The 144,179-nt window shown below is 36.3% G+C and overlaps 1 protein-coding gene and 1 pseudogene across 4 annotated transcripts; both read left to right on the top strand.

The window, feature by feature from the left end:
- Window positions 1-45,108: 45,108 nt before the first annotated feature.
- LOC306650893 (large ribosomal subunit protein eL36-like) lies at window positions 45,109-45,461 on the top strand (annotated as a pseudogene). Its single transcript has one exon. The product of its transcript is annotated as a large ribosomal subunit protein eL36-like (transcript).
- Window positions 45,462-73,779: 28,318 nt separating this feature from the next.
- Window positions 73,780-137,370, top strand: CHIC1 (cysteine rich hydrophobic domain 1). Of its 3 annotated transcripts, XR_013761011.1 has the most exons (9): window positions 73,780-74,234; window positions 86,988-87,042; window positions 94,621-94,776; window positions 111,120-111,176; window positions 111,436-111,495; window positions 112,845-113,010; window positions 131,820-131,915; window positions 135,477-135,608; window positions 135,854-137,370. XR_013761011.1 is itself a non-coding variant. In XM_079123101.1 (6 exons), the coding sequence occupies exons 1-6, from the start codon at window positions 73,939-73,941 to the stop codon at window positions 112,893-112,895; spliced, it is 675 nt and encodes a 224-aa protein (XP_078979227.1). In that variant the 5' UTR covers window positions 73,780-73,938; the 3' UTR covers window positions 112,896-119,151. The 3 variants fall into 3 exon arrangements, 1 of the variants encoding a protein (XP_078979227.1); XR_013761012.1 differs by lacking the exon at window positions 135,854-137,370 and having other exon boundaries at window positions 135,477-135,804; XM_079123101.1 differs by lacking the exons at window positions 131,820-131,915; window positions 135,477-135,608; window positions 135,854-137,370 and having other exon boundaries at window positions 112,845-119,151.
- The last annotated feature ends 6,809 nt before the right edge of the window (window positions 137,371-144,179 follow it).

Genomic DNA, 144,179 nt, shown 5'->3' with positions numbered 1-144,179 from the left:
AAATGGAAATGTGCTTAACTATCACCAAAATCTTTCACTTAACAGAACCCTTCCTCCTGCAAGTCAGAAGACCTGAAATTTAGTCCAAGATCAAAAGCTAACTCAACAGCTGTTCTTAACAAAAAGTATATTAACTTTCTAGAACTCAGATTTATCACCGATAAAAGGAAGTGGGTTGAAAGAGACACTAAAAAACTCATAATATCTCTTCCGAGATAATGTGAATTCTATTGGTTCTTTCATCAGCAGATCCCAGTTACCGTATTTAATAATATTTCCTTCATATATCTGGAAGGCAGTTTTTTATGATTTCTCTTTTCTGTAGCAAGTAACCAATCCCTTTAACTATGCTGAAAGATTAGTTTTTCCATGCTTTGTCACCATTTATCCCTCACAAAGGAGAATCTTTGAGCCACTATAAAATAGAATTACCTTTCTCTTGATATTTTCAGATAAAAGCAAGGAAACATGTCATTAGCAGACCCATAGAAAACATTTCATTCAGACAGAAGTTAAATGATCTTAGGTGAAAGAACATAGCTGTGTGAATAAATGAAAATCAATGAAATGAAAATGATGAATATAATAAATAAAATGCACAAAATGTGAACACACTGTAACTAGATTATATATAAGTTAGGAGCAAGATAAATGAAATTTAACAGTGCTGGATTTCGTGAATCCCACTATCATGTCCATCCACAAGAATGGGGTCTTAATTAGAATAAGATATATTCCATGCTTGTGTAGTTCTAACAAAATGGATTTTGTCATATATAACTAAAACGAAACAATTAAATTAAATTTATTTTAAAAATATGCTGGGCGTGGTGACACCTGTAATCCCTGTTGCTCGGGAGGCTGAGGCAGGAGGATCGAGAGTTCAAAGTCAGCCTCACAATTTAGCAAAGCACTTAGCAACTCAGTGAGACCCTGACTCTAAATAAAACATTTTTTAAAGAAGGGCTGGGGATGTGGCTCAGTGGTTAAGTGCCCCTGGGTTCAATCCTTAATACCAACCCCCCCAAAAAAAAAAAAAGTTTGCAGATGGGATTAGGTTGATAATCCAGTGACTTTGAGGCAGGGGAATTATTCGAATTATCCAGGTGAACCCAATGTCATCCTTACAGTTCTTATTAGTAAAAAAAAGAGAGGCAGAGGTGGAAACAAAGATATGAAACTGTGAGGACTCAGCCTGATGTTGTTGGCTTTAAGATGGCAGAACTGGTCCTAATTAGAATAAATCATATTCCATGTATGTATAATATGTCAAAATACATTCTACTGTCATGTATAACTAAAAAGAAAAGTAAAAGAAAGATAGAGGAACTCAGCCATGAGGCAAGGCACACAGGCAACATCTAGAGGCTGAGAATGTTATCAAAAAGGAATTCTCCTACATTGTGTACTACCATATAAATGAAAAGTTGTACCCCATTTGTGTACAATGAATCAAAATGCAGTCTGTGACTGGGGATATAGCTCAATTGGTAGAGTGCTTGCCTCACATGCATAAGACCCTGGTTCAATCCCCAGAACCACAAAAAAGAAAAAGCAGTCTGTAAAAATAAAAATAAATAAATAAAAAAGAAACCAAGGAGCTGAAGGAATAGCTCCTATTGGAGAACGCTCGCCTAGCAAGCGCAGGGTCAGTGGTTGAGTCCCTGGCACCTCAGAGGAAGGGAAAAATAACTCTTTGGGGCTGGGGAGAGAGCTCAGTTGGTAGAGTGCTTGCCTTGTAAGCACAAGGCCCTGGGTTCGATCCTCAGCACCAAAAAAGAACAAAAGAAAATGAAAAAAAAAAAAAAAAAGGGATTCTCCCTTAAAGTCTCTGAATGAGAGTTCTGTGATGATTTTAGCCAATTTCAGGCCTCTGACCTAAAGAACTGTTAAGATAATAAATTTATGTTGTTCTAACTCCCTAAAAAAGAGTTCCTGGATTTCTTGCATTGTCTGAGAAGGGAATGAACACATCAGTTAATAGATGACCAACCAAAAGATCAGAGCAATAAGGCAGAATAGAACTCCCCAGCAATTATCCCAACACAGAAACATCAATTTGAACAACTTATCCATGTTTGACAATACTTTCAAAAGAACTAAGGAATCCAGGTGAAACATCACAGTACCTGAGTATAGCACCAAAATAAGAAAAGATGCATTGGAGAGAGTAGGAAAGACAGTTTTACAGTGCTTCTGTCATCCCTCCCCCAACCCTCAGCAGCATAGCAGATATCGCTTCACTTGGGAGATGAACAGGAAAGTGAGTACCAAACTTTGCCCTGTTCCTCAATACAAGGACCACCATGGTAAAAATCCAGCACAGGGCTGGGGAGATAGCTCAGTTGGTAGAGTGCTTGCCTTGCAAGCACAAGGCTCTGGGTTCAATCCCCAGCACCACCAAAAAAAAAAAAAAAAAAAAAAAAAAAAAAAAAAAAAAAAAAAAAAGCACAGCGCAGGCTCCCATGATGCCAGACCCCAGGCAAGTACCTATGGATACAGATTCTAGGCCTGCTTTCATGTAGCCAAGAAACTATAAAAATAAAAACAAACTCAAAAAAAAGAAGAAAATGATAAAGACAAGAGAAAAATAAATGAGACTAGAAAACAAGAGAAAAAATGAGTATAGAGTTGTTTTATTAATTTATTTATTTTTAGAGTTGTTTTATTTAAAGATAAAAAATTAACATTTAGCTAAACTAAGAAAGGAAAGAAGACTCAAATAAAATCAGAGAGACAACCTATGAAATGGGAGAGAATATTTGCAAGCCATATATCTGACAAGGGTCTAAAATCCAGAATATATAAGGAAGCCAAACAATTCAATGACAAAAAAATAAATAACCCAATTTAAATATGGGATAAAGATCTGAATAGAAATTTTTCAAAAGAAGACATGCAAATGGCCAAAAAGTATATGAAAGAATGCTCAGTATACTTAATCATTAGGGAAGTACAAACCAAATGATAATATCACTTCACCATAGTAAGAATGGCTATTATTAAAATGACAAAAAGAAACAAATGCTGGGGAGGGTGTGAAGAATGAGGAACTCTTATACAATCTTGGTGGGGAGGTAAATTAGTTCAATTATCATGGAAAACAGTATGGTAATTTCTCAAGAAACTAAAAATACATTTACCATATGGTCCAGCTATCTCACTACTGGGTATATATATCCAAAAGAAATGAAATCAACATATCAAAAGGATACCTGTTCTTCTACTTTTATTGCAACACTATGCACAATACTCAGGATGTGGAATAAACCTAAATATCCATCAACAGATTAATGACTTTGAATACAAAATGGAATGTGTACTAATACAAAATGGAATACTGTTCATCCATAAAAAAGCATAAGATCCTGTCATTTTCAACAGTATGGATGGACCTAAAGGACAGTATGAAACAAGTCAGGCACAGAATTTGGGTCATACATTAAAGTCTTTGATTCATTTTGAGTTGATTTTGTATGCAGTATAAGGTAAGTGTCCCATTTCTTTTCTTTTCCTTTCTTTTTTTGTGCATGTGAATATACAGTATTTGCGACATCATTACACCATTTATAGAAGAAACCATCCTTTCCCTTTTGTATATTCTTGTATTCTTGGTGCTCTTGTACATAATCAATTGACCAAGTACATGTAGATATGTTTGTGGGCTTTCCATTCTGTTCTCCATGATTTATGTGTCTGTTTTTATACTAGTACCCTACTGTTTTGATTTCTGTAGCTTTATAATACCATATGAAACCAAGAAATGTGGGACTTACACTTTGTTGTTTTTTCTCAAGATTGCTCTGGCTATTCAGGGTCCTATGGTTACATACAAATTTAAATATTTTCCTATTTCTCTAAAAAATGCCATTGGAATTTTTTTTACTTATTTTCTAAATTTATTTTTATTGTAAACAAATGGGATACATATTGTTTCTGTTTGTACATGGAGTAAAAGCATACATTTGCATATTCATACATTTACATAGAGTAATGATGTTTCATTCATTCTGTTATTTTTCTCCTTCCCCTCACCCCTCCCACCTCTTTTCACTCTCTACAGTCCCTCCTTCCATTCTTGCCCCCCTCCCACCCCCCATTACATGTCACCATCCACTTATCAGTGAGATCATTTGTTTTTTGGATTTTTGAGATTGGCTTATCTCACTTAACAAGATGTTCTCCAATTTCATCCATTTGCCTGCAAATGCCATAATTTTATTATTCTGTATATCTGAGTAATATTCCATTGTATATATACCACAGTTTCTTTATCCATTCATCAATTGAAGGGAATCTAGGTTGGTTCCATAGTCTGGCTATTGTGAATTGAGCCTCTACGAACATTGATGTGGCTGTATCTCTGTAGTGTGCTGATTTTAAGTCCTTTGGGTATATAGGCCAAGGAATGGGATAGCTGGGTCAAACGGTAGGTCCATTCCAAGTTTTCTAAGGAATCTCCACACTGCTTTCCAGAGTGGCTGCACTAATTTGCAGTCCCACCAGCAATGTATGAGTGTACCTTTTCCCCTACATCCTCTCCAAGACCTATTGTTGCTTGTATTCTTCATAATCACCATTCTAATTGGGGTGAGATGGAATCTTAGGGTAGTTTTGATTTGCATTTCTCTTATTACTAAAGATGGTGAGGAGCTGGAGTGTGGCTCAGTGGTAAAGCGCTTGCCTGGCATGCATGAGGCACTGGGTTCAATTCTCAGCACCGCATATAAATAAATAAAATAAAGGTCCATTGACAACTATAAAAATATTAAAAAAAATAAAATAAAATAAAGATGGTGAACATTTTTTCATATGTTTGTTGATTGCTTGTAGATCTTCTTCTGTGAAGTATCTGTTCATATCCTTAGCCCATTTGTTGATTGGGTTATTTGTATTCTTGGTGTAGAGTTTTTTGAATTCTTTATAGATTCTGGAAATTAGGGCTCTATCTGAAGTATGAGTGGCAAAAATATTCTCCCACTCTGTAGGCTCTCTCTTCCCATTGCTGATGGTTTCCTTTGCTGAGAGAAAGTATTTTAGTTTGAATCTATCCCAGTCATTGATTCTTGTTTTTATTTCTTGTGCTGTGGGAGTCCTGTTAAGGAAGTCTGATCCTAAGCCAACAAGGTGAAGATTTGGACCTACTTTTTCTTCTATAAGATGCAGGGACTCTGGTCTGATGTCAAGGTCCTTGATCCATTTTGGGATGAGTTTTGTGCAGGGTGAGACATAGGGGTTTAGTTTCATTCTGTTGCATATGGATTTCCAGTTTTCGCAGCACCATTTGTTGAGGAGGCTATCTTTACTCCATTGCATATTTTTGGCACCTTTGTCTATTATTAGAAAATTGTATTTATTTGGGTTTGTGTCCATGTCCTCTATTCTGTACCATCGATCTACCTGTCTATTTTGGTGCCGATACCATGCTGTTTTTGTTACTATTGCTTTGTAGTATAGTTGAAGTGCTGGTATTGCGATACCCCCTGCTTCATTCTTCCTGCTAAGGATTGCTTTAGCTATTCTAGGTTTCTTATTCTTCCAGATGAATTTCATGATTGCTTGCTCTATTTCTGTAAGGTACGTCATTGGGATTTTAATTGGAATTGCATTGAATCTGTATAGCACTTTTGGTAGTATGGCCATTTTGACAATATTAATTCTGCCTATCCAAGAACATGGGAGATCTTTCCATCTTCTAAGGTCTTCCTTAATTTCTTTCTTCAGTGTTTTGTAGTTTTCATTGTAGAGACCTTTTACCTCTTTGGTTAGATTGATACCCAAGTATTTTATTTTTTTTGAGGCTATTGCAAATGGAGTTGTTTTCCTCATTTCCCTTTCAGCTGTTTCATCGCTTGCATATAAAAATGCTGTAGATTTATGTGTGTTGATTTTATAGCCTGCTATTTTGCTGAATTCATTGAAGAGGTCTAGAAGTTTTCTGGAGGAGGTTTTTGGATCCTCTAAATATAGAATCATGTCATCCGCAAATAGTGACAGCTTAAGTTCCTCTTTTCCTATCCCTATCCCTTTAATTTCTTTAATCTGCCTAATTGCTCTGGCTAGAGTTTCTAGGACAATATTGAATAGAAGTGGTGAAAGAGGACATCCCTGTCTTGTTCCCGTTTTTAAAGGGAATGGTTTCAGTTTTTCTTCATTAAGAATGATGTTGGCCATGGGCTTAGCATAATTAGCCTTTACAATGTTCAGGTATGTTCCTACTATCCCCATTTTTCCTAGTGTTTTGAGCATGAAGAGGTGTTCTATTTTGTCAAATGCTTTTTCTGCATCAATTGAAATAAGCATATGATTCTTATCCTTAAGTCTATTGATATGATGGATTACGTTTATTGATTTAGGAATGTTGAACCATCCTTGCATTCCAGGGATGAACACCACTTGATTGTGGTGCACAATTTTCTTAATGTTTTTGAATATGGTTTGCCAATATTTTGTTAAGGATCTTTGCATCTATATTCATCAAGGATATTGGTCTACAATTTTCTTTCCTTGATGTGTCTTTTCCTGGTTTGGACATGAGGGTGATATTAGCTTCATAGAATGAGTTCGGTAGGGTACCCTCATTTTCTATTTCCTGGAATACTTTGAGAAGAATTGGAATGAGTTCTTCTTTGAAGGTCTTGTAGAACTTGGCTGAGAATCTGTCTGGTCCTGGGCTTTTCTTGGATGGTAGACTTTTAATGGCTTCTTCTGTTTCATTGCTTGATATTGATCTGTTTAAATCGTGTATATCCTCCTAGTTCAGTTTGGGAGGAGCATATATCTCTAGAAATTTGTCAATGTCTTCGGTAGTTTCTATTTTGTTGGAATACAGATTTTCAAAGTAGCTTCTCATTATGTTCTGTATCTAAGTGGTGTCTGTTGTGATATTTCCTTCTGCATCATGTATTTTAGTAATTTGAGTCTTCTCTCTCCTTCTCTTTGTTAGTGTGCCTAAGGGTTTGTCTATTTTGTTTACTTTCTCAAAGAACCAACTTTTTGTTTTGTCAATTTTTTGAATAGTTTCTTTTGTTTCAATTTCATTGATTTCTGCTCTGATTTTAATTATTTCCTGTCTTCTACTACTTTTGCTGTTATTCTGTTCTTCTTTTTCTAGGGCTTTGAGCTGTAATGTTAGGTCATTTAATTGTTGACTTTTCATTCTTTTCTGGAATGCACTCCATGCAATGAATTTTCCTCTTAGCACCGCTTTCATAGTGTCCCAGAGATTTAGATATGTTGTATCATCGTTCTCATTGACCTCTAAGAATTTTTTAATCTCCTCCCTGATGTTTTTTGTTATCCATGTTTCATTCAATAGCATATTATTTAGTCTCCAAGTGTTGGAGTAATTTCCTTTTTTTACTTTGTCATTGATTTCTACTCTCAGTCCATTATGATCTGATAGAACACAAGGCAGTATCTCTATTTTTTTGCATTTCCTAAGGGCTGCTTTGTGGCATAACATATGGTCTATTTTCGAGAAGGTTCCATGTGCTGCTGAGAAGAAAGTGTATCTGCTCGTTGATGGATGGAATATTCTATATATGTCTACTAAGTCTAGGTTATTGATTGTGTTATTGAGTTCTATGGTTTCTTTGGTTGGATTTTGTTTGGAAGATCTATCTAGTGGTGACAGCGATGCGTTAAAGTCGCCCAGAATTATTGTGTTGTGGTCTATGTGATTCTTGAAATTGAGAAGGATTTGTTTGATGTACAGGGATGCACCATTGTTTGGGGCATAAATATTTACTATCGTTATGTCTTCCTGATTTATGGTTCCCTTAAGCAGTATGAAATGTCCTTCTTTATCCCTTCTGACTAACTTTGGCTTGGAGTCCACTTTATCTGATATAAGGATGGCAACCCCCGCTTTTTTACTGAGTCCATGTGCGTGGTAGGTTTTTTCCCATCCTTTCACCTTAAGTCTGTGGATGTCTTTTTCTATGAGATGAGTCTCTTGCAGGCAGCATATTGTTGGGTCTTTCTTTTTAATCCATTCTGCCAGTCTATGTCTTTTGATTGATGAGTTTAGGCCATTAACATTCAGGGTTATTATTGAGAAGTGATTTGTATTCCCAGTCATTTGGCTTATTTTTGGTTTTTAATTTGGCTTGGTTTCTCCTTTGAGTGGTTTTTCTCTAAGGTAGTTCCTCCCTTTGCTGAACTCCATTGTTGTTTTTCATTTCCTCCTCATGGAATATTTTGTTGAGAACATTCTGTAGTGCAGGCTTTCTATTTGTAAATTCTTTTAACTTTTGTTTATCATGGAAGGATTTTATTTCATCTTCACATCTGAAGGTTAGTTTTGCTGGGTATAGGATTCTTGGTTGGCAAGCATGTTCTTTCAGAGCTTGAAATATGTTGGTCCAGGCCCTTCTAGCTTTTAGAGTCTGGGTTGAGAAGTCGGCTGCTATCCATATTGGTCTCCCCCTATATGTAATCTGATGTTTTTCTCTCACAGCTTTCAAAATCCTGTCTTTATTTTGAATGTTAGGCATTTTCATTATAATGTGCCTTGGCGTGGATCTGTTGTGATTCTGTGCATTTGGTGTTCTGTAAGCCTCTTGTATTTGATTTTCCATTTCATTCTTCAGGTTTGGGAAATTTTCTGATATTATTTCAATAATAGGTTGTTCATTCCTTTGATTTGTATCTCTGTGCCTTCCTCAATCCCAATAATTCTTAAATTTGGTCTTTTCATAATGTCCCACAGTTCTTGGAGATTCTGTTCATGATTTCTTACCATCTTCTCTGCTTGGGCAACTTTATTTTCAAGATTAAATATTTTGTCTTCATTGTCTGAGGTTCTGTCTTCCAAGTGATCTAGTCTGTTGGTGATGCTTTCCATTGAGTTTTTTATTTGGTTTATTGTCTCCTTCATTTCAAGAATTTCCATTTGGTTTGTTTTTTTTTTTTTTTTTTTTTTTGAGAATCTCTATCTCTTTGTTGAAATGATGTTTTGCTTCCTGCAGGTGCTCTTTCAGCTTATTGGTATTATCATTCATTGCCTGCATTTGCTCTCTTATCTCATCCTTTGCTTCGAGAATCATCTTAATCATGTATAATCTGAAGTCCTTTTCTGACATTTCTTCTAACATACTGTCATTGGATTCTATTACTATAGAATGTAGATTTGTTTGGATCATTTTCTTCCCTTGTTTCTTCATGTTGTTCATGTATCTTCCCCTCTAGTGCTGCAGATCTGGGGTATTGCAGATTTCCCCCTATAGGCTTATAGTGGCCCCATAGGTTTCCAAAACCCTTTCTTTAAAGGGAGATCAATATTAGTAGTGCCAAAATCAGACACTATGCAATCCTAGACCAAATAGTCCCTATGGGGACAGTAACAAAATTGCCATAATAAACAAAATGAATTCAAATATTATCTTCGGTAAAACAAACAGGTTTGCAATGAGGTCTGCAGTTTCTAATGGAGGACAAAGAGGATGCAGAGGGATGTAGAATGTGGCTGATAATGGGGTAAGGAAAGAATATACAGAAGTTCTAGAAAATAGAAAGTGTGAGAGTGTAATCAAAAGAAATCGGATGATAACATGCAAAAAAGGGAGAAAGAGACTCTGAGGGAACAGGTAAACAAAAGTAAAAGAAAGCAAGAAAAGTAAAGAAATAAAAACAATTTTTTTAAACAGGAGAAAAAAGAAAATCTACTGTAAAATAGTCATATACTAATGAAACTTACCAGTGTTCAGTAGCCTGATGCATGAGAGGTACCTGACAATGAGCTTCAAGCCTCCAGCAGGCGTCTCAGGATGGGATTTGCCCCACCCGAAGATCGGAGCTACGGCTTCCAGGATTATTCAAGATGGCCGCTCTGGCTTTGAAATGTGTTGGCAAATAGGGAGCTGCAGCTCAGGGGTGAACGTGGTCAGCTGGAGGTCCTGGTACGGGGTGCGGTTGGTCAGGCAGGGGTCCTGGAAGTTGGGTGTGTTTGGTGTGGTTGTGGGATCCTGGAGGCCGGGTGCAATCAGTTGGTCTGGGGTCCCGGTGATAGGGCGCTGTCAGTTGGTCTGGGGGTCCTGGCGGCAGGGAGCAGTCAGTTGATGTGAGGGCCCCAGAGGCAGGGAGTGATCAGTCGGGCTGAGGGATCCTGGAGACTGGGCTCAGTCAGTCTGGCCAGGGGTCCTACTGGGCCTGGTTATTGTCTCAAAATGGCGGCAGCCACGTGTAATCAAACCTGCAGGTACTGTAACAGTGAACTTCTAGGCAGCAGCAGGCAGCTGGTGCTCCACTGGCGGTCGGCCATCAGTGTGCTGACTGTTGTCGGACGATCGGGAGGTGAACCTCGAGCGTTGGGTGATGGATAGGAGTAAGGCAGGCGATGGACAGGGGAGAGGCAGGTAAATGGCGGATGCTAGACGCCTGACAGTGAGCAATCTGCTCTCAACAAAAGCGTCTATATGCTGGCAGACTGCCGGTCATCACAGCAGACAAATGGGTAAACACCAGGGGATCGATAAGCAGCAAAAACTGCCTCACCAAGAAACAGATATCTTCTGCTTTTAAGCAGCATTACAGAGTGACCTATTTTCACTTATTGATTCAGAGGTTTGGGTCCATGGTCAGCTGGCTCCATCGCTTTGGGTCAAAGGTTGCCATTGGAATTTTGATAATGAATCATGTTGAATCCACAGAGACTTCTTTTTTTTCTGATACTGGAGATTAAACGTAGGGTTGCTTTACCATTGAGCTACATCACCACCCCTTTCAGTTTTTATTTTGAGACAGGGTCTGGCTAAGTTGCTGAGGCCGTCTTTGAACTTGCAATTGTCCTGCCTTAGCTTCCCAAGTAGCTGAGACACCCAGGCATGTGCCATGTGCCCAATGCATGAAGACTTCTTCACTACAGAAAACAGAAACAGAAAACTCAGAACCAATTTAGAAAACTCATCATTAAGATTCTATTACCCCAGTATAACCCTCAGTACTAAAATCTGCATTAGGTTACCTATGTGCATATATGATTACATGACCTGTGTAACTCTACATCCTGTACAACCAGACAAATGAGAAGTTATATTATGTATGATGTGTCAAAATGCATTATACCGTCATGTATAACTAATTAGAGCAAATAAAAAATATATTTAAAAAATTAAAAAATTATAAAATCTGCATCAGGTTTGTAGTAGATAAACAAAACCAAAAGGGAGATTATATACCCACACACATATATGCAAATACCTATGTACATGACTCTTGAATAATATAAATAACATGGGTTTGAAATATGCATGTTGGCCTATATAAGAATTATTTTTTGAGACCCGAAACAATTTGAAAATCACAGCTTAATTGCATATCCTAGAAATACTTAAAAAATTAAGAAAAGGTATGTCATGAATACATAAAGTCAAGGTAGATAATACTCTAATTTTACTACTATAATTATTTTTGCAGGCCTGGGGATTGAACCCAGGGCCTTCTGCTTGCAAGGCAAGCACTCTAGCAAGTGAGCTATATCCCCAGCCCTTACTACTATAAATATACATAAATCTACTACAAAAAGGTCAAGTGCATAAACATACATTGGAGAAAAGATAAGCTCTTCACTAAATGGTGCTGGGAAAATTAGAAATTCATATGTAACAAAATGAAATTAACCGCTATCTCTCATGCTGCACAAAACTCAAAGAAGATCAAAGACTCATGCATTAGACCAGAGACCCCGCACCTACTAGAAGAAAAAGTAGGCCCAAATCTTCATCATGTCAGCTTAGGAACAAAATTCCTCAATAAGACTCCTAAAGCCTAAGAAATAGAATCAAGAATCAATAAATGGGAAGGTATCAGACTAAAAAGCTTCTTCACAGCAAAGCAAACAATCAAGAATGTGAAGAGACATCCTACAGAATGGGAGAAAATCTTTGCCAACTGCACCTCAGAGAGCATTAATATCCAGGCTGTATAAAGAATTCAAAAAACTTAACACCAAAAAGAAACAAATAACCCAATCAATAAATGGGCAAAGGAACTGAACAGACACTTCACAGAAGAAATACAATCAATCAACAAATACATGAAAAAATGTTCAACATTACTAGCAATTAGAGAATGCAAATCAAAACTACTCTAAGATTCCATCTCACTCCAGTCAGAATGTCAATTATCAAGAATACAGGGGCTGGGGAGATAGCTCAGTTGGTAGAGTGCTTGCCTCACATGCACAAGGCCCTGGGCTCAATCCCCAGCACCACAAAAAAAAAAAAAAAAAGAATACAAGTAACAATAAATGTGGGTGAAAATAAGGCGGAAAGGGACACTCATACATTGCTGGTGGGACTGCAAATTGGTGCAACCATATTGAAAACAGTATGGAGATTGCTCAGAAAACTTGGAATGGAACCACCATTGGACCCAGTTATCCCACTCCTCAGTATATTCCCAAAGGACTTAAAATCAGCATACTACAGTGACACAGCCAAATTCATATTTATAGCAGCTCAATTCACAATAGCTTAAGCTATGAAACCAACCTAGGTGCCCTTCAACAGATGAATGGATAAAGAAAATGTGGTGTTATACACAATGGAATGTTACTCAATTGTAAAGAAGAATGAAATAATGGCATTTGCTCATAAACGGATGGAACTGGAAACTCTTGTGCTAAATGAAATAAGCCAATGCCCCCCCCCGAAAAAAAAACAAAGGCCAAATGTTCTCTCCGATATGTGAATGCTGACTCACGATAGGTGAGGGAGCTGGAGGGGAGAAGTCAAGGCACCAGATAGGACAGCAAGGAGTTAGGGGAAAGGGAAGAGGAAAAGGAATAGGAAAGACAGTAGAATGATTTGGACATAACTTTCCTATGCTCATATACGAATACATGGCCAGTGTAACTCCACATCACATACAACCATAAAAATGGGAAGTTATACTTCATGTATGTATGGTATGTCAAAATACATTCTACTGTAATTTGTAACTAAAAGGAACAAATAAAAATTTTTAAAAATAAAAAGACTGGGCATGGTGGCACATGCCTTTAATCCCAGTGGCTTGGGAGGCTGAGGCAGGAAGATCACAAGTTCAAAGCCAGCCTCTTTAACTTAGTAAGGCCCTAAGTAACACAGTGAGACCCTGTCTCTAAATAAAATATAAAAAAGGGCTGGGGATGTGGCTCAGTGGTTGAGTGCCCCTGAGTTCAATCTCCTGTACCAAAAAAAAAAAAAAAAAAAAAAAAAAAAATACTACAAAAAGTTAAAATTTATCAAAATGTACACCACACAGAGTGTATTAAATGGTGCCATTTGCAATTGAGGGAAATGTAAACAAGTGTAAAGATGCAGTGTTAAATCATAAGTGCAAAAAAAATAACTATAGTACACACTTAATGTTATAGTTTGGATCTAGAATCTCCCCCAAAGGTTCATGTGTTAAAGGCTTTGCTTCCAAGCTGGTGGCACTATATGAAGTTGGTGAAAACTTTAGGAGGTAGGGCTTGGCTGGAGGAAGTAGGTCATTGGAGGTGTGCCACTATAGGGCATATTGGGATGCTGACCTCCTCCTCCTTCTCCTCTTTTTTTAAATATATATATATATTTCTTAGTGGTTGATGGATTTTTTTTTTGCAGTGCTGAGGATGGAACCCAGTGTCTCACACATGTGGGCAAGAGCTCTACCACTGAGCCATAACCCCGACCCCTCTCCTCTTCCTCTTATTCTTCATCCTCTTCTTCATTATCTTCATCGTCTTTATCATCTTCATCATCTCCTCCTCCACTTCTTCCTCCTAATCTCCGTCTTCTTCTTCTTCTCTCTCTACTTCCTGCATACCATGAGTTGAGCAGCTTTGCTCTACCATGTGCCCTCCACCATGATATTCTGCCTCACCACAGGTCTAAAAGCAATGGAGCCAGCAGACTATGGACTGACACTCTGCAACTGTTAGCCAAAATAAATCTTCCTCCTTTGGGTTGATTTTCTTGGGTATTTTTATCACAGCAATGGAAAACTACACACCAATGGATGAACACGCTGTATTATCATGTTGATATTGTATCTACCTCCTGTTGCTATTGTGGATAGCTTGAGTGTTGTGAATAACTACTTAAAACTCTGTGTGATGCTAATCATCAACTCAACAATAGCTTTTTGTTCCAGTAATTGTATATGGCAGTAAATTGTGATCTCTTATAGTTCTTATTTATTTTTCACCATATATGATACATATAGCACACAAAATATGTGTTAATTGACTATTTTAATAGTAAGTCTTCTAGTCAGCAGAAAGCTATTAGTAGCTAAGTTTTGTGAAAGTCAAAAGTTAGGGCTGGGGAGATAGCTCAGTCGGTAGAGTGCTTGCCTTCCAAGCACAAGGCCCTGGGTTCGATCCCGAGCACTACAAAAAAAAAAAAATTCAAAAGTTATACATAGAGTTAGGGTGTAATTCACCAGCAGAGCATTTGCCTAGCATGTGTAAAGTCTTAGATTCAAACACACCACACACACACACACACACACAGAGCTATATAGATTTTTGACTGGGTGAGAGTCAGCACACTTAACTCCCACATTATTCAACATTCAACTCCCATGGTATTAACAGCATATACATATGAGTGTGTGTATGTTGTGTGAGTGTGTGTGTGTGTTTGTATAGAGACAGAGATAGAGATTTTTTCCCAAGGAATTGACTTATATGATTGTGATGGCTGGATAGACATGTATGAAAGTCTGTAGAGCTGGCATGAAAACTGGAAACCCTCAGGCAAAATCTGATACGGAAGTCCACAGGGAAAATGTCCCCTTTCTTAGGGATACCTCAGTTTTGCTCTTAAGGCCTAATCTTTATGATTAGGTCCAAAGATGTACAAGACCTGCGCACTGATAACTACAAAACAATGTTGAAACAAATTTTTTTAAAAACATAAATAAATGGAAATACACCCTGTATTCATGGATTTAAAGGCAATGCTAAGGTACCAGTAGCTTGCAAAATGACCATATTTTCCCTTTGCATAATATTGACATATACTTAGGGAATTTTATTCCCTAGTAAAACTCCAAAAGTCATGTGTTCAAAATGGAAAAGTTGAATTTCAAATTCATATTAAATTGCAAAGTGTTCTGAACAGCCAAAACAACTTTTAAATAGAACAAAGTTGGGGGTGCTCCTTATTTCAAAACTTACTACAAAGCAATAGTTATAGATAAAAAGGAGTGGTACTGGTAAAAGGACAGAGACAAAAATGTTCTGGAATTAGAGAATGTTGATGATTTCACAGCATAATGAATTCACTAAAAAACATTGAATTGCACCACTTTAAAATGATGAAATTATGGTTCACTTGCAGTGCTTCTTCACTGGGCATGATTTCTGTCATATTGTCATAGGTGTGTCCCACAAATGGTTTACTTGGGAGGCTGCAACAGTCTGTCAGTACCATTGAAAATGAGATAATCTGCAACACTAAGCCAGCTGCAGGATAATTCCTTCAAAAGAATAACAATCAATGTTTGAATGAAAAGATTACAAAACTGAATCTAAATATATTATTTGATATTATATAAGGGTGCTGCAAATAATGCCTTTCTCCAGTCACAGAATGATTCTGGAATATGCAATTCCAAATTTACCTGCTGAAGGAAGCATCAGGGAAATTAATCTTGGGAATAATTATAGTGGAAAATATCATTTTAAAGCATCTGCAATGGCAATATTAGACCCACCTCATTTAGTGCAAACTTGAATGAACTTGCACAAGCAGTACCAATTTATTAAGGTAATGTTGGAGCACCATTCTGCTGCTATTACAGTGGAGGAGAAGGAAAATACATTAAACCATCTCCTCCACTAGTTTTAAATCCTCAACATAGTCATACTTTAGAGAAAAGAGAAAAACATGAATCATTACATTTTATGAAGAGATGTTTGTCACCATCACTTGAGGAAAGCATACGCCAATGAGAGATGGTATTTTTTCAGCACGAAAGTGGAAAACACTTTCATTCATTATTAGAGTATGATCCTCAGATCTTAAAAATGTTGAAAGAGGAGAATCAGATAATTTTAGAAAAGGATGTATTGAAAAGAAGGCAACAGCTAGAAGAAGAACTACTAAAAGCAAAAATTGAAGTGGAAAAACTGAGAGCAATTTGCTTATGGCATAATCTACCTGACTATTAGAGTCTCTTAAATATTTTTCAGTCTTGCAATTTGATTATTTTAATTTTGTCAAAAATTACTTTGGGAATATCCTGAAGCAGAATAGATGTTGAAAAGTGTTGTTGATCTTTATTATGGAAAAACTTTTGACATGATTTTCTTTTCTTTTTTTATTTTGGTATGATTTTCTAATTATTTGATTTTCTTTTTAGATATCAAAACTTACTGACTGGTTGACTGGTAATTTTTATGGTTGAGTCCCCCAAAAGCTCGTGGATGAGATAATGCAAGAAAGTTTAGAGGTGAAATGATTGTATGAGAGTCTTAACCCAATCAGTGCATTAATCCCCTAATGGGGATTAACCCAGTGGTAACTGCAGGCAGGTAGGGTGTGGCTGGAGGAGATGGGTCTTTGGGGAGATGTGCCTTTAGGGTATATGTTTTTTCCTTGTTGAGCAGAGCTCTCCCTCTCCTTGTCCCCCACTTCCTATTGTCATGTACTGAACTGCTTTCCTCCACCACACATTTCCACCATGATGTTCTGCCTCACCTTGGGTCCAGAAAAATGGAGTCGGCTGTCTATGGACTAAAACCTCTGACACCATGAGACCCAAATAAAATTTTCCTCCTGTAAAATTGTTCTTGTCAGGTCTTTTGGTCACTGGTGAAAAAGTTGACTACAACAGAAATATTTTTCATTATCTTCTACCAATTTCTTTCCTAAAACATTAAAATGTTGGCCTTACAAGTCTTTTATTTGAATCATTGAAATATATGCAAATATGTATACAAACATTTTTTCAAAGTTCTATCTTCAACTTTTTTAGTTAAAACTTTGAATGCTATTGTTAGAAGTTTTTAAAATTAGTCCAATTTAGAAGCTGTACTCACTTAAGAATAAGAAGTTTCTCTGTGGAATCAGGGAATGTAGCTCTTCAGTATAGTACTTGCTAGCATGTGCAAGTCCCTGAGTTTGTTTCCAGTACCAAAAGAAAAAAAAATTTATCTGTATGACACTATTTTACGTTTTCTTCTTTTGAAGGAGCCTTAGATTTTAAAGATGGTAGATATTTGAAAACCATTTTTTCCCTCCTCTTAACTTTAGAGGTGGGCTGGGGTTGTGATTCAGTGGTAGAGTACTTGCCTAGCATGTGTGAGGCACTGGGTTTGATTCTCAGCACTGCATATAAATGAATAAATAATAAGGGTCCATTAACAACTAAAAAATGTTTTTGAAAATATAGAGGTAATGAGTAAAGCAGGAGATATCACAATACCAGACCTTCAACTATACTACAGAGTAATAGTAACAAAAAATGGCACGGTATTGGCACTAAAATAGACAGATAGACCAATGGTACAGAATAGAGGACAGAGATGAACCCAGATAAATACAGTTGCCTCATACTAGACACAGGAGCCAAAAACATACAATGGAGAAAAGATAGCCTCTTCAACAAGTGATGCTGGGAAAACTAGAAAATACATATCCAGCAAAATGAAATTAAGCCCCTACCTCTCACCCTGCACAAAACTCAACTCGCAATGGATCAAGACCTAGGAATTAGACCAGAGACCCTGCACCTAACAGAATAAAAAGTAGGCCCAAATCTTTATCATGTTGGCTTAGGACCAGACTTCCTTAACAAGACTCCTAAAGTGCAAGAAATAAAAGCAAGGATCAATAAATGAGATGGATTCAAACTAAAAAGTTTCTTCTCAGCAAAGGAAACATCACTAATGTGAGTGGGAGAAAATCTTTACCACACACACTTCAGATGGAGCACTAATCTCCAAATTTATAAAGAACTTAAAAAACTTCACACCAAAAATAATAAGAACCAAATCAGGCTGTCACTGGCTGGTTGTAGTCCTGGAGCGAGCTGACGGGCGACTCAGGCTACTTACATCATGGAGGTAGCAGGTGGCACCCAACCCGCCTGCCTTGTGGAGCTGGGCGGCAGGTAGCCAACCCACCCAACCACCAGGCCAAATACAGACGCCACCACTGAACAACCCCACCTTACCACCACGCCAAGATTTCTCACCATCACGGCGTTAGCCAGAGGCATCTTTATAGGCTGGTGCAGGCATTTTGAATTACTCCTGAGGGCGTGGCCATCATCATTCGAAGGGCAGCTCCCTTCCTGAGACACCTACAGGAGACTAGAGGACGTTTGACAAGACCCAGGAGCCAAGAAGAGGCGGTATTGAGAGACTCGGGACCAACTCAGAGCCACCGGGGAATATACCCCACCTGAAGGCCACCACCAATAGAAGGCCAGCTTCCTAGTGGAGCACCACATTATCAAGTTCCTCCAAGACTTCAGGCTACTGAAGGCTAAGAGGTGAGTTATTGGAAATCTACAGAGACAATATTAGTCAAAAGAGGAAATCTGCAATATTCCAGAGTTTCTCTACTAGAGGGATAGATACGTGAAAAATATGAGAAAACAAGGGAAGAAAATGTCCCAAACAAACCTAGATGGTATAGCAATAATATCCAATGACAGCATGGCAGAAGAAATGTCAGAAAGGGAGTTCAGAAAGTATATAATCAAAACAATCAGAGAAGCAAACAAGGAGATGAAAGAGCAAATGCAGGCATTGAAGGATGAGATGAAAGGGCAAATGCAGGCATTGAATGATCGCACCAACCAACAGTTAAAAGAGCAAATACAGGAAACAAAAGATCATTTCAATAAAGAGTTAGAGATATTAAAAAAAACAAACAGAAATCCTTGAAATGAAGGAAACAATAAACCAAATTAAGAACTCCATAGAAAGCATAACCAATAGGATAGAACAGCTGGAAGACAGAACCTCAGATATTGAAGACAAAATATTTAATCTTGAAAACAAAGTTCACCAAACAGAGAAGATGGTAAGAAATCCTGAACAGAATATACAAGAACTATGGGATATCATGAAAAGGCAAAATTTAAGAATTATCAGGATAGAGGAAGGCTTAGAGAAACAAACCAAAGGAATGAACAATCTATTCAATGAAATAATATCAGAAAATTTCCCAAATCTGAAGAATGAAATGGAAAATCAAGTACAAGAGGCTTATAGGACTCCAAAGACACAAAATTACAATAGACCCACACCAAGGCACATTATAATGAAAATACCTAACATACAAAATAAAGACAGAATTTTAAAGGCTGTGAGAGAAAACAACCAAATTACAATCAGGGGGAAACCAATGGATATCAGCAGATTTTTCAATCCAGACCCTAAAAGCTAGAAGGGGCTGGAACAACACTTTTCAAGCCCTGAAAGAAACAACTGGGACAGATTCAAACTAAATAGCTTTCTCTCAGCAAAGGAAACTATCAGCAATGCAAAGAAAGAGCCTACAGAGTGGGAGAAAATCTTTGCCACTCATACTTCAGATAGAGCACTAATTTCCAGAATCTATAAAGAACTCAAAAACTCTACACCAAGAATACAAATAACCCAATCAACAAATGGGCTAAGGATATGAACAGACACTTCACAGAAGAAGATCTACAAGCAATCAACAAACATATAAAAAAATGTTCACCATCTTTAGTAATAAGAGAAATGCAAATCAGAACTACCCTAAGATTCCATCTCACCCCAATTAGAATAGCGATTATCAAGAATACAAGCAACAATAGGTGTTGGAGAGGATGTGGGAAAGAAGGTACACTCATACATTGCTGGTGGGTCTGCAAATTAGTACAGCCACTCTGGAAAGTAGTGTGGAGATTCCGTAGAAAACTTGGAATGGAACCACCATTTGACCCAGCTATCCCACTCCTCGGCCTATACCCAAAGGACTTAAAATCAGCATACTACAGAGATACAGCCACATCAATGTTCGTAGAGGCTCAATTCACAATAGCCAGACTATGGAACCTAGATGCCCCTCAATTGATGAATTGATAAAGAAACTGTGGTAGGGCTGGGGAGATAGCTCAGTTGGTAGAGTGCTTGCCTTGCAAGCACAAGGCCCTGGGTTCAATCCCCAGCACCACAAAAAAAAAAGAAAGAAAAAGAAACTGTGGTGTATAAATATATATATATATATATATACATATATATATCATAGAATATTACTCAGCCATAAAGAATAATAGTATTATGCCATTTATGGCATTTGCAGACAAATGGATGCAGTTGGAGAATATCATGCTAAGTGAGATAAGCCAATCTCAAAAAACCAAAGGACGAATGATCTCACTGATAAGTGGATAATGACACATATAGGGGGTGGGAAGGGGGCAGGAATGGAGGAAGGAGGGACTCTATAGAGGGATAAGAGGGGTGGGAGGGGTGGGGGGAGAAAAAGATAACAGAATGAATCAAACACTATTACCCTAGGTAAATGTATGATTACACAAATGGTATGCCTCTACTTCATGTACAGAGAAGCAAGATGTATCCCATTTGTTTACAATAAAAATGAATTTAAAAAAATAATAAATGGGGTAAGGAACTGGGCAGACATTTCACAGAAGAAGATATACTATTGATCAACAAATATATGAGAAAGTGTTCAACATCTCCAGTAATTAGAGAAATGCAAATGAAAACCACCCTAAGATTTCATCTAACGCCAATTAGAATGGCGATTATCAAGAACACAAGCAACAATAGGTGTTGCCAAGAATGTGGGGAAAAAGGTACACTCATACACTGCTGGTGGGGTTGCAAATTAGTGCAGCCACTCTGGATGTGATGGGCTGACATATTTGACTCCATGGAAATGTTATAGGCCGGGCTACATGGGCAATGACTAAACAGTCTCCATTTTACCTTGTGACTCCATGTTATGTAGGAAATGCTTCTCCCATGGGAACATTCCGCCTCTGTACCCATCAACAGTTGCTTAGCATGGCATGTTTGGCAACACAAAATGGCAATTCTTAAATGATGAAAAATTGTTCTCTTTTTGATTCTTATTTTTCCTAAACAATATACCATATCAACAGTGATGTCAACAGTGACTGTCTAAATGTTAGTAACCATTCTTAATTTGTACCTAAGTAAGGTCATTTTGACCCACTTCCCCCTTCTGCTAATGATTTATGTCTCATGATGTTAGTTTGTAAATTTTTTTGGGGGGGTGCTGGGGATCTAACCCAGGGCCTTGTGCTTGTAAGGCAAGCACTCTACCGGCTGAGCTATCTACCCAGCCCCTGTAATTTTAAATCATAGCAACAGGCACTTATGATTGATGTACTGACTTACGGTATAAAAACCCCTGCAACCCTATGGTCGGGGCTGTTCTCCCAATAGCCATTTTTGGGGCATTGTGTGAGACAGTCAGCTAAACGGCTAATAAAGACTCTCAAATTTGGACTTCTCAGTGGTGATCGGTCTGTTCTTAAGTTGCACCCCACAACATGGAAAGCAGTATGGAGATTCCTCAGAAAACTTGAAATGGACCCACCATTTGACCCAGCTATCCCACTCGTTGGCCTATACCCAAAGGACTTAAAATCAGCATACTACAGTGATGCAGTCACATCAATGTTTATAGCAGCTCAATTCACAATAGCTAGATTGTGGAACCAACTTAGATGCCCTTCAACAGAGGAATGGATAAAGAAACTGTGGTATGTATACACAAGGAATATTATTCAGTCATAAAGAAGAATAAAATCATGGCATTTGCAAGTAAATGGGTGGAATTGGAGAATACCATGCTAAGTGAAATAAGCCAATCCCAAAAAACCAAAGGCCAAATGTTTTCTCTGATAAGTGGATGATGATACATAATGGGGGTGGGGGTTGGGGGTAAGAGAAGAATGGAGGAACTTTGGATTGTGTAGAGGAAATGAGAGGCGGGAGATAGGTGGGGGAAGGAAAGATAGTGGAATGGGACAGACACCATTACCCTATGTACATGTATGATTACAAGAATGGTGTGACTCTACATCACCATAGAAACAAAAAGTTATACCCCATCTGTGTACATGAATCAAAATGCAGTCTATAAAAATAAAAAATAAAGAAAATTTTTTTCAAAATTTAGGGGTAATGAAACTGAGATCCAAGGAAAACATAATGACTTACTTGAGTTAACAAAGCTATAGCAGAGCAAGGACCAATACTTGGTTTTTCTTTGTGTATTCCCCACTCCCCACTTATTGTATAGAAGTAAAAATCTGCTAAAATATTCTCCAGATTTACAAATAAGAAGAATTTATTTAATTGCTTTTTGAGTTTGAGATGTAGCTTAATGGTAGCATGCTTGCCTAGCATGTAAGAGGCCCTGGGTTCAATTACCAGTACCACATAAACAACTAAAAATTCCTTTAAAGATTTTTAGGTTATATAACCAAGGAAATAATATTGTCCCCTACTCCTTCTCTCTTTTTCCCTGCAGAGTGAGAACAGATATCTTATTGAAGTTATTATATGCTTTGTGTGATTTAAAGTTATATGCTAATTCATTTTAAATTTCTTATTCCAACAAAGGTTTTATATACAGTAAAATTCAGCATGAAAATTTGCATAGAATGAAAATAGTAAAAAATCATGTTTATACTTTATGATATATCTTGAAGCCTTTAATTTTTGCATATTTTTTTGTTTTGTTTTGTTTTGTTTAGGTACCAGGGATTGAACTCAGGAGCACTTAACCACTGAACCTCATCCCCACCCCTTTTTATATGTTTTTACTTAGAGACAGGGTCTCCCCTAAGTTGCTTAGGGCCTCACTAAGTTGCTGAGGCTGGCTTTGAACTTTCAATTCTCCTGCCTCAACTTCCCAAACTGCTGGGATTACAGGTGTGTTTCACCTAATCCAGCTTTTTATTGTTTGTAAACATTGCTGTTTTAGTATTCGAAGAAACAAAACCTTGATTTTTAAGGAATACATACTGGACTGGGACTGTGGCTCAGTGGCAGAGCATTTATCTAGCATGAGTGGGGTCCTGGATTCGATTCTCAGCACCACATAAAAATGAAATAAAGGTATTATGTCCCCTACAACTAAAATATTAAAAAATAATAATAATAAAGAATACGTACTAAGTTCATGCCAAATTTTTAGTATGTATTTTACTTAAGGACTTCTATTTTTGCTGGGATTTTGTTGAGGAAGGATTTTTCCTTTATTTTTTAAATAAGGGCATTATATTTATACATATTATCTGGGTTTCTTTTGACATAATTATACATACAAGGAATTTGATTTCTATCCCCATTCCCCGCTCTGCATTTTCCTTCCCTTCTCTCTCCCCCACCCTACTGATCTTCTTTTCATTCCTTCATTTATTTTTGATTGGTACTTTCTATATATACATAAAGGAGATACTCCCTTCAGTACGTTTATATAAGAATATAAGATGATTCTGTTTGAGAAGGATTTTAAGCCAAGCTTTAGAATGGGAAGCTAGAGTTTCAAAAATATAGGGGAGAAAAGTCAGAGTGAGCACTCGAAAAAAAGCATGGAGAATGGAAAAAATAGATCGGGGTGTGCAAGCACAAATGCAGTGCTAAGCCAAGTGATTTTAAGTGAATATAGTAACAGCCAATTCAGGCTGTGGTAAACTGGTCTAGCATGTCTCTCTGGAGGTAGCTTCTGTTTAGCTTGAGCAGGATTTTTACATGCAGGAACAAACTAGAAATCTGCATTTTCATATAAAATTTTCCAATTTTATTTTATTTTCTCCATATTTATTGGTGTATTATACTTGTATGTAAGGTGAGATTTGTTGCATATTTATAAGTACACACAATATAACAACATAATTTGGACAATATCAATCCCCAGTAAAATTTTCCAATTTTAAAATGTTCACAAATAATTCAAAATGCCTTTTGATAGCATACAGACAGATGAGTCGACCTCATTTAGCCATTCAGCTTCCAGTTTGTGGTTTCTGGTAGAAAAATGGTTTTTAAGTGTAGGGTCTTGGAGCATTACTTAAGAACTTTTTAGAAATGTTTATCTATTCCTATTGAATCAGAAACTCTGGAGAAATATGCACTCTAGATATTCTGATGCTAATTAAACTTTGTGAGCCAATGAAGTAGGGGTGGTTTTGTTTTTCGTTTTAGCTCAAGACTGGAAATTGAACCCAGATGTGCACTACCACTGAGCTGCATCTCCAATCATTTTTATTTTTTATTTTGAGGAAAGGTCTCCTAAATTGCTGAGGCTGGCAGGAACTTGCAATTCTTCTGTCTCAGCCTCCTGAGTACCTGGGATTACAGGCATGCACCACTGTCCCTGATTTGAAATAGAATATTTTACAACTACCTTGGTACCTAAATCATGTTAGGTTTTCAAAAGTTCGTGTTGAAATGCAGAGTGGGTGAAAGTGAACTGAGGGGTATCAATTGGGATATTAATTGGTGTCAGATTGTGAATTATATCAAATGCTATTTTTAAGGAGTTAGGCTTAACTGAATGTACAATGGGAAGCCACTGTAAGTTTTGATTATGGGGATGATATGATTAGAGCTGTGATTTAGCAGAGTGCGCTAATAGCAGTTAGGAGTACAAATTGTACTGAGACAAAATTAAATTGGAAATTTAGATTATGGCTATAGAAAAAAAAAAGCTAAGGTAAAGTGAGCTTTATGGGTACTATTTTAACCTGTTGATAATCTCATTGGTTGAATTTAAAAAAGGATTTTATACCTGCTACTAAAGTTTTTAATTATAGAAATGTCTCGAATATATATCATATCTTTTGGGGGGGCACAATACCTTTATTTTATTTATTTATTTTTATGTAGTGCTGAGATTTGAACCCTGTGCTTCACACATGCTAGGCAAGTGCTCAACCACTGAGCTACAAGCTCAGTCCCATATCATATCCTTTTGACAATTTTATCTTCTCTTTTTAATCTGTGGTATGACTTTTTTTTAGTGTAATGAATCTCTAGTTTGAGTTAATATTTTTATAACGTAGTTCTAGTAAACACATTTTTACAGTAGGAGCCTTAATTTTTTGAAATTAGAATGCAAATTATCATATGAAATTTAATCAGATAATTTCAGCATTCTACCATTCAAAATTGATAATGAGTGTTCAATGTGAGTGTTGACTTTATACAACAAAATCAATTTTGAAGTTGTTTCAGTTTTTCAGAGTTGCTCTTCCCTGTTCCATCTTTATGTGAAAATGTTTAAAATATGAGCTATCATCCTATGCCTTCTTTTAGAGTAATATCAAATTTTAAAGGCATTTAAATATCTTGGAGTGCAATAAATTGTATTTACTTTGATGGTGGTTAAATAAATGCTTTGTCCTTTTAAGTTCAAGTAATACATTATATGATCTGTGTGTTCTTTTTGTTGCCATAAGACAGAATTTAATACAAAAGAGACAAAGTTTTTAAAGAGGCATAAGAGAAATAAATTTATTTGGATGCCTAATGTGCCATATATAAATATCATAATACACTTCTTTTTAAAATGTTAAGATTCACAAGTTTGCAAAAAGAAAGACAGTGGAAAGAATCTGACATAACTTTCCTTTGTACATGTATGAATACACCACAGTGAATCCCAACATCATGTAAATCCACAAGAATGGGGCCCTAATTAGAATGAGGTATATTCCATTCATGTATAATTTTATCAAAATGGACTCCACTGTCATTTATAACTAAAAATAACCAATTAAAAATTAAATTAAATTAAATTAAAAGATCCACGAATTCTCAAAATCTAAATTTTATAGTGAATTTGTGAATACTTAAGAATAATTAAATTAAATATATTTGCATATTTTAATACAAGAATAAATTCTTAAAGTATGCAACCTAAATAAACATTAACTGAATCATGCTAAATCTTTGTATATAATTTTGAGATATTGTTTAATGCTTTTTACATATCTTTTAAGTTGATTAAAACTAGTAGCTATAATTTAAAATTATATTCTTTTTCAATAACTTTGTAAATAGTAGAAAGCAAAATAAATGAAGAAAGCATTTGCAAATAAATTACCAATTAAGTCAGTCCAAACAATTTCAACTAAAATGGATATATCATTAGAATTACACTTAGTTACAAGTAGGGTTTTCTTGTGTGTGTTTAAAAATTACGTGTGGTGCTGGGCATAGTAGTACATGACAGTAATCCGAGCAACTCCAGAGGCTGAGGCAGGAGGATCACAAGTTCAAGGCCTGCCTGGGCAAGGTGGTGAGACACTGCCTCAAAATAAAAAATGTTTTTAAAAAGGGCTAGGGATGTAACTGAATAGTAAGATGCCCCTGGGTTTAATTTCCACTAGAGAAAAAAAATTATGTGTGGAATTCACAAAGGTTTTAACTCCCAACATTTTATTAAGAAACGCTTCACACATACAGAAAAAGTCAAAAGAATTTCATAGTAAATAGTCACATACCTACCACCTAGGCTTTCCAGTTAATATTTTGCTATATTTACTTTCTTATATATTTATCCATTCATTCATTTTTAAGAAAAACATTTTAAAACAATATTTATTTGTGTATATGTAGTTTTTAGGTAAAGCACAAATCTTAAATGTACCATTTGATGAGTTTTGCAAAATACCTACATCTGTGTTGCTGAAACCCCAACAACATTTAAAATGGCATAAGAATTGGAGTGAAAGAAATGTGGATTTGGAGAAGTCTGGGGCCAGCTTCCCTCCCCCACCACCATGGGCTCAAGATCAATCATCCCACCTAGGTGGAAAATTTTTTTTAATGAGGCTAGGCACTTGCCTAGCATGGGTGAAGTTCTGGGTTCAATCCCCAGGGCTGCATCAAAACAAAACAAAACTAAACAAATGTTTTCATCACCTCAGAAAAGTTCCCTCCTGTCCCTTCCAAATCAATTCCCTACCGCCTCAGGCAACTGTTGTTCTGTTTAAAAATACCAGGTAAGTTTCATCTGTTCTAGAACTTCATGCAATTATGCATGCATATGGTATGCATACTTGGTTTCTATTTTTTTAACCCATCTTAGTGTCTTTAATATTCAATTAATTTCATCTATCCTCTTATCAGTAGTTAATTGCTTTTTATTGCTGAATAGTATTTCATTGAATAAATATGCCAGTTTGTTTATCCATTTTCTTTTGATGGACTTCTGGGAAATTTCCAGTTTGGGGTTCTCACATATAAATATTCTATGACTATTCTTCTACAAGTTTACTGTGGACATAGTACTGGATTAAGGAATTTATAGATTTGACCTTTAAGAAATGGCCAGAGTTCGGGGACTTAGCTCAGTGGCAGAGAGCTTGCCTTGCACGCACAAGGCCCTGAGAGGCCCTGAGCTCGGTCCTCGGCCCTGAAAAAAAAAAAAAAATTAAGAAAGAAAAGAAAAAAATAAAAAAAAGAAAGAAAAAGAAAAAAAAATGGCCAAACCTTTTCCCAAAGTAATTGTATCATTTTATACTTCCATCAACAGTAAACCAATTTTTTAAAATACAGCTTTGTGCTGCATGAAATGGCACACATCTGTAATCCCTGCAACTGGGGGGGCTGAGGCAGGAGGATCACGAATTCAAAGTCAGCCTCAGCAACCTAGTGAGGCCCTAAGCAACTTAAAGAGACCCTGTCTCAAAATAAGAAACAAAAAAAAAAGGGGGCGGGAATGTTGCTCAGGGGTTGAGAACCCCTAGGCTAAATCCCCTAAGGAAGGAAGGAAGGAAGGAAGGGAGGGAGGAAGGGAGGAAGGGAGGAAGAGGGCTGGGGATATAGCTCAGTTGATAGAGTGCTTGGTTCAATCCCCAGCACTGCAAAAAAAAATAATAATAATAATAGTAATAATAATAAAGCTTTGAATGTTAAATAATTAGAATGTCAGAATTGAAATTGATGAATAACTCTTCTAATATTTAAATGAATTTGAAATGTCAATCAGATAATGTAAATATCTGAGAATACTGTAGTTCAACTTTTTTTCCATTTTAGTACTAAACACATATGTGCTCTGACATGAGATATTGAAGAAATATGGTGAACTATATAGTCTGAGCCATGCTCATAAAGCATTCCAAAAATAACCTTTTTTAAATTTTATTCATTCATTTATTTTTGGTACCAGGGATTGAACCCAGGGAAGTTTCACCACTGAGCCACATCTCCATCTCTTTTTTGTATTTTCTTTAAAGACAGGGTCTCCTTGAGTTACTCAGGGCTTCGGTAAATTGCTGAGGCTGGGTTTGAACTCTAGATCCTCCTGCCTCAGCAGCCCCCTTCCTGGGATTACAGGCATGCGCCACGGTGCCAGGCTCCAATTATTTTTAAATTGTAAAAAGTTACTTATTTATAGGTTTAAAATCAGTGGCACAGCCTGGAGCAGTGGCATAGTCCTGCTGGAATTATAGGCATGCTCCACCGCATCTGGTTCAAAAATGACTTTTAGTGCGAATAAATGTCTTCTAAGTTTATTTTACACATAATATTTGTACTTAGTTGAGATTCAATCACTTTTCTTAGGAAAGAAAACTATGGATGATTTTCTGTTTGAAGTGATTTGCATATTGTTTGTATTTTTTGAGTGTACTAAAACTTTCAGTCTTAAGTTTAAAAAAATAAAAATAAAAATGGTGAAATTAAGTTATGTGAATTTTAGTTCATAATTTTATTTTGTAGTGGTTAATTTGGTGTGTCAACCCTACTGGATCACAGGATGCCCAGATGTTTGGTCAAACATTAGGTATTTTGCGTATGATCAACATTTCAATAGATATACTGAGTAAATGGAGTTGCCCTCCCTAGGGGGAGTGGCCCTCATCTGACTAATTGAAGGAAGGCCTGAATAGAATAATAATAGGACTGACCCTCCCATAAACAAGAGAGAATGCCAGAATGCTTCCTGTGTGACTTCTTTAAGCTGGTCTTTTTTTCTTTAATTTTTCATTTTCTTTGTTCTTTTTACATATACATGACAGTGGAATGTATTTTGGCATAATATACATACATAGAATATAATTTATTCTAATCAGGATCCTATTCTTGTGTTGTACATGATGCAAAGTAACCCTGGTCCTGTATTCAAATACAAGTGTGGGGAAGTTAGGTCAGATTCATTTTACTGTCCTTCTTACTCCTCACCTCCCTTCCCCTTCCTTCCTCTTTGTCTAATCCAAAGAACTTCTACTCTTCCCCTCCCCCCCATCCCTTGTTGTGAGCTGGTTTTCTCTGGCCTTCAGACCTGGACTGAATCATTGACTCATTTTGGTAATTGAGTTTGCCAGCTGTTGGACTGGAACTTACATCATTGGCAAGCCTTCAGATTCAGAATGGAACTGTACATCAGCTCTCCTAGTCTCCAATTTGCTGACTGAATATCTCAGGATTTCTAAGCCTCCATAATTTCATGAATATATGTGTGTGTATGTGTGATTCCAATATACATTATATATAATACAATGTAAGCTATTATATTATCTAATAGATAACATATCCTGATATGAAGTAGATCCTATAATGAAAATCTTATTATATATGTCCTAATATATAGTATATGTATATGACATATTTCATAAAATATCATTATATATTTTGATAAAACAATATTTTATACTATGTTGTATATACTATATTTATTATAGGTTTATGTAATGTATTACTTTTTATTTATTATATATCCATATGCATTCAAAAAACAACCTAATGTTACATGATAAATAATCCTTATTAACTTAAAAAATAAACACATTGAAATTTAGAACAAATGGATACAATTTTAAAAACTCTATGGGGGGCTCAAGGGCTCAGTAGTAGAATGACTATGACAGAGGATAGAATTAGTGAACATGAAATCAGTTCAGGAAAATTTAACTACTCTGAATAACACAAAATAGACTGGAAAAGTATAATGACTAGATCTTCAGGTGTAGTAGGAAAATTAAAAATGAGCAAACATTTGTATCAATAGACTTCTGGAGGGAAAAGAAAAAAAGAATATGACTCAAATAATATTCAAAGAACTAGGGCTGAGGAGATAGCTCAGTCGGTAGAGTGCATTGCAAGCACAAGGCACTGGGTTTGATTCCCAGCACTGCAAAAAAAAAAAAAAAAAAAAAAAAAAAAAAGGGCTGGAGATATGGCTCAGTGGTTAAGTGCCCCTGAGGTAGGCACTTGTTTTAAGGGGCCCCTAGGCTACCGTCGTCGCCTAGTTTCCTAGTTAGAGTCCAGGGTAGGGAAGGAGGTGTCCCAGGCTCGGTGGGGGGCGGCCAAGAAGCAGCCCCCTGGTGAGGACCCTGCTCGAGCCTGGCGATGCCTGCACTCCAAACCTTCCTCAGCCTGACTGCCCGCTCCCCGCCCCCATCCCTCCTGAGTATTCGCAGTGCAGAGGCAGTCAAGGCGGGTCCTGGTTCTGAATGAACCTGAGAACACAGGACTCTGTGCAGAGCGAGCCACGTGGGCAGGTGACCTGTCGCAATCTGACAATGCTGCAGCCCTTTGCTTATAGTTAAGGATCTTACCAACAAAAAGGACTGTAACTGAACACAGTGCGTTTGCCCCTTTGTGATTGTGGAGCCAGTGAGCACAATCAGAAGATAAAAGTGAAAATGGTTTATTTATAAGGCTGCTTCCTGTTTTTTACCTTCATGACCAACAAGGGCCCCAGACCCATCGCCAAACTGCAGACCCACAAAGGTAACAGCTTATCAATCCTCTCCGGGACTTTCCAACTCCTTATCTTCAACTCGGAGTCAGCAGGGCTCCACATGGGCTCCTCCTCCCTGTGCTGCAAAATGGAACCTTTCTCTAGGCAATAAACCAGGACAAGTCTTAGGTTCACTACCACTATTGTGCCATAAAACACTTCGTTATCATCATTCTGAAAAACTCTCTGCCCCTTTGCAGCCAATCCTAGTCTTTGGCAGCCACTGATCTGCTTTCTAGCACTGGAGTTTTGCCTTTTCTGGAATTTCATATGAATGAAAAAATTGACAAGTATCTGGTTATGTTGATCTGGCTTTTGTCCTTTAGCATAAGGCTTTTGAGATTTAGGTCTGTATCAATACTTTGTTTCTTCTTGTTACACAGTAGTCTATTGTATGGATACACTGAAATTTGTTTATCCATTTGATGGACATTTGGGTTATTTCCATTTTGGGCTGCTCTGGATATTTGTATACAAATCTTTGGATAAACGCCTAGAAAAAGCATTGCTAGGTTGTACAGTGTTTGTTGAACCTGTTAAGAAATGGTTTGGAAAACAGTTACAGCATTTGTGTTCCCACTAGCAGTGTGAAAGGTTCTGGCATTCCACATCCTTACCAGTGCAGACACACCTTGTTTTGCACTTTATTCCATTTCACTGATATTTTGTTTTGTACAAATTGAAGGTCTTTGGCAACACTTTGTTGATCAAGTCTATCAGCACCACTTTTTCCAACAAGTCAGATGATTGTTAGCATTTTTTAGCAATAAAGTCTTTTTAAATTAAGGTACATTTCTTTTACCTTAATGCTATTGCACACGTAATAGATTACACTACAGTGTTAACTTTCTTGTGCACTGGAAAACCAAAAAATTCACGTGACTTACTTTATTGCCATATTTGCTTTATTCCAATGATCTGAAATCAAACCCACAATATCTCTGAGGTGCGCCTGTACTTGGTATTGTCGGACTTTTAAATTAAGTCATTCTAATTTGCAGTTTTGGGGATTGAACCCAGAGATACTCTACCACTGAGCTTCATCCTCAATGCTTTATTATTATTATTATTTTTTAATTTGACACAGGATCTCACAAAGTTGCCCAGACTGGCCTGGAACTTGGAAGTCCTACATCAGCCTCCAGTAGCTATATTACAGGCATGTGCCCCTATACCTGGCTAAGTATTTGATTTTAATGAAGTCATTTTTTTCTTTTAATGCTTTGTGTTCTTCATGTCCAAGATATCTTTGCTTACCCAAATGTCACATAGATCATCTATATTTTTCTCTACAAATGTTATGGTACTTTTACTTTTACAATTTCATTAATGGTACATTTTGAGTTCATTTTTGTGTATGGTGTCAGGTAGCTTGGGGTTCTTCCCTTCCACCCATACAGATATCAACTTATTCTGGCATCATTTGTTGAAAGACTGTTCTTTCCCAATTAAGTGCCTTGGACTTTTGTTGAACCTCAGCTACCCATATGTGTGTGAGCCTATTTCTAGCTCCTCGATTCTGTTTCATAGACTCTTATGCTAATACCATACTGTCTTGATTAGTGTAGCTACAGAGTAAGTACTGAAATAAGTGCCAGTCCTCCTATTTAGTTCTTATCTTACAGAATGATTTTTACTATTTTCAGTCCTATGCTTTTGAAAGAATGGACATTTTTTTAAGCTATTTTATCTCAACTCCCTAAGGTCTCCCTCCCAGTGATGGGAACAAAGCCCTTAAAGCTGTTCCAGGAAACAGCCCCAAACAGAGAGTAAAAGGGTAAATTGAGCAAGATAGAGCTCCGACAGTTAAGACATATAGGATATAAAATTACCAGAAACTGTTGACCAGAATCTACACCCTGTTGTAAAACATTGTGAAACATGTTGTATGTTATCAGCAAACCCAGACTCCCTGTCTGATCGGTTGCTGTCGATCCGAGGGATAGAGTTGGGGTCTCCTTTTTGGGGGCCTTACATTTGGGGGCTCTTCCGGGATCTGATGGCCCCCCCTCATGCACGGAGTCGACCTTGGAGGTAAGAAGGGATACCCCGAGGTTGTCTGTCTTTGTCTGGTGTTTTGTTAGTTGGTCTGGTTCCGAAAGCGCGCTTTCGGTTTCGGTTTCGCAGCCGTTCAGTGACTCGTGAGAGTGGCCGAACAGTGGTCGGTAGACGTGCCTGGAGGGCCACAGGCTGCAGCCCTGGGGGACGCCCCAAGGGTGGAGGAGAGCCAGGGACGCCTGGTAGTCTCCATCGGTAAGGGCGCTGATCAGGTTAAGATCGCGCCCGTCTGATTCTGTTGCGTGTTTGTGGCGGACAAGGTGGAGGAAGGGTTGGAACAACTACGGGGTTCTCGGCCCGGGCTACTCTCCGGTGGACCCCAAAGGTTCCTTCTCTGGACTCCCCCTCCCGACAGCCCTGAAGGGTAACTTAGCAAAGTAGCTTCATTCTCAAAAGTAATGGCATAATTTTCTTTAACATCCAACCTGTCCTGATGAGATGGCTAAAATGCCCTAGGCACATGGTTTCTATTAAAACCTGTTAGATCCTTCCAGATCTCAGTCAAGGCTTACATTGAAATATAAATAAAAGAAGCCTAAAGGCTCAGTAGGAGACCGGTCTCAAACCCAGGGAAAGAAAAGGTAAAAAGAGTCTTTAAAACTCCAGCAAAGTAAATTTTATGGTACTTTACTAAAGTAATTAATGGCCGTATCATTTTTCCAGGACTCTTGTTTTTTTAATTATATGTTTTTTGAGCTCATGATTTTTTGATCAGTTCTATTTTTTATTCAACTAGAGTTTTTGAACATCTGTTACATTGCAATGGAGATTCACCTATAAAGTTACAAGGCCTTTGATTTTGTGTTATTTGTTTTTTTTTTTTTTTTTTTTTTTTTTATTGTAAACAAATGGGATACATGTTGTTTCTCTGTTTGTACATGGCGTAAAGGCATACCATTTGTGTAATCATAAATTTACATAGAGCAATGTTGTTTGATTCATTCTGTTATTTTTTTCCCTTCCCCCCACCCCTCCCACCCCTCTTTACCCTCTATACAGTAGTTCCTTCCTCTATACTTGCCCCCCTCCCTAACCCTAACTCTAACATTTTGTGTTATTTGTATGTCGTGCTGTCTGATGTCATGTTTTGTCTGTATCAAAACTGAGCGCTCCTAAAATTAAAATTTAAAAATGGATCCAGATATTTTTAATTCATGTGATTTAAAAAGGTTCAAATTGGGTAAACTAATAAAAGTAAAATGTCTTTGAAAATAACTCACACGTCTCTAGGTGGTCAAGCTAATAAAATATTGATGTTAATAAAGTGTCTAATATCAATTGTTTCTAGGACTTTTCTTCAACAGGAAAGAGACAGCAAATACTGTTCAGGACACTTGTCTGATATCTTGGTTTTTACAGAATAAGTGAATTAGAGTTAACATGTATGGGATTACTCAAATGTGTTTGTAGAGACATCTGATTAATTTACAAAGTTAAAATGCTAATTGTTAAGTAACATCGAGTACTTTTAACTCCTTAAATTCCATGGGGTATCATACTTAAACATTATTGGTGTTTTCATAGGTTGGTAAATAAAAGGGTTTAAACTTGCTTTGTGTCATCACTAAACTAAAAACAAGGTTACTAAGAGTTATGTCCTAACAAGTGCAATTCTATATACAAAGGGTCCCAAAAGTTTCAACTGTGTTTCAATTAGAGTACTATAAACAACAGAATATTTAATCTTATTAAAATAGAGTAATTTATCTAAATTCAGAAATTTCATAAGAGTTGTTTCAGAATGTGAACAAAAAGGGGTCAACAAATAGGAAAGAGAAAATAAAAGATTTTGGGTATGGAAATATATTTAGTAAAAGGGAAAAGGAAATGTTTCTGGGTAAGAAAGTGCTTGTGTGATGAAATACATGCGGGTCTAAGTAAGTGCTAAGAAAGTCTGTGTAAGTAAAGGGCAAGTTTCAACAAGTTTGTGTGTAACTAAGTTGGTTATATGTATGTGAGACAGCTAAAACTACTTAAGGTTTTTCCTAAGGTGAAATACTAATGTTCTCATATAAACCAAAGTTTAATCTATATGGTAGAATGACATGGTAGAATGACATGGTAAAATGACAAGGATTTGAAACACTAATTTACTCTTAACTTTGTGTCTATTAAGTTTTGTTTTTTAGAACAATTAGTCTTAAAAATTGGGGTGTATACAATTATGGTTAAACAACTGTTATAGAGTATTGTACTATGTTACAAAGTCTACATTTTTCTTTAAAAACTCAATTTGGTAAGATAAAAGTGTCAAGGTAATTGTGAAATGGTCACTAGTTGTAGATTAAATGTGTTCATATTTTTCAGGTACACAAGTTTTTAAAGCAAGGTATTTATTAAGCTCTGCTATTCTCCAGATTAAACTTGTCTGTAATGGTAATCTTAAACTTATAAAGAGTAAATTTTAATTGGGGATTTATTTCTATCATTTAATGTTCTCTTATAGGACCTGCTATCAATAGGGTATGTGTAAAATTTGTCACTTTTTACACTGAGATAAAGAATTTCAAATGTAAATGTATTTCTAAACATTAGAGTCTGATTTGTTTAAAGGTTAATATTGTGAAACATGAAAGAAACATGAAAACATTTTGCCACTTAATCACACAAAAGGAAAGTTAAAAGCTCTCTCAGCCTTTCTTTGATTCATGTTTTAGATACTATGTTAAATTGTGTTAATTATAAAGTTTATATAGACTCAGGAAACAGTATATGTAAACTACTTAATGATATTTAAGGAAGAAGCAAAGATCAACATCAGAATTAGAACACTTAAGATCTGTAAAGAGCCACGCCTTACCTGAGATAAGGCTCTGCCTCCCACCTCACTGTGTGTAGAATAGCTCCAAAATAAGTCAGACTTCAGCTTATTTAAAGTTATAGTCAAAAAATTGGTTCTTGTTGTAAAAGTACTGTGATCTCAAATAGGGGATAGAATGTGGTTCTCAATCAAAATTCAAGATAGCTATTATACAAGCTGAATATATTTTTACTCTTGCTAATTTCATTTTGTAAAACTGTTACCTGTTAATGCTTTGCAGAAGTAGCTGCTTCAAGAACACACAACCTAGGTAACTTGTGATAATAAGCCATCACCTAAAGAACAGATAGTGGTAACTTCCAGTACTAATGCAGACTCCAGTTAGATAAAAGGGTAAATAACTGTAAAGTTATAGACATTGAAGTTAAAGCCCAGTACTCTTACTTTATGACTGGTGAGACTGGCTTGCTGGATGATTAAGATCAAACTTAGAGATTGGAGTTAAATACAGAGGTCAAGAAAAGTCCATATTTGGGTCTTGCCCTCAAAAGTCAGCCTGAACCCAGGGAATAAGAGAACTTCTCTAAGGAGCGTTGCAACTCTGGGTCACACAACCTCCTGATCAAAGAGATTGTTGAGACTAGAGGATGAAAAATTACTCAGTGCATCTGCTGCAGAGGAGGGTCATGGAAAAAGGGAGACATCTCTTGATGCTTCCAAAGGAAGCCACCTCATCAAGAGACCCTGCCTAACCAAAGTCACTGGTGGAACTAGGAAGCCGCTCTTAAGTTCTCTACAAGTGACCCCTGTGGGAACTCAGCTGACTCTTTAACAAGACAGGAACCAGGTCAATTTGACCAGCTTGATCTTAGACACCCAGCAAAACAGTTAAAACCAAAATATAGCCATTCTTGGGCATTTAAAGGAAATAATAGTTAAATGTAACTTAAGATGTACACTTGTATTAGCCCACTAGAATAAAGGCTGGAAGCTACAAATGAAAGAAAGATTCTTCGGCAAATGTGCCTGATAACTATCAAGAGAAACTGCCAGAGTCAGAAGTTTTTAATCAGTTTAAGGCCTGCAGACCTTCCTAAGCTACACAGGTAGACTTACTCTATGTTTGTTCATATGATTATCTAGCCCTAAGTAACAGAAGTATAGAGATCTCTACTAAACACAGGTTATACCAATAAAGGGATATTTTACAAAATCAGATGACATTAAGTAGCTTAACTATATTTTCTGGGGCCATCTATGACATTAAGAGTTAAATGTTGTGTTTACATTCCTGATAACCTGGACAATGTTAAAGTCCCCAAATAAAGGCCTTGTCCTCTCCAGCCTTTGCTAGGCCTAGACATGGGAACAATTTCTCAGTTCTTCCACCTCCTGGTGAGAGATTAACTTCTGTCTTTTTCATGATACTCAGTGGCATGTTTCAGATGCTGCACTATTTACTTTGTACTAATCTCATTTCAGTACTCATGTCTTTTTGTTCTTCTATCATAGAAGCACCCACCCCCAGATGACTTTACAACCTGCTCTTCCCCAACCAGGCTTCTTCCTTCGATTGACCCCTCGATTGACCCAATTTTTTAAAAAAAGGAACTCCAAACTGCTTGCCCCTCGCTGCCTCCTTTCAGCTTCGAAGCAGCCAGAACAACCAACGCCCCCTTTCATTTCCTTAACAAGCAGTTAGGAGTTCCTAAAGCTAAAGGGGGGAATGAAGCCAGAATTGGGAACAGGTAGTTAGTGTAGAAATAGGGGATTGGGTCAACTCGAGGAAATGGAGGCCATGAAGTCATCTGCCTCTGGAAGTTGGAGACTGCCCCTGGAAGAATGGAATGTCAAGGATCTCCGGAAGCCATTGATTACCAAATTTACCTGCCTTTATCAAGGACTGTTTATCAAGGGCTGCAACAAGGGGCTGCTAATTGGTGTCCCCTGGGCCCTTGCCTGCCTGAAAAGTCGATGGCATCACCACCTGGATTCACACTTCGCGTGTCAAGCCTGCACCACCACCAGATCCAACATGGAAAGTGGAAAAATTGGATAACCCCCTCAAGCTCCGCATCCACCGTGTTCCTGCTCCTGTTGACACACCTCCCGCTGATAAGTAGTCCCAACCCTCATGTCCACCCTGATGGGTCCCTTTGTTATACTGCTTTTACTCTTCACTTTTGGGCCCTGCATCCTAAATCGCCTAGTTTACCTTCATCAGGGAAAGAGTAAGTGCTGTACAGGTACTAATGCTCAGGCAACAATACCAGTCCCTCTGCCAAGGAAATAGCTTTGGAGAAGAGTATATAGAGACAGAAGTTCCATGATTAGAATTTACCAAAAAAGAAAATGGGGAAATGAAAGAATGGACATTTTTTTAAGCTGTCTATTTTATCTCAACTCCCTAAGGTCTCCCTCCCAGTGATGAGAACAAAGCCCTTAAAGCTGTTCCAGGAAACAGCCCCAAACAGAGAGTAAAAGACTAAATTGAGCCAGATAGCCAGATAGTGCTCAGACAGTAAGATTACCAGAAACTGTTGACCAGAATCTACGCCCTGTTGTAAAACATTGTGAAACATGTTGTATATTATCAGCAAACCCAGACCCCCTTTGGAATTTCCCGGTAGCTTTGTTCCCCTTTTTCCTTCCTTGTGCGACCCCTCCCGATGTGTGGTTTCTGCCTTTATAAACTTGTAAGATTTTTTGCTCTGGACTCGACTCCTCGACTCCTGCGTGAGTCACCAGTCGGGTCCCAGCGCGCTGGAATAAATGCCTCTTGCGGTTTGCATCAAGTGACGCCTCCTGCGGTTGATTGAGGTTGCCATCGATCCGTGGGACAGAGTTGGGGTTTCCTTTTTGGGGGCCTTACACTTTCTTATATAAATTTTAGAATTGCCTTCAGTTTCTAAAAAAAAAAAAAAAAGGGTCTGATGGAATTTTTATTGGGATTGCATTGAATCCTTAGATTAATTTGGGAAGGATTAATATCTTAATATGGAGTTTTTCCAACCCACAAACATGTTATATATACCCAGTTGTTTGTTTTTTTATGTCTCCATTTAATTTCTTCTAGCAATTTTTTAAGTTTCTGGTGTACAGGTCTTGAAAATATTTTGTTAAATTTATTCCTAAGTATTTGTCTGATTTTTAACACTATTGAAAAAAAAAATTTTTTTTGCAGTACTGGGGATCAAACACAACTTAGTTCTTATTTTACAGAATTATTTTTACTATTTTCAGTCCTCTGCTTTCTTATATAAATTTTATAATTGCCTTCAGTTTCTACCAGAAAAAGGCCTGATGGAATTTTTATTGGGATTGCATTGAATCCTTAGATTAATTTGGGAAGGATTAATATCTTAATATGGAGTCTTTCCAACCCACAAACATGTTATATATGCCCAGTTGTTTATTTTTTTATGTCTCTATTTAATTTCTTCTAGCAATTTTTTAAGCTTCTGGTGTACAGATCTTGAAAATATTTTGTTAAATTTATTTGTCTGATTTTTAATGCTATTGAAAAAAAATTTTTTTTGTTTTTTTTTTTTTTTTGTGGTACTGGGGATCAAACACAGGGCCTTGTGCTTACAAGGCAAGCACTCTACTAACTGAGCTATCTCCCCAGCCCAAAAATATTTTTAAATTTCAATTTTAATTCTTCATTGCTAGTCTATAGAAATGCAATTGCTTTATATTGACTTTGTATCTGCAAACTTGCTACACTAGTTTATTAGTTGTGACAATAAAATTGAACAACTGTCAATTTTATATGTGGCAAACTAAGAAGGTGGGAGAAAAACAAATTTTTCACATAAATTAAGTTTTTATAAATTTATAATTTCCTGATCTACCATTAAAGAATAAAGGAAACTCTCAAAATAGAAAAAAAAAGATTATCAAAGGAGTAATGTTGGAACATAAAGAAAATTTTTAAAAACAAAATAACACGATATGGATAAATATAATAGGTAGTTCTCATAATTTTTCTAAGTAATATTTTATCATTGTAACAAAAATTAATACACTGATACTGTAGTCAGTAATATTTAAAAGTCAGAGGTGTAAAGGAATATAAATGCAAATCTTTTCGACAATTCATTCAGTGTTTTGTTGATATCAGCAGAGAGTGATGTCCTTGAAAGCCAGGTACTAACAAAATTGAAATAAAACAAAGTTGGCATTCTGAATATTCCTGTAACCATTAGAAATACTGGATTTGTTATTTTAATACCCACAGAAGAAATCTCCAACCCTAGCTGTTTTCAACACAGAATTCACCCAAAAATATAAAGAATTAACCAATTTTACACAATCTCTTCCAGAAAATACAAAAAGAGAGAACATTTTCAGATTCATGAGGCCAACATCACCATGCAGGCAATGACAGTAAAAATAAATAAAATTACAGAGCAATATCTTTCATGAACTTCAACACAGAAATTCTTAACAAAATATTAACAAATCAAATTGAACAATGTGTTTAAAGAATTATATGCCAGGAGCAAGTTATTTCAAGTATGAGATTCAAGTATAAAAATTGTCACATTTTTAAAAACCAATCAGTACAATCCACTATATCAATAGGCTAAGAAAGAAAAAATATGGTCATATCAAATGACAGAAAAATCATTTGATAAAATTCATAACAAATACATGATAAAGAAATGTTCAGGGGCCGGGGTTGTGGCTCAGTGGTAGAGCACTTGCCTAGCATGTGTGAGGCACTGGGTTCAATTCTCAGCACCACATATAAATAAATTAATAGAAAAAAGGTCTATCAACATCTAAAAATATTTTTTTAAAATGCTCAGCAAATGAGCAATAGCAAAAATATCCCTCAATTTCTTTTATTTTTGTTTTTTATCATAGCATTTCTATTACATTAGGTATTATAAGTAATCTAGACAAGATTTATATTATATGGGATTATGTGCATATATTTTATGTGAATACTGTGGACCTGAGCACCCACAGATTTTAGTATCTGTTGGGGTACTCAAACCAATCTCCTGTGGATACAAAAGGAGTATATAGCAGTAGTAGGAAACAAAATACTTTTACCATCCTGATAAAGTCTATCCCCCTAGTTTCCTTTACCTATGCTTCAGTCTCTGGGAGAATCTATTTTGGGATCATCTTTCACAACTGCAACCACCCCTTCCAACGATCCCATTCTCTTTTTACTAAAAAAGAGAGATTTTTTTTCGGGGCTGGGGACATAGCTCAGTCGGTAGAGTGCTTGCCTTGTAAGCACAAGGCCCTGGGTTTGATCCCCAGCACCCAAAAAAAAAAAAAAAAAAAAAAAAAATTTTCGTAATGAACCTTCAGGCTTATTTTGGAGAAAGCCCATTCTTGCTGGAAAAAAATCAATAATACTTCCAGGATGAAAAGAGAAACCTTTGGATTCTCATATATTATATCAGTTTTTATTTTTTATCAAATATTTACTTAACTATACATTTAGATGATGGAAGAAACATATGAGGATGGTTCTATACCATATCTGGAGATGAATTGTTGTCTATCAGAGGAAGACCACTTTAACTATACAGTTTAAATGGTCTTAACTGAATCGTGGGGTTTTTTTTTTTCATCTTTGTTCCACAGTATAGTCTCTTGGGTGAATATCAGACTTAGAAGATGGGAGCTGAAATTCAATGGTATTTGTCAATGTATGGGAATCTTTTTGCCTTCCTTCACTTTTTTCCTTTCTTAAAGTCACTCGTATCTTTCATTTATTCAACAAGTATATATTAAGCACCTACTCTGTTCTTGGCAGGGGGGATAAAATAGAAATCAAACCAAAATAGACATTTCATAGTGCTTACATTCACTTGTGGTTTCTTTCTTATTTAATCCCCTATCCTAAAAGTTTACAGATATTTGAAAGTCATGCCAGAAAATGTTTCTCTAGTAATTCTAAAGGTACTGGAATCTTGATATCATGATATTTACCTACACATGAATGATCTACCAAAAGCTGACAGGTTTTTCTGTGAGACTGAAATATCTGTTGGATAATCCATTGACCATTCATTTACAAAAGAGGGACTACATCTGATGAACATTTGCTGAAATGAGAAAGACCTTATTCTAAGCTCTGTATGTATATTAGCTCACATGGATACTACAAAGTATGGACTGTTACCAGACTGTATTAGAACTACCTCCATGTAACACATGAGGGAACCAGCTCAGTTAAATGTAGTGTCATCATTAAAGTCGGAAACCAAATAAAGATTGAAATAGGATGCTGACCTATATCTGTCTGATTGCTAACCACTATTAAATTCCTCCTGAAATGACTTCAAGGACTAACAGGTTGCAATAATCATGGTTTTACTCCCCAGTGCCTACACTGGCACCTATGGAACTCTGAATTGCCCCTGACAACCCACAAGCTTCAATGTGTGGCACAGAGACAGCTGTGCTGAGTCATCATACTTATCATTTTCCCCCCTACCCCACTATACCTTCTATATTTTTCTTTGTGAACTTTCACACTAGCATATTCCTTGCCCTTGCCCATGCAACTCATGTAATCTCCTTATTTTTTGGTACTAGAGATTGAACCCAGGGGCACTTAACCACTGAGCCACATTCTCAGCCCTGAGCCTTTAATTTTGAGACAGGTCTTAAAAGTTGCTTAGGGCCACGCTTAGTTGCTGAGCCTGGCCTCAAACTTGTGATCCTCCTGCCTCAGCCTCTCAAGTGATATTTTGTCCTTTTGTTGGTCTATTTCTGGGCTTGGTCTCCAGTTATACTGAAAGTTCTTCACCAATATCAAACTCGAAATCACTATAATGTTTATGATAAGTTTCACAGTGTCAGTCCTCTGAGTTTGTTCTTCTTCTTGAATATTATATTGGCATTATAGGTGTTTTCTCTTTCCAAGTAAATTTTATAATCAACTTGCCAATGTAAACAAAATAATTTGTACAAATTTTGATTGAGAATGCATAGAATCTACAGATCATGTTTGAACAAACTGATCTCTTTATGATATAGTGTTACTATCCAGCAACATGGACTATCTATTGAATTATTTAGAACTTCTTTGATTCCTCTCAGAATCTATTCCCCATAGATCTGGTAGATACTTTAAAAGATTTAAACTTATTTCATCTTTTGGTGCCAAAATCAGTAGTATTTTACTTTTATTTATTATTAAAACATAAGGATAGGTTATAGGTTAATGGATTTAACTGTGACAGTTCCATACTTGTATATATTATGTTCAATCATGTTCATCCTCCCTTCTACCCTCTTTTGCCCTCCCCTCTCTCCACCCTACCTCATCTCTTTCCCATTCCCTAACAGATGCTTTTGCACTTTTGGGTCATATTTTTAAAGTTTCCACATAGAGTGAAAACATGCACTATTTGTCTTTCTGTGTCTAACTTATTTTTGGTTAACATGATGTCTTTTGGTTTGTCCATTATCTTGCAAATGACATGATTTCATTCTCTATGACTGAATAATAATCCTTATCATATTTTCTTTATTCATTCACCTATTGATGAGTATCTAGGCTGATTCCATATCTTAGCTACTGTGAATAGTGCTTTAATAAACATGGGATATGCAAGCACCTGACTTCGTTTTCTTTACATATGTACCTAGGAGTAGGATAGCTGAATCATATGGTAGTTCTACTTTTGGAACCCAATTCAATGTTGGGCAAAAGATATGAATAGATGTGATTCCAAAGAAGATACAAAGATGACCAACAGTGCTCACTTTGGCAGCACATACACTAAAATTGGAACAATAAAGAAAAGATTAACATGACCCTGTGCAAGAATGACACACAAATTCTTGGAAGTTTTCCATATTTTTAAAAAAATGGCCAACAGGCACATGATAAAATGTTCAACATTATTCAATGGGGCATGAAAATCAAAACAATAATGAGATACCACTGCACAAATACAGCAAGAATTATACATAGAATGATTATAATTAAAATATAAAATAACAGGAAAAACAATAGCAACTGTTAATGAGGAAATGTAAAAACTGGAATCTTCATGCATTACTGATGTAAATGTAAAATGATGCAGCCACCATAGAAAAACATGGTTGTTCCTCAAAAAATTATAGATTTTCAATATGACCCAGAAAATCTATTCCTAAGTATAACCCCTAAGAAAATTGAAAATACATGTTCATAAATACTTAAATAGAATGTTCATAGCAGCATTATTCATACTTTTCACATTATTCATATTCATAATAGGCAAAAGTAGAAACAAACTAAATACACATCAACTAATTAATGAATAAACAAAATGTGGTTTATCCACAAATGGAATATTATTCAGTCATAAAAGGAACAAAGTACCAATAAATGTGATACCTTTGTTATCTAAAAAACATTAAGCTTAATAAAAAAGTCAAACATAAATACCACAAGTTGTGATATCTTATTTTTACAAAATTTCCAGAGTACACAGTTCATAGAAACATAATGTACATTGTTGCCAGTGGCTGGAGGGAGGGGAATTGGGAATGGTTCTGGAATTAGGTAATGTGATGACATCACAATCTTGTTCATATACTAAAAAACGGTGAACTGTACACTTTAAAATATAGCATGTCATGCTATATTCATTATGTCTCAAAATCAATCAAGGAATTTCACTTTGGGGAAAATGAAAGAAATGAAAAAAACAGTTTTCCTTATTCCTCTCATTGAGCTTAATTATAAACCCTGGATATTATATATGAATCAAACTTAAAAAGACCAAAATGTGCAGAGAAGACCACAAATGACCTAGGGAACTTGAGACCTAAGGAGTAACATGGTGGTGAGTTCTCTGAGGTTTCTATTTGCCTCATATATCCCAGACTTGGGGCTAAAGAAGCCAGAATAGCAGAAACCCTCACTGGTACAGGTATGATAAATTACTCCCAAATCCTGTTTTGTTTTGTTTTTTTCTAACTAAAGGATCAGAACAGGGGTAGCGTAACTTAAAAAATATATATTTTAGACAGTACCCTGTATACTAAGAACAAACACTATAGAAAAAAATGAAGCTATGTCCCCATCCATACCAACAAAGACCATGTTTGGAGCTTAAACTTTCATACTCCTGAAGCTATAAAGAAATCATGTAAAAGAAGGCCAATAAAGAGCCAGAAGTTTTTATCTTCTGTCACCAGTTTTAAAGGCACTCGTATCTGCAGGATCAGTGAAAATTACATGGAGAACCAAAATTCCTACTTTACCCAGCAGTAATAAGAGCCCTCATTTGGGGTTAATGAGAAAAGTCGACTTCATTTCCAAATGGGAGTAAATTAGCAGCTCTACCTACCCTGAGGAAGTAGTGTAGTAGAAACAAGTTTAAAAAGGTTTAAATAACATCCAGAATCTCATGACCTAACAAGACAAATTTTAATTGAAATTTTAATTGAAAATCACTCACCAAACCAAGAACAAGAAATATCACAAACAGAATGATAAAAGGCAATCAATGAATTCCAATAATAAGATGACAGAAATGTTAGAATCATATAGCAAAGCTCACAGTTCCGTGTGGCGCCGGCCCTTCCGCCTAGCAGCCATTGCTGAGCCGTAGCCAGGGTTCCGCGCTACCCCATGGCGGTGGACCTCAACAAGGGCCACAAGGTGACCAAGAACGTGAGCAAGCCGAAGCACAGCCGCCGCCGCGGGCTCCTCACCAAGCACACCAAGTTCGTGTGGGACATGATACGGGTGTGGCTTTACCCCCTGTGAGCATCGTGCCATGAAGCTGCTCAAGGTCTCCATGGACAAACGGGCTCTCCGGTTCATCAAGAAAAGGGTCGGAACGCACATCCGTGCCAAGAGGAAGCGAGAGGAGCTGAGCAACGTCCTGGCCGCCATGAGGAAGGCAGCTGCCAGGAAGGACTAAGCCCTGTTTCCTTGATAAACCGTCCCAGAAGAAAAAAAAAAAATAAGAATTATATAGCAAACATTTTGAAACGACCATTATAAAATGCTTCAGTGAAAAACTAGGAAAACATTTCAAACAAATGACAAAATAGGAAATCTCAACAAAATAACTGAAAATCTCAATGAAGGAGGAAAAGGTATGAAGACGTATCAATTGTAAAGCTTACAAAAGATAAAATACAATAACCAAAATTAGGGCTGGGGAGATAGCTCAGCTGGTAAAAGTGCTTGCCTCACAAGCACAAGGCCCTGAGTTCGATCCCCAGTACCGCAAAAATAAAATAAATTAATTAATTCATTAAATAAAGTAAATAAAAATAACCAAAATTAAAAACTCATGACATGGGCTCTACAATAGAATAGAGGGGACAGAAGAAGAAATCAGTGAGAAGAAAATAACAACAATAGAAGTTACCAAAATTGAACAAAAGTAAATATACTGAAAAGAATGACAATAGACTGAGGGAATTGTGGAATTATAATCGAAATAAAAATAATCAAATTTACACCATCAGACTTCTAGAAAGAGAGGAGGAAGGGACAGTGCCGAAAAAGTATTCACTGGGCAGCATAAAAACTTAAAAAGAGCTTGGGTGCAGCTCAGTGGTAGTGTGTACTTAGCATGTGCAAGACCCTTCTGGGTTTAATTTTCGGCACTAAATAATTTTAAGAAAAAAAAATGGATAAAAAGTTCATATCAGACAAGCAACACAAACCTACAGATTTAAGAAGGTGAGCAAACTCAAACCAGTGGTGGAAAAATAGGTGCCAAATTAGCATAATAATTAGAACTTTGGACATTTAAGACAAAAAAATGTTTATGCATTCAGAGAGGACTAAAACCTCATTGATAGGACCACAATAATTCAAATAAGAGAAGATTTTGTTATCAAAGAACATGGACAGGTGAAATGGATGGCACAATATTTTTCTATCGCTGAAAGTATAGTCAGTCGAAAATTGTACGTCCAGTAAAAATTTATTTCAAGAATGAAAGGGAGCAATAGTGCAGGCCTGTAATTCCAGTGGCTCAGGAGGCTAAGGCAGGAGGATCATGAGTTCAAACCCAGCCTCAGCAGCTTAGTGAGGCACTAAGCAACTCAGTGAGACTCTGTCTCTAAGTAAAATACAAAAAAGGGTTGGGGATGTGGCTCAGTACTCAAGTGCCCCCCTGAGTTCAATACCTGGTACCTGCCCTCCCCACAAAAAAAAGAATGAAAGGGAAATGAAGATGTTGTCAAAAGAAGGGAAAATAAGATAAGTTGTATTCAACAGATCTACCCTAAAAAATGACTACAGGTAACTGGGGGGTGTAGGTCAGCATGCAAGGTCCTGAGTTTGACACCCAGGAACTTCTCTAAACAGAAAAAAAATCCAAGATCTTGGAATATAAGTGATAAAAAAGAACACAGTAAGCAAAAATGTGAGTAAATAAAATAGAATTTCCTTCTTCTTCGCCACCTGCACCTCAGAGAAAGCATTAATCCCCAGGATACATAAAGAACTCAAAAAACTTAACAGCAAACAAACAACCCAATCAATAAATGGGCAAAGGAACTGAACAGACACTTCTCAGAAGAAGAAATACCATCAGTCAACAAATATATGAAAATGTTCAACATCACTAGCAATTAGAGAAATTTAAATTAAATTTACACTGAGACTGCATCTCACCCTATCAGAATGGCAATTATCAAGAATACAAATAATAATAAATGTTGGTGAGGATGTAGGGGAAAAGGTCCACTCATACATTGCTGGTGGTGTTGCAAATTGGTGCAACCACATGGAAAGCAGTATGAAGATTGCTCAGAAAACTTGGAATGGAACCACCATTGGACCTAGTTATCCCACTCCTTGGTATATTCCCAAAGGACTTAAAATCAGCATATTAGAGTGATGCAGCCACATCCATGTTTATAGCAGCTCAATTCACAATAGCTAAGCTATGGAACCAACCTAGGTGCCCTTCAACAGATGAATGGATAAAGAAAATGTGGTATATATAGACAATGGAATATTACTCAGCTATAAAGAAGAATGAAATTATGGCATTTGCTGGTAAATGGACAGAACTGACAATTATCATGCTAAATAAAATAAGCCAATCCCAAAAAAGCCAAAGGCCAAATTTTCTCTCTAACGTGAATAATAACACACAACAAGGGGTGGGGGAACAGAAGTTCAAAGGGGAATGAAGGGAAGGGAGGGAGGACAGGAATAGGAAAGACTATAGAATGAATCAGATATAACTCTCCTATGTTCAGGTATGAATAAACAACCAGTGCAACTCCACATCATGTTCAACCATAAGACTGGGATCCTAAATAGAATAAGTTATACTCCATGTATGTATAATATGCCAAAATACACTCTACTGTCATTTATATCTAAAAACTAAAAAAAGAAAAAAAAAAAGATTTAAAAAAAGAATTTCCTTTTTCTCTTCATAGCTATATTTTATTTATATTGGTGGTTGAGTTAGTCTAAATATGCAAGTAAAAGACAGAGATTGGCAGAAATTTTTAATATATGTAAGCTGTTTAAAATAAACTCATTTCAAATATAATGATGTAGATAGAATGAAAGTGAATGGATAGAAAAATGCATTTGTGAATAAGAAAGTATATTTAGTACATTACATCTGGCATATTAACACCAAAGAAAATTGATTTCAGATAAAGAAAATTATCAGAGACAGAAAAAGTATGAAGGGAAGGGAGGGTGGATGGGAATAGGAAAGAGTAGAATAAATCAGACATAACTTTCCTCTGTTTATATGTGAATACACAACCAGTGACACTCCACATCATATACAACCACAAGAATGGGATCCTAGAGTAAGTTATACTCCATGTATATATAATATGTCAAAATACATTCTACCATCATGTATAACTATTAAAAATATGCTATAGATGCTTAAAAAAAGAAAGTGGAAAATAAAAATGTGGAATTAGTTGGAGACTTCAACAACTGAAAAACAACTTCACAAAAAAATCAGCAAGAATATAAAGAAAGTAAATAACAGCATCATGTCACCTGGTCTAATCAAAACTTATACAACATTCCATCAACAAAAGGAAATTGCACATTTTTTCTAAGTACCCAAGGAACATTTGTCAACATAGACCATATCTGGGTCATAACCAACCTAAACACATTTTAAACAATTGAAATCATACAAACTGAGTTCTCTAAACTCAGTGGAATCAAACTAGATATCCATAACAGAAAGATAGCAGGGAAATCCCCAACACTTTGAAACTAAACAATACATTTCTAAATAATGCATGGTTTAAAGAAGTCCCAACAAAAAGAAAAAGGTACACCAGAAGAAACACAGCAAGGTGGTAGACTAAGAAGAAGCTATAAGGGCAGGAAAGGCACGCTGCTTCTCTGCTCTCTGAGAGGACCCACTCTCTCCCTTGAGAGTGTCCCCTTTCCATTGTTCTATCCCTTTGATAAGCTCATGAAAAGAAGAAGAAGAAGAGGAGGAGGAGGAGGGAAGAAGAAGAAGAAGAAGAAGAAGAAGAAGGAGAAGAAGAAGGAGAAGGAGAAGGAGAAGGAGAAGGAGAAGGAGAAGGAGAAGGAGAAGGAGAAGAAGGAGAAGAAAAGAAGTAGAAGAAATAGAAGAGAAGAAGGAGGAGGAGGGGCAGAGGAGGAGGAGGAGGAGAGGAAGGAGAAGCTCCAAGACTTTGTTTTCCATAGTAAAACTGAAAAGTAACCAATGGCTGGCTAAAGTAACTTCATGGGAGCCCTGAAAAACAGTTAAAAAATCTACAGCTACCAACAAAATTGCCAATCAAGAAAAAGCCATATTCAAAATGGTAGGAAATATGGTGTTTTCTTTTTCCCTTGCCCAACACCCTCCATGGCATGGTATGGTCTAGATCTGGAAAAAAGACACAGCCTGGTTGTCAACTCCCTCCATGAAACGGAGAATGAAAGAGACTTTATTTGCAATGCTTTAACCTGTTGGAGCTGCCACAGCACTGATCTTTGTTTCACATAGCTTGGAGAACAGGTAGGAAATTTCATTAGAAAATAGGGGACACAGGCTGGGGAGATAGCTCAGTCGGTAGGGTGCTTGCCTTGCAAACACAAGGCCCTGGGTTCAATCCCCAGCACCACAAAAAAAAAAGAAAGAAAAAAAAAAAAAAAAAAGAAAGAAAGAAAGAAAGAAAATAGGGGACACTACTCCTAAAAGCTGCAGGGAGACGAAAACCCACAGATGCCTGAGGCAAGATTATGGGAAGACATATACAAGAGATAATGAAAAATTCCAGGAAACTAGGGTTAGAGTCTTTGGGAAAACTGAATATTTAAAAGCAGCTGCGCACACACACAAAAAGACTAAAAAATCATACACAGACTGAAGAAAAACACATGTTCAGAAAAGATATGAGAAGACATTAACCATTCTCCTTGGACTGATCCCAAGGCTAAGACACATGCTTTTAATTTAGTGAAGGTTATTCAGAGCACACAGACTAATCTACAAGACTGGAAGACATGGCTATTCTCCCCCAGCACCACCAAAAAGATTCAATTTTCGACAAAAATGTCACAGAGTATACAAAGAAAGAAGAAAATATGGCCCATACACAGAAAGGAAATTCAGTTTAAAAAACTGTCACTGAAGATACACAAGTTAATACTTTAAAATAACTCTTAAATATGCCCAAAGAGCTAAAAGAAATATCCAATGAAGATTTAAAGTAAGTCACAAAAATGACATCAATGAAATGATAATATCAACAAAGACAAATGATGATGATGATGATGATGATGATGATGATTGGTACTGAGGATTGAACTCAGGGGTGCTTAACCACTGAGCTGCACCCCCAGCCCTTTTTGATATTTTATTTAGAGATAGGGTCTCACTGAGTTGCTTAGGGCCTTGCTAAGTTGCTGAAGCTGGCTTTAAATTCTCGATCCTCCAGCCTCAGCTTCCCAGACCGCTGGGATTACAGGTATGCACCACCACACCCAGCAATAAAGATAAAAATTATAAAAAGGAATCAAACTGAAAATATGGAAGTGAAAAAAGAAATAACTGAATTGAAAAACTCTTTAGAGTGGTTGAAGAGCAGACTCATGTGGGCAGAAAATATAATAATAAAGCTGAAGACAACATTTGGAATTTATGAGTCTAAGGAATAAAAAGAAACGAAGATGAAAAATGAACAGAGAGCATAAGGATCTTATGGAACACTATCAAATGTACTATCTATATATTTTTTTCAAATGAATGCATTTTTTAGGCCCCACTCACTCCTTCCCAATCGATATATAAAATCAGGATTATTAAAATTTTCGGTTCCAGTCAACACGCCCCTCCTCTTCCAGGTCGCCCTCTCTACAGGGCAAGCACAAGCTTCTCCAGCTCACTCTGGAGCCCAAGGTCCCCTTTCAAGTTGACTGTAACAGAGACGGATTTGCACCGGGGAATGTCCCAGTCTACAGCAGCTAGGCATAGAGGCACTTGCTCCAGCTGCAGGGAACCAGACACGCAGTCCAGTCCTCTGCCCTACTCAAATGTATCAAATATATTTTATGGAGTTCAGATGGGGAAAAGAGAGAGTGGAAGGGGCATAAACGTTCTTAGAAAAATAATACACAACTTCCCAAATTTGCATAAATACATGGACTTACAAATCCAAGAACCTCAATAAACTCATAGGAAGAATCCGGAGGCTCACATGAAGACGTATTATAATCAAATTATCAAAGACAAAGAAAGAATCTTGACGGCAACAAAAAAAAAGTGATTCATCATGCACAAGGGATCCTCTCTAATATTATCAGATTTCTCAACAGATACCTGGAAGGACAGCAGGCAGTAGAATGATGTATTTTAAATGCTGAAAAATATTGTCAACCAAGAAAACTATATCTGGCAAAACTGTCAGTAAAAATGAGAGAGAAATTAAGACACTTCCTGATAAGCAAAAGCTGAGGGAGATCATTATCACTAGAACTTTCCTACAATAAATGCTAAAGAGAATTAAGGTGAAACAAGAGGATGCTATAGAGTAATTTGAACTCATATAAAAATATAAAGATCTCTGCTAAAGGTAAGCATATAAATAAATAGCAAACTGTTGTACTTTTTGTTTATAAATCCACTTTTTAATTTCTACAGGATTTAAAAGAAATGCATAAAGTGATTATAAATCCATATTAATGAATACATAATATGTAAAGATATAATTTTTGGTGTTTATAACAAGTGGGAGATGAAGATGTGACTACAGTTTTGTATACAATGGAAGTTATTAGGAACTTAAAGTATATTGTCATAACTTTAGAATATTACATATAATCCTCGTGGTAACCACAAACAAAATATCTATAAAACACACATGAAATGAAATTAAATGGAAATTAAACTGCCACTATGAAACATCAACTAAACACAAATGAAAAAAGTAATGGAGGAAATGAAGTACAAAAAAGGTATATAACATAGAAAAAAAATGGTAAAAGTAAGTCATCCCTATCAGGAATTACTTTATATGTAGATGGCATCAACTTCCCCAAGGAAATAGCATAGATTGGCATAACGGATAAAAGTATGATCCTACTGTACACTGTATACAAGACCCTAACCTTAGATTTAAGGACACACATAATCTGAAAGTGAAAGTATTGAAGAAGATATACCATGCAAATTGTAACCAACAGAGAGCAGAAGTGGCTATACTAATAACACACAAAATAAGCATTAAGTCAAAAACTGTTACAAGAGGCAAATAAGGGTAAATTTATCAATAAGATATAACAATTAGCTGGGCGTGGTGGCCCACACCTGTAATCCCAGCAGCTTGAGAGGCTGAGACAGGAGAATCCCCAGTTCAAAGCCAGCCTTAGCAATTTAGAGAGTCCCTAAGCAACTCCTCTGAGAAACCCTGCCTCTAAATAAAATACAAAAAGAAGGACTGGGGAATGTGGTTCAGTGATTTGAGTATCCCTGGGTTCATTCCACAGTACCAAAGAAAAAAAGATAACAAAGCATACACACTAAACTCCAAACTTTATGAAACACACATTGACAGAATCAAAGAGAGAGATTACAAGTATACAGGAATAGGAGGAAAGGAATACTCCACTTTGAGTAGTAGATAAAACAACCAGACAGAAAAAACAATAAGGAAGTAAGATATGAACAACACTGTAAACCAGTTGAACCTAACAGATCATATTCCATTCAGCAACAGCAGGATACACATTTTCCTCACATGCATATGGAACATTCTCCAAGATATACCATATATTATACCACAATACCAGTCTTGATAAATTTATTAGATGGAGGGCTGGGGAGATAGCTCAATCGGTAGAGTGCTCTCCTTGCAAGCACAAGGCCCCAGCACCGCAAAAAAAAAAAAAAAAAAAATTTATTAGATGGAAACTAAACAAAGCCACTTTTCCAATTACAGCAGAATAAAACCAGAAATCAACAGCAGAAAGAAAATTAGAAAATTTTAAACATGTGGAAATGAAGCAACATATTTTCAATCAATGGCAAAGAAGAAAGTACAAGGGAAATTACAAAATACCTAGAGACAAATGAAAACAAAACCACAACATACCAAAACTTATGAAATGAAGCAAAATAATTGTGAAGAGGTGAATTTTTAATTTTTTTTTTTTTTTTTTTTTTTGGTGCTGGGGATCAAACCCAGGGCCTTGTGCTTGTAAGGCAAGCACTCTACCGACTGAGCTATCTCCCCAGCCCGAATTTTTAAATTTGATTAACAGAAATATTATTTCTGAATTTATGGTTTAGTTACATGAATTTCTTTTTTAACCCAGTTTTACTTCAGTATAATTTACAGACAGTAACATGCAGAAATAGATGTAAAGTACACATTTCAATGATTTTTAACAAACTTACTTCCCCAAATGAAGACACAAAACATTTTTATCATCCTTCCAAATTCCCTTGTGCCACTTTCTCTTTTTCAATGTTTTTGTTAGTGCATTATAATTACACATAATAATGGGGTTCATTTTGGCATAGTCATACATGCGTGGAATATAATTTGCTCCATTGCAGTCCCCAGTACTACTTTCCCTCCCCTCTGTTCTTTTTTCAAGCTGCTGGGGATTGAACCCAGTACCTTGTGCTTGCCTTGCAAGCACTCTACCAACTGAGCTATCTCCCCAGTCCCCCCTCCCATCTGTTCTTTCCCTGTTCCCCTTCCTCTATTCGATTTATCTTCCTCCTATTTATTTATTTTTAATTGGTACTTTTAAAAGAAGAAATTTTAAAAGACGTAAAATCTCAGCTTTTGGTGGTGCACACCTGCAATCCCAGCAGCTCAGGAGGCTGAGGCAGGAGGATCTCATGTTTGAACCCAGCCTCACAACTTAGAGAGGCACTAAGCAACTCAGCAAGACCCTGTCTCTAAATAAAATATAAAAAAGGGCTGGGGATGTGGCTCCATGGATAAGTGCCCCTGGGTTCAATCCCTGGTACCAAAAAAAAAAAAAAGGACTTATTGGGAGGTGGTGGAACCTGTAAGAGGTGAAGCCTAGTTGTGGCAGTTATGTCACAGGTGTTAGAATTATCTGACAATGATTTTAAAACAATCATCCTAAAAATGTGTAAAGGAGCAACTAGGAACACAGTTGAAACAAGTGCAAAAATAAGTCTTAGCAAATAAGTAGAAAATCTTTGCAAGGAAATGCCATAAAAAAAAAAACAATGTGAAATTTTAAAACTGAAAAATGCAATAATCAAATTTAAAATACAATATTTAAACACAAGAACAGAATGAATGAGATAAAGGGAAGAATTAATAAACTGGAAGATAGAACAATAGAAACATCCAGTCTGAACAACAAAGACAAAATAGACTAACAAAAAGAACAGACGGTCAGGAACCAGTGAGACTATACAACACAAGCTCTAACATTTGTGTCGCCTAAGTCATGGAAGGAGAAGAAAGAAAGCATTATGATGCAAAATTATAGAAATGAAAAAAGTCAAAATTTGGCAAAATACCCTAATCTATAAATTCAAGAAACTGAGCAAACCCCACACAGGATATATCCAGCAAAGTCCAATCAAGACACATCATAATCTTCTGATGATTAAATATGAATAAAAACTTCAAAATCAGTGAGAGAAATGATACTTTACCTACAAGGGGAAAACAATTCAAATAAACACGATTCCTTATCAGAAACCAAGTAGGCTAGAATTAAGAGTGCTACAACATTGCTCAAGTGTTGGAGGGGAAAAAGTCAATGTAGAAAATTTAAATCCAGCAAAAAGTATTCTTTGGAAATGACAGAGAAATCAACAAATTCTCAGATGAAGAAAACTGAACAGATTTTTCATCTAAAAGAATAGCTAATGGATTTTTTTTGGAGGGGGGGGCACTAGGAATTGAACCCAGGGGCGCTTAACCACTGAGCCTCATCCCCAGCCCTTTTTTATATTTTATTAAACAGGGTCTCACTGCATTGTTTAGGACCTGGATTAAGTTGCTGAGACTGGCTTTGAATTTGTGATTCTCCTGCCTCAGCCTCCCAAGCCACTGGAATAATAGGCTTGTGCCACCATGCCTGGCTAGGAAAGTTAATAAACAAAAAGGATATGTTTTAAAAAAGGAAACATGGATTATGAAGAGGAAATAAAAAGCACAGCATGCAAAAATGTGGGTAAGTACATGAGATTTTCCTTTCCCTCTTGACTATTCTAAATTATGTTTAATAACAGAAGTCAAAAATTCTTAACCTTATCTGGTATGGTTCTAAATGTATATAGATGAAATATCTAAGTCAAATATATTTTAAGTGGAGGTGTGTATATTTAAGCAAATAAAGGACTATAAACTTAGGTAAGTTCTTCCCACTTCACTCATACTGTAAAATGTCGAAAAAAAAATAGTCTTTGATAGTTACGTATGTATAGCACAATACCAAGAGCAACCCTGAAAGATCATATAAAGAGACATATTCAAACACTATAAGCAAATCAAAAAGGAATTATATAGATATATTCAAATAACCCAAGAAAAAGAAGGAAACATAGAAACAAAAGGCAGAGAATAAACAGAAAAACAAAAAATAACTTAGCTGATACAAACTCAAACATATCAATAATTAACTAAGTCTAAACGACCAAAATATATTGACAAAAATATTGAAATTCACAAAGTGGGTTAAAATGCATAACCCAACTACATGCTATCCAAAAGAAATTTACTTAAAAAAAAAAGAAATTTACTTTACATATAATAACACAGACAGGTTGAAAGTAAAAGAATGGAGAAAGATATCACATAAAAACCAATATAAAGAAATAAGGGGGGCTGGGGAGAGTGCTTGCTTGGCAAGCACAAGACCGTGGGTTCAATTCCCAACACCACCAAAAAAAAAAAAAAAAGGAAGAAGGAATGGGTATATTATTATATATGTGTGTGTGTGTGTGTATAGATAGATAGATGAAGTACACTTCGAAGCAAAGAAAATTACTAGAAGGGCTGGGGAGATAGCTCAGTTGGTAGGGTGCTTGCCTCGCAAGCACAAGGCCCTGAGTTCGATCCCCAGTACTGCCAAAAAAAAAAAAAAGAAAGAAAGAAAATTACTAGAGACATAGAGGGACATGTTACAATAATAGATAAATTAATTTGAATTAATTCATCAAGATAATAGGAATAGTAGGGCTGGGGAGATAGCTCAGCTGGTAGAGTGCTTGCCCTGCAAGCACAAGGCCCTGAGTTCGATCCCCAGTACCGCAAAAAAAAAAAAAAATCATAGGAATAAGAAGCATAAGACAGAGCTGGGGAGCTGGGGTTGTGGCCCAGTGGCAGAGCACTTGCCTATCATGTGTGAGGCACTGGATTTGATTCTCAGCATCGCAAATAAATAAAATAAAGGTCCATCAACAACTTAAAAAATTTAAAAAAAGATCTTATAACAATCCTAAATGCATGTGCCCCAAAACAACAGAGCTACAAACATAAAGCAAAACCTGATTGTATTCAAAGAACGAATACATAAATTTACAATTATATTTGGAAATTTCAGTAACCCTCTCTGAATAATTGATGAAACGACTAGACAGAAAATCGTAAAGAATATAGAATCCTTATCGCAACAACTGAGGAGGCTGAGGCAGGAGATCACAAGTTTGAGGCCAGTCTCATCAACTTAGCAAGACCCTAAACAATAAAAAATAAAAAGAACTGGGGCTGTAGCTCAGTGGTAATGCACCCTTGGGTTCAATCCCTGATACAAAAAAAATAATAAAGAATATAGAAAAATTCAATAATCATATCAACCAATAGTATTTAATTAACATTTCTAGTACAGGTCACACAACAGTAACAAAATGCATATTCCATTCAAGTTCCTATGTAACATATAGCCCAAAATAGATTATACCTAGGGTTATAAAACCTTAACAAATTTAAAAGAAATCCTATAGAGTGTGTTCTCCAACTACAATAGAATCAAACTAAAAATTAACAACAGAAAGTTAACAGGAAAAACTCCAAACACACTTCCAAAAAAAATCTATGGAACAGATGTTCCAAGAGAAATAAAAAGTAAACTGCACAAAAATGAAAATATACCATATTAAAATTTGTGGTACATAGCTAAAGCAATGATGAGGGGGAAAGTTTTAGCACTAAGTGAATACATTATATATGAAGAAAAATGTTTAATCAATAATGTAAGCTTCCACTCCAAGAACCTAGGAAAAAAAGCAATGCAAGCCCAAAGCACACAGAAATAATGATACAATGTGAGCAGAAACCAATAAAATTGAAACAAAAATAGTAGAGAAAATAAACAAAACAAGGAGTCCAAGCTTTGAAAAGGTCAATAAAATTGACAAAAAAAAGCCAACAATAATGCAAAAGTCCTTAGCAAAATAAAAGCAAATAGAATTCAGCAATATATGAAAATAATTATACATCATGACCTAATTGAATTAATTCCAAGGATACAAGGCAGGTTTAAGCTTCTAAAATCAATTAATGTAATCCATCATATGAACATGATAAAGAAGAAAAACTATATGATTCTCTCCATTGATACAGATAAAGCATAACAAAATTTATTACCTATTGAAGATTAAAATAAGCCAATCCCCCCAAAACAAAGGCCAAATGTTTTCTCTCATATGTGAATGCTAATTGACAAGGTGGGACACTAGGGAAGAATAGAGTTACTTTAGATTAGGTAGAGGGGAGTGAAAGGAGGGGAAGGGGTATGGGGGTAGAAACGATAGTAGAGTGAAACAGACATTATTACCTCATGTACATATATGTCTGCATGACCGATGTGATCCTACACTACGTACACTCAAAAAAATGAGAAATTACACTCTATTATATATGATGTATATAATGTATAATGTGCATTATACTGTCATATAATAACTAATTTAAAAAGGGGGGCTGAGCCAAAAAAATTTTTTTTGATTTTTAAAAATAATTATAATGCTTCTTAGTTGGGCATGCTGGCACATGCCTGTAATCCCAGCAACTTGGGAAGATGAAGCAGGAGGATCACAAGTTTGAGGACAGCCTCAGCAATTTAGCAAGGCCCTAAGTGACTTAGTGAGACCCTATCTCAAAATAAAAAATGTAAAGGGCTGGAGATGTGGGTCAGTGGTTAAATGATCCTGGGTTCAATCCCCAGTGCCAATAAATAAATAAATATTTTTAGCAATAATTGGAGATAGCAAAGCAAAAAAAATCAAAAATCCTCAATAGATTACATCTTGATTAACTATATACATTCAGCAGAATTGATAGCCTAAAACTGGAAAGCCTGCTCATTTTTGTAGTGGTAATATACCACAACTTTTAAGGAGCGTGCTTTATAATATTTGCAGATGATATAAACTATTCCTGTGTGAACCTGTTAAGTGAGATTAAATGCATTTATCGTATATTTGAATTCCAAATGAAAGAAGAAAAGAAGATCCTACTAAAATATTCCATTACTAGCTGTTACAGTCACATTTAGCATTCCTGGATTACAATTTCAATTATGCAGTTTAATGTCAGAGTTAGTGATGCCACAGAAAAATTTTAAGTTTATGCAAACTTCCCACTTTTGTAACTTCTTAAAGCACTAGAGAATTCTTCGGTAAGAAAAAAAACTCAGAAATTAGCAATAGAGCAGGAGTAGCTGCAGTAGAAAGGAAGATAGATAGATACCTGTGTTTCCTGAACATTTTTTCTGTGAATCTATTAGTGCTCTAAAAATAAAGTCTATGATAACAAATAAAGTTAACCTCATTTAAAGCTCATGCTTTATACAAAATCTAACTCAAATGGATAATAGACTTACAGCTAAACTATAAAACTATAAAACATTTTTTAAATATATAGAAAATCTTCAAGATTTAAGACTAAGAAAGAGTTAATAGACTTTACACCAAATGCATTAATTATAAAGAGAAAATTTGATAAATTGTACTTCATCAAAATTTTAAAAAATGGTTGCCTTGTGAAAGACCTTGTTAACAAACTTTAAAAAGACAAGAAAGAGATCAAGGCAAAATATTTGCAAACCACATATTGAACAAAAAACTAGTGTCTAGAATACATAAAAGAACTCTCGAAAAACAACATTTACAAAATCCAATCAGAAAACAGGCAATATACATTATCAAACATTTCACTGAAGAGAATATACAAATGACAAGCACAGAAAAGATGTTCCACATCACTAGTTATTAAGGAAATCCAAATTAAAACCACAGTTAGATATCACTGCAGTCCTGAGAAAACCTAAAATATCATTGATAATAAGGAGAAACTGGATTACTAGTAAATTTCTGGTGGAAATGTAAAATGATAAAGTCAAGCTGGAAGAAATTTTGGCAGTTTTCTTTCTTTTTTTTTTTTTGCAGTGCTTGGGGTCGAACCCAGGGCTTTGGACTTAGCAAGGCAAGCACCCTACCGACTGAGCTATCTCCCCAGCCCAGGCAGTTTTCTTAACTAAACGTGCAACTGTTATGTGAACCAGCAATTTCACTTTTGAGCATTTATCCCAGAGAAAGGAAGATTTATATTCATATTTGTGAATGAATGTTTATTGTAATTTTATTTGTACTATTCCCAAATTGGGGATAGATTTCCTTCAACAGGTGAATGGTTAAAGAAATCATGGTATTATATAATACTAATCAGCAAAAAAAGGAATAAGCTATTGATATATAATCAATATCCTAATTTGAAATTGTACTATGGTTTTTCAAAATTTTACAGTTGGAGAAAACTGGATAAAGGCTACATAGAATCTCTGTGTGTTTTTTCTTTCTTTTTTTTTGGAATACCAGGGATTGAACCCAGGGTGTGCTTAACCACTGAGCCACATCCCCAGCTCTCTGTGTTTTTTCTTAAAATTACATGTGAATATACAATTATCTCTCCCAATAAATTTTATTAATTTAAAAAATCAAAAATAAAGAACTGCAATACAAGAAATATTAAACAAAGTTCTTTAGGCAGAGGCAAATGATACAAGATAAAGCTATGGATTTACAGAAATCAGTGGAGAGTATGGGCAAGGATAGTTACAGGGGTAAATATATAATATTTATTTCATTGTTTAAATTTTCTTAAAAGATAATCAAGTGGTTAAACAATGATAAGAGCAACATGGAATGGATTCTATAACAAATAAAAGGAAAATATATGATAAGAATATATCAAAGAACAGAAATGGAGAAATGAAGGAATATCATTGTCATGAAATTTCAGTACATGTGAAGAGACATGTCACTTGAATTAGACAACTAAAGGTGTATCCTATAAACTAGAAGGCAGCGATTAAAATAACATATTAAAGAGTAATCGCTAATAAGATAACAAAGGAGCTAAAATGGAAAGATGAAAATGTGATCCAAGAATAAGACAGAAGAGGAAAAAAAGATGGGAACAATTAGAAACTGATAGCAAGAATATAGAATTAAAATTAACTTACCAATATTCACATAAAATGTAAATAGACTGAACATTTCAACAAAAGGCAGAGATTTTCAAATAGCATAGAAATAACACACAACTATATGCTGCCTATGATAAATATACTTACATATAAAACATGATAGGTTAAAAGTAAATAGGTTACAAACAAAGAGTAAAGACTATTATCAGCAATAAAATCTAATAATGAAAAGAGGTCAATTCATCTGAAGAACATACAAATAGTATATACCAAAGTATAGACATTCATAATAGATAAGCAAAGACTGACAATATTACAAGGAGAAATAGATATATATTTTTTCATTTATATGTATTTATGTATATGCATGTATATAATTATAAAGTTGTTTATACTCCATGAGTCTAGAAGCATAAGGACTATAATTTCATAAAAATAAATGAATGTAGGGGCTGGGGATACAGCTCAGTTGGTAAAGTGCTTGCCTTGCACACACAAGGCCCTGGGTTTAATCCCCAGCAGAAAGAAAGAAAGAAAGAAAGAAAGAAAGAAAGAGAGAGAGAGAGAGAGAGAGAGAGAGAGAGAGAGAGAGAGAGAGAGAGAAAGAAAGAAAGAAAGAAAGAAAGAAAGAAAGAAAGAAAGAAAGAAAGAAAGAGAAAGAAAGAATGAATGTAAAACTCATTGGTGATACACAAATGAGAAAAATAAGGGAATTAAACATTATTACAGAAAACACCCAACCACAGTGATTAACAAGAAGAAAAGAATGAAGGATTTACAAAATGAACAGAAAAAAATAGCAAATGACAGGAGTATATTGTTACCTATAAATAATAATCATGAATTTGGATTAAATTCCCCAATCAAAAGATGCAATCTAGCTGAGTGGATATAAAACAACATCTAGGGCTGGGGATATAGCTCAGTTGGTAGAGTGCTTGCCTTGCATGCACAAGGCCCTGGGTTCAATCCCCAGCACCACAAGAAAAATTAAAAAATAAAACAACATCCAACTATATGCTGCCTACAAAAAATTCACTTTATCAGTAAAGATACAAATAGACTGAAAGTGAATGTATGGAAGAAAATATTCCACACAAACAGAAATCAAAGCAAATAGAAATAGTTATATCATTCATGATAGTCTTTTTTAGGTCAAAAACTATAAAAAGAGACAAGTTCATTATATGATGATAAAAGAATCAATTTAGCAATATGATAAAAATTATGAAAATATATGCACACAACCCTAGACCACCAAAATATAAAAGCAAATCTTTATTATTAGATCTACAGGGAGAGATAGACTCCAAAACAGCAATAGTTGAAGACTTCGACACTCTATTTCCACAAATGGAGTGATCGTCCAGCCAGAAAATCAACAAAGAAACATCAGAGTTAAACTATATTATAGGTCGAATGGACCTAATATTTACAGAACATTGCATCCAACAGCTGCAGAATGAACATTTTTCTCATAAGCACATAGAACATTATTCAGAGTAGATCATGTATTAGGCCACAAAACAAGTCTCAGTTAATTTTTTTAAAATCACAGTGGAGTAAAATTAGAAAACAACTAAAAGATCTGTGGAAATTGTACGAATGCATACTAACTAAATATATGAGAAAATTCAGCATCCCTTCATGATGAAAACTCTTCAGAAAACAAGTGGAGTTGAGTGTGATGGCACATGCCTGTAATCCCAGAGCCTCCGGAGGCTGAGGCAGGAGGATTGCAAGTTCAAAGTCAGCCTCAGCAACTTAGCAAGGCCCTAAGCAACTTAGTGAGACCCTGTTTCAAACTAAAAATGAACTGGGGATGTAGCTCAGTGATTAAACAACTTTGAGTTCAACCCCAAGTACCAAGCAAAAAAATTAGTGTAGAAGAATCATACCTCAAAAAAATTAAGGCCATGTGACAAACTCATAGAGAACATTAAACTGAATGAAAAGTCAGGCACCATGGCACATGCCTGTAATCCCAGAGGCTCAGGAGGCTGAGGCAGGAGGATCATGAGTTCAAAGCCAGCCTCAGCAACTTATCAAGGCCCTGAGCAACTTAATGAAACCCTGTCTCTAAATAAAATATTAAAAAGGGCTGGGGATGTGGCTCACTGGTTAAGCATCCCTGGGTTCAATTTTTCATAACAAAAAAATAAAATATATGTTGAATGAGAAAAGTTGAAAATACTTCCTCTGAGATCTGGAACAAGACAAGGATGTCCACTTATGTCACTTTTACTCCACCTAGTACTGTGTTTTAGTCAGCTTTTTTTTTTTTTTCTTCTGTGACTAAAAGATCTGACAAGAACAATTTTAGAGAAGGAAAAGTTTATTTGGGGGCTCACAGTTTCAAAGCTCTTAGTCCATAGACAACTAGCTCCATTCCTCAGGGCTTGAGGTGAGGCAAAACTTCATGATGGAAGTGTGGCAGAGGAAAGTGGCTCACATGATTATCAGGAAGTAGAGAGAGATTCCATTTGCCAGAGACAAAATATACACCACAAATGCACACACCCAATGCTCATCTTCTCCAGCCACACCCTACCTGCCTTCAATTACCACTCAGTTAATCCCCACCAGAGGATTAATTCACTGATTGGGTTAAGGCTGTCACAATCCAATCACTTCACTTCTAAATGTTTTTGCATTTTCTAACACATGAGCTTTTGGGGGACACCTAATATCTAAAATATAATATTCCACTCCTGGTCCCCAAAAGGTCATGCTCATCTCACAATGCAAAATACATTTAGTCCCTTTCCAAAAGTCCCAAGTCTCAACAGTTTAAGCATTGCCCAAAAGTTCAATTCCAAAGTCTCCTGTGAGACTCAAGGCAAACTGGCATCATGAGCTCCTCTAAAAATCAAAAGTAATTTATAAGTTTCCATTATATAAAGTTACAGAGTAAACACTGTCATTAGAATAATAGGGGCATAGAAAGAAGGGAGGGACCCAAGACCAAAGTCCAGCTGAGCAAACAAGTTCTGTAGTTCTGTGTCCAGCATTTGGAGCACACAGCATCCTGATGTTCTCTCCAAAGGGCTTAGGTAGCTCTGCCCCTGTGACCATGCTGGTTGAAATTTACATGGCATCTCTCTTGGTTTGTCTCTGATGAATTCCTGCAGCTTTCCTCTGCACACATTCCATGGTACTGGCATTTCTTAATCTTGGGAGTCTCTATTAAGTAGGAGTTCAGGGACACCAAGGTGGTGGAGGCAGACAATCCTGGCCCTGTTTAGGAGTCCCTGTTTAAGATAAATCCCATTACCATGACAACTCCCACCACAGAGGCTTGGTATTTTAAAATGACCAATGGGGTAAAGTGGGCAGTAGTCTAACTAGGTTTTTTAAAGTAACCAATGGAGTTACTTTAAATGGAATACGACAGTATTCTAATCAGGTATCATCAGGTAACCAATGGGAGCAAATGGGTTAAGTTCTTTAATCAGGTCTGTATAAGGAAGAGAACCCCTCACTGCTCAGCCTATAAGACACTAATCTAAAAAAAAAAAAAAAAAAAAGACACTAATCTCGGGCTGGGGATATAGCTCAGTCAGTAGAGTGCTTGTGTTGCAAGCACAAGTCCCTGGGTTCAATGCCCAGCACCACAAAAAAAAAAAAAAAAGACCCTAATTTCCAGAGATTGGAGCCTTGAACCTCTCACTCTTGCTTGGCCCACTCTGCTCTACCTTAAAGAGTGCTACTTCCACCTCCACCTTCAACAAATCTGTACTTTCCCTGTTACCTGTGTGTGTCTTGCTCAATTCTTTGTTTGGAACACCAAGGATCTGCCAATAACATCTCCACTGCAGCTTTGGTTTCGTCCTCACATCTCCACGCATCACCCTTTCAGGGGCTGCCCACAGAGACTCTGACCCTGCTGCACTTCGCCTGGTCTCCCAAGCTTTCCTTTGAAATCTTAGTGGAAGTCTCCGTGAACCCCTAACTCCAGCATTCTATATTCCTGCAGAATCAATACTACATGGTTGCTTCCAAGGTGTGCCACCATCTCAAGCAGTAGCCAAGCCTCCAGGGACAGGTCCTGGGTGGTTGAGCTTAGTGAAACAGCTTCCTAGGCTGCCCTGTGCAAGCAGAGTGCCCCATTGTCTCTTCTCAAAGGAATTTTTACTGCTACTTCCTTGCACCTGAGATGAGTGTGGTCTTGCCAATTCCTGAGATGCCCTCAAGCCATCCTTCTTATTGTCTCTGAGCAGTCTTTTTAGCATTTCTTTAGTGGTGGTAATGTCTTTAACAATGGCAACTTCCTTATCCCCAGTTTAACGCCCCGCCTTTCAAGTCCAAGTTTTTCAAATCTTTCTGCTCTGTTTTCTGCTCCAGATTATCAGAATAAGTTTGGCTAAAAGCTACCAGAAATACCCATGCCACCGCCTGAATGCTATGCTGCCTAGACATTTCTTCTGCCAGATTAAGAAGTCTGTTGCTTTAAAAATCAGTCTCACAGAAAGTCTCAGGATATGGGCAAAATGCAGACAACTTTTCAGTTTGAACATTAACACGGATGACCTCTAGATCAATTTCCAACAGTCCTTTCTCTGCCCTGTCTTTACCGTGCACAGTTCTACCAGCGTTCTAGTGTTCTGAGCTCCCACCAGAATCACCCAGTAAACTCTGCTTACAATAATCTAAAGCTTTTCCAGCACACATCACTAAAATTTCCAAAATTTCTGTAACATTTCAAAATGCTCCAAAAATTTCTAAACCACATGGTCAGGTTAGTTACAGCAATAGCCTCATTTCCTGGTACCAATTTCTGTTTTAGTCACCTTTTTTGCTGCTGTGACTAAAAGACCTGATAAGAACATTTTGAGAGGAGGAAAAGTTTATTAGGGGGCTCATGGTTTCAGAGTTCTCATTCCAAAGATAGGTGGCTCCATTCCTCAGGGCTCATGGTGGGAGAGTGTGGCAGAGGAAAACAATTCACATTATGATCAAGAAGCAGAGAGGACTCCTCCACTAGACAGATTCAAAACATATACCCCAAAGTCACACCCCCAATACCCATCTGCAGCCACACCTTACCTGCCTATAGTTACCACTCAGTTAATCCCCATCGGGGATTAATTCAGTGATTGGGTTAAGGCTCTCATAACCCATTTCACCTTTGACTATTCTTGCATTGTCTCACATGAGCTTTTGGGGGACACCTAATATTTAAACCATAACATACTAGAAGTCCTAATCAGAGCAATGAGGCAAGGAAAAGAAATAAAGATCATCCAAATTGGAAAGGAAGAAGTTAAACCATCCCTGTTTGGAGTTGATATGATCTTATATGTAGAAAAACATACAAATGGCCAGTAAGTATATGAAAAAATGCTTAACATCACTAATCATCAAGGAAATGCAAATCAAAACCAGGATGACACATCACCTCACACTTGTTTGGATGTCTCCTATTTTAAAAAAGATAACAAGTGTTGGTCGGGGATGTAGTGTAAATAGGCCACTTGTACTCTGCTGGTGAGAATTTAAATTGGTAGAGTCAGGTGGTAAACGAGTATAGAGCTTCCTCAAAAAACTGGAAATACAACTACCATATGACCCAGAAATCCCACTACTGAATATAATCCAAAGAAATTGAAATCAGTATGTTAAAGAGACATCTTCACTTGCTGGTCACCATGGTGCAACTGTAATCCCAGTGACTCAGAAGGCTAAGGCAGAAAGATTTCAAGTTCAAAGCCAGCCTCAGCAACTTAGCAATGCCCTAAACAACTCAGCAAGATGGTCGCTAAACAAAATATAAAAAAGGGCTGTGGATGTATACGCACACACACACACACACATATATATATACATATACATATATATATGTATACATTCCCACATACATATGTATACATATATGCCCCTGGGTTCTGGGTTCAATCCCTGGTACCAAAAAAAAAAAAAAAGAGAGAGAGAGATAGAGAGACATCTGCACTTACATGTCTACTGCAGCATTATTTACAATAGCCAAGATATGGAATCAACCTTAGTAACCATCAATAGATGAATGGATAAAGAAAATATGGTATGTAAACACAATGAAATATTGTTCTGCCATAAAGAGAATGAAATTCTGTCAGTTGCAGCAGCATGGATGGAACTGGGGGCCATTTTTCTAAAATAAATAAGCCAGGTACAGAAAACAAATACTTCACGGTCTCATTTATATGTGGAAGTTGAAAAATTTGTCTCGTAGAAATAGTATGGAGAAAGGGAGAGAAAGAAAGAGGATGGTTAATAGGTGCAGAACAATATAGCACAGTAGGATAACTATCTTTGAGAACAATAATTGTACTCTTCAAAATGACTAATAGAGAGGTTTTTGGACATCGCCAACACAAAGAAATTATAAATGTTTGAGGTTATGGATGTACAAATTGCCTTGATCTCATCATTACACATTATATACATGTACTGAAATATCATACTGTACCCCATAAATATGTACAAGTATTATATGCCAGTTAAAACCATATACATGTGTAATATATATGTACATACACACACATATATATGTGTGTGAGTACTGGTAATTGAACCTGTAAGCTTGGACGGGCTCGGCGGGCTCAACCAAATGTAAACTCGGCGGGCTTGGCGGGCACAGTTAGCAGCCAAATAAAATGGGACAGAAAGGGGCCGAAGCAAGCTTTATTGGAATTTGGCTCTCGGGCGAAATTCCCAGACCCCCGGGGGTATAGGGACCCGGAGAAAATCGCACGTGGCCCTGGCTGCCCAGGGATTTTATAGACTGGGATGGGAGGGGGTCCTGTTGAGTGACAGGTGGGTGTGAAGGGTCAGTGGAACTTTCCATCCACCTTGCTGCAAACTTCCTGGTCACCTTTGGCGGGCTGGTCTTTGTTCCAGCCGCTCAGCTTCTTTGTTATGGCTGCTCAGCTTTGCCCCCTATAGTCGCCTAATTTCCGACCTAACAGAACCCAGGGCAAATGCTTTACCCCAGTCCTTCAAAATTTTATTTTGAGACAGCTCTCAGTAAGTTGCTGAAGCTGACCTCAAATTTGTGATGCTCTTGCCTCAGCTTCTCAAGGAGCTGGGATTTCAGGCATGTGCCACTATGCCTGGCTTGAAAAATAGTTGAAAATGTGAATGAATTAAAATCTTCAATCAAAATACAGCAATTATCAGACTTTTTTAAAAAATATGCTATGATATGCTATCTACAGGAGACAGACTTTGGATTCAAAGACACAAATAGGTTTGAAGTAAAAGTTTGGAAAAAGATGATGCAAGCAGTAACAATAAAAGGACTAAAGCATGTACACTAATAAAAAATGTAGACTTTAAAATCAATGTTTTGGGCTGGGGAGATAGCTCAGTTGGTAGAGTGCTTGCCTTGCAAGCACAAGGCCCTGGGTTTGATCCCCAGTACCGCCAAAAAAATAAAAAATAAAATAAAATCAATGTATTACTAGAGATAAAGAAGGATATTCTAGAGTTGGGTACAAAGGCACATGCCTGTAATCACAGCTGCTCAGGAGGCTGATGCAGAAGGATGGCAAGTTCAAAGCCAGACTCAGCAACTTAGAGGCCCTAAGCAAGTCAGAGAGACCCTGTCTCTCTAAATAAAATATAAAAAGGGCTGGGAATGTGGCTCCAGTGGTTAAGGTTCCCTGGTACAAAAAAGAAGAAGGAAAAGGAAAAGGAGGAGAAGGGCATTCTATAATACATTCAACAGAACCTAATTATAAATTCATCTTTACCTAACAATAGGCTCAATGCTACATGAAGCAAAAACTAACAAAACTGAAGAAATAAAGAGAATATTCGGCACTAATAGTTGGAGACTTCAAAACCCCAATTCCTATAATTTACAGAAAAATGAGACAATATAAATAAGAATATAGAAGATTTGAACATGACTATAAAGTAGCCCTGACATTTTTAGAACACTCCAATTACAGCAGAGTGTACATTCTTCTCAAAACTATATGGAAGCTTCTAAATAATAGATGATATTGTAGGCCATGAGATGTCTCAATAAATTGAAGGATTGATATTGTGTTAGTCAGCTTTCTGTCACTGTGAAAAAATACCTAAGATAATCAACTTACTAAGGGTTGGTAAGGTTTATTTTGGCTCATGGTTTCACTTCTTGGTCACTTGATTCTATTGCTTTGGGCCTGTGGTGGCACAGTACATCATGGTGGGGGGCATGTGTTGAAGGAGGCCTGTTCAACTCATGGTAGTCAGGAATCAACAAGAGAAAGGGGGCCGGGTATCAATATCCCTTCAAAGGCATGTCCCCAATGACCTAACTTCCTTCCACTGGGCCTACCTCCTAAATGTTCCATCACCTCCCAATAGTGCGATGAGCTAGAGACCAAGTCTTTAATACATGTGCTACTGGGGGACATTTCAGATATTATATAATGTATGTTCTCAAGTGTAATTAAATTAAAATCCTCAACAGAAGGAAATTTTGTGAATTTGAAAATATCTGAAAATTGAACAAACTTATAATAGCCTACAGGTCAAGGAAAAATCATCACATAAGTTAGAAAAATATTTGAGCTGAATAAAAACAAAAACACAGCATAGGAAAGTTTATCAAATATAGCTAAATCAGTCCTTAGAAGGAAACACATAGCACTGGGGTTGTGGCTCAGTGATAGAGCACTTGCCTAGCATGTGTGAGGCACTGGGTTAGATTCTCAGCACCACATATAAATAAATGAATAAAAATAAAGGTCTGTCAACATCTAAAAAGTATTTTTTAAAAAAGAAGGAAATGTATAGGAGTACATGTTTATAATAAAGATAAAAGATCTCAAATCAGTAGCCTAAGTTTTGCCTTAATTAGCTAGAAGAAAAAGAGCAAACTAAATTACCTAAAGCAAACAGAAAAAAATAATAAGATTACTACACAAATCAATGGAATGGATAATTTAAAAATACAGAAAATAAATGAAACCAACAGTTGCTTTTGTGAAAAGATAAGTGAAATTGAAAAACCTATATCTAGACTGACCAAGAAAAAGAGAGAGACCACAAATTAATATTACCACTAACCAAGGGAATATTACCACTAACCTTACAGAAATTCAAAAGATTTGTACATCATCTATCTGTGATAGGTCTTCTATCCAGGATACATGAAGGACACTTAGAACTCAATAAGAAGACAACAAATAATTTGAATTTTTTAATGGGCAAAAAAGCTGTACATAAATGTTCACAGCATAACTAGCAAAACTTGGAAATAACTCATATGTCATTTAGTGGATAAATAACTAAATGAACTATAATATACCTATTATGTGAAATATTATCCAGAAATACAAAGGAATGAAACATTGATACAATAACCTGGATAAGTCTTAAGTATGAAAAAAAGTCAATCCCCAAAGATTATATGATTGCACATAATATTCTTGAAATGGCAATTATTAGGTGGTAAACAAATCAATGATTTGCATAAGGTGTGTGGGTAGGGAGATCTTATAAAAGCATATAGGAGGGATCCTTCTTGTGCTATCATTGTTCTTTATCCTGACTATGGTGGTAGTCATAAGAACCTATACTTGTGATAAAGTTGCACAGAACTAAATGCACACATACAAATGAGTACATGCATGTCTGGAAATCTAAATAAGATAGGTAGAATGTATCAATGTCAATTTTGTGATTGTGATAGTATATGAAAGTTATGAAAGATGCTGCAATTGGGAGATACTGACTAAGTATAAACAGTATCTCTAACATTTTTATAATGACATAAGAATCTATATCTTAATAAAAGCTTAATTTTTAAAATTGGAATAAGAGATTTGAGTAGATATTTCATCAAAAAAGATATACAAATGGGCAACAGACACATAAAAATATATTCAACATCATTTGTCATTAGGGAAATGCAAAGTAACACCACAGTGCACATCCACAACAATAGCTATTACCAAAAAGAGAGACCATTAGAAGCTTTAGAAAGGATGTGGAGAAAATGGAACCTTCACACATTGCTCATGAGAATATAAACTGATGGACCCACTTAGGATAAAAAATTCTGCAGCTTCTTAAAAAGTTCAACAGTTTTACCATATGATCCAGAAATTCTACTCAAAGATATCCACTTGATAGAAATTAAAGCATATTTCACACAGACATGTATGTGAATGGTCATAGAAGCATTTTCATAATATACAAAAGGTGGAAACACTACAAATGTCATCAACAGGTGAATGGATAATCAAAATGTGATAAACTGCAACAATTGAATACTATTTATGAATTAAAAGGAATAAAGTACTAATATACCATATAACATAAACAGACCTGAAAAACATTATGCAAAACAAAAGAAGCTAGATGTCAAAGACTACATATTGTATGAGTCACTTTACTTGAAATGTCCGTTAAAGAAGTACAAAGGAAGAACTTGAGGGTGAGAATGGAGAGTGACTGAAAATGGGACAGAAGTTTCTTTCAAGGGTGATGGAAGTGTTCTAAAATTAGTTTGTAGTGACAGTTGCACAACTTGATAAAATTTATTAAAATCACTGAATTTTATGTTTTAATAAATAAAATAAAGCTATCTTTAAAATATTACCATTCTTTTCAGCTGTTTCAATGATGAAACCCCCTCAGATCATTAAAGCTGTGACCTATGCCTCAGATCCCCAACCATTAGATGGAATAATTGGCCCCATGCCCATCTTAGCACATCAGGTAGATTGAATGTTACGTGGCCTGTTTTCATGTCTATCCACTCTTCCATTTACTATTCTCAATGATTAAGTATCATTTAGAATATGTGGTATCCCTTATGTTTACTGACAATGAATAAACAAAATGTGCTGCTCTTAGTTTGCCCAATTTCAAATTCTTCTATAGTTCAGCAAAACAAATTACCTTTGGAATCGCATATGCCTTTTCAGCACAATGTATAAGCATGAAAACTAGCTGATTTGACTATACTTGTGCATTTAGCCAAGTATAGCATTTCCTGAACTGCTTTGTCCTTTTGACATCTGATTTAACGTCAGGGGCCTCTTTCTACTTTGACAGAACTTCCCCATCCCCCATAGCCACCATTTCTTCACTTTTATCATAATTTCAGTACCTTATTTGCATTTGTCACAAAATCTACCCCTACCCCTTTGCCTTTCTCTCCTTCAAATATTTCCTTCCTGCCCTGATCCTGAGCGGTAAAAAGAGAAACTACCATGGGAAGAGCAATCAGCAAAATACTTTTCCCTCTAGACAATGACTTAGTGACACTTTATGGATAATATAAGATATTTGGGAAATGTTTAGTCTCTTCTACGTTTTTTGTTTTTTGTTTTTTTGCTTTTTTTTTTTTTTTTCTTCAGGACCAAGGACCAAACTCAGGACCTGGTGCGTGCAGGACAAGCACTCTACCACTGAGCTAAATCCCAAGCCCCTTTTTTGCTTCTTGAAAGAGAAGAACTAGTGCAGAATATTGAATTTGATCTTAAGTCTAAGTTATTTCACTCCCATAGTTGATATGACACATTTATTAGCACCCCAAGAAACTAAAGATACATAAGTCTTACCCAAAGGCTATTAGGAGATTTTAAAGATTACATTTTTTTATTATAATTTCTTGCTAGTGGACCAAGTTCTCTATACTAAAAAAGACTATATTTTATGAAATACAATGGAAACATTTTCACTTTAATAACACAAACTCCTTGATAATGATAACAGTTTGGTCCATTCCTCTTAAAGAACTGATTTCTTTTCTTCCTCCCTCCCACACCCTAAATCCTTTGCTTATACTGCTAAGTGAAATATTCATCCTAAATCAAGGTGTGTCTATGTCATTTTCCCAGTCTCACCATCTGATTGGAATGCAGCTGTAGGGTAAAAGAAAGAGCAATAACACTCGTATTAGAATACCTGGATTACAGTATTTGTTCTGCTACTTAGCAGCTGTGTGACTTCATTGCCTTGATGACATAGATTTTGTTCTGCTGCCAAGTACAAACCAGTTTGGCACATTATCCGCACACTTAAAATATGTAATCTCTACATCTTAATGGTGTGGAGAAGGCAGGGTAGAACATTTGAAATGGAAAAATTTGGACAAAAGGTCACCATAGACCTGAACAAATTACTTAAAACTTCCTGAGACTCGGTTTTGTCATCTGTAAAATAGGTAGGATGATGCCTACCTCACATGATTAAGGGTTAACAAAGAGAATGTATATGAAAGAATGTAGCTCAGTGTCTGGAAAACAGATGATTTTTTTTTTTTTTTTTTTTTTTTTTTTGCAGTGCTGGGGATTGAACCCAGGGCCTCTACCCACTGTGCTGTATCCCCAGCCCCGGATAATGCTAATTAGGGTTTCCTTAAGTTAGAATGCATCCCTACACTTCCTCCACCCCGCCCCCAACTCCCCAAATTCAAATCTGCATATTCAGAGTCACATTTTAAGAATCAGCCTAAAATGCACCCACCACTTTTCAAATCTTTTCCAAACAACTTCATGCAGTATGGCCCTTTGGTTAAGCTGCTGGGCTTCTGGAATTAGAAGAGTCTCCCAAATTTAAAACCAGGTCTGAGCTGGTGTGGTGGCCCACACCTGTAATCCCAGCATTTTTGGACCTGAGGCAGGAGGATTGCAGGTTCTAAGCCAGCCTCAGCAATTTAGCGAGACCCTACCTCAAAAAAAAAAAAAAAAAAAAAATTGAAAGGGCTGGAAATGTGACTTAGTGGTTAAGCGTCCCTGGGTTCAGTCCCCAGTACCAAAAATAAAATAAAGTAAAACCAGGTCTGCCATTTAGGAGCTCCACGATCTTAAACAAATCATTTATTCTCTCTCCATTTAAATTTGGCATGTGTAATATGAGATCATCATGGAACATACAGGGTTGTGGAAGACTAAACGAGATATGCACGTAGAGCATTTCATAGTCTCTGACAAGTATTAAGTCCTCCATGAGTACTACATATAAGTAATAATACAAGTTTCCTCTTTAGTAAATTGTTAATAAAAAATGTTAACCCTGCTTCCAGAGTTGTGGCAAAGTTCTAACGTAAATCTCTTAAACTGTAATACTGAACAAACATCAGAGATTGGCACACGTATACCTTGAGATACTGTGGGCAAAGTTCTAAGCTCACTTTTAAAGAATGAACTGCCTCCACTGGGAGTAATAAGACCCAGCATTAATTAATAGGATATAAAAATCAGAAAGTACATCTCCTGGATACAACTAGCTGACATCCAAAGAGCAGTACTAAGATCAGCACCCGCAGACCGGACCTCGATAATTCCCTGGAGTTCACCTCTAAGGGCCCCCTCCCCTTGGAGCCGCGCAAGCGTACACAGATTTTGCGCCTCTCTCCCTCATACCCCCGCCTCCAACATCCCCCCCACTCGATCTGCCCAACACGCAGGCGCGTCTCCTGAAGTCCTATCCCTACCCCCCTCCTCTTTCTCTTCATTTCTTCCCCCTCCTCTTCCTGCACCTCCGCAGGTTCAAACTCTTCTTGGTGAGAGTGGCGGCGATCGCGAGGTCACGTGATGAGCATCCTGCTGCCCAACATGGCGGAGTTCGACACCATCTCGGAACTAGAGGAGGAGGAAGAAGAAGCGGCAACGTCGTCGTCGCCGTCGTCTTCGTCGTCTGTATCTGGGCCCGACGATGACGAGGAAGAGGAAGAGGAGGAGGAGGAGGAGGAAGAAGAAGAGGAAGAGGAAGAGGAGGAAGATGATGATGAAGAGGAGGTGCCGCCCCCGCCTCGTGTAGTGAGCGAGGAGCATCTGCGGAGATATGCCCCGGACCCCGTACTGGTGCGGGGCGCCGGCCACATCACTGTGTAAGCAAGAGGGGGCCATGGGGTTTGAAAAGGCCGTGATTTGGCGATAGAGAAGTGAGAAGGCGATCGAGGGGCCTGTGGAGTGGGGGAGGGCTGACTGAGGCATACACCTGGTCTAAATGGAACCGAGGCTGAATAGGTGTAAAGTAAAGAATGTGAGTGTAATGCACCAACGCCAGGTAAAGAGTAAGTGTAGGACAGGAAAGTTAGGGGTTTGAGAGCCAAAGGTATCAAAGTAGGGGTGAGTTTCCTTTCGTGTAGGAATGCTGGCATTGAATATTCTCCAAACTGCAGGATGTACTAGAGCGTTCTCTGCTGCCAAGATTGGTGTCTAGTGGAAAACGGCGACTGCTGTAACATGTGATGAGAAGTAGGCTTGGATTTTTCAAAACAGAAACGTGATGTTTTGTGAATAATATAAATATCCATCTACCTGCATATTCATCCATCCATTCTTCCTGTCTAATCCTTATATGAATGAATACGGTCATTCTTTCTCTGTTTCGAGCACTACTCACTCTGACGTTCCTTAAATATCGCACCATTAGAGGTTCGGGTTGATAGGCCGCCATGGAAAGTAGAAGCAGCAGTGGATTGAGTCAGGGGTCTTGGATGCTAGGGCCATATTTGCTTCTTTCTGACCCTGTGACCTTGGTCATTTGCTTCCTATTTCTGGGCCTTGGTTTCTCCGTACGTAAAATGAAGGGTTTGGAGTAGATTGTTTGTAAAACCTTTCAGCTATGAGATAGTTTAAAATACCTCCAGGGGATTCTTATTTTTACCCAAATACTGAATATACAAACGTTAAATGTATGTGGAAATTGGTCCTCCAGAAGGTGAGGACGATTTCTTAAAAACTTTGCCAGTGTGGCTTTTTTAAAATTGAAATCTCGCATCATATTTGAGAAAATAAAATTAGAAGGGATTTCGTAACATTTTAGTTGCAAAGCAAAAAAGGAAGAAAAATTGATAGTTCTCTTGGTTTTGAAGAGTACTTCCTCATATTTATTTGCTTGATCATAAATAAAATACTTGAAAGTTTAAGTATTGTGTTACTGTTCATTCTCTTAATTCTACCTTTTATTGCATTTTAAAATAGGCCTATTCTTTCCTATCATATCATGCTGTCTCTAATTTTGATAATGGCTCGCCTAACCCCTTTGACTTTCATTTGAGTTTGTATTATATGAAATCACATAGCATGTACCACCTTCTGCATTATGTTAGCTTTTAATTTTTAACATGTTGAGTATTTCGACTGTGATACACTTTTATAATCTTTGTATTAAATGTGTTAACAAAGATTTTGAAATTGTGAAAGGGTTCAGGGAGACTTCTACGCCTGCTTTTTGATTAGGCAATTTTAAGACAATTTTTCTTGGTCGAAGAATTTTGCAGATAGCTTACAGTGCTCAGATGTCAGATTACTGTGCTGTTTTACTTCAATTTCTGTGGTTACTAGGGAGACAGTTTATTATTCAAACTATGGTGATTCTGGCACCAAAGGGTTCCTTTCATGCAGATTATCTTACGTGACCGAACACAGAAAAGGTATCTTACTCCAGTCCATAATTATATATTCCAACATTCCACCCCCTCCCATTGTTTTCAGACAATGAAAAAGGAGCAGGGAAACAGAATTTAAGAAACTTATTTGTGACCAGGTGTGGTGGCTCATGCCTGTGATCCCTGCAAGTCGGGAGGCTGGGGCAGGAGGATCACAAGTTCAAGGACAGCTTCAGCAATTGAGTAAGGCCCTAAGCAACTTACTGAGACTCTGTCTCAAGATTAAAAAATAAAAAAGGGCTGTGGATGTGGCTCAGTGGTTAAACACCCCTGATTCAATCCCTGGACCAAAAAATAAAAATAAACTTACTCGTAGTTCCATTCTAATCTCTATACAACCATGGTGAAGTGCTTACCAATCTGTTTTCTTTATCAAAAGCAGAGCACAGGAGCTGAAGAAATAGCTCGCTTTGGAGAGCGCTTGCCTAGCGTGCGCAAGGGCCGCTGTTCGAATCCCTGGCCCCCTCAGAGGCGGGAAAAAAAAAAAAAAAAAAAACTCTTTTAAAAAAAAATGCAGAGCACAGGGACACACCATACCCAGGCCCTTTGTTGTTGTTGTTTTTGGTACTGGGAATTGAACTCAGGGGCACTCGACCACTGAGCCACATCCCCAGCCCTATTTTGTATTTTATTTAGAGACAGGGTCTCACCGAGTTGCTTAGCACCTCACTTTTGCTGAGGCTGGCTTTGAACTCACTGTCCTCCTGCCTCAACCTGCTGAGTCGCTGGCCCTTTTGATAGGTATAATCCACCCCCTAACCCACCCTCGGCTTAAAAATTCTGGAGTTAGGAGTGTGAAATGATGGGGCTGGTAGTAAATGTTACTATTAATTGACTGAAGCCAAAATCTGAAAAACACAAACCAGTAGTTGAATCTCTAGATAATGTATATAGTCTGAAAACTTATTTGGTTTTATTGTAGATTTTCTCTCACCAAGAAAAGAAAGTGCATTTGATGTTAAATATGTGGGACTTGCAAAGTGAGATTAAATGTTTAGGAGAAAGTTTTGCTGTGTCTAAGAAATGAGCTATGATAGCAAAGACTTCCTTATATCAGGTGAAGTAAAAAATCCTTAGGCAATAGTTAAATCTTATTCTCAGGCATTTAAAATATTAACTTCTGTTTAAATTTTTCTGGCATAGGAGTGGTCAGGTTTCCCCCAAACTATATGCCCTGCTTTTGTTTTTTTTGTTTTTTTTTTTTTTTGATACTGGGGATCAAACCCAGGACCTTGCACATACTAGGCAAATGCTCTACCACTAATTACATGCTCAAACCTATGCCTTATCGAATGATACATTTCTTATTCTCTCTTAACCCTGATTTTTTTCCATCCTCTGTACAGTCTTTACTCTGTGGGGGGAGGGGGTTGTTTCTTTCCAAAGTTTTAAGTTTTGAGAGCCATCACCTCCAACTCAAACAAAGTGTTTTGAAGGTTTTCACCATGAAGAAATGATAGTTTTTGAGGGGATAGATAATGTTTAACCTGATTTAAACTCAGCATATGTTAATCCTAACATGTTTTCTCCTCTGCACATTGGCTGTGTCTCAAGTTGCCCCATTTCTGACCCTGATACCACCATTCTAATCTCCCAGGGTAATATGTGAAATCTTTGAGTCATTTTGACTCTTCCTTCTCCTTGAATTGCCCTGTGCCAGTTGTTCCCAGAATTATGTCATCATACCTTTTGAAACATCTCTTAGATATTTCATTTTCTCATTCCTACTTGGCACCACTGTAGTTTGGGTAGCCATCATCTCTTGCTTGAATTATTGCCTCAGTCTGTTGCTGCTCCCCACTCCAATCCATCCTGTATGCTTGTGCCAAACTGATTTTCTTAAAACAGTTTAATCATGTCACTTTCCTGCTGCAAACCTGCAGTGGCTCTTAATTAGATCTGAGTTTCTGTGCTGCTTTTCTCCAGCCTCAGAGTTTAAGGAGTTCCTCCATTTATCCAAAGCTCACCCCTCCTCTTGTGCCTTACATACCTTCTCTTCTAACCTTCTCCCTGATCTTGCTCCATCTGCCCGTCTGTCCAATATAATCTCCCTCTGCCTTTCTGTTAGCTCATCTCGTAAACAATCTCTGATTTTTTTAAAAAAACAAAGTGAAGGGCTGGGGATATAGCTCAGTTGGTAGAGTGCTTGCCTGTCAAGCACAATGCCCTGGGTTCAATCCGCAGTACCGCAAAAAAAAAAAAAAAAAAAAAAAAAACCAAAGTGAGATAAAAACCTTCCAGTACCCACATTCCCTTTAGCTACTATCTAACTTTTCTTCTCCAAGTTTCTTAAGAGTAATTATATTCACTGTATTTCCTCTGATCTGGATTCTGCTACGTCAATCATAGAAGACCTGGCCTCAGTTAAGATCACCATGATTCTCTTGTTACTAAATCAGTGGACATTTAATTCTCTTTCTGTCCCCCCTTGCTGCATTTGACATTTATTATGATTCCCTCTTTCTTAGAGGCTTCTACTCCAGGGGTCATGAACACACAGGCCTTCAGAAGCAACATAAATCACAAGATGGTTCAGCATAAGTAGCAGTGGGGCCTTAGTTGAATTGGAAGGTATATGTCTTGCTTAAAGGTGTTCAGATTCTGATTTTAAAAAAATTTGCTAGCTAAGCAAACCTAGGGACTTTTTGACCACTTTAATCTCTTGGTTCTCCTTGTACTTTTCAGTCCATTCCGTAACCATCTCATTCATAGGCTCCTCTTTCTTTCTCACCTCCTAAATACCAGTGATCTCTAGAGTTTTGTGCTCAGCTATCTACTCTTCTTACTCTCTACTCTCCCTAGATGATCTCATCTTACTTCTCTCAAGGTTAGTTATCTGATGTCTTCCAAATATGTATCTGTGTTCCAGAGTCTGCTTAGGTTCTTACTTGGGCTTATTCACTTCTTGGCCCACTGTCATTTTAAATTCAACACATTCAGACAGAACTTGTCCTTCCATACCCCTCATACCTCCAGACTCTCAAAACTGTCTTCTATTTCTATATTCTCCTTCTCAGTTGAATGTACCTTTACCTATCCTATTAACCATCTTTGGTTCTCCTTCCCACTTATACTCCCCACAGCTAAGCATTCAGGAAATATTAGCAATATATGGCCTAAAATTTGCTTTTTTTCCCTCCCTACCATGACTTCCCTGATTCAGGCCCCTTTCACCACCCTAATTCATTATCTTCATTCTTGTTTCTTCTTACATTCCTCATCCAGTGTATTACTAGATTAAGACACCAGAAATAGGGCTGGGGAGATAGCTCAGTCGGTAGAGTGCTTGCCTTGCAAGCACAAGGCCCTGGGTTCGATCCCCAGCACTGCAAAAAAAAAAAAAAAAAGACACCAGAAGTACAGATTTAATTAAACCACTTTCCTGCTTAAGATTATTGTGTGGTTTTCCTTTCACCTACAGGATAGTCTCAGCTCCAAAATATGGCATACAGAATTGGACCTTGCCTATCCATCAGTCTCATCTCCTACCACTTCCCTTACTGCTGGTATGTTTCTATTCACAGCGTGCCATTTCTTATCTCACTGCCTAAGTTCAAGCTGGGGCCTCCATCTAAAATGTCAATACCCACCCCTCCTCATCCTGGCTCTCCATATGTCACCACCTCCTACAAGTTTTCTTTGCCTCAGTTAAAGCTGCAATAGCAAGAACAATTTCTCATTTTCTCTGAATCCTCAGTGCCTAGCATGATGCCTGGCATGAAGTGAGATGAATGAATATTGACTCATGCTAGTAAGCCATGATATGCCCATCATAGTGCAAACTGTACTCTAGGCCCTCAACAATTACTAGTTTGTTGAATCTCTACGGGGTGAGGACTTTTTTCTTGGCATAGATATATCTGTATACAACAATATCACTAGTTCCACAAATGGGGATTATGACATGGCTTTCCTTCGAAGGCTTTGTTAAGCTAGCTCCTGTTTATCAGAGTACCATGTCTACTTGTATCATCTTAATGTTTCAGCTTTCTGTTTACTTCAACAAGTTGTTAATCTTTTCACATGCAATTAGTTATAATTATTAAAAATGATTCCAATTCTGATAATAAGTAGATATTTGGGGATCTTTTTCCAAATAAAAATGCATACCTAAATTGCTTCCCATAGGTTTGAGATTATAGAAGCAAAAATAATGAACTATCTCTTGGAAGTATTAAGTGTTTCATAAATTTTATATATATATAATTTATATATATGTATATACATATACATATATATCCAAGTGATATTGCATGTAAGTATACCTATCAGTTGTCTTCTTGATATTTTTAGGATAAATATTTGGATCCAATGTGTTGAAATACAGAAAAAAATACATCTCACGAGATTTTTTTTCCTTATTTATAGGCATTACCACATTCTTTATATTTCTTAAAATGCACATATTTACTCTCGATAGCACACCTGTATAGAAATAAGTAGGGGCTGGTGATTACCCAAATCTCAGGAATTCATAAAATCATTTCATTAAAACTAATCTAAAAAAACTGAAGTTATTAGACATAGAATTGAAGAAAATGGCCAAATTTGCCAAACAGCATATTTCTGCAAAAACTTAGTACTGCAAATTTTGATACTTCCCAAATCAGTAAATGGAATGCCTTGTCTGTTAGCTGTTTTTGAGGAATTGCAGTGATACATTGTTAATTTGCATTTATATGCAGTGAATATTTCATAAGGTTTTAGGCCTTGAGAATACTGAAGCTATCTCTGGTGACTTGCCATTGTTACAGTGTAGAAAGTCATGACTATTTCCATATGAAAGATAAGTGAGATATAAGTAGAATTTTTTAAAAATCTCTTTATGTTATATGACATAGCCTTTCCTTTCCCTTAATATAGTAACTGGAGTTCCTTGCATGTGCTTCAGAATGAGTTCTAAGTTTTCTAGTGAAATCATGTTTCTTGTTGGCAGAATTTTACTATGCATTTTTGTGTTTTTGTTTTTGTTTGTTTGTTTTTGGTTCTGGGTATTGAACTCAGGTACATTCAAACCACCGAGCCATATCCCCAGCCCTGTTTTGTATTTTGTTCAGAGACAGGGTCTCACTGAGTTGCTTAACACCTCCCTTTTGCTGAGGCTGGCTTTGAACTCTCGATCCTCCTGCCTCAGCCTCCCAAGTCGCTGGGATTACAGACATGTGCCACTGTGCCCAACTGTGCTGTTTTCTTAAACAACCTGGACACAGGAACTTTAATTTGTGCAAGGTCTGAAAGGCTGGTGTATAGCTGTTTTCAAAAAGATTAAAAAACAGTGAGGGATGTAGGGAGGGAAGAAGGGGAAGAGCAACTAAAAGGACCCATTCTTCTTTGCCTCAGTCTCCTTTACTCCAAATAATTGTTCCAAGAAATTAAAAAGTGGGGCATTGAAAACACTTGACAAAGAAAATGCAATAATTGAGAATCACCAGCTGGGTTGGCTTCAAACACATAATAGATTCTATATTTAATGAAGTCGATAAAATGGCAGCCTGAGCAGTTCCCAAGTGCCTGTTTGTCTAATGCTAAAGAGCCCCACATCTTGGGCTAATATCTATCATTGATGAAAAATAAGTGGATGAGATTGTCTAACCTCTGTGGACTTACAGTTCTTAATGGGTTGTTTATGAAACAGAGGTGATGTATTTTATTCATCAGCAGTCATTTCAACATTTTCCTAGTGGCTAGTAAGTGAGACTTTTGAGGCCTAAGGTTCTTTGAGTTAAATATTCTCTTTATGTGCTCAGACTCTAAGGAGGAAAGTTAAGAAAATAATCCCTGATAGGCAAAACAGGATTGCTACTCTTAGCTAAAAGTGTGAGAGAGGAACAGCACAGTTTGCTTTTCTTCTTACTTTTTAATATGGATATATGATTAGTCCACATTCACAGATTGAACCAACTGCAGATCAAAAATATCTGAAAAAAAAAACATCACATACAGGCTTTTTTCTTGTTGTTATTCCCTAATCAATACAGTATACCATTTACATAGAATTTATATTGTATTAGTTATTATAAGTAATGTAGAGATTATTTAAAGTTTACAGAAGGATGTGCATAGGTTATATGCAAATACTGTGTTGTTTTAATATAAAGGATTTGAGCATCCAAGGAGTTTGATACCCAAGATGGGCCCGGAATCAGTTCCCCATAGAATATTGAGAGGAGCAAGTGTATGGAAGTCACCAGGGAGTGTTTTAAGAAGTCAAATAATACTTTCTTTACCATTTCTATTATACCTTTCTTAAGAACTTCAGCACTGGGGCTAAGTACTGGGAAGAATACAGAGAAAACAAAATATAGGCCTGGCTTTACAAACCTAACCAGAATATTACCTTTATGACATTTTTATGGGGCAGCAAAGAATAAGGACGATATTTTAATTGTTGAATTGTGTAATACAGATTAGAAGTGATTGTGGGTGTTCAGAGAAAGGGAGTCCATATAAACTTGAGCATTCAAGGCATTATAGCAGAGTTGCAACTTTAGCCCTGAAGGCTGTGTACAATTTGAACTAAGGAGAGGAAGCAAGAGAATCACAAGGGCAAAGACAAGGCAGTGGCAATGGGAAGGAAAGAAGCATTAATGAGAATTATTTTAAAGGAGCAAGTGACTGAACTTAGGCAACACTTACTTTTAATAAGGGTGCAAAAAATAGGAGAGGGAAGGTGCAAAAAATGATACCAAGGTCTAGGTTAAGGAAGAAAGTGATGTGCCATTGACAGAGATGAAGAATTTGAAAAGAGGAAACAATTTCCAAGAAAGGGTTACATTTAATTTTAGGTATGTTTTGCTTGACATTGTACTTTGTGGCAAGATATCCAAATGGAAATTTTCATTTTACAATTAAAGATGAAGGACTAGAGCATGTTGGAAAATATGTGTTACTAGCAATAATAGATCTGATGATCATCAGCATAGACGGATTGTCAAAGCTATCAACTGCCAAAGAAATGCAGAGTTCCCTTAGGAAAAAAAAGCAGATGAATTAAAGCTAAGTGTTGCTATAGATGAAAAGAGTAAGAATGTTAGGAAGGGAATTATCAACAGTGTCATAGCTGAAAAGTTGAGAACATTTTTCTACTTAGAGAAGGACATTAAACTTGGCAGTAAGACAAAAAGAACTTGTCTTTACTAAATAAAAAATTATTTTCAGTAAAATGGCAGCATCAAAAATACTAGATTTCAGCTGGGTGTGGTGGTACATGCCAGGGAACTCAGCAGCTCTGGAGGCTAAGCAGGATTGCAAGTTCAAAGTCAGCCTCAGCAACTAAGCAAGGCCCTAAGCAACTCTGTGAGACCCTGTCTTGAAATAAAATACAAAAAAGGGCTGGGAATGTGGCTTAGTGGTTAAGTGCCCCTGGGTTCAATCCCTGTACCAAAATTTTTTTAAAAAGTCAGATTTCAAAAGGTTAATAAAGGGAAATGGAAATAGTGGAAAGTTCCTTTATCTGGTGATAAATACAAAGAGAAATAAGCAAAGCTGAGAATTTTTTTTTTGGTACAGGGATTGAACTCAGGGACACTCAACCACTCAGCCACATCCCCAACTGTTTTATATTTTATTTAGACACAGAGTCTCACTGAGTTGCTTAGTGTCTCACCATTGCTGAGGCTAGCTTTGAACTTGAGATCCTCCCATCTGAGCCTCTGGGATTACAGGGGTGTACCCCCTCACCTGGCTAAGAATTTATAAAATAATAAAACTATTCTAAACATTATGATGGATACATCTGTCTATATCTACTACATATTTCATATCTAGTAAAAGAATTGCAGCTGGCAAAAGCTAAAATGGTAGTAATCTCTAATTGAGGTAAGAGTATGTTATTGACATTGCATCTGAAAAGCATTTAGACATGATGTGGAAATAAAACTACTTTAAAATATGTGTCTTCTTTCTAAAAATGAAAATGTACCTATTTGTTGCACAAGAATTTACTCTGTAAAATAATGAATTGTATCTTTTTGAGTAGTGAGAAAGTCACTAAACAATGATTTAAGTGAAGTATGTTTCTTGCTCTGTTCAAATGTTTGTCATATTAGTGAATGCTAAGTTAGCATGTAAATACAAATATATTTTTAATACTAGAATGTAAGTTACTCAAGCAGCAGTTGAAAATTGTCATAAAAATTTATGCATACATTATCTCATCTGGTTTTAAGTTTATACTGTTATGTCTATGTATAGATTTAAAGGGAATGTGTATTCTCATTACATGTTGTACAGACACCTGAACAGAATTAGTGTGACTGAGCTTTTTAATGTAAAGTCTTTACAATTGGTAATTAATTTTCTTAACTATTTGAAAATATAGAACTTGGATAAAAATACATTTTTAACATACAAGATGTAGTATATTTTGCATAAGTATATATCATGCTAGTAGCTGCTAAATATAGAGTATTTGTGCTTAATTAAGATTGGCTTGTGTCCTTGAAAATAAACTATTTACATAAATGATGCAAGGATGATATCAAATTCCTTCATAGTTTTAATTAGACATGGGATTCCTAACCTTTCTTTAAAGCCCCTGAGACCAAACTGGCATAAATCAGTTGAATCAAACAGTACAATAACTTACTCTGTAAACATTTGTGCAAACTTTTATTGAAAAAATACTAGAGCCCAGTGTGGTGGTGCACACCTGTAATCCCAGGAACTCCGGAGGCTGAGGTAGGAGGATCCCAGGTTTGAGACTAGCCTCAGTAACTTAGTGAGACCCTAAGTAACCTAGTGAGACCCTGTCTCAAAATAGAAAATAAAAGGGTCTGGGAGTGTGGCTCAGTGATTGAACCCCCCACCCCGGGTTCAATCCCTGGTACCAAAAAAAACAAACCTAAAAACCTGCTATTGCTGGGCCTGGTGGTGAACTCCTGTATTACCAGTGACTCAGGAGACTGAGACGGGAGGATTGTAAGTTCAAGTCCAGCCTCAGCAACTTAATGAGTCCCTGTCTCAAAAAAATTGTGTGGGTGCGGGGACTGGGGATGTAACTCGATGGTAAAGTACCCTGGGTTCAATCCCTGGTACAAAACAAAAAACAAACTACCTATTCCATTATGGTATCATCCATAACTGAAGTAGCAAAATAACCCATGGTTTCTGTTCTTGAGGAGCTTGATACAGAACAGAAAGGACAATAGGGATCAGTATATGAATTTTGGTTTCCCCCACTTACTATATACATGACATTGGGCAAGTCATTTAATTAATATATTAATTTTTTTCCTGATTGTCAGCTTCCTTGTCCAAAAAAATGGGAATAATAATACTTCTCTTGAGGGTTTTTAAAGTTTTGTAGTAATATACTTAGCACAGTGGGTAGCCTGGTAAGTACATAGTTATTGATAACTTTTACTGCCTTCCTCACATAGAGTTCTCAGTGTTAGTGTCTTTTCCTTTTTGTTTATAACCTATCATCCACTAATGTAAAATTGCAGTCACTATGATAATGGTGTCATTTGACATCTGTGTGTCAAGGAAGTGACTTATGTTCTCTACTGAAATCAACAAATAGGTGAGCAAAGCTTATAAAATTAATTTTTACTTCTTTTAAAGTATTTTTATTAGTGCATTATAGTTATACATAATAGTGGGCTTCGCATGGAATATAATTTGCTCCATTACGATCCCCAGTATTTCCACTTTCCCTCCTTTCCTCCCTTCCCCTGCCCTCCTTCTTCTACTATACTAGTCTTCCTTCTATTTTTTTTTGTTTATTGTCTTTTTAATTGATGCTTTATAGATTTACATAAAAGTGAATTCACTGTGCTATATTCAAATATGTACATAGCATAATTTGATCAATTTCATTCCACAGTTCCTCCTTTTCCCATCCCTCCTCCTTCTCCCTAGTCTCCTTCTTCTATTCCACTGTTCTTCCTTCTCTTTTGGTGGGATTCCCCCCCCTCCTTTTATTTCCTTATTTCTCTCTAGCTTCTTCATATGAGAGAAGACATTTGATCTTTGACTTTCTGAGTCTGGCTTATTTCATTTAGCATAATGTTTTCTAGTTCCATCCATTTACTGGTAAATGCTATAATTTTGTTGTTCTTTATGACTGAATAAAACTCCATTGTGTATATATGCCACATTTTCTTTATCCCTTTATCTGTTGATGGGCATCTGGGCTGGTTCCATAATGTGGCTATTGTGAATAGCACTGCTATAAACATTGATGTGCCTATATTACTATAGTATACTTATTTCAGTTCCTTTGGATAAATGCCAAGGAGTGGGATAGCTGGGTCATATGGTGGTTCCACACCTAGTTTTCTGAGGAATTTCCATAGTGCTTTCCAAAGTGGTTGTACTCCTACCAACAATGTATGAGTGTGCCTTTTCCCCCACATCTTTGCCACTATTTATTATTATTATTATTCTTGATGATTGCCATTTTAATTAGAGTGAGATAAAATCTCAGTGTAGTTTTGATTTGCATTTCCCTGATTGCTAGGGATGTTGAACGTTTTTTCATATATTGACCATTTGTATTTCCTCTTTTTGAGAAATGTCTGTTTAGTTCTTTTGCCCATTTATTGGCCTTTTTTTTTTTTTTTTGGTGTTAAGTTTTGACTTCTTATTACATATTTTAGTGAGCATACGGGAAGTGAAAGCCTTAGAAGATGGGATCTGTTTTCTTAGAATTCACTGAACACATGAAAGCCACTCATAAGGATCAACCCTTGAGTATATTAAAGTAAACTGTTCACAAAATATTAAATTCTATAATTCCAAAAGCTACATTAATGGTAAAGAGGGACATTTGTATTATAACATTTGCTCTAATTAAAACTTCTTTTACTATTAATTTGGATTAAAAGTAAAAAATTTACTTTCATTAAATATCATATTTTTCTCCCACTGGACTGGGAGTGTAGCTCAGTGGGGGAGCACTAGTCTTAGTATACACTGAGGCTCTGGGTTTGATCCCCAGTACCACAAAAAAATAATTCAGGACACTTTTGTATTTCGATTTAATGTTTTCTAAGACTTCTGTATCTATTTTTTAAATTTAAGTTTCTTTTTAACTGGTGCAAAAAAACAAAAAAAAATTATATATTGAGGATAATTTTAAAAATCAGAAAACCAAAAGAAAAATAAAAAGGCTTGTAACTTTTTTTAAGAAAGGAAAAAGGTTAAATATGCTGGATAGAATATATTTTGTTCTTTGTTTTTAAGGTTTGGCTTGAGCAACAAGTTTGATACTGAATTTCCCTCAGTTCTAACAGGGAAGGTAAGTGAGAGTTTGCTTTGAATTTTCTAATTCTAACGCATTGTTTTATGGCTTATTCAGTGTTATGACAAATTCTTTGACTCATTGGTAATTAAGTCAAATAGCAGGAGGTCTCCATATTTGGAAGCTGTGTTGGAGGTGACTAAAAGCTGTCTCCATGACTACCAGCCTCTGACCAGTTATTTCATCTGTTGTTCATTAATGCTGGCCATTATTTGTGTTCAGTTTTTCAACTTTTGCATTTTTTTCCAGTACAGGTAGCTATAATTGTATTCATTTAGGTCAATGATTTCCAATGTTTTATTAACAACATTATTTTTAATTGTATCACTCTTTTGTAAAATGATATGATTTGTTCTATAAGGAAAGTATCAAATTTTGGGATATTGTTTTGTCTTTCAAATAGTTTGAGTTTCTAAAATTTGACTCACTGTAAGAAATTATTACCTGTTTCCTCTATATTCAGTAGAATATTCTAGCATAGAGACTTAATTCAAAGACTTCTAGGATTGAAAACTATTAAGTCTAGACCCCTAATGTACAGCGTGATAATTACAAATAATATTGTGTTATATACTGGAATTTTGTTAAGTGAGTAGATTTCAGGTTCTCTTAGCATAAAAGGTAACTGTGCAAGAAAAAGATATGTTAATTTACTTGATGGTGATAATCATTTTACTATGTACATGTATATCAAAACATGTTGTATACCTTAAATATATAAAATATTAAAAAGAAACTATTTTTAGAAAATCATTTTATAACAATAATGCTAACTTTCTAGACCCAATGAAGACAATTCTGCATAAAGCAAAATGTTATATTATACCCATTTGTATTTGAGTAAATATAGAAGAAAGAAAAGCAATTATAGTACAAAATACTCAATAATTTCTGATTGTTAAAATGATGATTTGGGGTTAAAAGAAGTTGACTTCTTATATTTTGGAGCCTGGAATTTAATTTTATTCGGCTTAATTTTACTACTTGTTGTTTGTATTTGTTATTTGTCAGTATAGATTTTGGTCATGATTTCAAATAATCCTCTAAAGGGCTTTTATGTTACTTTAGTGTTAATTTTTCTTATATTTTTAGCTGGAAAAACAAGGTGCAAATCAGTGTGTATAGTATATGTAGGAACTGGAAGAAATTAGCAGATTAATCATTGTATTTTGCAAAAAGAAATTCCAGAAAGATAATACATGAAACTAATAAGAATTATTACCTTTGATGAGAAAAGGAAAATGAGATGGAGTCCACAAGTGTGCGAATGAGGCTATTTTCCGAACATCTTTTAGTATTGTTTTCATTTTTTAATTATTCAGCTATTATCTTTTGAAATTTAATTTGTTCTCTCTTCTTCTAAACTCTTGTAGAATGGAATAATTTTCCTTCTACTAATATTAGCTCTTTTTCATCATGATGTATTTTTCAACTGTTTACTCTCCTCATTTTGAAAGGCCTAATTCCAATCTTGCCCTGCTCTTCTCCAGCCACCTTGTGGTTGGGGGAAGAGAAAAAGATAGCAAACTTATTTCTTTTTTCAAGAGGTATCTCACAAATCATAAGAAATTTTAATTTAATTCTATTTTATTTAACCCCGAAAGGTAATTTAGACTTTATTTGCCTCACAAAATAAACAAGCTTTGCAGTCAGGTCCTGGTTGCAACCCATGTTCTATCACTTATTGGTTTTGGGCAAGCCATTTCTGAGCCTCGATTCTTAGGTGAAAAATAGAGATGATGCTGATGGTTACCCCACCTCTTTTTTAAAGGATTAAATGAGCATGCATATATGCAATTCCTAGTATATTCTCAGGTACTTTTTAACTCCCCAATGTTAGTCTGGGTCACTGTTAACTACTCTCAGTGTATCCCAGTTTCACCTTGATTGTTTTTCCAGATTACTCACTGTCTATTTCTAACTGCTTTTGCCACTTTTTCTTCATCTGAGTAATAGTTTATTCTCTGGTTCTACTACTAATTTAGGTATTGTTTGTTGACCCTTTTTATATCTCCTGAGGTATAATATCAGATCCTTCCATTTAATAATAAGTATAGTCCCAGGGTAAGTTAACATTTGAAAATATGTTGCCATTTAACTCCCCCCCCCCCCAGGCACTGGGGATTCGAACGCGGCCCTTGCGCATGCTAGGAGAGTGCTCTCCAAAAGCAGCCATTTCGTCAGCTCGCCATTTAACTTTTTAAAACACAAAAAGAAAGCCCTTTGGTGTGAAATTTTGGCCTTAATTTCTGCTGTGTTCTACCTTCCTATCCTTATCATTTAGAATAATTTACGAATTGAAGCAACACATTAGACTTAGATTTGTTTTACACAAATTAATCATAAATGTTTCCTCCAAATGAGTAAAACAGCCATGAAAGTATCTCTTGGAATTCTACATATTGATAGAAAGATGAAAAATTCAGTATTAAAGAGAATGAATTAAAACAGCTGTGATAGAAAACTTATTCTCCATATTTTCCTTGATGTTTCTGCATGTGTTGTCTGGCAGTTCCATCCAGCTGTAGTATTGGCCTAGTATTTAAAAAGTTTGAATTACAAGTCCAAGAAATTCTAGCAAATGAATAACCTAAAAAATGTCATTGAGTTCAGTTCCCTGTTGTTAGAATTCTGTTTTGTAAATTGGCCCGTTTTTTGTGCTCAAGGAATCATTAGAATATCTTTTCACTCCTCCTCATTTCTTTTCAACAGAAAATTCCACTGGGGGGGCTGGGGAGATAGCTCAGTTGGTAGAGTGCTCACCTTGCAAGCAGGAGGCCCTGGGTTCAATCCCCAGCACCGCAAAAAAAAAAAAGAAAGAAAGAAAAAAATTCCACTGGGAAGATAGTATAATTGTTTTAGAGGAATAAGAATGGCAAGCTGCTTTTGGTATGTATGCACACAGCCTAAACGATGTGGACAGGAGCTGTTCTTAAAGACATCTGTCCTTTTCAGGTGACCATTTTGTAGCACATATCATAAGGATATGTGGATATTTTTTCAAGTATGCATTATTTATAGTGTACAAAATTTCTCATGTATTGGATAAAGCATAAATGATACTGTGATTTTTTTTCCTAGTGCGTGTTTGGTGATAAGAAAACCACTAAAAAAAATTCTGAAGATCTGTTATTTATTTATTTAGGTACTGGGAATGGAACCCAGAGTCTTGCACATGCTGAGCATGCACCCTACTGCTCACCTATACCTCTATACCCTGAAGGTCTGATGTTTTTTAAAAGTTGCATGGTAGTAACATTAATTTTATTCATTTTTTAATGAGAAAATTTTTCTGCAGTAAGCACTTTCATTTGTATAGTTTACTCTGAATTACCAAAATATTTCTTTGGTAACTGGGGAAAGAGACCTTACATAAACTTGAAAAAAATTAAAAGAAAAAAGACCTGAATTCAGACATAATAGCCCTTTTGTTAAAATATTTAAAAATGAATAAATACAATAGCTCAAATAGAAAAAGTACTCTTTATAAAATCAGTCTTCCAGCATGAATGAGATTGTAAACAGCTTTTGTGCCTGCCTGAGGGAATCAAAATTGCAGAGTGAATTCTCAAAATCTGAAAGCCCATTTTGACAGTTGTGTGACTCAGTATTAATTTTTTGCTTCTTTTGTGTTAAGGCTTATAATGCAAAGAAAAAATAATATTTTATATTATGTGCAGAAAAGATTGTTTTCCTTGTTTCACTAAATTCCTTCTATCATAAGAATTATCAAGCAGGTACATACACACAGATTTTGGTAACCAGAAAAAGAACCACAGAACTTCAGAAAATAAATTAAAGCTTCCGGCCCTCAGCTGGAAACAATTAAATGGTGTTATGGAAAGATTAGTGTGCAGTGTTGGGAAGCTTAAGTCATAAAAATTGACCTTTACTATTGTGATCCAATATGACAAGTGATTGATAGGGTTGTGTTCCCCACAACCGAAGGAGGCAAATCAGTCCTGCTGGGGTTTGCTTAGATTTTCTTCTGTTTGCAGAGTCTCCTACATCCTGTTATAAAATATTATGACCCTTTCTCCCACCTTTATGATGTGGTTTTCTTTTTTTTTTTCTTTCCAAGAGAGTCAAAAGGAATGAAATGTTTCTTTACAGCCTACCATTCAGCTAGAAAGTAAGGGGCTTCCAGCTAACCTTCATTACTAGAGATACTCAATTATATGGAAGTAAATGAGTAAAATGTTATTAACTCTGATTCTACAGTTAACTAAACATTTCTTTCACATTGTTTAAAATCGAGAGTTAACCAATTCCCATTTCCTATGCCTTTATCTCTGTTTTATGACTCTTACTGTTATTCAAATACAGGTTTTTTTTTTCCAAAGACAATCCTGGCCTCCATTTAAAGTCAAAATGCAGATCTTAGCTTGTTTAAAAATCCAGTAAAAGTTTTTCTTCTCGTTATATTTGTCTATGCCTTCAAAAATTTGAATTCTCATTTTTATTGACTTGAATATTTATTGTTTAATTTGTGGTAAGAGTATAAAACTGAAACTATTTGTGAAAAGTGTCGGTGGGGAAGAAGGAAAAATTGTTTTCATTCCCGAAGCATGTGATAAAAGATAATGTTTTATTAAAAAATTATATGCATTTGCATGTAATTTATTTCATTCACTTTGTTTTTTTTTTAAAGCCAGTTTTTCTTTCCCTTTCGTTTTGTTTTCTAGCTTTAATCTCCCTTAGACTTTTTTTTTTCCACTAGTGAACATACAGTTTTCTAAAGCTCCACTGAAACAGTTTTGTTCCTTTGGACTGACTCATTTCTGCATTTAGCCTCACCCTTTACGTCTTTGTTGTTGTTGTTGTTGTTGTTGTTGTTTTTGTTTTTTACTTAAAATGAAACTCAAAACTGAGAAGACCTGCTGCAGTGTTTTATTTGTTGAATGCTTTTTTTCTGATTTAACAGTGAGTACTTAAATACAGGTAGTTTTGCCCGTTCCATATGATGGATCCAAACTGCTGTACATAGTAACATAGACTATTTCAAACCCATAATTAGTTATCCAGAACTTTAAATGTGCCCCTAAAGAGTAATAATTGGATAAATACCAGTTGTGTGTGTTTTTCTCCAGTGTATACAAGGGAAGACCATGAATTCTTCCCATGATTACTAAAAATTGGAGTGTATGGAAAAGAAATTAAAAGTTGCACAAAGAAATATTGATCAGAAATATCAAATACCTAAGTTCATTAACAATAAGTTGCTCACTTTTAATATTTGTGAAGTGTACTTGTATTTACTTTAAAATAAAAATTTAGATTCTAAGCTAATTTGTTAATGGGCAGAGTAATAACTTTATGATTTGTTTAAGTTTATATCACAATTTGCCATATTTAAAAATTTGTATTGATTCTGAATGCACAGTTTAAAGAGATTTGATAGTGATATTATGTTACAGATTGGAGCTGAATGTGTGTTTTTCTTTATTTTAACTTCTATTCAGTTACTTAGTAATTTCCTAGAAAAAGGAAGTTGAATATCTCTCTTTTGGAGATGTAAATCTTAAGATGGTAATTTGGTATCTTGTTTTTAAAAAGAATATCAAGGGGCTGGGAGTCTTGCTTAGTGTCAGAGTGCAAGCTCTTAGCAAGCACAAGGCTCTGGATTCAATATCCAGCACCAAAAGAGACAGAGAAAGAAAAAGAACATCTTCTCTGAAGAATTGAAGAACTGAAGAGCATTGAGTCTACATTCAAAATGCAGCAGTTATCCTTTTTTATAATATATTATGAAATAATATATAATGTAGTATAATAATATTCTTTTATAATATATAGCAACACTGTGGAGTATCAGTAATTACCTGATTAAACCTCTTGCTTTTAGGTGAGAGTCCTTGCAGAAGAGAACTTTTCTTTTTATCAAATCTACTCAGAGATACGTTTTACAAATTTCTTTGTCAACTTATTTCAATCAGGAAGTTCTAAGATGCAATTTCCATTCCCATTGAGTATGTAAAATAAAGATCCTTATTCCATTTTATAAATGAGAAACTAAGACTGAGAAAAATTAAACAATTTTGCCTGGGATTTTTCAAAGCTAATAAGAAAAAGAATTCAGATCCCTTGATTTATTGTCTAATGTGCTTAACTTATGAGTGTTTTCTATTTTCAGGAATAAGGTATTATTCTCTGAATCTTGTTTTAATTTTACACCCAAATTTTGGCATTTAATTGGAATTTTTTTACACAGTGATTGTCATTGTGTCATGTTGCTGACAATCTAGTTGGAGAATGAAACTACTTTATTTCTCTCATGTAAGCTAAGTTTTGAGCCTTACAGTTTGGTAATTGTTGATTGTTTGGAAGAAAATCAGATTCATGTGCTGAGCACTTAACCTTACTAGATGATATGAACAATTCTAAGAAAGTGTATATATATATGCTTAATGTTTTAATCATAATAGTGCTGAATTCTTGGTCATGTACCTCTGTAGCATCTGCTAATAGTTGTATTTTGTATGTTGATTCTAAGACACCTCTGTTAAAAGACGAAAATGTAATAATTTATAAAAATTGTAATACAGTTTGTATTTGGGAGAGTAGAGCTCTATAGTTTTGGTACCTAATGTACTAAGGATTTTATATTTTAGAATACCTTACTTTTCCTGACAATTTCATAATTTTTGCTTTCACATTCAGATGCTGAAATATTTTCCTATAAATTTTGCAGTCTGATAGCATTCTAAATAAAAGTAATCACTTTGTGGTCCAAAAATGTGATTTTACTGAGAGCAACCCATTTTTAGTACACCTTTGAATTGTATAACCTTCAAGCAGAATTTTTGGTGTAAATCTGATTATGCTGGTCATGCTCATGCCTCTGAACTGACTTTGTCATTGTTTCAGAGAGGCACAAGCAGCCACTTCCAGGAATAGAGGTAGTAACTAGAAATATTAAATTTGTGTATTTAAAGACCTTTTAACTTTCAAAATTTGCAGCACTTGAGTCCATTTTTGCTGAATATTAACAGACTGTTTTGAATGTAATTCCTAGGCATTGTCTTTTGTTAGTGTAACATTTCCCTGCAAACAGTGGCAAGTTTTAAATGTTGCAACTTTGCTAGGGACAAAAGGTTTAAGAGTTTCTGTTTTACAAGTAATCCAGGAGTATTGCCAAGGTCTAATTTGAATTCCGTATGCTATGGTAGTATTTGATTTTTTGATTGTCTTATGCTTCTAGTCTTATTCAACTTTAAGTCAGAGTACCTGAAAACTATAAACAATATTGCCTTAATAATGAGAATATTTGGTAATAAAACTGGTTGGTGGGTATCTTTTACCATTAATTTTACCGTTGTCATATTATTGTTGGTTGGTTATTACAAAAGATTGTTTCAAACATCAGGTTAAGATCTGGGAGCACAAAATTATATTGTTTACTTTCCGATGTCTCCCAAGACGATGTGATACATATTTATGGGAGTAGATGGGGAGGAAATATATTTAGACTATTGTAATTCCTTAAAATGTTTGTAATAAGACATTTTCCTTATGTTTAGAGATAAATAGTAGGAAGCTGCCCACAAATTGTTAAAGATAGTACCCTTGTTGTAGGTGGCCCCAGAAGAATTTAAGACCAGCATTGGCCGTGTGAATGCATGTTTGAAAAAGGCTCTCCCAGTCAATGTGAAATGGCTGTTGTGTGGGTGTCTCTGCTGCTGTTGCACACTGGGTTGCAGCCTATGGCCTGTTATCTGTCTCAACAAAAGAGTGAGTATAACCATTCTATTGTATAACAATAGTAACAGCTAACGTTTATTGCACACTTACTATGTGCCAAGAACTGTTTCTATGTATTTTACGTTATTTATTTAATTTCCATAACAATGGTATCATTTTAGGGATAAACTCAGGGGCAGAGATTGAGCATTTGTCTAACTTTTATCAATACTTTATCACTTAATATGAGTTCCTATCATTTTAAGTATATATAGTATAAGTAAAGGACTCAAGTTAATAGAAATATAGGTGGACTATTTATTCTTTTTTATACAATCTGAAGATATGACAAAGTATTTCTAAGCTATAGATATATGAGAGAACTACTTCTGATCTGAAGAAAGACATACAGGAAAGTAACCTGCGAAGTTGTATGTGTGTGGGTGGGGTCCTTAGTTTTGAACATATTACATTAAAATTCTAACATAGCATTACTACTAGTTATGCCATGAAATTAAGACTACTGGGACTGGGGATATAGCTCAGTTGATAGAGTGCTTGCCTAGCATGCACAAGGCCCTGGGTTCGATCCCCAGCACCACCAGAAAAAAAAAAAAAAAAAAGAAAAGACTAGTATCTTAATCTCATCTTCTTTGAAATTTCATTTTTATTTTGGAAATAATTTTCCCCAGTGAGAAGACATCTTTCAAAATTGAAATTGAAGACAGTAAGGAAAATTCATTTTACCCCAAGGTCTTTTCCCAGTACCACATAAAGGATTTTATTTAAACTTTTAAATAATAATTAGTGCACTAAATCAGATTCAAAATTATCGCACCTTGTGGAGAATAATTAGTGGTGCAGTTATTTCATTAAGGTGAAAAATAGTTCCAAGAAATAATCATCATTTTTTTCTCTCCATTTTTCTTGTACCCTCTTTCATGTCTACTTCAAGAAGACAAACATTGCTGCCAATCCTATGATTTTTTGAATGGAAGAGTTAAGCATTTTATTGATTCCCTTGTTAACCACCAATAGATCAGAGCTTTACTTTAAATATAGCTTAATTTGTTTGTCAAAGCATGAACAGTGTCTTCAGCTGATCTTCTGTAAGTAAAAGCTGAAAGCACACATTTCTTAATTGTCATACCTTACCTTTAAAAGTTACAATCAATAACTCCTATCCATCCCCATTATTTTAAAAGCCTCAATGTGAATTAATCATGATTTGGATTTCCCATAATGTGAATGCAGCCAATCTCCATTACTTAAGAACAGATTTTTTGGTTTTGGTGTTATCCAGGATTTATCTTCTTTCTTTGATGATCTATTTATGCTTTGCCTATTTGTCAAAACTTCCATCAAAGAACCTGAAATAGAAACAAGTTTTTCAATCATTTGGTTTTATTATCAGTACTTCTTAATAGCATAGTCAATTAAAAAATGAGATAATACTAATGCTATGATCTCTCCCTATCTTCCATTACTTTGGTTAATTGAGTTCATACTGAAGTTGAAATATCAGTGTATTCTAATTCACTCATCTGTGAATTTTAAAAAGATAATACAGATTGCAAACCTTCATTTCATGAGCCAAATTCAGTTTACTCTGTAAACATTTGAATCAAGTGTCAGCATTTCAAAATTGTAATATTGAAACTGGGGATGTAGCTTAATGGTAGAGCACTTGCCTAGCATGCCTGAGGCCCTGGGTTTGAGCCCCAGCTCTGCAAATAAATACATAAAAGTTAGAATTTTTAAAACAAATTTACTGATATCTAAATCTCATAAAATCTAAAGATCTGACAATTCTGGATTTACATGCCTATCTGTCAGCAGTTAATTCTGGCTGGATAGTGGTTTCTCCCTTTAAATAGGACGTATAGTTTCTGGTTCACCCTGCAACCATCCAGCATTTACATTATCTGCCTTTCTCTGTAGGTGTTATAGTTCATGACCCCTGATTTTGCACATGCCACATCATCCATACTACACTAGACAATGAAATATTAAGCATATGCTGATAACCTTGTACAAGGCACTGTCCTTTCTGAAATGTCAGTTTTCTCACCTATAAATCAGGATAACATTACTTACTTTTAAGGTGGATGTGATGAAGATGATATTTTAAGTGTCTCATTGCTTTTTTGTCTATAAGGAGAATTTTTAAAAAAATATAATTTTAACAATTTTTATGCCTTCACGATTACTTCCTAATCTGTAAAATAAGTTGTATAGACTATAATAGTTGAGTTGAAAGGATGATTATTATTCATATAGCCCAAATCCCTTATTTTACAGGTGTAGAAAGTAAGGTGCAGAAAGGCGAGGTGACTCTCCCAGGGCTGCATAGCAAATGGAACAACCAGAAACAAACCTTGTTGTTGTTGTTTTTTTGTCTCTAACACTATATTCTCCTGACATTATGTTCCTTATGTCAAATTCCCTATCCCTGAGACAGGAAATATTTGGATAGGTAGCATGATAAACCCACTGGGTTTCATTCTCTAGCAGTGATTGGAAAATGTTTTCTTAAAAACCAGATAGTAAATATTTTCAGCTTTGTGTTCCACAGTTCTCTGTGGCATCCATTTAACTCTGTCTTTGCAGCATGGAAACATCCATAAATAATATTTAACTGAGTGAGGTACTCCCATGTTGCCATAAAACTTCATTTACAAGAATAGACTGCAGGCCACATTTGGCCAGTGGGTTGTGGTTTGCCATCCTGCTCTGGCCATCTCTAAATTGGGTATATAGCTCTATGGAAGATGTGTGTTTATCCAGAAAATTAAGTAGAAATAATATGATTTCTTAGTTCCGTATCACAAAGTTGTTATTTGGACCAATGATTATAAAATGTTTCCAAGAAAAAAAAAACTTCTGTGTAAATAGTCTGCCCTATGAACTATTTTTAACCAGTGTAATTCATGGATATTTTCTTTAGCAATTTAGGTGGCAGAGAAAAGAAATACAGATTGGATACCTTGAGTTCCCTCTAATAACTCTTAACTCCAGTGAGAACTTCGCAGTCACATGGTATATGAAATGAGGTTTTGATTTACCTGTTCTTACATCCACCACTGAAACAACTGCGATATCATAGTTAATTTTTAGGCCTAGTTATGCCACCACCCTTAAATTTGAAATTACTTTTAATCTTTCCCATTTTTGCTTTAATACTTGATAAATTGAGAGGGATAGTCAGAAGGAAGGGATTATTTGTCTCACAACATGAACACAATCCTGTTTTATGAGATAAAGCTTTTAATTCACTGTCTTAGAAGGCAAAGCAAATTATAGAAGCAAAAACCTCATTCATACATTATGCCATATAGAAAAGAAAATCAGTATTTGCAATGAGAGACAAAGAGTTCTGCTAAGAGTTAAACTCTGTTTAAGACTTTTACTCATACCTTTCATAAAATACATTCTGTGTACTCTTGGGCAAAGGCAGCATGCATAGAGCTAGTATATGGAGTTTTGTAACTTGGTTGTAGCTTGCCTATTTTCCTACTGTATATATACACAATGGAGTTTTACTCAGCCATAAAGAAGAATGAAATTATGGCATTTGCTGGTAAATGGATGGAACTGGAAAGCATCATGATAAGCAAATTAAGCAAGTCTCAGAAAGACAAGTGTATTTTCTCTCATGTGGAAGTTAGAGGGAAAAGAAAAAAAGATGTAGTGAAAATAGAAGGAAAGTCACTAGGGTAAAGGAAGGGGAGCAGGGTGAGTGAGGAGAAGGTAAGGGGAGATACTAGAGAGTAAAATTGACCAAATTATGCCATATGCATGTATGAATATGCCACAGTGAAACCTCTTATTCTATATGGTTAGTATGCACCAATATATAAAACTTTTAAAAAACTAGATGAGTGTCTCAAATAGACTAAAAAAGTATTAAAGATATCTCAATAGTAACCATTGTAGTTTAGTAAAACAGATAAAATCCTACATGTAGTACAGTTGTTAGCCAATTAAACTGACCAAAAGACAAAGGAAGCTAACTCATCATTCTTTAGTATATATATCATAAACCATCATGGTCTTATATATGGTTATAAGAAATGACTCAACTTGGATGCAAAAATTATCCAATTATTGATTCCCATTTTGTTTTGTTTTTTTGCGGTGCTGGGGACTGACCCCAGGGCCTTGTGCTTACGAGGCAAGCACTCTACCAACTGAGCTATCTCCCCAGCCCTCCAATTATTATTCCTTTTCCACTTATCTGTTAATTGGCCTCTATGCTGATTCCATAACTTGGCTATTGTGAATTATGCTGTGACAAACATGGGAAGGTATGTATTCTTGGAGTATGAGTTTAACCGGATAATATGGTAGTTCAATTTTTAGACTTTTAAGGAACTTCCAACTGATTTCCTTAGTGGCCGTGCTAATTTATGTTCTCACCAACATTTAAGGGTTCCTTTTTCCTAACATCCTTATCAGCATTTATCATTGCTTATATGCTTGATGATTGCCATTCTAACTAGAGTGAGATGGAATCTGTGTAATTTTGATTTGCATTTCCCTGACAGCTAAAGATGTTGAACATTTTTTCACCTAATAGTTGGTTATTTGTATTTCTTCTTTTGAGAACTGTCTGTGAAGTTCATTTGCCTATTTACTGAATGGGGTTTGTTTTGTTTTGTTTTTTGATGTTCAGTTTTTGAGTTCTTTATGTATCCTTAATATCAATCCTCTATATCTCATTCTGTAGGCTGATTGTTTTTACTGTGACTTATTTCTTTTAAGGTGTAGGAGTGTTTAGTTTGATTGCCATCCTACTTATTGATTTTTTTTTACTCCTGTGCCATAGGAATCTTAGGTAGAAAGTCACTGCCTTTGCGTATATATTGAAGTGTTTCCTGTGTGATTTCTTCCAGCAGTTTTAGTTTCTGGTCTTATATCTTTGATCTATTTTGCATTGACTTTTGTGTAGAGTGAGAGATGGGGATCTAGATTTATTCTCCTGCATATGGATATCCAGTTTCCCCAGCACGATTTGTTAAAGCAGCTAACTTTTCTCCAGCATGTTTTTGGCACCTTTGTTAAGAAGCTATTTGTCTTCTAGTCCACTATTCTACTTTTCTGTTTTATGCCAGTAACATGCTATTTTTGTTGGTATGACTCTGTAATATGATTTGAAATTGTGTGTCGTGATGCCTCCAACTTTGCTCATTTTTCCTCAGAATTGTTTTGGCTATTCTGGGTCTTTTTTTCTTCCATGTGAATTTTAGAATTGTTTTTTCTCGTTATGAGAAGAATGTCATTGGAATTTTGATAGAGATTACATTGAATATGTAGATTGCTTTTGATAATATGGCCATTTTAACATTAATTCTGCCAACCCATAAACATCAAAGATCTCTTCATCTTTGAGTCTTCTTCAGTTTTGTGTGTGTGTTTATCATTTTAGTTGTAGAGGTCTTCTTTCACCTGCTTGGTTAGTTTTATTCATAGGTATTTTTAAGCTATTGTGAATGAAATTGTTTTCCTGATTTCTTAGCTGGTTCATTATAGGTACATTGAAAAACAAAATCACATGGTGGTTCTAAATCTTTTGAGGGCACTCAATTCGTTAATATTTTATTAAGGATTTTTGCATCTGTGTTAATCAGAGATATTGGCCTGAAGTTTTATTTCCTTGAAGTGTCTTTATCTGGTTTGAGTATCACGGGGATACTTCCTTTGTAGAATAAGTTTAAAAGTGTTCCTTCCCTTTCTATTTTTATGGAATAATTTGAGGAACATTGGCATTAGTTCTTTTTAAAAGATAGGGTAGAATTCAGCTGTGAATCAGTCTGGTCCTGGGCTTTTCTTTGTTGACAGGGTTTTTTATTACTGCTTCAGTCAAGTTTTCTCTTAGTTCAGTTTTGGTAGGTTTTGTGTGTCTAGAAATTTATCCATTTCTTCTAGATTTTCCAGTTTATTTGCATATAAGTTTTCAAAATAGTCTCTGTTGATCCTCTGTATTTCAGTGATATGTGCTGTATTATCTACCTTTTTGTCTCTAATTTTATTAATTTGGGTCTTCTTTCTCTTCTTTTGATTAGTTCAGCTAAGGATTTATCAACCTTGTTTAACTTTTTAAAAAAATCAACCCTTCGATTCATTCATCCTTTCTATTGTTTTTTTTAATTTTTTAATAATTTAATTTAATATTATTTTTGTGGAGGAGGTACCGGGGATTGAACTCAGGGACACTTGACCACTAAACTACATCCCCAGCCCTGTTTTGTACTTTATTCAGAGACAGGGTCTCACTGAGTTGTTTAGTGCTTCACTTTTGCTGAGGCTGGCTTTGAACTGGAGATTCTCCTGCTTCAGTGTCCCGAGCTGCTGGGATTACAGGCCTGTGCCACCACCATGCCTGGCCAGCTCTTATTCTTTTTTTTTTTTTTTTTTTTTGCGGTAGTGGGGATTGAACTCAGGGCCTTCTGCTTGCAAGGCAAGTACTCTACCAGCTGAGCTATCTCCCCAGCCCTCTTATTCTTAATAGTATCTTTTATAGAGCAGAAAATTTTCATTTTATTTACTTCTAATTTATCTGTTTTATTCTTTTATGCATCGTATTTTTGTTATTGTGTCTAAGAATTTATTGACAAACTAAGGTCACCTAGATTTTGTTTTATATTCTAATAAGTTTAATAATTTTGTACTTCATATTTAGATCTGTGACCCATATTGAATAATTTTCTTTAAAAGATGTAAGATCTGTGAGTAGATTAATTTTTTTGGATTTTAGTGTCTAGTTGTACCAGTACCATTAGTTGAAAAGACAATCCTTTGTCCATTGAATTGCCTTTGATCACTTGTCAGAAATCAGATGGCCCTATTTCTGACCTCTGCTTTGTCCCATTGATCAATTAATCAATTCTTTTGCCAATAGCACACTGTCTCAATTAGCACTACAGGCCTGTGCCACCACACCTGACTCTATTTTTTTTTAAATTCTCTTACTTCATTAATTTCAGCTCTGTTATTGAGACAAATTACATCTTATGTATCATGTGCCCTCTAATATAGATACGTAATTTTCATTTTTTGCTTTTTTTTTCAGTCATGGAGAAAGAGAAGTTGCAAACCAAAAATACAAAAACATTGTCTTTTCAATATATTTATGTGCTTTTACTAGTGTTATTTATTTCATCACATAAATCAAGATATTGCCTAGTGTTCTTTTATTCAAGACTCCCTTTAGAATTTCTTACAGGCAGTTCTAATGGCCATAAAACTCCCTCAGTCCCTGTTTGTCTGGAAATTTCTTAATTTCTCCCTTTGTTCAAAGGATAATTTTGCTAGATTCAGTTTTTCTTGGTTGACAGTTTTTCTTTCAACACTTTACAATGCATTATCCAATTGCCCCTGACCTTTGTATGTTCTGATATGAAATTGGCTGTTAATATTGTTAAGAATCCCTTGTAACAAGTTGCTTCTCCCTTTCTGTTTTCAAGATTTCTGTTTTTGTTTGTTTTTTTTACTTTTGACAGTTTGACTACACTCTACCTTCATATGGCTCACTTTGAACTTATCCTACTTGAAATTTATTTAGCTGCTTTGAGTTTTCTTTTTTCTTCTGTACAGATTCAAATAAGTATCCAGTGTCACTGGGTGTCAGCCCATAGAACTTCTTTTAGTATTTCTCATCATGTGGCCACAGGCCACAGATGCTCTGTTTTTATCTAGGAATATCTTTTTTTTTGCCTTCACTTTTTATATGTAATTTTTTTTCTGGTGCTGGGGATTGAACCCAGGGCCTTGTGCTTGTGGGACCAGCACTCTACCAACTGAGCTATATCCCCAGCCCTATATGTAATTTTTAATTGATTACTTGAACAACTTTGGGTTTAGAGAAAAAAATGAGCAAAAAGTACAGAGTTCCTATAAACCCCCATCATTCAATGCCAAATTTTTCTATTAGCATCTTGAAAGTGCAGTATAGTTGTTACAAGTGATAAGCCAATGTTGGTAACATTATAATTGACAAGCTCAAGGTTTACATCAGGATTCACTCTTTGTGTTGTACAATCGATGGGTTTCAACAAATGTTTAACATGTTCTCCTCATCATAGTATCATATAAATCAGTAGTTTCACTACTCTAGAAAATCCACTGAACTATACCTATTCATCTCTTCTATTTCCAAATCTTGAGAGACACCTCTTTTTTTTTTTTTTTTTTTTTTTTTTGGGTGCTGGGGATCGAACCCAGGGCCTTGTGCTTACAAGGCAAGCACTCTACCAACTGAGCTATCTCCCCAGCCCCGAGAGACACCTCTTAAATAAAAGTGAGTTGCTTAGCACCTCACTTTTGCTGAGGCTGGCTTTGAACTCACAATCCTCCTGCCTCGGCCTCCTGAGCTGCTGGAATTACAGGCATGTGCCACCATGCTTGGCCAGCTCTTATTCTTAATACTATCTTTTATAGAGCAGAACATTTTCACTTCTACTTTGTTTTTTTTTTCTTTTATTTCTCATATTTTTGTTACTGTGAATTTATTGGTGGCTGGGGATATAGCTCAGTTGGTAGAGTGCTTGCCTAGTATGAAAAAGGCCTTGCATTCAATCCCCAGCACCACCACCAAAAAAAAGAAAAGTTATGGAGCTGGGGCTGTAGCTCAGTGGTAGAGCACTTGCCTCACAGGTGTGAGGCACTGAGTTCCATCCTCAGCACCACATAAAAATTAAGAATTTATTGGCAAACTAAGGTCACCTAGATTTTGTTTTATCTTATATTGTAGAAGTTTTATAGTTTTATACTTTATATTTAGATCTGTGACCCATATTGAATAATATTCTCTAAAAGATATAAGACTTGTGAATAAATGAATTTTTTGCATTTTAGTGTCCAGTTGTACCAGTTCCATTAGTTGAAAAGACAATCCTTTGTCCATTGAATTGCCTTTGATCACTTGTCAAAAATCAGATGGTCCTATTTCTGGCCTCTCTGCTTTGTCCCATTGCCAATAGCACACTGTCTCAATTAGTATACACTTATAGTAGGTCTTGAAGTCAGATACATCCCCATCTGTTGATTTTGTTCTCCTTAAATATTGTGTTAACTATTCTGAATCTTTTGTCTTTGTATATAAATTCTAGAATCAATTTATTAATATTCATATAATAACTTACTGGGATTTTGATTGGGATTTTGTTGAATTTATAGATTAGGTTGGGAAGATCAGAAGTTTACAATTTTCTTCCTACAAATCTTATGCATATTTTTGTTAGATTTATGCCTTAATATTCCCATTTGGGACTGTCCTAAGATAAATGGGCATTATTATTTTAATTATTTTAATTGCAAATTCCATTTCAGTTGATGGTGGACTGGGAGGTACTGATATGGAATGAATGTATTCTGCATGTGAGTCCTTTAGTACTGATAGCATATTAATTTTTAGTTTTTCAAATTCTCAATTTGATCATTACAACATTTCTGTCACTTATGAGTCTAGTTCTAATGCTTACTGGGCCACTTAAAATGGGTTTTTGTTTTTCACTCTGACTTCAAATTTTTTTTTTAATTTTTACAGACTGTATTTTGATTCATCGTACACAAAAGGGGTACAACTTTTCATTTCTATGGTTATACACAATGTAGATTCACACCATTCATGTAATCATACGTATATATAGGGTAATACTGTCCATTTCATTCTACCATCTTCCCTTCTGACTTTAAATAGTACAATTTAAAGAAACCGAAGTAAATAAGCCTTTAAAGTGATATTTTGTGTTTATCTGATGAGAAGTTAGTCTGTGTTTACTATTTGCTGTGTCCATAAATGTTGGAGTTTAAAAACTTTTCTCTAGTATTTTTGTTCTTGTCCAGTCGTTTTCTTAGTATTTCGCTAGAGACTTAATAGATATCAACACTAAGATGCACCATTCTTTTCATTGTATTTCTCATTATGATATAGGGGCCCTGCTGATGTAGTGATAAGGTATGGAGGAAGGGGAAGTATTATATAGTCCTATCATTGGACCTGATTTTAAGTGGACCCATGCCCCTGCACCATGATCTCTATAAGTGCATCTCTATTTTGTTTTGTCTTAAGACAGGAAAGCTAGAGGATGCTGGAGTTGTGTATTTCCCTTCTTGAAGATTTTTAGGCTCTGACAAAACCACAGTTGTTTAGGCACTAGTACAATAGTTTGTCTCAATGGCAGCCCATTTTCAAAAGAACAAAATTCCCTCAGTTTATTTTTAAATAGCTATGTTTCTCCTTCCTCTACCAGAATCATGAAGGGACTTTTCTCTGATCAAATAGGGTGTGTAAAACTCACCAAAGTGTGGTAAGTTGCTCCTAAAACTGGGATCCCCTGAAGTTTTAAACTTTCAACCCTTTCCCCACTGAACTTACAGCAATTTGTCAATTAAAATTTAGGTTTTGTTACCCCAGTCCTGGTTCAAATGGAGTTTATTCTCTTCTAGTTTTGCTTTATTAATTTGTGCTTCTCTATGTCTCCCTGTTTGTTTCTTCAATATTTGGTGCACTCATGTACACTATGATCTCACTTCTTGGAGAGATCCTAAAGGAGTTGTTGATATTTAGTTTATTCCATTTTTTCTTGTGTGGCCAGAATAGATTACTTCTAAACTCCTTACATGCCTAAATGGACCTTCATTTTTTAAAGTCATTTTTGCTGCACATGGGATTCATGGTTGACATTTATTTTATTTCTGTTTATCAATTGTGATTGCTTATACTCCATTGTTCTAATGAGGAGTAAGCTGTTAATCTTATCGCAGTTCCCTTGTAAATAGCAGGTCATGTTCATCTTGCTGCTTTCAGCATTTTCTGTCTTTCTGTAGCTTTCAACATTTTTGTTAGGACATGTCTCTAATGGATCACATCATATTTATCCTACTTGGAATTCCATGAGCTTCTTGGATGTGTGTATAAATATTTTTCATAAAACTTCAGAGGATATCAGTCATTATTTTGTTGATTATTTCTTCCGTTTTATTCTTGTTCTCTTTTTTCCCATTATATGTATGATGGTAAACTCAGTGATGTCTAACATTTCTTCCAGACTGTGGTCATTTTCCTTTATTCTTTTTTCTCTTTGTTCTTAAGATCACACATTTGCTTCTAATCTGCCTTTTTTCCCCTAGTACTGGGGATCAAACCTAGGCCCTTCACATGCTAGATACGTGCTATACATACTCTGAGCTATATCCCCAGCTCATTTATATTTTTTTATATAGAGTCTCACTGAGTTTTCCAGACAGGCCTCAAACTTGTAATCCTCTAGCCTCAGCCTCCTGAATAGCTGGAATTATAGGCATGCACCACCATACCCAGCTATTTAATCTATCTTCAAGTTCATGATTTTTTCATCTACTTCCTCAACTCTACTTGTGTGCCCTTATACTGAATTATTAGTTTCAGTTATTGTACTCCTTAACTCCAGAATTCCATTTGGTTCTTTTAAATAACACTTATCTCTTTGTTGATATTTCTAGCTTAATCAGACATTGACATCATAATTTCCTATAATTATTTTTTTTCTGGGCTTAGCATGTCATATTCATTTATTTGAGAAACTAAATTCCTTTTTCTGGAACCTATGTCCTCTTGCCTGTGGATGTTTAAAGTATTTCAAATTCATATTTGCTTCTTTTTCAGGCTCTTAAGCCTTCATTACAAGTTGTATTCAATCAGCTTTAAATTATTTAGAGCTCAGTGCTTTCATCTGAGAGTGGGATCATCTTTCTATCATCTAGAAATTCCTCTCTTGGGGCTGGGGAGAAAGCTCAGTCAGTATGAGTGCTTGCCTTGTAAGCACAAGGCCCTGGGTTCGATCCCCAGCACCCGCCCCAAAAAAAAAAAAAAAAAAGAAATTCTTCTCTTTTGTCAGTTAATGAAACCCTTTCTTGGTTTCCAATGTGGTCACTGAAATTTTTCTAAATGATTATTATTGTGCTAAAATATACATATAATTTATCATTTTAATAATTTAAGTGTACAATTAGGTGGTCTTAATTACATTCAAAGTGTTTTACACCTATTACTATTATCTATTTCCAAAGCTTTTTCATTACTCCAAACTCTATAGCCACTAAGTAATAAGTCCTCATTTCCCCTTCCTTCAGAACTTAGAACTTCTAACCTACTTTCTATTTCTACATATTTGCCTATTCTACTTCATATACATGAAATAATGACATTTTTCCTTTTGTACCTGAACTTATGGTTCATTCTTATTGTATCATGTTTCAGAATTTCATTCCTTTCTATGACTGAGTAGCAATCCATTTTATTTATGTACCACATATTGTTTATCCGTTCATCTACTGATGGGTGCTTAGGTTGTTTCAACTTTTGGCTACTGTGTATTGTAATGTTCCAGTGAACATTGCTATGATTATCTGTTTGAGTCTCTGCTTTCAGTGTTTTTGGGGTGACCTAGGAGTGCAATTGCTGGATCATACGCAATTGTTTAGCTTTTTAAGGAACCACCAAAATGTTTTCCATAGAAGCTATACCATTTTACATCCCCACCAGGAGTCCATAAGAGTTCCAGTTTATCTAGATCTTCACCAACACTTGTTATTTTCCATTTTATTAATAATATCCTTGCATTAACCACTTCTTTAAGTATATTATGAGTAGGAAATGGTGTCTTATCATGGTTTGATTTTCTTTCCCCCAATAACTACTGATATTGAGCATGTTTTGGTTTGCTTATTGGCCATTTTTGTGTTGTGTGTGTTTATGTGTCTGTGTATCTGTGTGGTGCTGGAATGGCACCTAGGGCCTTGTGCTTATATGGCAGGTTCTCTATCACTGAGCTATACCCCCAACCCTTGCATATCTTTTTTGAAGACATGTCTATTCAGGTCTTTTGACCATTTTGTTACTAGGTCGTTTATTTGTTCTTGAGTTGTAGGTGTTTTTATATACTCTGGCTATTAATTCCATATCAGATTATGTGATTTGCAAATATTCTCTCCTCTTCTATGGTTTATCTTTTCATTCTGTTGATACTACCATTTAATACACAAAAGTTGTTAATTTTGATGAAGTCCAATTAAACTGTTTTTTCTCTTCTGTGCGTTAGGCATCATATCCATGAAATCATCACAAAACCCAGTGTTGCAAAGATTATCTCCCATTTTCTTCTAAGAATTTTGTAGTTTTAGCTCTTATATTTAGTTCACTGTTGAATTTTTTATTGCAAATGAATCTTTTTATTAATTTTTGGAAAAATTAGGGAAAATGGCAAGCTATAAATTTAAATTACTAGATATTTGTTATAATATAATGTTGTTTTACTTTTTCTGTCTTCTTATTCACCAGGGTCCTAGATAATCACTGTTGAATTTTGAGTTAATTTTGTAGATAGTGTAAAGTACAGTTCCAGCTTCATTTTTTTTAACCTGTGAATGTCCAGTTTTCCATGTACATTTGTCAAGAATGTTGAATGGTCAACACTCTTGTTGAAAATCATTGTTCAAGAGTTTATTTCTAGACTTTTTATTCTGCTGCATTGGGTCATATGTCTGTAATTTATACCAGGACCACACATTGTTTTTATTACTGTAGCTTTTATAGTGATTTGTTAAATCAGGAAGTGTGAGTTACTTAACTTTGCTCTTCATTTTCAAGATCGTTGAGCTAATAGGGGTGCCTTGAGATTCATATGAATTTTAGGATGGGATTTTCTACTTTTATAAAAAAAACTTTGGGTTTCTGGTAGAGATTACACTGAATTTATTGACTGTTTTGGATCATATTGTCATTTTAACAATATAAAGTCTTCCAGTTCATAGACTCAGGATGTCTGCAGTTGTTGAAGTCTTTATAATTTTTTCTGCAATGTTTTGTGGTTTTCTGCTTGTGTTTTGTCTCCTTGGTTGAATTTAATTCTAAGTTGTTGGTTTTTTTGCTGCTATTGTAAGTATAACTATTTTCTTAATTTCCATCAGATTGTTTGTTGTTATTGTATAGAAACACTTGATTTTTATGTAATGGATCTGTATCCTGCAACATTGTTACATGTGTTAGGTAGGTCTCACAGATTTTTGTGAATTCTTTGGGGTTTAGTACTACAAAATAATGTCATCTGTGAACAGAGACTGTTTTACTTCTTTGCCTTCTGCTTTGTATTTTTTTTTTTTCTTTTTCTTACCTAATTCCTCTGGCTAGAATTTCCAGTACTATGCTGAATAGAAATAGCGTGAGCATGGTTATCTTTTTTCTGTCTTAGAGAAAAATCTTTCAGTCTTTCACCATTTATTTTAATATTATCCATATGTTTTTCATATATGTCCTTAACATGTTGAATAACATTCCTTCCATTTCTAATGCATTCAGTTCTTTTTATAAATATTTTTTAGTTTTTGATGGATCTTTATTTTATTTATTTTTATGTGGTGCTGAAGATTGAACCCAATGCCTCCCATATGCTAGGCAGGCGGTCTACCAGTGAGCTACAGCCCCAGCCCACATTCAATTCTCTTGTCATGAAAGTATATTGATTTTCCTTTTTTAGGTGAACCACTTTTTGTAGATGTGATTGACATAAAGAACTGTGTACCTTAATCTCTTCAGGCTGCTATTAACAGAATACCATAAACTGACTAGCTTACAAACAAAAGAAATTTTAAAATATTTTAAAATATTTTAAAATAAAAAATATTTCCTGTCTTTGTCTAGTTTTAGTATCAGTAATATTATTCTCATAGGATAAGTTGGGAAGCCCTATACTTAAGTTACTAGCAGATCTGGTGTCCAGTGAGGGCCTACTTTCTTAGTTAAAACATAGAGCCTACTTTGTCCTCACATAGTGGAATGGGCTAACATTCTCTGGGATCTCACCTATAACTAATCATATGATCTAATCCCAAATGGCCCACCTCCTAACAACATCACCTAGATGGTTAGGATATCAATATATGAATTTAGGGGAGAGGAACATAAGTACTCAGTCTATCCACCTGTACATATTTAGTATATCTCAATGAATTTGACAATAAATATATACCCTGGAAATCATCACCACCACCAAGGCCAACAAACATATCCAGCACCTCCCAAAGATTCCTCCCACCACCTTTATTATTTTTATTTTCAGTAAGAATACTTAATATAAGATTTGCCTTCTTAGCAATTTTAAGTGTACAATACAGTATTGTTAGCTTTTAGGCACTATGCCTAATAGATCTCCATCATGTATTTATCTTGCATAACTGAAACTTGGTTCCCTTAACCATCTATCTCCATCAGCCTCCACCTCCCAAATCGCCTGTGCCACCATGCCCAGCCCCCCAGCCCCTTTTTAATTTTTAATTTTGAGACAGGGTCTAAGTTGCTTAGGGCCTCACTAAGTTGCTGAGGCTGGCCTCAAATTTAAGATCCTCCTGCTTCAGCTTCCTGAGTTGCTGGGATTACAGGCATGCACCACTGTGCCCAGCCTTAGACAGAGTCTCACTAGATTGCCTAGGGCCTCACTAAGTTGCTGAGCCTGGCTTTCTTTGAACTTGCAATCCTCATGCTTTAGCCTCTTCAGCTGTTGGGATTACAGGCAAGTGCCCCTGCATCCAGCTTCAGGTTTTTATAATTAATGGATATTGAATTTTGTCCAGTGCTGCTTCTAAATCTATTAAGATAATCACATGGTTTTTGTCTTTTGTTCATGTAATGTTACATTAGTTTATTTTTTGTATTACTTGGATGGATTCCATTTATATATGATTCAATCTACTACTGTTGTTGAAAATTGTGTGTTTATATTAATGAAGGATATTCATCTCTTGTTTTCTTTATGCATTTGTGATGTCTTTGTCTAGTTTTAGTATCAGTAATATTATTCTCATAGGATAAGTTGGGAAGTTGTCCCCTCCATTTTCTGGAAGAATGTGTAAAGGCTTGGTGTTTGTTTTTAAAATGTTTGGTAAATTCATCATTGAAACCATCTGGTCCTGGTTTTTTCTTTGTGGAAAGATATTTAATTACTAATTCAATTTCTTTATCTGGTATCCTGATTATGTCTGGATTCTGTCAAGTGTGATGACCCCAAGATACACTCCAGCTGGCATTGTTGCTGATCTAGCCAAGTATGAATGAGCCCACTGAATTTATTGTATTTGCAACATCCCTTTCATAATGTAACATAACATTTATTTAAATTTATTTTAATTACTTTAAAAGTGGGATAGTTTCCATTTGTTTGCCTTTTCTTTTACATAACTTTAACTTCTTTAACTTGGCAGTTCCTACCAGTTACATTGCATTTTTTTCTGATTTATAATAGAAAAACAAGAAAAGAAATAAATAGAAAATTACAAGTAAACAGGAAAATATAGATACACAGAGTAAAACAAAGTTCTTGGAGTTCATCTTGTAACAAAATCTTGATCCTTTTCCATAGACCAGAAGATCAATTCAGAAGTTATTAGAGTGGGAAAATAACAGATTATATCACAAGGTAAGAAATGCTAAGCGAATGAGTGCCTCATTTATTTATTTTCATTATTAAATTGAATAAAAAGGACTAAATGGGGATTTTTCTGGCCATGAAAGGATTAGAGAACTAATACTCAACTATTTAATATATAGTTTTAGAAGGTATTTTAAGTGCTATGTTTCATATCATATTATTTGTAGTAACTTACTCAGATGTATAGGCTGTAATTGTAATTAGTCTAAGTTGATATAAAAATTCTTAACAAACTGTACTTTCTTAGCTTGCTTTGCACTGGAAGTTGACTAAAAGGAAATGCGAAACTAGCAATATGATGGAGTATGTAAGTATGAAGTTGTTTTAATTACATTTTTTGGATTTCATCCTAAATGTAACATTTTACTATGTTTATCATCTCTCAGCTATTCTTTTTTCTCCTCAGCCTAAACTTTTGTCAGTTAGAATGTAGAGGTTTGCTAACATGTTCTTTAGCTGTGTAGCCAACCTAAAATATCTTGAAAGCTAACAATTATTTAGATGTCAGAAAAGTCTCAACTAGTGTGCTCAGATGAGAGCATTGTACAGTCTTAATCTTCTTTTAACAGTCACAAACCATAACATATAGTGGTAAGGACAGCTTCTGTTGGACAAAATATTTCTAAATGGAATCTTATCAAAACTTGCATAAAATAGAAACTAACTTTTGAATTCTGAATTGATATTTCTGGCTTGCTTTTTCCTGGCTGACATTTAACTTTTAATGAAGAAACTATAGGTTTTAATACAGGTTCATTTTTTTTTTTACTGAAAGCTATATAATCTTGGTCATGAAACATAAAATCACATATAGCTGATGTGATCAATTCAACATTAACATTCAAAAGAATATTAAATTTATCCTAGCTCCAGTTTGCTGACATGTAATCTGTATTTAATAATAAACATTCCATTTGTATCTCATAAACAAGGATTATTATGGTATCACTCCACTTTGAATAGTTTTGAGAAAAATGTGCAAATGACCACAAAACTAAAATCTATTTGTTGTTGTTGTTGTTGTTGTTTGCAGTGCTGGGGATTGAACCCAGGGCCTTGTGCTGGTGAGGCAAGCACTCTGCCAACTGAGCTCTCCCCCCAGCCCTAAAATCTATTATTGACAAAACCTTCAAAAGTATCTTTTTATTATTATATTTCTGAACCTTCCTGTGAATAAACTATTTTAGTCAGTCCATTTGGATGCTCATATTTTTCACAAACCACTTGCAGAAGATGATAATCCTCAACTAATATCAACTGCTTTGATTGAAAAATAAACATAATGTAATAGTTTTTTCTAATCTGTATAACAGTTTTAATTCCTTCTACTTTGCTTTTTAAAAAACAGGTGAAGGGAGGACTTGATAAAGTAATAGGGTTTGCGTCTCTAATCCTAAACAAATCGTTATTGTAAATCAGGTAATAACAACTGTTAGCTACAACAAGTAGTTTGGTTTGCCAGTTTACTTTTTGAATCGCCAATCTAATCACAGCTTGTGGTAAGTTCTTTACATAAATGTTTCATGTATTTTCCTTACTTTATATAGTACAGGATCAAAAGATAGTCCTATGAAAATGACTTTTCTGGGTTTTACATAAGTTATATTAAATTAAAATTATTTCGTCAACATATTCTTGTTTATTTTTATTTTGCAGGTAATACTAATAGAATTCTTACCAAAATATCCCATATTCCGACCTGACTGAGAAGTTTTATTCAGTCACTTCTGTGTTACCTGTCATTTCCTACCCTTAGTGCCTTGTAGATGATTATGGAATGAAGATGGTCTCCTTTGCTGTGTTCAAGTTATTCTTTATAATGGTAGAGTATTCTCCTCGCTCTTTTATTTGTGTTGGTTTAAGAAAATTTGCACATCTTTTTTTTGTTGTTGTTAAATGAGGCTTGTGTTTTGCACTCCCAATTTTTAAATAAATACACACACACACACACACACACACACACACACACACACATAGTCGCCACTAAAAATAAAACATCAGTGCTGGTGTTTAAAAAACAAAAACAAAAACCTTGTTCGGAGCATGCTGCCTTATAATTTTCATACTCACTGTTTCTAAATATGCATCATTTTTCTAGGCTATTTAATGCTCTGTAATCCCTTACTGGACACACTTAAATAAGCTTTTGGTAGCTTTTAGAAATGGTTTTACTCTGCTTTTAAAGGACTTGCAATTAATAGCACTGGTTTGTCCTGCACTTTGCTAAATTATCACTTATGTTAGTGGATAAAATATTTAAACTCCTAAAGACTTGTAAATATTGTCTCTTTGCATAATGTAAAATGTGTTATGCCATGGTTTACAAAATGTAATATTACTCTTACTGTATTGCCAACAATTTGCATAGATTTTAATATGAATGACGTTTGCAAGCATCCTTTTGAATGTAGAGACGTTAACATGCTGTTTTATGGCAAAGTCATAATAAGCATGTTAAAATTTCAGGTGTAGGGCAGGGTTGCCCTTTGTAACAAGTGGATTAAAACTGAAGTCATTATCTCAGATATTGTGCATTGCATATGAAACCAAGAACCTTATTTTTTCCATTTAATTCAGTATTTCCCATTTTGAACTCCACTCTTATCCCCAAAAGAACTTATTTGACATCTGGCAATTTCACAGCCTCACTATCCTTCATTTCTTTCCCTTTGTGTATTTTCTTTCCTTCGAAAATACACACAATTTTGACTTTTAAGAAGTATCTTGAGATTTTACATGTCTTGGGAAGTAATCTAGACTCCCATGAAAGCTACTGCTAACCCTTATCTGGAGTTCAGCTAATCTACTTTGGGAAACAGAGCTAATTAAGTTATACCTAAATAATATGGAGTGGCTGAATCATAGTTAATAAAGTACTTTTAATCCTCTTTTTGAGGATCTTTTTTAAATATTTGGAAATGATTAATGAAGAAAGGTGTTTTAGTTTCTACATTTACCACCCAAGTAGCCATTGGGTTGGTATGTATGCTATTTCTCTTCACAATTTAAATGAGAATACCACTCCTCTTCTACTAGAGTTTTGAATTTTAGCATAAGCTTTTTATCATTTCAATTCAATGACAGATGTTTGCCTGTATATAGGCATTATTTGTAATTCATACTGCTAAAGGTAAATTGAAAGTGTCTGGGATCGAATAATATTGTTTGTCTCTTGCTGCTTTTAATAAGCTTTTATAGGCCAGCATTCATCCCAGTGAAGAGGACAATCATTTCTTCACATAAGGTCACGCCTTTTTAGGCTACTCTTAAAATTCATGCCTAATTGAAATTCACAGTCCTTGACTATTAGAAAAAGAAAGAAAGAGACACTATTTGATATGAAATTATGATTGTTTGCACAAACACTTTACCACCTCCCTCTGTGGAGCTCCATTAGCCCCATGCCACCCAGCCACCCCAATTCTCTAACTTTTAATATATTGTGTATGCCTGCAAATATCATGTATCTGCCTGCTGCAAAATTGAAGGTGTATTTTTATAGAAAAGGTGGAAACCTCTGAAAATACATACCCACTGTCTTGTTTTATAGTTAAGATCAGGGAAAAATTGTACCTGTGGTTTATGTTCCAGCTAATGTCATTAAATTTATGCTTCAGACTGTGACATTTTAATACCAAAATTGATTGCCAGCATTAATACAGAGTTTCTGATTATCATGGATAGAATAATTGTTTGTGTCAACCCTTATAATTTTATTTTTTCCTGTAACCTTAGAACTCGACCATGTGGTGATCATAGTAACTTTTTCTGCCATGTATAAATCGTACTTGGTTTTGTTTAGAGAATGGGAAATGGTGAATTGTTTCCATGAAACAGATATTAAGATAAGAATAGTGTGTATCTGGAGGTAACAGAATATAAAATTCAAGTTACAGTTATATTTGTCATAAAAACCGTTTGCCAGCATGTGTACATTTAATTTTAACCAATCACTCTTAAATTCATTTTTATTTTTCATTATGCTGGTTGACCAATCTTAGTTTCTTGAACTACCCAGAAAACACCCAATTTTCTTTTCTTTTTTCCTGTCGCTTTCTCTCTCCTGTGACTGCTTTTTCAAACTCTTTTCCCTTGCAGAGGCTGATTAGCAATTGGGTATTTTGGAGTATTTGGGGGGGGGTTGTTTTCTTTTCAATGAAATTGCTATCGGTGAATGCTGAAATGACAGAGTACACTGTGGTAATTAATTCCTCCCCCATTGAGGCTTTTTGTTTTAATCCTCAGGATAGAGCATACTTGTATTTTTCCATTGGGTTAGTAAAATATTTTGTGAAAGTTGTTTTTAGATTGAAAAAAGTAATTTTGAATTTCTTTGTTGTATAATATTCCTTTATAAAATCTGCCCTGGTGGTTTCCAGAGAAAAATGACGTGTATTTGCCAAAGTATATAAATCTCAGTAGATGTTGAGGTTACAAGTTAAAATAGTTCTTTGAAATTCATTTTCCAATGCTTCTCATTTGGTCAAAGATTCTGTCCTAATTGATTGATTGAATTGATCATTTTAAAGCTCATCCAAAAAGCCAATAGCATATATAGTATTGATAACAAATATAGACAAGTATTACTTACAGATTTATTAACTTCCATTCCAGACATGTCCTATACTCTGTTCCCGCCTGTCCCCATGTTAATTTAGGAGAGAGAGTAGTCAAACTTTAGAAGTGGAAAAGTGCCTTGTCTTTTTCTGAACAAAGATAACATGGAAGGAAGCAGAGTGAATGATTAGTAGATCATTAGATTAGAAATCATTCTTTTCATCTAGGTATAAGAATATTTCACTAGCATATTGTATTTATTTACTATACAAAGTCTTTCCTTGTTTTCCTCCAATCATGTGATATATTAATGACAAAATATTACAGAAGACGACTATCAGTCCCTTAAAAATTTGTATAATTTTAATGCTAGTAAACATGTAATTTAACATGGTTGTGAAAGGACAATGGTCTTTCATTGAAACCCTACCAAAGCCCACTTACATATTTAATGTCCATATTCTTACGACCTGTAAACACTAATGCCTGAGAAATTAAACCATGTTAATACTTATCACTCTGCCATTTTAATGAAATTTATTTGTGGTCTTTGGTAATTTGAGTAAAGTTCAGTAACATTTGTAAGCCTTTGAACAAATAGAGTTTTTCAAATGTATGTATTTTTTTAAAAAATCATTAGCATTATAATTTTGTTTACAAATAAGCCACCCCTTTAAAAAAGTCAAACCTTACTACTTGAACATAAAGCCCCAAACAATATTTCATTAGAATTTACTATATTGACCTAGTAGGATATAGAAATTATATTCATTTGATTAATGGGAGCAGTTTCTCATAATGGAAATACTTTTTGCTGATTCGATTATAAGTGCTCAAATTCATTAAAATTAAGTCCTCTTATTCCTGTAAAAGTCTGCTTTTAAAACAAAATCTATTCTGCAATGATTGTCAAATTTTTCAAGTTCCCTTAAGTGGTAAACTGTTGGAAATTTTTCACAGAAAAGGAATAGACTTTATTAATACCTGTTCATGTAATATGTGGGCTAAAAAGGGATATATCTATAGATAGATATTTACAGATATACCCCTATCTTTCTTCAAATTTCCCTTACCTGATTCTGAGCCAGCCTCTTCATTTTGATGATGGCAACCTGAGAATATGTTCCATTTTCTGTGGACTTTGTCAAACTCATACTATATGAAGAAATGATCTAATATTGTGAACCCTAGGCAATTAACCTAAATAGCATGTCAGTCTTTTTGTCTGTAATATTATGGGGTTGAATCTAGAGCTGGACAGAAAATTAGAGATTACCTTACATTCTGTGATTCTAGAAATCCACAGGAAATTTTTACTCTACAGAATCTCAGAATGATTATTCTTAGATCTACTACCCTTGGTGGAAACTCTCACAGTGCCTTGCACACAGTAAAAGTTCAGTTTGCTGACTGACTGCTAGTTGATGTGTATTGATATCATACAGACTGAAAGAATCTGATGCCTGCTAGACCTTGGTCCCTCCTTGGTGATAAAAGTGAATGCAGTTTCCCTAGGAACTAAGGATTGAGGTCTCTGAGCTTTGCCTATGTGGAACCTTACTATGCAGTTGGTATCCAGGCAAGAATTAAGCTGTGACAATAATGGAGATATGGAAGGATCCACTCTGATATTTTTATGTGAAGAGTTTCATATCCTATCCAACATTTGCTTCAGTGTCTTATCAAGTTCCACACTTTCAAAAAGATATTTTGGAACAAATTGATAAAATTTGGTGGAAAGGAAAATGGTGTGGAATTCAAACCCAAGTCACTTCTGGTTTAATTCTTAGCTCTGCTGCTTAATTCCTCTGTACCTCATGTCCTCATTGCTGAAGTGGGGACAATAATCTGGACCTACCTCACAGGGGAATTGAGGATTTTTTCACATATTAGTATGCTTTGAAGTTGATAGAAAGATATACTGGATATCATAATTGTGTAATTTCTAAAGAGAGTCCTTGAAATCTATGTCATTATGTTTTCTTTCACAGAATGAGTGTTGCAGTTTATCTATTTTTCAGTAGTAAATTTTGTTATTGATCCCCTGTTTGTTAAACATGAGTAATTGTATTGTGTTAATACTTGATTTAGGGAGGAAAAGCAGGGGATGTAAACCAGTGGTTCCCAACCTGGGGTAGATGAAACTAGCAGTGGGGTTATCCTTCAACCTTTTTCATTTATTTAAAAAAAATATACTAGAAACCATACTTTGACCCATAATATTCCTGCTATACAAGCCAACTAAGACATGGAATTTCCATGCATTTTGCTTACATTCTTTCAATTCTGTCTGTTAACACTGCTTATCAACACTGATTAGAAGCTGTGAATTGCTATATGCTTTTGATTTATACAAACATGAGAAAACTTATTATATACTTGAAAACGTGAAGAAGGAATCATGAAGAGATCTGTATGGTAAATATGTTGGGAGCCACTTTTATAAAGGAGCTAAGATTATTTGACCTTTTCCACAAATTGCTTACCTGGTCCCTAAATAATGAAATGCTAGGGGCGAGGGAGTGTGTGTGTGTGTGTGTGTGTGTGTGTGTGTGTGTGTGTGTGTGTGTGTGTGAGATGGCTAGATTGGGCTATATAACTTCAGGTTGGAATTTGCCTTCAGCTTTTTTCTGTTTCAGGATGATATAACTGAGCTAATTTATTGAGGTGTGTACATGTACCTTATACATATACACCCATATTGCAAATGTGGAAAGTGTTATAATGTCACATTCTAGCATTGGACTAAATATCAATTTCTGAGTCTTTTAAAGTAGTTCTGTGTATAAATTCAGCGTGATTAATCAAGGCAATAATTTCTCAAATGTTGCTTTTATTCCTGCTCTTTTCATTTAAGCTTTTATCTTGGCTTAATTTTCTTAATTTTCTGTTTTACTAGTAAGCAAATAGTGTAAAATTGTTTTAATGCTTGGACTTTGGAACAAGTTATAAATGTTTGAAATTATATAATCTACAAGCTAGTTTGCCATCCTTGGTCTAACCATGTACAAATGAGTCTTGGTGGCAAGAACAGGACATCCAAATAGCTAGAAAGTGGATATTGGTCAACACATCTGGTTGAACAGCCTACAATTTCTACTTTTTGACAGTGGATTCCTGTTGGGACAGCATTACCAGAAGAGAATAATAGTGGATATGTCTATCCAAACAAAGAACTTTCATGCATCTTGTAGTGTTTCATAGCCTGTGGAATGAATTCATTTTTCTTCCTTGAGTCCAGGAATGATTCCCCTGGAAGAACTCAACCTATATACAGCTGTGCCAAAATGAAGGATACCTGCCTCTCTGAAACTTTCACTGCTGCTTCTGTCGTTGTTCACTTGTCAGATACAATTTTATTCTCAGGATGCAAAATTAAAATAAAGTGCAAATCTATGTTAGTGAATGGGTGTTTGGGGGCACATCTTTTTTTCTTCTTCTTCCCTTTCTTCTTCTTCCCTTTGAAGATCATATTTTACATTTCACCCCTTCCCACATTGGTGAGTGTTGTGTCTGATTCTATAAGTAATTTATGCCATACATTGGCTTTGGGACCCTTTGTTGTGCCCAGTGTTTGGTATATGACTAAGTAGGAAGTTATTCCTGAATGACTTTGCATTCACCTTGCATGCCTACCTGTGAACTATAATATTAAAATTAAAGCACAAATACAGTTCTACCTTACTAAGCATAAATGCGTGATGCAAGGAGTGTGGAATGTGAAGCCACTTGACAAAAGTTTTGACTCAGCAGATTGTGGAAGCAATTCAGGTGTTAACATCTTCTATTTTAGTTGCTATTTAAGCTGATTAAAATGGAACAATATGGGGCTGGGGAGATAGCTCAGTCGGTAGAGTGCTCGCCTTGCAAGCACATAAGCCCTGGGTTCAATCCCCAGCACCACAAAAAAAAAAAAAAAAGCAACGATATTAGATTTGCTTAATTTATCCCCAAGTCTTGTTAATTCATTAAACACAGGAAAGTACAACATAGCAAGAGCTACTATAGAATGGTTCCCAGCACCTGTGGCAATTGTAGTATTTCAAAAGAATTTTAAATTTCTAAATATTAAGGCAGAGATGACACACTTAAAGCTACATAGAAGTTTCATAATGTTTTTTCTTTTGAAAAAAATTATGCTGAGAATTGAACCCAGGGTCTCATATGTGCTAAGCATGAGCTCTACACTGAGCTACACTATCAGCCTCTAAAAATCTCCTTTCAAACTTTATGGATGAGGGAAAAATAAATATTTTTCATTGATGAGTTCTTAAATGTGAAGTAGGATTTCCTTTGTGGGAAGTGCTTTTATGTTACATTTTACATTAAGGGTGGAAGCCACATGCCTTTAAATCTGCCAGTAAATAATACTTAACTCTTCATAAGATAATTAACTTAAATGTAGAAAATTCTCTGGGGGATACGAGAATTTTTCCAGTTGTAATTACCAAGAAAATTGAATTGTAATCCTCTAGCAGAAATCAGGACACTAGGTAACTGTGATTTTGTCTGTCATACCCAAGGTAGAGACTTGGGTTAGTTAAGGTTAACTAATCCACATCTGGCCCAAAGACATGTTTTTTTTTTACCTGTGAATCTTTTTTCACATCTTTTGAAGTAATTGCCAGAACTGAAAAGTAAGAGACTTCACATAGAAGATCAAATTTCTGGCTTTTTAAAAAAGAAATCATACATACGGATTTCTACACAAGTCTTTATGACTCTTTATACATATCGAAACGGTTAGCTAGGGCTGAGTAGCAGCCTGACCCTTTTTGATGGAACATTTATTTTCTCTTTCGCCATGTTCACTACTATTCCCTCTTATCTCCCCGAAATTCAGGTTATATTAGTTCTCTTATGGCATAATGAAAAGCAAAGTATTTCTCAAACCCATGTATTTCCAAACTGAGAAAAAAATACCATGAGCTATATGTATTTCTTTAAACTATAGCTTGGGAGCACACTAGAGAACCTGTGTGTGTGTGTGTAAGGGAAGTGTTTTACATATGACCTGCTTCATCTTCATTCATTGATTTTACCTGGTGGTTATGGGTACTTTATTTCATGATCTCTGAGATCCCTCAGAGATAATCTCTAAAGTCTCATCAAATTCTGGCAGAATGAGTTCCCATGAGATGACTTTTCTGACATTGGTATATTTGGAATCATTTGCTTTTGAAGGTCTGTGTATGATGATGAATGAATAGTGTTTATGAAACTGGCTAAGCTTCCAAATAAAATACTGGCATCACTATTCCTCCTAGAGAAACTGCCACAAGCAAGGAACACCAACATGTTATTCTATAAGTGATCTTTAATTTGATCAGTCACCCAAAGCAGAATTGGTCTTGTTATTTCCCAAGGGTGATACTGCCCAAGGTGATACTTGGTGGGAACCTATGAAACCTACATTTTGTTTTGTTATTTGGATAGGACTACTGATTGCTTTTCTTGTCTCTTACTGTATTGAACCAAATTGATGTTAATCTAAAAGAAAATTTAGAAAAATATTTCAAAAATAGGCCAAATTCAATATGCTTAGACACTGCAACCAGAACTAAGTCAGTTTTTGCTGTAAGAGGACCTGTATGAGGGTCTAATGGATGAAAATAAGGCTTATTAAGAGAATTCAGTTATTGAATAAAAGGGTATAGAACTGGGGTTGTGGCTCAGTGGTAGAGCACTTTCCTAGCATGTGTAAGGCACTGGGTTTGATTCTCAGCACCACATATAAATAAATAAAGGTCCATTGACAACTAAAAAAATTTTTTAAAAGGGTATAAAATCTTTATGACTCTTGAAATACATTGCAACATCACATGGGAGAAACGGCATTCAGAAACTATTTAAGAATTGTTGTCTTCCTGTGCATAAATGGGGAGATTTGGGAGCAGAAATTAGGAATAAACACACTACTTAGAGCTGCTAATTGGGGTGAGGTGCTGGTAAAAATTTGAGAGATCAAACTACCATCCCCAGCAGCTAAGAATAGGAGAGTGTCCTTTTTCCTCCAATCAAGGGCACATGAAACACCCTCATTGCTCCATTCTGCAGAACTGTCCCTGAAAGTCAGAGAAGGAAGCCACCAGTTTTCAAATTTTGTGACTTAAGAACACTTAACAGCTCAATGGAAAACATTAGCAAATGCTACATTTATCATTCTGTAACTTTCAGCAGTTAGATGAGAAAACAAACTGCCTACACCCTCTCGCAAATATCAACCACAAACTTTCTTACTGCTTCCCTTGATGGTTTTTTAAATTTGACTTCCACCTCCGAGAAACTCTGAAAAGCATTCCCTCCTCACATAATAACTTGCTGTATTCTGAATCCCTATGGGGTTATTTCTCACTCCTCTAAGACAGCTGCCTCTTACCTGCTTTGTCCATTTTGAACAGCAGCCATGATCCCAGAAGAGGAGCCCTGGATTTAGTAGAAGTGTCTTTATGCTTCCTACCTGCCATTTCCCTTTATAGATAATCTTGGGAAGGTAGTTTAACTCTTTTAGCCTTGATTTCTGTTGTAAAATAGGAGTAATTATACCTGTCTAATAGATTTACTAGGATCGAGTCAGGCAGTGTGAAAGGAGTGGAATGATATCAAGTCTGTTTTAATGCTTCTAGTGAAGAATAATCTATAGGTAAACATCCAGTTCCTTTGTCAGGATTGCCTACTGTTGCTTATGTTAGTCATGTTGTCTACAAAACTTTGAATCTCACCTCACAAGGTACTAATGTTAAAAAAAAAAAAACTATAAATAATGATCAGTAGAGTACAGGAAAGAGAACAGGGGAATGGAAGGGGGAAGTACTGAGGACCAAATTGGAGCGAATTATATTCCATGCTTGCACATTTATGTCAGAATGAATCCCAATATGTATAACTAAAACTAATTTAAAGGTCAAAACAAGAAACCTTTGCCAGGATAGATGTTGTGGATATTTTTTCCTAGTCTTTGTACTTATGGGAACTACTTGGATTCTTTTGACATTTATACACCCATCATGTGTCTGGGCTCCTACCATGACTACACAGTATATGATCCCACTTTCTGAGAGCTAATTTCTAAGGTGGAACAGTTCATTAACTTATTCTTTCACTTAATATCTATTGAGCAGTTAATGTGTGCCAGGTACACCATTAAGCATTTATATGCATTTATATACTTCATATGCACATAATACAATATATTAAATTGCAAACATCTTGTTTGCTGAGATCAACTTTGTATTCTACTTTGGATTTGTGATTTTTTTAAATACATGTTTTAAGTAGTTTGGACTAGGATTGAATTATTTGGTAGAAGGTGGAAAAAAAGTAAATCCAATCCACCAGCAGACCTCTGAGGTAGCTGAGTCCAGTTCTGATTTCTTTAGTCAAAGTGTCCTGTACTATGTACAGTTTGACATGAGGTTTCATGGATAAAAGGTGGGCAGCAATGTAGATATTTAAATGGCATAAATGATGATCTGAACAGAGCAGAGGGAGATAAAGGGGACTTGTAAATGCTTTTGAAAGATAAACCTCCCATTTTGTGAAGTTTTAATGAACTAAAATAGGATGTACATAATGGAGACCAAAGAGCAAGAGCATTTAGTGATGAATTAAAAGCAAGGGTTTGATACTCTGGGTTGCTGGTGAACTTTTCAAGGGCTCCTTTTCCTTCAGCTGATTATTTGTGGTGGCTGGAGATAAGAGAAATTGAAATAAATGACGTTTTCAACTGAAATATGTTTCTGAACATCTATATTTCAGGGGAAACACACCTGTAATCTGAGCCCCATTTTCCTTATCTCTAATGTTGGTCTGACACTCTTGTGTTAAATCTTCAGTTTTATTTGTTTTTTCTGTTTGACCTTTTTCTGTCTCAGCTTTGACTTTTTCTCATCTCTGTCTTAACCTTTGTTTTACTCAAAGTGCTAGAAATAAGCCAGGTGCTCAGGCACATGTTTGTAATCCCAGCAATTTGGGAGGCTGAGACAAGAGGATTGCGAGTTCAAACCAGCCTCAGCTGGTTTGAGTTGCTGAGACTGATTTGAACTTGCAATCCTCCTGCCTCAGCAACTCTTGGAGATCCTGCCTTTATGTAAAATGTAAAAAAAAAAAAAAGAGCTTGGGATGCGGCTCAGTAGTTAAGTGTGCCTGGGTTCAATCCCCAGTACAAAAAAAAAAAAAAAAAAAAAAAAAAAAAGTTGGAAATAGTCAATGAATCTGTTCGGAAAATAGGCATGGGAACTTTACTGGCCATACTGATGAATGCACCTGTCTCATGTTAGTGTAGGTGTAGCCTCTAAGCCTGACTCTTGTATATTCCAGGCAGCAAGCAAGAATTAAGTCTCTATGGTAAGCAAGAGTGCCTGGTCAAAAGATACCAGCAGGTCCATTCTGATGCTAGAAGTTGTAGTAAGGGAAGAATGAGTCAAGTCGTACCATGATGAACAGAGAAAGTGAAGAGAAGTATGCTGTTGAATCAGTTTCCCAAAGTCTTACATTTCCTCCTCCAACCAGAAACGACTGACAGAAACAACATGTGTGTACACATATGTACATATAGAAATGTATGTATACATGCATAAAGAGAAAAGGTTTATTTTGGTTCATGGTTTTGGAGGTTTCAGTCCACGGTAGGTTGGCCCCACTACTTTGGGCCTGTGTTGAGGCAGCACATCATGGCAGTGTGTAGCAGAGCAAACTTAATTCACTTCATGGCCAGGGAGTGAGAGAGAGGAAGAGGAAAGAGCTGGGGTCCTCTTCACATCCCCTTAAAGGGCACACCCCCAGTGACTTGAAGACCTCCCACTAAGCCCTACCTCTTGAAGGTTCCACTACCTCCCAATAGTGGCATGCTGGAGACCAAGCCTTTAACACATGGGTTTTGAGGGACACTTAAGATCCCTCTGGCTCTCAGAGGCTCATGTCCATCTTACAATGCAAAAAGCATTCAGTCAATCTCCAAGAGTCTCTAAAGTTTTAACTATTCCAGTATTACTCAAAAGTCCACATCCAAAGTCTACTCTAAGACTCAAGGCAAATTCTTAGCTCCTAGCCCCTGTAACAACTTTTTTTTTTTTTTTTTTTTTTTTTGGTAGCCGGGATTGAACTCAGGGGCACTTAACCACTGAGCCATACCCCCAACCTTTTCATTTTTTATTTTGTGACAGGGTCTTGCTAAGTTGCTTAGGGCCTCACTAAGTTGCTAAGTCTGGCTTTGAACTTGCAATCCTCCTGCCTCAGCCTTCCAAGTTGCTGGGATTACAGGCATACACCACCACACCCACCAAGAGTATTTTTAAAGTTAATTTACTGTCAAGATAAATGGCAGGAGGTAAACATTCCCATTCTGAAAGAGGGGAATAGGGGAACAGAAAGGAGGTGGCTAAAGCAAGACCAGAACCCAGCAAGGTGAACATGAAGTTCTACAACTTCATGTCTGTCATCCAGAGCACACTGCAGTGGGATGAGGCCTCTGAAGGACTTGGGGAGCCCCACCCCGTATGGCTTTGCTGGAGGCAGCCCAAATGTCCTCTCTCTTCAGCAGGTTTTTAGCTTCCCTTGGCAGGCTTTCCATGTTTCTGACATCTCTATTTTCCTGGACTCTCCACTGCAACTTCAGTTTTACTCTCAAAGTTTCACTACACACCACCCTGTCAGGGGCTACTTGAAGGGACTCTGGCTTTGCTTCACAAATTAGTCTCTAGGCTTTCCTTTGAAATCTCAACAGACACTGCCATGACCTCTATTACTCTTGCATTCTGTGTGTCTGCAAAACCACCATCACGTGGTCAATGCCAAGGTCTGCCAACTACATGATACTTGAACCACAGCTTCAGTGATCTCTGAGTGCTTTGCCTGCTTAGGTGGTCCTGGGGAGTAGAATGCCCTGGAGTTCTCAAAAGGCTCTGTCCTAGTAAGTCTTTGAAATAAATTTGCTTTCCTACATCTCTCAGCCTGTGGTGGTTGTGGTATTGCTGATCTCTGAGATTCCCTCTAGGAATTTTACCTATTGTTTAGGTGCAAAGGGCTTGCCTTCGTTTTAAAGATGTTAATCTTTTTTAAAAAAAATTTAGTTGTTGATGGACTTTTATTTTATTCATTTATTTATATGCAGTGCTGAGAATCAAACCCAGGTCCTCAACACAGGCTAGGCAAGGGCTCTACCACTGAGCCCCAGCCCCAGCCCAAAGATGTTAATCTTTATTCTGTTTTCTGTGTATGCAATGAGTCTTTTCCACTTTCTAGTCTTGTTGGGCTACAACAGAATGAAAAGCAGAGCTACACTATGAAAAGGGATTTTGGACAGGTTAATTGGAAAAAATAGGATAGGTGATCCTTGGAGATTTCAGTGAGACTTTCGCATCTAAGGTAGATGGAAGTAGTCTTGCAGAGAATTCTGAACTTAGAATCAGATTGTCCCGATTGAAATTCTGGCTCCACATCTGACTAGCTTTGAGATTGCCTAAAGTCTTTGATATATTTATGAGATGGGATGAATATAACAACCCTTGCCTTACAGGAATATTATCAGGATGTATGAGATTATGGACTTTCAATAGTGTAAGGTGAAAAAGAATATTGCTGTCATCCAGGACATTTCCACACCCGGTAGCCACAGGGCACAGTGGAAAATGAAGGGATCCTTTCTCAGGAAAGCTATAGTCAGTGAACACCAACAGCTGTCAGACTCCAATTTGTTTGTGTGGAAACCTCAGTGGCATATAGTACTCTAGATTACTAATTAATTTACCTTTCCACTTGCTTTTTCCTTTCAAACACAGTCTCTTAAAAGGGTCTTCTTTTAAATCTTTTCAATTGACTTTCCACAGACTGACTTTAAGAGTTTTAAGCAGCTTATGCCTTGTTTTCCTAATATTCAGGTAGCATTACATTGGCATTTTATACTGCTTTTGAGAATGTAGCCCATAGGCATTGATTGGGACCTCACTGTGACCAGTGATTCATATTTGTGAGATTACTAGCAAGGGTTGAGAGAACAGTGATCATAGAACAAGGGAAGCATGTAGGATCTCAACTCACTGGTTTGGCCTCATGCGCATGATGTTCTAACCAACTCTTTGCATTTAATTTTAAGCTTCTTGGAACCGTATTATACAATGACATAAAATGTTATATATGGAAAAAGATCTTTGAGGTCATCAATTCCAATACTAATGACTGTTTCCAGAGTAGAGGCCGGGATTTGCTTTTAATGCAGAGTTGGAACTGAAGCTAAGCTTGCCTGATTCCCACTCCGGTTTTTCTTATTCTGTTTTCTTTGAATTATCTTTGCATTGTTAAGAACAGAAACACCTCTCTTCTCTCCCCAACCCCATCTCTCCATAAATGATCTCTAAATCAGACAATGTTCCAAGCAGCATAGTGCCAACTGTTCAGTGATCTAGAGATGTCAAAGAGCTGTCAAGGAGTGAGCCTAAAAATTTTACTTTTCACAGGCTGTTTTTTTGTTCTTTCTCTTTTCATTACATTTTCATAGGAGCTGTGACTCTAATATTTTATTCACACCTTTTCTTATATTTCATGGTCTTTATCATGTTTGATGACTATAGAATATTCATTCCAATTAATAGCACAGTTTACTTGAGTTCCATTGCTTCGTCTGAAAAATAAGGTGGGGTAGCAAAGAAATTATATTTAAATAAGTTAACCTCAAAGATTCTAGTTTTGTCATTCTGTTACTAGAGGATCTAAATATTTCTCCATTGTGAGCTTTTGAACAATTCCATTTTCCACTATAAAAAGATTGATGGTTTTGTACAAATATCTTCTAATTTATTCATAAATGTTTTCTTAGTATATATCCCAGAAATAGGATTGCCAAGTTAAAGGGCGGGTTACCCTTTTAATGACTCCTGATACAAAATGCCAAATTGCTCTCCTTAAAAATTTACACTGCCTAATTTTATCACTATCAGCAATTGAAAAAAATTCTTACTTGACAACTTCTCAAGTGTTGGGTTCCTTTTTTATTATTAACTTAAGAGAACTTAAAATGAATTTAATAAGTAATTCAGTTCAAACTTGCTTCTAACAAGGCTGAGCATTCTTCCAATTATGGTTTACTCCTTTTAGACAGTATAGCATAGTTATGAAGATAATGAACTTTGGTGCTAGATAGACCTGAATTAAGCCACTTAGCAGCTCTTCGATCTAGAACAAGTTACTTTACCTTTCTAAGCCTCAGATTCCTCATTAATATAACCATATTAACAGTATGAAATTATTAGTGTTCTTATATTTCAGTGAGACAATATAAAAAGGTAGAACAAAAATTCAATAAATATTAGATATTTTTACATGATTTGGGGTAATGGTATAATAGAATGAAAAGAACACTAGACTGAGGATTTTTTTAAACTAGGATCCTAGTCTTGCCTCTTTATGAACTGTGATATTTTAAGTGATACGAACTTCAGTTTCTGTGTTGTCAAATGAGCAACTTTAAGGCTCTTTTAATAGTTTCTGCAGTTCTAAAATTTTACACCATTATCATTTAACATTGCAAGGACAACCCTATGTATTTTCATGAGTTCTTTTTGTACATTATTGTGTCTGCTTTTCATCACTGGGACCAAAATACCTAATACAACCCAATTTAGAGGAGGAAAACTTTGTTTTTGGCTCATGATTTCCATCCATATTTGTCTGACTCCATTGGTTTGGGTCTCAGGTGAGGCTGAATATCATGGCTGAAAGGCACAGTAGAAGAAAGCTGCTTAGCTCATCACAGCCAGGAAGGAGTGGGGAGCGGATAGGGAGAAGATAAACCCTTCCAGGGCATATCCCCAGTGACCTACTTCCTCCAGCTAGGTCCCCACATCCTAGTAGTCCATTCTGCCATTAATGGATTAATCCACGTATGAGGTGAGAGCCCTTGTGATTTAAGCATTGCTTAAATGCCCCACCTCTGAACCTTGCTTTATTGGGGACATTCCTTATTCAAATCATAACAATGATAAATGTGAGACTTTGATCTATTATTTATCAAGAATAACTTTACCATTCAATGGAGTAGAAAAATCTTGCTCTCCCTTGATCAAACCTGGTTACTTAGGCTACCCACTGTGCAACTATCAATTCCATGGAAGAAAACAGATTTCTGTAAAATAAAACTCTGGGTATTCAGAAGGGAGCCAAGTTGAAAAATGAAGTACACCTGTCCTTAGTAGACTGCAATCTGACAGGATCTGGCATTTTGATGCCTCTGTGAACTAGTGTAGTCCTTGTAAACAGAAATAACTTCTAGCATTTCCACACCCCCATCATTAGCTGGGGATTTTCTTTCATTCCTTCTGATAGCTACTCCGGATATGTTCATCTTAAGGCAAGTAAATAAGGCACAAAGGTTGATTTGCTGTTTAGAATAACATGGAGTCAGATTAGAACCTTGAGCTATGTAGATTTTGATTTATTATTTAGCCATCAGAAACCTTCTAAGTTGTGACATCTGTAGCTGCCCAATAGATTCCCTCAAGTACAAAAAAAATTGCTAGTCTAACTACCACTGTGTTTATGTTTGGAATGCTGTCCCACTTATAGGCTAGTGCAGTAGACTTTACTGACCATTCATAGCAAAGAAATCCTGCCTCTAGTATTGTCTGTCTCGCTCACTTTGACCCTTAATTAACAATTGTATATAATATATGCTATTTCTACAAGTGTATTTTGTATTATAACCATACCGATTTTTTTAAATTACTGTGCAGTTTTTTAAAGGTTCAGATGTCTTCATAAGAATATGTATATTTGTCAAACCACATGCTATCAAAGGAGAAAAATTCATTTTATATTTCCTTTATCTCCCTGAAAGGTACCCTAGCACAGCATTTGGTAACACAGTAGGCATTAATGAAGATGAGTAATGAGAAACTGGGTCAAAAGTTGGCCAAATAAATGTATGGATTTCCTGGAAATGAGCAGGAATTCCAGATGTGGGATGTGCCAAAGGTCCTTGAGTCCAGAAATGCTACTCTGTCAATGGCTTGTATATAATTTATAAATGGTGGATAAATAACACACTAAGAAAATGTTTTGTAATTCGATTTGTTTTCATTCCTTTCCCTTTATTAGACTGCTCTTACCAAGATTTTACATATCTAATCATGCTTTATGTATCTATAGGACTTTTAACACTTACATAGCTTTTCTATTTCTCAAGAACTCACCAAAAAAAAAAAAAAAAAAGTCTGCTAGATAGGTAGAGCAGACAAAATTGTCTCCAATTTAAAAACAGGAAAATCAGATGTGACAGAGAGTTACAGTTATATACCCAAGGTCACACACCAGAACCATGATTTCCCTACTAATTTTTATTTCATCTTAACAATTAGTCCCCACATGTTGGTGTACCTGTTTTGAATTTCCCACTCCCAATCCTTGACATATTTGCTATTCTAAAGTTCTGATACTTATGAGGCAGAAATGTTCTGGATTACCTTTAGAATTAAGAGTTTTTGAGCTGGGAAGGGGGTACTTAGAGATCATCTAGGCCTACTCTCAAAACAGGGGCAGGTTAGGTAATGGTTAGGTTATCCAGGGTATTAAAAAATAAATTAGGTGGTTCATGTTCAAAGAACTGAATGGAAACACAGTAGGAAAAAAGGTGTTTTTCTGGTCCTAAAGGGGAAGGCATTGGGTAATGTTGCTGCTTCAACAAGAGTTAAAAGGGTAATGGGGAACAGAAGTCCCCTTCATCACGAAATGGCTGCAATGCACCACGTTCCGAGGCGCACATCTGCAATCCCAGCGCCTACGGAGGGGGAAGCAGGATTGTGAGTTCAAAGCCAGCCTCAGCAAAAGCGAGGTGCTAAGCAACTCGGTGAGACCCTGTCTCTAAATAAAATACAAAATAGGGCTGGGGATGTGACTCAGTGATCGAGTGCTCCTGAGTTCAATCCCAGGTACCAAAATAGAGAGAGAGAGAAAGTGGCGGCGGGGGAGTAGTTGACTTGTGTTTCGGTTTTTTGGGAGGCGGGAACTTTTTTTTTTTTTTTTTTTTTTAACTGAGGATTGAACCCAGGGGCTCTTATCCGGTGAGCCACATCCCCAGCCACTTTTATGTTTTATTTAGAGACAGGGTCTCGCTAAATTGCTTAGGCTGGCTTTGAACTCTCGATCCTCCCGGCACTCAGCCGCTGGAGCTGCGGGCACCACTATGCCCGGCTGTGTCCAGGCTGTTAAATTGGGCTTTGGAGAAGATTTTAGAGACTGCGGGAAAGTTGTAGGCGGGATACCTGGGTCTCAGCAGGAGGATGGAGGACTGCAGGCACGTGTAGGCAACTCGGTGGTTAACGCAGGTAATTTGCATGTGGTTCCTTTTAACCATCACTAAGAGCACATTTCATACACCTAAGCCCTCTACGTGATCCGGAACAGGGTCGTTCTGCACTCCACAACCACTGCTGGGAAATCGAGTAATTACTGTCTGGGCAGGAAGGAGCCAAGCTAGGAGGTGAACATTTGGCAAGTTTATAAGTTAGGGAGCTCCAGTACCTGAACCAGAGGCAGCTTACTGCCACCTCCCACATCCCGGGGAAAGGAAGAGCATTTCCCTCCCCCAATCCCTATCAAATTCCTGGGAGGTCTCTGACATTTTCTTAGCACTTCACTCTGGCTGCTGGAAGACCTGGGGATTACAATGACAAAGGGCCTTGAGGATGCTGCAAAGATGTGACATTATCTCCTCCCAGACTCTCCCCGCTCCGCCCCTGAGCCCCATCCCCCAACCCAAGCTCCCTCCACATATATATTTTTGCTTTTGAAAGGCTAGGAGAAAGGGCTGTGATGAAAACACACTCTAGCCGGAAGTCCCAATCGTGTTCTGCCAGCGAGGGGCGGTCATTAAACTGCCATTTTACCTCCCTCTTGCTGGTCAAGGTGTGCAAGCCCCTCCCCAGCTGGGCTCCTGGTCGCCTCTGCGCAGTCCTAGACTTTGGCATCCCTCATTCAGTACTATCTACTTACCTTCCTGGCTGGTAGCTGTGGTCAGTCTAGCAGTTAACCCTTAGTGGTCAGTACCTCCAATAGGCTTTCCCCCTGTCCTGGCCCCAAATTCAGAGGTCTAAACCGGAAACTATGTCTGGAAAGCAAGAGCCAGAGACGTCTGAAGCAGAGAGCAATACAAGGGGCCACGTGGAGCTGGAAGATAAAGAGGTAAGGGCCAAAGCAGAGAGGGGACTTCCCCAGGTAATGGGTTCAAACTCCAGAGAAGCAAAGGGGAAATCACCTCCAGTAGCTCTCCAGGCCTTTTGACATGTATGTCATTTTCCTTTGTCCCATACTACACTCCCTACTGGGCTGAACTGTATCCTGGGTTCCATTTAACAGAAGGCAACCCAAACGATGAACAGTATGACCTTTTTAAAAGTGACTTGTTATCCTGAGCCACTGGCATTACAGTCATGAGCCACCATGCCCAGTGACACTACAGCTTTCTAAGCAGCCACCCCCTCCAGTCGTGCCAGGGATTTGAACCCAAGGCCTCGTGCTTGCAAGGCAAGCACTCTACCAACTGAGCTATATCTCCAGCCGTAAGTTCTAAGCTTAATGGGCATTCCATACCAACTCCTATGCAGGTGCAGATGGATACCACTGAAATGAGGAAGAATTGTTAGAGGAGGCTAGACTTTTTCAGAATGAAGTGATACTTAGTGTTCCCCTTCTTGTTTTTCTTTTCTATGTGGTTTATCTGGTATTGAGAAAATTGAAAGACTTATCTGACAAGCCCTATTAATTGAGGCATTTAACATACACTTTGGATTTTTTCCCCAGCCTTAAAGTACCCTAACCTTCCCATAATTATAATCTTGCCTTCCACAAAATAAGAATCAATGCATACTCGCTGCTTTTCTGCTTTCTAAAACATGCCATGATAAATGTAAGGATGTCTTCAAAGTATTTTTGACCTCAAAGATATTGAATGCACACATTTTATTCGCATTTGGTTTTCTATTTTTCTTTTTCCTGTTTTTTTGTTTGTTTGCAGCGCTGGGGTCCAACTCAGGACCTGGTGCATACTAGCCTTCTACCACTGACCTACACCCCCAGCCTTATCCTGAATTGTTTATAATAATTACTTGAGCTGGGCACAGAAGTTCATGCCTGTAATCCCAGCGATTTGGGAGGATGAGGCAGTAGGAAGTTCAAGGCCAACCTCAGCAACTTAACAAGGACCTGTCTCAAAATGAATAAATAAATAAGAGCTGGGGATGTGACTCAGTGGCAAAGTGGCCTGGATTCGATCCCCAGCACACACAAAAAGTTACTTTTAAAATGTTTTGAAGGGCTGGAGTTGTGGCTTAGTGGTAAAGTGCTTGCCTAGCATGCATGAGGTACTGGGTTCGATTCTCAACATTGCATATTAAGGAACTAAAGATCCATTGACACCTAAAAAGCATTTTATAAAAATAAAATATTTCAGGAGAAAATAAATTCTAGAATCTTGGAATGTTATAGCATGTCAGCATCTTTAGATAGTATTTAAGGTGGAAAATCATTAGTAAAAATATTTCCAATTTTCTCCCTCCTTGTCTTTGTTAGTTTAAAGGGGCAAGTAGTATTACAGATCCCAATTCCAAAGTTGATGAATACTATTGTCTGTCCTCTAACTTTCCTGTAAATTGTTAACAAAATCTTGATTTTGTTTTGGAAGGCAGGGTAATAGGAAGTGATGACAGAGCAAGATACTGTATATTAGGGTTTTTCTGCCACTAGCAGTTCAGGCCCAATGGATGCTCCAGCCCCTTCCCTTTCCTTCTCGCCCCACTTCACTTTTTTTTAAGGTAGTAGTACTTTTAATTTAACAGATATTAGGGAATATCTGTTGTTCACATTTGTGTTGTTGCCACAAAGTCTTTGCTTTTATTTTTCTTAAGTTCATGCAGACATAAGCTTTATTTTATTTATATCACCATTACTTCTCTTTCCTAAGAGGAAAATCTTTGTCTTCCTAAGGACATTGTCACTTATCTATAATTTCTTGCTTATATATTTTAATAAAACATACACAAGTGGGAATATATAGTAAGGTATTACTCTATTTCATAATTAAAAATAACAGTGCATACTTTAAAAGTTACACCTGTTAAGAAATAGATACAAACTATAATTTCTAAAATTATATATTTAAAATCTCGGTCACTTTTTTTGCGGGGGGGTACTGGGGATTGAACTCAGGGACACTTAACCACCGAACCACATCTCCAGCCCTATTTTTTGTATTTTATTTAGAGACAGAGTTTCACTGAGTTGCTTAGTTCCTTGCTTTTGCTGAGGCTGGCTTTGAACTCACAATCCTCCTGCTTTAGCCTCCCAAGCCACTGGGATTATAGGCATGCCCCACAGTGCCCGGCCCCCTTCACTTTTTTTAAAATATTTTTTTTAGTTTCATATGAACACAATGCCTTTACTTTATTTTTATGTGGTGCTTAGGATGGAACCCAGTGCCTCACACATGCTAGGCAAGTGCTCCACCGCTGAGCCACAACCCCAGCCCTCCTTCACTTTTTTTTTTTTTTTTGGCAGTGCTGGGGATTGAACCCACAGCCTCATGCTTGCGAGGTGAGCACTCTACAACTGAGCTATATCTCCAGACCCCTCCCTCACTTTTTGAATGAGTTTTTACATTAACTTTTACAGATGACAACACCGGGGAGCAGGATAGATCATTATTGGGGCAAGTTATGAAACCTTTTATTCACATTAACAATTACCATCTTTGTGGTGACAAGCTAATTCTAATCAAAATGAACAAGGAGAATTACATTACAGCCAGGCAGGGTGGTTCACACCTATAGTCCCAGCTACTCAGGAAGCTGAAGTGGGAGACTGAGGCAGGAGGATCACAAGTTCCAGGCTAGCCTTGTTGATTTAGTGAGATACTGTCTCAAAATAAGAATAAAAAGGGCTGGGGGTGTAGCTCAGTATTAAAACACCCCTGGATTCAATCCCCAGTACTGGAAGGAAAAAGGTCAAGAGGCCAGAAGTACAATATATTGGGCCTTGGAGAACTATTAAACTGAATTCACAGGAACTTGGGGAGAAAACAAATAATTCTCATTTAGCTTTCTCTTAGAGGTTATTTATTTAATAATGAGAGCAGAAGGCAGGAGACATTCCCTCCTGCAGAAGTTCAGAGTAGATTGCATAGAAAAGCACACTTTTTTTAGTGTGGATGGTTTAGGATCATCATCTTCTGTTAAAACACTTCGTTGCCATTAATAACCTTATGAATATTGGAAATCAAAATTAGATTAGTAGCTGTTGCCTGAACAACAACAACAAAAAGCAGTGGAAATCCCAAACTGAAACTTTTTATTTAGGGTAATCATTAACCAAAACAAAGCCATTAAAAAGCAAAATAAATAGATCAAGTGAACCACTTATGACTGTATAGACATTTTGAAGCCATTAAGCTAGAACAAACTGAAGTATCTACTTACACAACTGTGAGAAAATGGAGTCATCTCTGAGTTTCAATTTCCTCATCTGTAAAACGAAGAAGTTGATCTAGGTTACTGCTAATATCCCTTTCATCTTCAGCATGTGTTCAGTGCGTTCTCAGGATTTAGTCTTCATTATTCAGTTCACTTGGTTTTAGTTCCTGGCGTGCACTTTAAAAATAGATTATTATCTAGGCCCCTGTTTTGAATTGTACACAATGTAGTGTTGGGGCAGTCAGCTCTCCCCAGTGTTTATTGTGTCATTTTTGTCTAGCCATACAGAATCATTTCTTTACCTGCAGGATGTTCTTCAGGAGAACAAGGTCAGCAGTGATGAGAGAGACTTTTGCCAGAATGTAAGTAAGGCAAAGAGAACAGAAAACTACTGAAATTTGGGCTGGGTGCCGTGGCACATGCCTGTAATCCCAGCGGCTCAGGAGGCTGAGGCTGGAGGATTGCAAGTTCAAAGCCATCCTCAGCAAAAGCAAGGTGCTAAGCAACTCAGACCCTGTCGCTAAATAAAATTTAAAAAATAGGGCTGGGGATGTGGCTCAGTGGCCGAGTGCCCCTGAGTTCAATTCCCAGTACCTGCCCCCCAACAACAACAACAACAAAAAAAACACTGAAATTCGGGCTGGGGTTGTGGCTCAGTGTTAGAGCATTTGCCTTGCATGTGTGAGGCACTGGGTTCGATCCTTAGCACCACATAAATAAATAAAATAAAGGTGTTATGTCCATCTACAACTAAAAATATTTTTTTAAATACTGAAATTTGGGAAATCAAAGTGTATGGGAAAATGGGACAGCAGAATAATTCCAAAGACACTAGAGTTTTCATGGTATTGTGATAATGATGTCCACTGAAAATTGAAGTACACTGAGATGGCATATATTTAGCTTGTGGTCACAATCTTTTCTTTAATAAATTCTCTTATTAGAGCTTTAAAATAGAGATTGGTGCTAGGTGGACAGATAATTACTTAATACAGTTTTTCATTCTTGTTTCTTCCCTGCCTAATGGTGGAGATATTTGAGGAAGCAAAAGGAAGAAAAAGTAAATATGCCTGTGTAATTTACCTTTTGAAAACAGGGTCCTGAATATGCTCACAGTCTACAGACTACTTTAGGGGTCAATCACAGGCATATCAACTGATCTAATAAGTTACATTTTGCTTGAATTTCCAGTAATAATTCTAGTATGTTATATATTTCTATTGATTTATTGCCTCCCATGGGAGCCTGTTAGAGCTTTAAATAGCTTCACCGTTGGTGAAAACTTTCTCCTTTTACTATGTAGAGAACTACTTATTCTAATTCAACTCCTCTGAACCATGTACAACAAATCTAATGTTTCCACATGACAGGACTTCAACCATTTTTTTTTTTTTTTTTGATACCAGGGATTGACCCAGGGCACTTAACCACTGAACCATACCCCCAGCCCTTTTTTATATTTTTTATTTAGAGATAGAGTCTCCCTAAATTGCTGAGGCTGGCTTTGAACTTGGGATCCTCCTGCCTCAGCCTCTTGAGCTGCTGGGATTACAGACATGTGCCACCACACCTGGCAGGCCTTCAAACTTTTGAAGACAGTGGTCCTTTTTCCCAGTATCATTTTCAGACCTACATCTTCTCCAGGATTGGTCCAATAATCACAATTCCTTCAATTTTTCCTCCTCTGACTTAACTTGGAATCCCCTTACCATCTTAGTTTTCTAAACACTTTTCAGTTTGTCTTTTAAGGTGTGGCTTTCTAAAATGAATGCAATACTCCAGAATCTGATTGACTAGAACACAGTAAGATAGGACTATCACCTACTTAATTTTACATACCATATTTCTATTAAGTCAGCCAAGAATAAATCTCTTTTTGCAGTTATACTTTACCATCTATTTATGTTGGTTACTGACAAATAAAATTCTTAGGATGTATGCTAAATAGAATTTCTAACCATTTTTATATTTATAACTGCTTTTATGCTAAACATTTTTCTATTAAATTTTATATTGCAAAATTGGGCTCATTCAATTCTGACAAGTTTTCTTTTAATTGGAATACATCCTTTTATAAAGTTAACATCAGAATCCTTAATTAGCCTACTTTCCAGTATGAATAGGCTGTATTTTTCATGAATGTATGCATGCATATACTATTTTCAATGACTCTTTAAATTGTTGATTTCAGCCAGCTTCTTCACCATCAATTCCAATGGAGGTCTGTGTTCCAGAAAGATGTTCACAAATCTAAACTCACAAGGAAGTCAAGACCTTGGAACTCCTACATCAGGTATTTTCCTCTTTATTGTTAAAGTCTATATGTCTTGACCTTGGATGTTTGGAAACCTAGGTTGTTGCCCATTTATACTATGTTCCCCAGAAAAAGAAGGGTTCAGATTACCCTAAGTTTCAGGGATGTGATAAATTTGCTCTGTAAGTTAAGCTCTGTGACTTGGTAAGCCTTTATATTAGGCCATAAAGGACTAAGGGCCAGAGGTAACACTGGTTGAGTAGATGAGTACCTTCTAAAATAATTCATTGCCTCTTCCATAGCTCTCTGGTAGCTAGTTTTAAAATATTAGGGTAAATATTAGGGTAAAATACGATGCTACCATTCTCCCCATTTCCAATTCTTTCGCTTCCTGAGTTCCACAATCTTGTTTAGCCGTTGCTGGACCTCTGGATTAATTAGGGAGAATGTAATAGTCCAGGAAGACACTCACACTGCATTTCATGAAAAATGTGTTTCTGCAATCTGGTTCTCATTTACAAAGGAGCATGTACCATATAACCACAACTATACATGCTTAATCTTTTTTTTTTTTTTTTTTTGGGTGCTGGGGATTGAACCCAGGGCCTTGTGTTTGCAAGGCAGGCACTCTACCGACTGAGCTATCTCCCCAGCCCCTACATGTTTAATCTTAACCCACAAAGATCCATTCTTCCATCTGCAGAACTAGACTCACAGAAAACAAAAACTTTCTCATCTACTAATGTCCAGTGCTATTCATTAAAATTTTCTTTCTCTAGAAGGTTTTAAACTCCAGGTATCTATCAGAGGCTGCATCCTAGTTATGAAGAATAGTATTTATCCAATCCCCACGAAGATCTGTTCTCTCAAAGCAAGAGTGAGGTTTGGTGCACTTCCTGTAATCCCAGTGACTCTGGAGGCTGAGGCAAAAGAATCACAAGATCAAAGCCAGCCTCAGCAACTTAGGAACTAAGCAACTTACGGAGATTCTGTCTCTAAATAAAATATATATTTTTAAAAGGGCTAGGGATGTGGCTCAGTTGTTAAGCACCCCCTGGGTCAATCCCCAGTTCCAAAAAAAGAAAATCTATTCTCTTGAGTATTAAAGAATAGTTAATGGTGTGACTCTACATAGTATACAACCAGAGAAATGAAAAGTTGTGCTCTGTTTGTCTACAATGAATCAAAATACATTCTTCTGTTATGTATAACTAAATAGAACAAACAATTTTAAAAAAGAAGAGTTACAAGTTATCCAGTGCACATTAGAAGAGTTTTTTTTTCCTATGAAACTCAAAGCTTTTGTCACTCACAGAAAAAAATCTAGTTTAGGTCTCTTCTGGAGATCTAAGAGAGTAAAGGCCACTTTAAAAAATATTTTTTAGTTGTGGATGGACACAATAATTTATTTTGTTTATTTATGTAGATCTAACCCAGTGCCTCACACATGCTAGGCAAGCACTGTACCACTAAGCTCCAGTCCAAGTCCTAAACACCATTCTTGGTGAGGTTTTTAGACAGAAATGAGAAACATGTTATTGTACACTGAGAAAAAGTACTGTGTTCTATGAATTAGTTAAGTAAATCTGGTCCAAAAGAACCATTGACTTGCCTTGCAGATTTGAAAAACCAAAGAAAAAAAAGACAAGATTCAATGTAAAATGACTGAATCAAATGGAGACATTTTGTTCCTAGTCCCAAAAAGTCTGAAAGGTCACTTGCTTGGTGGCCTAGTTTGAAATGCAAAGACTGACCAAAAGGCTTCCGGGTTTGTCCTTTAATTTGTTAACTAAACATTGTGCTTTTATTTTTATTGTTAAATATTTAGCAGAAGAATCAAGATAAAACAACTGGTTTTGAAAGTATTTGTTTATGGCCTGGCTTAGACAACAAAAAAAGATTTTCACATTTACCATATTTAGTAAAAATTAAGCCTGAATAAAGCAGTGTTCTTAAGTATATATAGCATGAAAGTAAAATGGAGGGCTGGGGAGATAGCTCAGTCAGTAGAGTGCTTGCCTTCTAAGCACCAGGCCCTGGGTTCGATCCCCAGCACCAAAAAAATAAATAAATAAATAAAGTAAAATGGAGATAGAGACATGATTTCTCTTACTAAAACTTCTTAATTTATACTTTAGAAATGTTCTCATCATCAAAACTTTTGAGGAAGGGCTTTTTATAGAAGAATAATGCCAGTGGATGAAAAATAGCTAAATTTTTTACCATGCTTGCTTAAGTTTTTAAATTGATAAAATTGGAAATAATTAGCAAAAATTGGGGGGCTGGGGAGATAGCTCAGTTGGTAGAATGCTGGTTTCACAAGCACAAGGCCCTGGATTCAATCCCCAGAACCACAAAAAAAAAAAAAAAATTGGAGGAAAACACACTGGAAACAAAGACAATAAACAAAAAAAATATATTCTAAATGCATGCCTGGTTAGGCTTTGATCTTTTATGTTTTTAAATCACTCACAGCAGGTGAGACAGAAGGAAAGAGCAACTTCCCTTTCTTCTGGATTAGTCTTAAGAGCATTACAACCTCTAGGTCTAACTTAGGAACATTTCTTTTAGATTAATGAAATTCCAATAACCAATCATGATTGAGATGAAGTAGTAATTTGTTATACGATTCTGAGTAATAATTACTTTTACCCAAATGGTTATCAACCAAGTTCGGATCAGGTACAAAGGGAATTTAATTGAGCCAGTGTGACCTACCATAAGGTTGTTTTAAAGATGAAGTAAAAATTTGCAGCAAGAGGGCTTTACTGCGTTTTTTTTTTTTTCAACTCTTTTTTTTTTCTTTTTTATTTTTTTATTTTTATTTTTTTATTGTAAACAAATGGGATACATGTTGTTTCCCTGTTTGTACATGGCGTAAAGGCATACCATTGGTGTAATCATAAATTTACATAGGGTAATGTTGTTTGGTTCATTCTGTTATTTTTTCCCTTCCCCCCACTCCTCCCACCCCTCTTTACCCTCTATACAGTACTCCCTTCCTCCATACTTGCCCCCCTCCCTAACCCTAACTCTAACCCTAACACTAACCCTTCCCTGTGAGATAAGCCAATCTCAAAAAACCCAGCTCTTTTTAAAATATATATTTTATTTAGAGACGGGATTTCCCTAAGTTATGTAGGCTGGCTTTGAGCTCACAATCCTCCTGCCCTAGCCTCTCAAGTCACTGGAATTAGAGACATGAGCACAGTGCCTGGCTTTCCTACATACTTTGAAAGCATCTTACGTGGCAAGCAAGCAATGATATCCATAAACAGAAAAGGAAATGGATGAATGGCAAAGTATAATTGGTGGAGGGAACAAGGTTGAAGGGGATTTGGGGGTGACCTTTTCTAGTTTTTGCTATGTACATTTTTCGTTAGACACTGGATACAGCTGAAATATAAATAATGCTCACTTTTAATGTGTGGTATCAGCTGGACTCCGTAGCACCCCACTCTTTACATGGGGGTGGGGGTTAGCTACTGGAAAATGGAAAGGAGAGAGTAGCTAAAAGCCTTCCTTCCACCCTTTCCACCACCAGTAGCACTGCTCATTAGAGTAGGAGAAAATGGCGCTCATCACCTGCTTTTGTCATGTTAATGAAGCTGTGCTGAACAAATCTGTTCTAAAGGAAATGACTTCATCTACATTCTTCCACCCCAAGGGGAATCTTTGTTGAAATGCTAAAACAAATGAAAGACACTTGCACTTGTAAGGTGGCATCTCTGTTGACTCTAAGTGTTCAGAAGCTTGAAAAATCTTGCTCAGCATGGATGAGCACCCAAAAGCAATTCAAAGCCATGTACATGTCACAACTAAGTCAAACTGTTGTCCACTGTTAAACAAATGTTCTGTTTTGGAAGCTTTGTATTTCCTTGTGACCATTTCTAACTCACTGTGCCTTCCTCACCACACTGGTTACCTCAACTCTTTTTCTTTTTCTATTTATTTTATTTATTTCATTTGTTTGTTTATGTACTCCCAGGGATTGAACCCAGGGGTGCTTCTCCACTGAGCCATGTCCCCAGCCCATTTTTTTTTTTTTTTTTATTTTAAGACAGGGTCTCACTAAGCTGCTTTAGACCTCACTAAATTGCCAAGTGTGGTCTTGAATTTGTGATCCTCCTGCCTCAGCCTTCTGAGTCCCTGGGATTATAGGCATGTGCCACCTCACCCAGCTTGTCTTCTATTTTTTAAAATACTCTAATCATTTAGCAAGGGTATACCATTCGAGGTCTCATTTCTTACAGGTTCAGTTGCTTTGGTCAAGAATACCAAGAAGCACAAACCCAATTAAAAAAAAAAATGTGAGAAGCAAAAAAGTCTCAATGATCAAGAGTGGGATGAATGTAGGTGTCTATATGAACTAGAAGGTTGTGGAAATTTTTTTTTGGGGGGGGGTGCTGGGGATCAAACCCAGGGCCTTGTGCTTACAAGGCAAGCACTCTACCGACTGAGCTCATCTCCCCAGCCCCAAGGTTGTGGAAATTAAGAAGCATTTCAGAGGGAAAGTACCATTGCAGAAGTTAACAAGGCCAAGGCCCCAAATAAGTGAAGGGATCCTTGATGTTTCTAGAATCCCATATGATTAAATATCCAGATATTAGATTTGTGCCTTTGAATACATATGAACCAGTTGTGTTTTATGAACAAGAGTCTATTAAAACTTTTTGTTGGCAATGACACTGGCAACTGTATTTGGGGAAAAAAAAGTATGCTGTTATAGGCCAAGTGGTAATTCAGTCCACCTACTTTTAAAACTGATGTCTGAAAACTTCTTCTTTGTCTTATGGGTTACAGTCAAATCTCATCATTATAAATGAATAGAGTCTGAGGTGATAAAATCGATGATATCCTGGGGTGTTTCTTCTGAAACAGGATAGCTCTAGTGGCCTTTGCTGATTGCTTCCATTTCCCTGCAGTCTAGGTGTGTGGAATGGAGGGGAAAGCAGGTGGGGAACTGGACAGAGAAGTGAGGAAAGACTTCTTCCTGAAGTTATTCTTGGGTGTGATCGCTATCATGACTTCTGGTAGCACTGATTCTCTCAGGTGCTAATTTCAGGATCATTGTCATTTTTGCTCTACTTATAATTGTATTTGTGGTACCATTGCTCCTCAGAATTCTCTTCGTATATAATTTTATAATGGAGAGGAAATGAAAGCATTATGTCTCATGGTTAGCAAGGAAAGGTCAGACAAAGAAATTTTATAGGGGTAGCAGAAATACTTAGAAAATGCCAAAGCATTTGATAGTGTTTTCAGCAGGGTGATGATAGCTGATCACTGTGCGTTTGTGATTATATTTGTTTTGTGCCAGGCCAAGCCACATCTCCATAAACTTGTGCCCCCTTTGAGTTTACTATTTCACCACTGGTCATGAAAAGTTACTTTTCTTCCCTTGCCTTTTCACTGGAAAAGATAATAGTACTGAGACTAGTAGACTTAGGTAAGCATCTCTCATTTCAAATTGAAATTTGTATAATTTAAATGAGATCTAAAATTGAGCCAGCCATTTTATTCACTGAATGAGTAAGCAGAAATAGTGTAATTGTAAGTGCAACTTCTATAAAAGGAGAATAGTCTGGGGATATGGCTTAGTGGTAGAGCACTTGCCTAACATGTACAAGGCCCTGGGTTCAATCCCTCGCAACACACACACACACACACACACACACACACACACACACACACACACACACATGTCCTAAAAACAGAGAAGGAGGTAAGGACAATCAATTGAAGATTCGAGATGATTCCCAGGGATTACAACAAATGGAACACCAAGGTAGTAATGTGATGGATGGAGAACCATTGAAATATGTCTTGTAACTTTCACTCCACACAGCTCTGTTGTTTCCCTTGGCATGGGAAGGGTAAGTTTTTTAGGGGTTCTTAAAGACAATACTTCCTGCATTTGCCACAGTCCTTCTCCTAGCCTCAGCATTCCCAGTGATCTTCCCTTTTCCCACTCCACTTTCTCATCTGTGTATACTAGTATTGGAGAGCTGCTCCTGTGGAGCCAAAATATTGTGGAGGTTTGTAGCATTTGGTCCTTGAGATCCCACGGGAAGGATTTCAATGAGGTACACAGAACAACAGGCAGAAGTGTATTGCAGATAGTGAGGATAAGGGCAGTATTGGCATTGAGTAGACCATCTGTAGAGACTCTGAAAGAGTCTGGGGTTTCAAGGTTTTGGGTCCCTTTATTCTTGTCTTACTCTCTCAAACCCCTCTCCCCTGTGTGATTGATAAGTGAGGGTCCTGATGACCTGGTCACAAGAGGTCTTATACTCCTTAAGGGAGTATAATGAACTGTGACGAGGGGAGGTTTGACATAGCATTTCCCATTTTTCGTATGTTTCTCTGCTTTGATAAAGGTTTTTTTTGTGTGTGATTCCCAATCCTGTGACTTACTTTAATGTATATGTTTGATGTCCTTCCTGTAAATTATCTCCCTTTATTGTCCTCTCCCTACCCACCTGCTCAGGCTGACTACTTAACATTTCGTCCCTCAAGAACTCAGGTCCTTCAATTCTTTTAGGATTATTGGGTATGAACTCCTGCTGAGAGAGGGCAATGTTAGGGGAAAGTGACCCAAAGTTCTTGTTCTCTGCCAGGTGGGTAAGGTTGCTATGAAGATCCACAGTAGATGGAGGAGTCATCTTTGATTGAAGTGCCACATGTTTTACAGGAGCCGAGGAACACAATTACCAATTAGTATTGGGA

The sequence above is a fragment of the Sciurus vulgaris genome (genome assembly GCF_902686455.1).
Source record: "Sciurus vulgaris genome assembly, chromosome: X".
NCBI classification, from domain to species: Eukaryota; Metazoa; Chordata; class Mammalia; order Rodentia; family Sciuridae; genus Sciurus; species Sciurus vulgaris.
This window is presented reverse-complemented; position numbering and strand designations above follow the sequence as displayed.

What these genes read in the sequence shown, in the direction of transcription:
- CHIC1 (XM_079123101.1), top strand. Translation starts at nt 73,939, where the DNA reads ATGAGCATCCTGCTGCCCAACATGGCGGAGTTCGACACCATCTCGGAA. An exon ending in CCTCAGTTCTAACAGGGAAG is followed by an intron (nt 87,043 to 94,620) that starts GTAAGTGAGAGT and finishes CCCTTGTTGTAG; the next exon opens with GTGGCCCCAGAAGAATTTAA. An exon ending in TTATCTGTCTCAACAAAAGA is followed by an intron (nt 94,777 to 111,119) that starts GTGAGTATAACC and finishes CCTTTTCCATAG; the next exon opens with ACCAGAAGATCAATTCAGAA.